General features: G+C 45.6%; 2 protein-coding genes and 1 long non-coding RNA gene across 10 annotated transcripts; all 3 read right to left on the reverse strand.

The window, feature by feature from the left end:
- Positions 1–14,216: 14,216 nt before the first annotated feature.
- On the reverse strand, positions 14,217–18,524 carry LOC134957500 (Krueppel-like factor 4). Its single transcript, XM_063939473.1, has 3 exons — positions 18,349–18,524; positions 15,179–16,160; positions 14,217–15,061 (listed from the first exon to the last, which is right to left on the reverse strand). Exons 1-3 carry the CDS (start codon positions 18,403–18,405, stop codon positions 14,886–14,888), a joined length of 1,215 nt encoding a protein of 404 aa, XP_063795543.1. The 5' UTR covers positions 18,406–18,524; the 3' UTR covers positions 14,217–14,885.
- A 12,101-nt stretch (positions 18,525–30,625) lies between these two features.
- Positions 30,626–71,629, reverse strand: LOC134957501 (Krueppel-like factor 4). 6 transcript variants are annotated; one of them, XM_063939477.1, is made up of 4 exons: positions 71,606–71,629; positions 69,100–69,209; positions 31,761–32,742; positions 30,626–31,643 (listed from the first exon to the last, which is right to left on the reverse strand). In XM_063939477.1, exons 3-4 carry the CDS (start codon positions 32,731–32,733, stop codon positions 31,468–31,470), a joined length of 1,149 nt encoding a protein of 382 aa, XP_063795547.1. In that variant the 5' UTR covers positions 32,734–32,742; positions 69,100–69,209; positions 71,606–71,629; the 3' UTR covers positions 30,626–31,467. The 6 variants fall into 6 exon arrangements, with proteins under 6 accessions (XP_063795547.1, XP_063795546.1, XP_063795548.1 ...); XM_063939476.1 differs by lacking the exon at positions 71,606–71,629 and adding an exon at positions 70,934–71,015; XM_063939478.1 differs by lacking the exon at positions 71,606–71,629 and adding an exon at positions 70,770–70,792.
- Positions 71,630–88,725: 17,096 nt separating this feature from the next.
- Positions 88,726–116,349, reverse strand: LOC134956683 (uncharacterized). 3 transcript variants are annotated; one of them, XR_010186087.1, is made up of 10 exons: positions 116,239–116,349; positions 109,572–109,674; positions 108,976–109,083; positions 102,290–102,392; positions 101,693–101,800; positions 95,651–96,477; positions 93,921–94,014; positions 91,587–91,663; positions 90,565–90,673; positions 88,726–90,033 (listed from the first exon to the last, which is right to left on the reverse strand). It is a non-coding gene; the product is annotated as an uncharacterized LOC134956683 (long non-coding RNA). The 3 variants fall into 3 exon arrangements; XR_010186088.1 differs by having other exon boundaries at positions 91,558–91,663; XR_010186089.1 differs by lacking the exon at positions 95,651–96,477.
- Between the last annotated feature and the right edge of the window lie 27,830 nt (positions 116,350–144,179).

Here is a 144,179-nt window from a genome sequence, read left to right on the forward strand (position 1 = left end):
ATGCTTCTGTCGGTATACTGACAGCCGGCATCCCGTCCATCGGCAAATCATAATGAACCCTCATAAAAATATTACCTTTTTCCCAATATTGGCCTAGGAGTTTCTTTTATTTATTAATAAATAATAATAATAATAATAATAATAATAATTTTATTTATATAGCGCTCTTTCTCTAACAGGACTCAAGGTCCTTTAAAGACATCAAAAACAATGCACATAATATAGAAGATTTAAGTAATACAGCAATTGACAAGCCACACAGACATAAAAAGAAAACTTTGAACATAAGTATAATGCAGGATTGGTGTAGGCATTTTGGGTAATAACTTCCAAGGTTTGTATATTCCACCCTCACAAGGTACCAGGTAAGGCAGCCATCTTGGGCGCGCTGTGTAGGATTACCCAGGGTGGAATAGTCTACCCCTAGAAGAGATGACACAAAATAGGGGTGATTGCAGTATTCAAACGCTCAAAGTAGTGTCCCAACAAAACCACCAGGTCCATGTATTTTTCATCCCAGCCACAAGCATACCAGATGAGGCAGCCATGTTGGGTGCACTAAGAAGGTTACACTGTGGGAGGTGAGCCATACAAGGGCCAAGTTCATATTAGTGCTTAGCGGATTCGGTTTTACTCGGTTCTCAAAATGGCATCTTATTGGCTCACGGATGTCACGTGTTTTGGATAGCCAATAAGATGCCGTTTTGAGAACCTAGTAAAAACGAGTAAAACCGAATCTGCTCATCACTAGTTCATATATGGGAAAACTTACACTTGAGTAGTAGTAGTAGAAGTATGATATACCTTGTATGGAAAGGTCCACATGAAGAACATCCTGTCTGAGGAGGAACCATCCAAGGCCACCATCTAGGGTGCATTGCGTTGGTTACACTGGCAGGATGTGCAATCAGTGGAGGTACACATTACAGGAATAGCACACACTGGGGTGGAAGTGAAAACCCCCAAATATGGTCAGAAAACATTTGCAGGTAACTAATAGAAGGGGGAAAATTAGTATAACATTGTTTTTACAGAATTATAAATGTCCTGGTCTCATGGGAGCAGTACGGGTGGCTATGAGAATGTGGGGAGCATACTCAAGTCCAATGCAAATGTCCCTGCTGAGCCTGGTCCTGATGCTCCCCCCCCCCCCCTGCCCCCCCCCACCCCCTTCTCAGCACCCTGATCATCTTGAGGGTTAGGCCCGGGTGAAGACCTGATATTCTCAGCCAGAGGGGTGGTAGTCCTGATCCTGGAGATTTGCTGGCACATGTGTGGAGGTGACTCTGAGTTTTGTGGTTGTAATGTTGTTTTTTGTTTGTTTGACTTCTGTTTAACTCTGTATAACGCTGCTATTGATGTTACGCTGGCACTTCATATACTAGGCACTCTAGCGTAATAAACTATACTGAATAAATACACACATGGAGGTGTTCCGCGAGTCAGGTGGCATGGACTTGCAGCACGCCTCCATTCTATGGAGATGTGAGGGGCGGCGCAGGAGCGGCCAGATGAGAGAGCCGGATGCTGCGCTATGCGCGACCTTCCCGGCTCTCTGTGGGACTGGACCGGCCCATTGGCCCTTCTAGCATTTGCCAGAAGTGCCATATGGGCAGTCCGGCCCTGCCCCCACACAACGACCGTCCGCCTCCAGCAAAAGGTGCTAATCAAATATAGCAAATGTAATGTCAGTAAACCACACTCAATCACTATAAGTTCTTAACATTGAACAGCTATAAACCCTCTTATAACAGCTTACTAAAGTTTTAACTGTGCAATGTAATCACGTTGAATCTGCATCAGCGGTAAACTGTCGAAAACAGCCTCATTTTCCACAAAACTATGTGGATTGGCGAGTAACTCGCCGAGCCACGTCTTTTCCGATAGTGCTGCTTTTTTCAACAGTTGAAAAAAACTTCACTGTCATTGAGTAAGTCGAATGCATATTCGACCTAAAAACTGTTGAAAAGTGCAGTTTCTCCGACTGTCAGAAAAACCGTCACCAATTGAATACCCCCCTAAGTTATAAAAACACTGGGCCTAATTCAGATCTGATCGCAGATGTGCTAAATGTAGCACGTCTATGATCATTTACTCTTACATGCGGGTGACGCCCAGCACAGGGTTAGTCCGCCCCGCATGTCAGGCCCTACCCCCCCCCCCCCCCTCCACGTGTACAAAAGCATTGCACGCAAAAGCGCACACAGCCACATCCTGGGTCGCTGCAGCAGCGTGTGATATCACGCAGCCACCGGGGCCTGCCCCCACAACGGTCCGGGCACGCCTCCGTTGTCTGGAAAGCGCCCCACCAACGGCGTTCTAACGCCGTTGGCACGCCCCCTCCCGCATCGCAACCACCTCTGCCTGTCAATCAGGCAGAGGAAATCGCAGCCCTGAGATGCTGATAGCATCTCACTGGGCTCCAGGGGTGCGCACACGCAGTCAAAGTAATTCAGACTGCGATCGCAGCCGCTGCAGCAATGCAGTCTGCATTACCCCCACAGATCACTAGAATTCAGTGAAAGTACTAGTTGATCAAATTACCTACAGTAGTTGAAATAGTCTGCAATACTGATCTGAATAGGTTTCCCTGTTGATGAGAAGGAGATTTATTATATAGCTCCAGCACATACGATGCAATCTATGACCAGTCACCATCTATGCTTTCTCCATAGGATATTTATTAAGGTGATGACTGTAAATACAGGAACAGCAATGTAACGGCAATCAGTGTGAATGTATGAATTGTAGTGACCCAGCACCACTGATCCTGCACCAAGTGTGACGCAGCCACCTGCAGGAATATTTCCGGAATCATTCTATAGGTGGCTATCTGTTGCAGTGCGGGGACTCTGGGGCTTATTGCAGGGGTGACGATGACATAGCACATGCTGTGCGAGTACAATAAGGTGATTATTACAGTTACCATCTCAGCTTTACGAGGGAGCAGCGATTCTTCTGGTGATGTAAGGCAGGAAGTGACAGTTCTATTAGAGCCCTGCAATGTGTTTATTAGGCATTCTTCTTTCAATTATAGGCTTTTTGTTTGTTACATTGGTCTTATGTGGAGCTTGGTCTTGTGAACCGCTCCCTGCACCTTCATAGCAATGCTCAGGGAGATCTGGAGAGAGTGGCACGCGCAGCACCGATCACAGGGCACAGTCACCGCCGTGCACCATACTGGAAGTGAAAGTCGCAGCATTATTACAAAGACTTTCTGCTTATAAATGACGGCTGCTTATATAAATCATTTTGATATTAATTCTTGTACTTAAATGTGTCTTCCACCTTGAGCTGACATTGATTTATTTATTGGTTTGTATGGGCCCTCTTGCAACTTTTACTAAATACATAGAGGTCTATTCAAACCTGGACGCAGCCATGCATCTGGTCTACGCATGCGCACTGGCTGCATTGTGTGCGCTTGACCCTTCCCTGGAAGGATGCGGCCGCAAGGTGATTGACAGTGGTGGCTGTCGGGGGGGAATATTGACCAGGCGTTTTTACGGGCATGGGGGACAAAACAGGGGCATCTGGAGCGGCTGCTTGACGTCACATGCAGCCGCTCTGTGAACAGAATGGCGCCGGACCTTCCAGTGCTGGGAGGCCCCACACACATGCTGGGTGTCCTTGCCCTGTTCTGGGAGGCCCCCAGCATGTGAGTAAATGGACACAGATCTTGCTGCGTCCATTGAATAACCCCCATTGCTTTGTTTCTTCTGTGCTTTTCAGTCTGTTCTAGATAGTTTCAGTTGCAGTTATATATTTTGATCACCCGTGGTAATAAGACAAAGCTGCTCTCGCTGTTCATTTCTATCCAATGCAATTGCACATTGAACACACAATTGGGGATGCGGTCAATTTATCTACAATCAAATTCCCGACGATCAAAATACCGACAACCATTGCAAAATCCTGACATTGTCAAAATACCGACAGTTAAAATACCGATTAGGTCAAAATACCGACATTTAAAATGTTGACAGGTCAAAAAGTCGACATTCGTTTTTCATGATTTTATCATTGAAACCAACTTGTTCATACTTTACCATCCCAGTGGACCTGTAGGGGGAATATAATAATGTGCCGAGCGCAGCGAGGCACCGCGCCCGAAGCATGGCGAGCGCAGCAAGCTATGCAAGGGGACATGGTACACTTATGCGGTGTCCATTTGACCTGTGCCGACATACACACCAAAAAACACAATAAAAAACTCGTGTCAACTTTTTGATCTGTCAACAATTTAAATGTTGGTATTTTTACCATGTTAAGGATTTTGACCAATCGGTCAATTGTTGTTGGTATTTTCACCATTGGGATTTTGATTGTAGATATATCATACTAGACCCCTCAATTGTGTATGATGATATCATGACATGTTTTACAAGCACTGAACAAATACTGAAAGATAAGCTATGAATTTAGTAAAAGTTGCAGATGAGTATGTAGATGTCAATACATTACAGTTTTCTGACCGTGAAACTCCCCCCCATTTTTACTATTGCATGGGGCCGATCTCCCCACTTCACATACAGGATGACAGACATGGCCCTTAAAAAAATATGCCAATAATTTACCCTGCACAGAAACAATATAGCCCACCCAAATCTTACTCTCTCTGCACATGTCATATCTGCCCCCTCCCCCTGCAGTGCACATGGTTTTGCCCATTAGCTAACAAATTTGCTGCTGCGATCAGGTCTGAATAAGGCCCTCGGTCTTTGGGGTCCCCTAACAGTTTCATGTTTTCCAGGTCTCCTAGCTGGTACATAGGTGTATTCAATACTAACTCATTGTAATAGTTCTACAGAAGGTGTAGAAAACAAGAATTTTTAAATTAAAATGTAAAAATATGCTTACTAGTTTAGAGCTCACCTGTACAGTGACTTTTACAGGTGAGACTGTCACCAAGTATATCTGCTGTAAAACACCCAGGAAAGCAGCTGACAAGTTGGATTAAATAAGAGAACATTTGGGCGCAGGAGAAGATGTGACCACAGAAAGATGAAAAAAGTAATAAAACAAAAGGCATTGATCCAGTGCGCTTGCCAATCCAAGGTCTGGGGCGCAATATATACACAGACAAGATAGATAGATAGATAGATAGATAGATAGATAGATAGATAGATAGATAGATAGATAGATAGATAGATAGATAGATAGATAGATAGATAGATAGATAGATAGATAGGTACAGTAGCGGATCTTGCCACGGGCAAGCAGGACTTTTGCCCGGGGCGCCGCCGCCATCCAGAGGGCGCCGCACCATGGCAAGATCCGCTGCTGCTGTGCCCCCCGCTGCCCGCTTTGTCCCGCTGCCCGCTGTGAAGATAACTGGACGCGTAGCGTCTAGTTTCTCTTCGTGGAGAGGACCTTTACTGTGCGGTGCGCGATGATGTCATCGCGCACCGCACAACAAAGGTCCTCTCCACGAAGGGAACTAGACACATAGCAGCGTCTAGTTGCCTTCGTGGAGAGGACCTTTGCTGTGCGGTGCGCAATGACGTCATTGCGCACCGCACATCATTTCAGCGGCGCTACTACTGTACAGGGGGCGTAACTGACTACACCCCCTGTATGAAGCCACGCCCCTATTGCCCGCCCGGGGCGCAATAAGCCCTAGAACCAGCCCAGATAGATAGATAGATAGATAGATAGATAGATAGAGAGATAGATCCACCCACCAAAGAACGAGGAAGCACTTGGAGACTGGTGCAAAACTGTTCAAACGTGTTTGAAATCCACAGCATCACATATCAACGTTTCGGGGATGTACTCCCCTTCATCAGGATACCAACAAGTGCATACAGTGACAAATAAATACCCCCACTCACCCAACAAGAATCCCCACCATGGATCTCCGCAGCCACGCCGTCCCCAACTCCGATGTACACACTCTAGGGTTACATAGTTACATAGGTTACATAGGTTACATAGTTCCACTGGAAGTTACATCACGGGTCACTAGATAGATAGATAGATAGATAGATAGATAGATAGATAGATAGATAGATAGATAGATAGATAGATAGATAGATGCCCCTGTCAACATTAAACTCTTTGCAGACGCAGTAGCAATATTGACATCATTGGATGTTTGGTCACAAAACTGCATCTGTAAATCACATGATGTCATGTTTTTGGCGTAATGTTTGGCCAGTGGGAGGCGCTATTCTATTAGTTGATAAATGATATTTATTTTACCACGCCAAGCAGAGAGAATAAAATAAATGCAAGTATGCTAAAACAAAAAATTGGGCACTTGTGCCCATATCACAGCATGTTACGCTACAGCACAACTGCAGTGTCAGAGCCAATGGGACTATTAATGATCTGAATTAAAAATGCAGTTGGAAGACTGCCATGTTCTTATGTATGGTGCAATCTTGTTAACAGAGCCAGCCAACCAGACCAGCCCCAGCGATGAACACCACCCAGTCTGTCTATGTTTATCACTCAGTGATAACTTTGGGGTCTATTCATGAAGCAGTGAAAAGTGTGGAGAAGTGAGCCAGTGGAGAAGTTGCCCATGGCAACCAATCAGCTGCTATGTACAATTTTACAGAATGTCCTTTATAAATGTTACCACAACACTGATTGGTTGCCATGGGCAACTTCTCCACTGGCTCACTTCTCCACTCTTTTCACTGCTTTATGAATAGACCCCAGATGGCTCTAAACTCTCATTTCATGTGTTACTTTTTTGTTGAATATTATCAGTCAGGAGAGAGGATGCTATTTGTTTTTATGCCGCAGTTTTGTCATTACAAGCTTGTTAGTGCCACATAAATAAATAATTATGGATGATAAAAGAAAGATTCAGAAGTTAATGCTCTGCGCAATTATTACGCTTAATAAGGCTAATATTGAACTATTGAACATAAGTTTTTTGAAGGACTTGCATAAGTCCTTAAAAAGCTAATGAAAAAATGATCTGCCAGCTCGACCTCAGGTGAAAAGGAAGAGAGCCCCCTAAACAGGCTTCTAGATTTCATTTTTATAGTAAATAGGCCTACAGTAGTACTGTATATGTCAGTCAAAGACACTGGGAAGGTGTGTATTGTGATGACTGACAGGTAACTCAGCTGTGTTGCATTACAGGTGGGTCCAGTCCTGTCCAGACACCTGGGCCAATCAGAGAGCAGCTCTCATCCCAACCTGTGCCCAGGATCCGGATGTCCATATAAGCAGAAAGCAATAAGAATATAAATATGCAGCCTCTTCAATGGACTAATTACCTGACTCATCGGATTAGTTTGTTTTATGCTTGTTTGTTATTCCTTTTTCTGACTTCTGAGGTCCCCGCCCTCCCTTAGAGGAAGAAAAGCCGTCCAAGCCTGCCAACCAACAATACATAAAACATGCAGAAATAGTGGAGCATCTTCTTGGCAGAGAGTAAGTCCCTCTCCAGAAAGATCCAGCGCTCCTCTAGCTACTGCACACCCACAAAGCTACCGAACAACATGGCAAAAAATATCAATGCGAATGGTATATATACTTTTGTAGACCAATACAGTTTTGGATATTATTTTGGACATACAGTATTGGTCCATATTTATCAAGCTTGGAGAGTGATAAATTGCACGGTGATAAAGCACCAACCAACCAGCTCCTGTCATTTTTCAAACACACTCTGTAACATGGCAGCTAGGAGCTGATTGGCTGGTAGTTTATCACCTGCAATTGATCACTCTCCAGGCTTGATAAATCTGGTCCATAATGTGCAATAAAAAAAAACATCTATAAGTGTCAGGCAATAAAGCACATTGCACTTGTAGCACGATGTACAGCCATGAGTCTATTGTCCCCTATAGGGAACTTATTTTAGACTAAAAGGTCTTCATATGTAACTGATCACTAACCTACCTACTTGTGAGCTGGATATTTCAGCTGCCATGTAACTAGTGGATTTCGGCTCTCACGCCATCTTCCATATACTGTATCTTATATCAGCAGTTACCAAACTTTTTTGAATCACGGCGCCCTAGGGCATCTGAATTTTTTTGACGGTACCCCCTAGGCCAAAAGTTTCTTATTGAGAAATCCAGAAATAAATATTAAATTAAGTAAGTTGTGTTTATATGTCATCCTTAGGGTCAGTTGTGTGGTGAGGGACAGGATTTGCTTCTGTTTGTCCACATATGTTATGATTGGCAGCCACCAGCACTGGTTTTTTCCTGTTACATTGATCATAAATAATTTGAATTGGTCCTGGACCACCAATCCAAGGGCATTGGGTATGGGATGCCGGTGGTCAACATACCGGCCGCTAGAATGACGGCAGGGGGGCTCGCTGCACTTGCCACGCTGCGGGCTCAGTGGCTCATCACGAGTAGGAATAGCCCCTGTTAGCTGATTCCGGCTGGCAGCATTATCTGTGGTCGGGATCTCGACTGCCGACAATGGAACTACATTCCATCCCAGTCACTCCTGCAAGTGCTCCGAGCAGTAGCGTGTGGTGAGGTGAGGCAGAGCCTTTCATGTCATACTAACATTTGCACCAGTGTTTTGAATGTATAAAGTACATGAAATATACAAAAAATATATTAGAAATATATTCTTTGTATTGATCTAATAATTTTTATAGTCAAAATTCTGGAGTAAGAAGTCTATGACAGGTGAGGCAGTGCCTAACTTTACTACACATCACTGATCAAATCTTATCAAATTTCCAGAAGTATATACTGCTGCACCTGTGTATACTGTCCACATGTATATACTGCTGCACCTGTGTATAATGCCCACATGTATATACTGCTGCACCCGTTTATAATGCCCACATGTATATACTGCTGCACCTGTGTATACTGTCCACATGTATATACTGCTGCACCTGTGTATACTGTCCACATGTATATACTGCTGCACCTGTGTATAATACCCTACATGTATATACTGCTGCACCTGTGTATAATGCCACCTGTACACTTTGGCTCATACATTGCATGTAAAACTGGCTCTGGTGCTAGCCAGTGGCTCCTCAGCCATTTACCTCACGGCACGTCCCTGGCACCGAGGCACTCCGGGATGCCACCGGCACACAGTTACAGAACCACTGCCTAATATACAACACTATCTAGAAAAGGGGTGGGGAACCTTTGTCCCTACAGCTGTTGTTGAACTACACATCCCAGCATGCCCTGCTACAGTTTTGCTATTTGGCCATTCTAAAACTATGGCAAGGCATGCTGGCATGTGTAGTTCAACAGCAGCTGGAGGGCCAAAGGTTCCCCATCCCTGATTCTAGAACTTGGGAGACAGCCATGACTGTGTTTGAATTTGTTGAAACATTGTTGCAGAAGTCTTTAAAACTGCAAGTGCTGCAGGAATATGGTGTGTAAAGTGTGGGATTTAAACCATAAGGCTTTATTCACGTCTCTGTCATCAATCCTGGTTCTAATTTACAATAGGCAGAAGCATTATAATGGGGATGAGGAGGATACTACTATATGCCGTGGAGACCATAATTCCTTTAGCTGCTCTCTGCTCAGATACAAATATTTTCAGCACTTTCAGCATTTTACATGGAATCGGAGTATATATATATATATATATATATATATATATATATATATATGTTGAAAGATAAGCCCGGCACTCTGTTCGTAGTCCAAATTTTGCCCCGGTGCCTCCAGTATCGAAATCAATAGTAAATAAAGGAGTCTGCGGCACTCAAGGTCTTATCAAAAAGCTGATTATTATTGAAACATCAAAACAGGGACATCGACGTTTCGGGGATTTCAACCCCTTTTTCAAGATGTGTGGAAGCGTCACATCTTGAAAAAGGGGTTGAAATCCCCGAAACGTCGATGTCCCTGTTTTGATGTTTCAATAATAATCAGCTTTTTGATTAGGACCTTGAGTGCCGCAGACTCCTTTATTTACTATATATATATATATATATATATATATATATATATATATATATATATATATTTATTTTGTACCCAATTCGAGCTCAATCTCCCTAACACAAAATGTAAATCCAGCTGAATCTGGACCCAGCCTGTAATGAGTTCTAATATCACAGCAACACACAACGTGCAGCATCATCTATTGTATTGTACAACATAACAATATGAATCCATTATGTAGTTGCTCTTCAGTGAGTTGTAATTCAGCCTCACCAATTATGAGCTCACCAGGAAAACGTGAAAACATTGTAACATGAATTCTAACTGTGGGCTTAGGCTGATATAGTGAATGAGGGTTGGAGGGCATTATGGAATGCCCACAGGTCAGCTGGACAAGTAGACGTGGCAAAGCTGCTCTAATAGCTGCTATATTTCCACCAAAAGGCAACATATTAAAATAATAATTGGGATATGATTTAAAATACAAAGTTGATTAAAGTTTGATCTGTCAAGATGGAATTATATAGAGGGCCATGATTGGCCACAGAAGGGCTGGCAACAGAAATCTTGGGCCCCTATATATATATATATATATATATATATATATATAGGTAGAGCCTAGGTATATATATAGTGCATCCGGAAAGTATTCACAGCACTTCACTTTTTCCACATTTTGTTATGTTACAGCCTTATTCCAAAATGGAATAAATTCATTTTTCCCCCTCAAAATTCTACACACAATAACCCATAATGACAACGTGAAAAGTAAAAAAACTAAGAAATCACATGTACATAAGTAGTCACAGACTTTGCTCAATACTTTGTTGATGCACCTTTGGCAGCAATTACAGCCTCAAGTCTTTTTTAATATGGTGCCACAAGCTTGGCACACCTATCTTTGGGCAGTTTCACCCATTCCTCTTTGCACCACCTCTCAAGCTCCATCAGGTTGGATGGGAAGTGTCGGTGCACAGCCATTTTCAGATCTCTCCAGAGATGTTCAATCGGATTCAAGTCTGTGATCTGGCTGGGCCACTCAAGGACATTCACAGAGTTGTCCTGAAGCCACCCCTTTGATATCTTGGCTGTGTGCTTAGGGTCGTTGTCCTGCTGAAAGATGAACCGTCGCCCCAGTCTGAGGTCAAGAGCACTTTGGAGCAGGTTTTCATCCAGGATGTCTCTGTACATTGCTGCATTCATCTTTCCCGCTATCCTGACTAGTATCCCAGTTCCTGTCGCTGAAAAACATCCCCATAGCATGAAGCTGCCACCACCATACTTCACTGTGGGATTGGGATTGGCCAGGTGATGAGCGGTGTCTGGTTTCTTCCAAACATGCATCTGGCATTCACCCCAAAGAGTTCAATCTTTGTCTCATCAGACCAGAGAAATTTGTTTCTCATGGTCTGGGAGTCCTTCAGGTGCATTTTGGCAAACTCCAGGTGGGCTGCGATGTGCTTTTTACTAAGGAGTGGCTTCCGTCTGGCCACTCTACCATACATGCCTGATTGGTGGATTGCTGCAGAGATGGTTGTACTTCTCGAAGGTTCTCCCCTCTCCACAGAGGAATGCTGTAGCTCTGATAGAGTGACCATCAGGTTCTTGGTCACATCCCTGACTAGGGACCTTCTCCCCCGATCACTCAATGTAGATGGCTGGCCAGCTCTAGGAAGAGTCCTGGTGGTTTCGAACTTCTACCATTTATGGATGATGAAGGCCACTGTGCTCATTGGGACCTTCAAAGCAGCAGATATTTTTCTGTGCCCTTCCCCAGATTTGTGTCTTGTTACAATCCTATCTCAGAGGTCTAGAGACAATTCCTTTGACTTCATGCTTGGTTTGTGTTCAGACATGCACTGTCAAGTGTGGGACCTTATATAGACAGGTGTGTGCCTTTCCAACTCATGTCCAATCAACTGAATTTACCACAGGTGGACTCCAATTAAGCTATAGGAACATCTCAAGGATGATCAGTGGAAGCAGGATGCACCTGAGCGCAATTTTGATCTTCATGGGAAAGGCTGTGAATACTTATGTACATGTGATTTCTTAGTTTTTTATTTTTAATACATTTGCAAAAAATCTCAAAAAAACTTTTATCACGTTGTCATTATGGGGTATTGTGTGTATAATTTTGACGGAAAAAAAAGAATTTATTCCATTTTGGAATAAGGCTGTAACATAACAAAATGTGGAAAAAGTGAAGCGCTGTGAATACTTTCCGGATGCACTATATATATATATATATATACTCAATGAAATTTACTGCACTATATAAGAGGCTGTTAATAAATGAATATAGATTTATTAATTTATCTATACACGTATATAAATATGTATATCTCTCCACACCAGTCTTTTGCTCCCTCTCTCCTTCCTCCCACACACCCCACAGTCTGTCTCTCCCCAATGACTCCATTCTGCATTCCCAGCTCCCCCACTCAATCCCGAAGCCCTGTATTTCCTCACCATTCCACTTTTACCCTGGGGAGAGACTCACCTGCGCTACACTCCCCAGTACCCAGACCCGAACACCGCACAGCAGATACCATGTGACCCTCACACCCCACAAGAAGAGGCTGGTGCAGGGCACAGTCACTGTGTGTGAGAGGCTCCTGTCCTCTGAGGCTGCGCCCACACCACCTACAGCTCGCTGCCCTATTTGGACAAGACGGATCATCCCTGCTGGGCACCAAGTGGTGTATCCCTTGGGCTCGGTACAGGTGTCCCCTTTGACCCCCCCACCTCTTGCCGGCCCTGGGCCAGAGGAATAAACTTGTACGTCTGTGGACAGTTTACAGTAATTCTCCTTGCTGGTTAGAAGCTGCCACATAGATTATCCCAGTGCCCGCAGCACAATGGCTGATTATATAACCTGACACAGGACATTTCCCGGCTCTACTCAGTCTTTTTATACATTTTGGAGCTTTGGGAAAATTGGGAGTTCTCTGCACAGTTGGGCTCATTTTCTTTCTGTGTTTTATCATTGATAATAACTATTGATATTAATAACAATACAGGAAAATGTTTCTTCCCCTCGGCCAATATGCAGGTTGCAGTATCTCCTTTGCCAGAACTAATTTCTAGCATATGTGTCCTGCTGAGAGTAACTTTCTATGTTCAGTTCTTGTACTAGGAGAGTTGCGTGTTCTGCGTCCATGGGACCTCCCCACAGATCTCTAGTGAGTGAGATTCCACTCTTGTCTCTGGTGGTGAGCACACCTCTGGTCACTGCCTACAGAGATACCTGACCTGAGTGACCTGCACTTATTATATGCAGGCTGCGGGTCCATCTACTGTATGGCCAGATGCAGGCAGTGCGGCTCATGTCCAATACGGGGGCATAATGTGTCTATAGGGAAGGCACATGTAGGAATAGAACTTTCCCACAAAGGAGAAGCTGTGGCAGGAGGTCTGTTCTGCATTCAGTAAATGGGGGAACCTTACCCCATAGAAGCCACAGGTACTCCCAGTGTCGGACTGGGGAATGTAGGGCCTACTGGGGGAATGCAGTGGTAGGGGCCATGTTTAGAGGTGTGATCAGTCTGCAGAGGGGGTGTGGCCTGCCACCTCATTGGTTTGATTTAGAGAGTGCAACGCCTGGGCCCTTTCATAAATATATACAGTAAATTCAGCTGCTGCATGCATGATAATGTACCAGATTACTTATCAGCAATGCACTGTAGAAAATACATCACAGTCCTGTATAAGTAACATATGTATAATGTATAATTCAAGTGCACAGTCTGGAACCTGATCCTTAGAGCAGGAGGATGGCCCTCAGGCAGTGGGACCCACCGGTGGTTTCCCCTGTACCACTGTGGGCCAGTCCAAGCCTGGGTACCCCTGCCTAATTCTCACCTGAGTGTAGCCTCCACCAGTGTTCCCAAATGTATACAATCAGTGCCCTTTGCCGCACAGATGGGCAAAAAGAAAAACTCACCTGACTTATCATAGACACAGTAGTTAGAGATGGATTGACTCATGTATTAATAGTGTTAGTGTATATTTACAATAAAGTCCTGGGTATGTACATATATTAAAACGGTTATCCTGTGTCAGTGACCATGTGAATTTATACTGTGTTAATTCTCTGTCAGTTATGATGTGATTTTATACTGTGGGCAAAGAGAGATATTGGCATTACTGGGCTGTAAAGTTTGGGGGGTGCCTATCAACAGAGGTTGCGAAGGTTGATGGTCAGAATCACCTTAGACTGTAATTAAATAAATCAGTTTACACTAGGAGTTCACTAAGATAGCCTGTATGCAAATATACATAAGAATACAATAAGAATACACGTATACCATTCTCAGAAGTCAGCTTGTATAACCACTTAAGAGACAGCTAAGAAACAAATAGTGACAAACACGGTTTTATTGTACAAATATTTACAAAATGTATTATGAGGCAGTGCCAATGGTACCTGGTTTCCCTTCCACAGGGAAAAGAGCGAGAATAGTGGATGAAACAAGAAGTATTGTACAAAAAATAAACTAATAATAGATCACCTTTGTCTGCAATAATGCGACGTTTCTTGAATATGTAAAAAGTTCTATGCAGTGCACACATCCAGTTTGTCCATTAGGTGGCGCTGTTCTGCTACCTGTAGCGCCCCATGAGAAGCGCTCATTAGACTGACAGTAATTGCACATTAGGGTTAGAGCAGCGCTTTCAGAATACTTTCATCAAATACAAATAACCCACAAAAGTCCTGGGCCCCAATTCCCACCCCCGGCTTTCTAGACTCTTTAAGTATAATCAAGAGTATAAAAAGTAGCTGAAACTTCCAGATCAGCAAAGTAAAAACTTCAATTTACCTTACAAAAACGCAAGAAGCTAAATTACAAATATTGTACAAAACGCAGGGAATAGGCGGATCCTCTGCATACTTTTATATTATATAAATTTATAGATTTCCTCTGTCATCTGCTGAGCAGGTGCCTCTTTAAATAGCAAACTGTACAGCCATATATACACCCCTGTAAGAAATGAAGTCCTCTGTGTATAGGCAGTGTCTCTGAGGTGTCACATGTGTCGCTTCATGTGCAGGGCCAGGTGGTCGGACCTGGAGAAAGCCCTCTCGCACAGCTGGCACTGGAAAGGTCTGTGGCCAGTGTGTTTGCGGAAATGGCGAGTGAGTTCGTCCGATCTGGCGAATTTCCAGCCGCAGCCCTCCCAGTTGCAGTGATATGGCTTCTCACCTGGGGGAAGAAAGACAAGAACATATTAGTTACATGGGGTGGGTAGGACGGGGAGATGGGGGTGAGTCAGGGTTGGGCATAGCCATCTGGGGCACATCTAGAAAACCTGGCATTTACCTGTATGTGTGCGCATATGCGCCTTCAGGTGGGAGCTCTTGGTGTAGGTTTTGCCGCATCCAGGGTACTCGCAGCTGTGGGTGGCCGTTCTCTTGCGGGCCCAGGATCTCCGGCCCCTCTTGGGTTTGCAGTCATCAGGGGGGTTCATGGCCGGGTAGAACTCCAGCAATGGGGAGGATGGAGGGGTGACGATCATGCCGTGCATGGCCGGGTGGACCTTCATGTGCTCCCTGTAAACACCAAACTGTCCGTGGAACTGTGCTGCTGCCTGGCCGGCAAAGTGCGGGGGGTAAGGCTGGGCCAGCTGGTAGTGCTGTTGGCCCATGGTGGGCATGATGGGGAGGCAGTGCAGGTCCTGCATAACGTGACAGTCACTCAGGGACATCTCCTCTGTGGGGCTGACCCTGTGCTGGACATACGTGTGCCCCCCTAGCTGGCCCTGCAGGTGCATTATGCCGCCCCCCTTGTGCTCCATCATGGGGCCCATGCAGTCGGGGGAGCCGGGGGACGGGGTGCTCAGCATGCAGGCTTGCTCGGGTCTCTCCTTCTTGATGTTGGCCCCCAGCTGCTGGATCTGCTCCACGGATAAGTGCAGAGGGGCATCCAGGCCGGTCACCCGTAGCTCGGTGTAATGGCGGCTGTGCAGGGGCTTCAGTCCGTACTCCGGGGGTGCATCCATGCAGGGCACATCTGGGGTGAGCAGCTCTGCCACATAGCTGTGCTGGGGGCTCCCAATAAAGCTGCCCGCCCGGTATTTCCTGCTGGCAGGGTACGAGCCGTCACTGTCATAGGTGGTGCTGCAGCTCTCGGGGGTCTCTGGCAGGGGGTAGGTGCCCCCATGGCCCGAGCTGCCCCCACTCTGGTTGCTGGTAGTGTGGGCCAAAATAAAATCCAAATCCACGAACTTTCCCAGATCATCCTCCTCTTTCTTGATGCTGCAGGAATCGATCATAATGTAGCCCATGTCCTCCATACTCAGCTCCTGGGGGGGACAGAGAGGTCAGAACAAGACCAACAACAACAATAATAATAATAATAATAATAATAATAATAATAATAATAATAATAATAATAATAAAAGAAAAAGAAGAAGAAGAAGAAGCAGCAGCAGCAGAAGTAGAAGAAGAAAAAAACAAATAGAATAAATAAATAGTATGCTATAGGTACAGCACAGATATTACACCCCTAATTCAGATTTTATATATATATATATATATATATATATATATATATATATATATATATATATATAACTCAACAAGATTCAAAGTTAATTACATACCAACATATGAAGAAATATACACTAATTATAATTGTGGTAATAGCTCTGTTGGTGGTGCTCCCAAGAGACAAAGAAACAGGTATAGTTTGGGAAAGGTAAGTAGACTGTGTGTTGGGGCACTCATGATAAATTCATTTAAAAATAAAAAAATAAAAAAGGAAAAACTCTATTAGTATGCATTACCTCATCTCTCTCTTCATACATTACACAACAGAAGAAAGTGGGTAAGTGATGGCATGCATATGTTTTATCCAATTAATTAATTCTGTATTCATTGGATAAATCATCTGCATGCGATCACTTACCCACTTCCTTTCACTGTGTAACATGTAAACATTATTCTGAATACATACTTATAAAGTGTAAAACAATTTACATGAAATTATCATATAAGAGTGCCCCCACACACAGAGGTTACGTGTCTATCCCAAACTATAGAAATAATATAAACAAACAATATACATAGGATAAATATAAATAAACATGAATTTAGACCTTTACTCCCAGTAGGACCCTAATGCTTTACATTTCCGTTTTCAAAACCACAAGTTGCAAAATAAACAAAAGTATTAATAGACAACATAAAAGAGGGCAAAACATTTGTATTGTAATTTTTATTTCATTAATAAAGACTGTAAATGAGATTTACAGCAGGACGTGGTGCAGTGTCCAGCACAGGTCTCTGCGTTATTATTACTGGGAACCTGTAAAACGGGTTCATCTCCTAATAGTCATATAACAAACAGTGCGGCCGCTGTACAAACACATCACAGCCCGCTCAGGAGTCTCTTCCTCCCCAGCCTGAGACACACATTCCCGGGACACTGCCCGGCTCTATAGCAGGACACACAGCCCGGGCTCCGGAGGCTGCAATGTAACTATTTACTAAGGAGTCTGAACCGATACATTGTAACACTGACCCAACTCTGATACACTGTAACACACTGACTCTTATATCACACTCCCTGGGTGCATCTGTAACTGCTGGATACAATGTAACACACTGACTCCTATATCACACTCTCTGGGTGCATCTGTGACTGCAGGATACAATGTAACACACTGACTCTTATAACACACTCTCTGGGTGCATCTGTAACTGCTGGATACAATGTAACACACTGACTAATATAACACACTCTCTGGGTGCATCTGTGACTGCAGGATACAATGTAACACACTGACTCTTATAACACACTCTCTGGGTGCATCTGTAACTGCTGGATACAATGTAACACACTGACTAATATAACACACACTTTCTGGCTGCATCACCTGTCCATAAGAAATCTCTGAGATCACTGCAGGATACAATGTAACACACTAACATATAACACTCTCTGGATACAATGTAACACACTGACCCCTATATCACACTCTCTAGATACAATGTAACACACTCACTGGATACATCCCCTTGGAATAAGGAATCTGTGAGATCACCGCTGGATACAATGTAACACACTGACCCCTATATCACACTCTCTGGATATAATGTAACACACTGACCCTATATCACACTCTCTGGATACAATGTAACACACTCACTGGATACATCCCCTTGGAATAAGGAATCTGTGAGATCACCGCTGGATACAATGTAACACACTGACCCCTATATCACACTCTCTGGATACAATGTAACACACTGACCCCTATATCACACTCTCTGGATACAATGTAACACACTGACCCCTATATCACACTCTCTGGATACAATGTAACACACTGACCCCTATATCACACTCTCTGGATACAATGTAACACACTCACTGGATACATCCCCTTGGAATAAGGAATCTGTGAGATCACCGCTGGATACAATGTAACAAGTGACACAAGTGTGAGAAGCTGTAACTTTCCCCCCAGCCAGTAGCAGGAGACTCACCGAGACTGTTCCGAGCTTGTTCTCAGCTGGCTGCAGGCTGGAGAATGCCAGTGTCATCCTTGGAGCGGGCACGCCAGGCAGGCGGGTGACTGGGGCGCAGGGGGCAGCTGTGTCCTCCTGCTAAATCCACAAACTTTCTTAAACAACTAATCTGATTCTGAGGTGACTGCTGCCTGTTATGGTGCATGCCTTGTGATGATTGGCCGCCAGCTCTATTGATATGCATGAGTAGTCTCACCTGATTGGCTGCCCACTGTCTTTATACATATAGTGTAGCCCCACCCATAGCCCCAGGCTGCTGTCACATCTCATTACCCTGTAATAACAGCAGCACATGCGTGGATCTGCCCCGAGTACTCGCACCACACACTGCAACTTCACTACACACTAGTACTAGAGTCTCTGACACAGGAATACTCTCTAATTAAATAATGAACTTGATTTTATGTATAATGGTCCATCTTGAAATTATATATATATATATATATATATATATATATATATCTATATCTGTATGCATATATCTATAAATATCTCTCTCTCTCTCTCTCTCTCTCTCTCTAAATAACTAACTATCTAATATATATATATATATATATATATATATACATACATACATACATACATACACCCACACGTACATACACAATATAAGAATTTGTACATCTTTTTATCTCCTTATGGAGACTTCTTCCTAGTAAATGGATCCAGTTGGGAGACTTATCTCTCCAACAAGCAGCAGAGATCTGGGTAACAGAAAGCAGAATCCCCTGCGGAAGGGGGGCCATCATTACTATGTGACTGCAGAGGTGCAGGGAGAGGGTGACACAGAAGGAGCCTCTGCACAGGGCGCAGCCTGTCAGAGCAGATAAGACTTGTCCGGGGAGCGATGTCTCATTCCCAGAACTGCGCCGTTATCTCACTTTCCGTCATACATCGGGGGATGCGAGCTGCTCATATCACAGCGATGCACCCAGCAATGGTCACATCTCCCCCAGACCCTTCCCCTGGCTGTATCCCAGGGTGCCCTATATACCACATTATCCATATACCATGTGATAACTCCTGCAGGTGGAATACTTATCTCACCCCTATCGGATCGTGACTATCATAATGCCGGTGTCAGGATTGTGACCGCCGGCATCCCATCCCATCCACCTGGATTGCACACCGATCCCTGTATAAATATCTTTACAAATCAACATTTAAAAAAACTTCCTGTCTCACAGTCCTCTCCCGTATCACCTTAAAGTGTGTAATTATATATATATATATATATATATATATATATATATATATATACATACAGTTTATATATATACATACAGTATACACACACACACACACATATATATATATATATACACACATACACACACACACACACACACACACACACACGTAGTACGCATGCATATATATAATATATACACAAATAAAAATATATATTATTTTTTTCAATCATTTATATTATATATACAAATACACAAAATATGTGTTTTTTTTGGGCATAAATAAGTATAAATTTATTGATAATAATATATCCGAGTGCACCAAACAAATACAATCTTCTATATTTTTTAGGATAATTTCGCCAGTGGGTGGCGATGTTCCACAAACCCTCATCCTCAGTTAATAGATAAAGTAATCTCTATGCATTGCCTATTGCTCAGGAACGTTACCAGATAACCAGATTTATGAACAGAATATACATGTGCGGCAATTAGCGAGTTGAGATCCAGCTCCATCCAACACATCACAGTGAGGGGCCACGTTTTTATGTACACACAACACATCTTTGTTTCTCCTATAGATCACCAAAGACTCGGAACAATAAATCCGTTTTGAAAACAGTCCCTGTGTTGGAATCCTGAATGCAGGGACATTAGCAGTTTCTGTCACCTCTCTGGAACGAATAACAATGGTGGGCTGGGCAACATGCGCACCAACGAAAGCCATATTAATAATTAGCCTACTGCCACATATTGTAGGTCCAGACTGGACTTAAATGCAGTCCTGGTGTAGAGAAAAAAGCCAACCCACATATGTGACTATGGGAGACCAACCTATTGGGTGGAGGGCTGTCAAGGGGTTTTTTGCTCCCTGAGCAGTTTTGGGTTGCCCTTGGTGCTGCCAAGCTTACATTTTAACCTGGAAGCATTTGTACTCAGACCTGTATGATAACACATCATAAATCCCACCAACATACACATGGGTGTATTCATGGCCGCAACTAGGGGGGTAGCTAAGGGGTCACGTACCCTGGGTGCTAAAGTGAGGGGGGCGCCAAATTACTACCATGACTCGGGTGACAGAAATCCTAGTTTCGGTGTATTATGAAAGGACTACTCATTTTTGTAAACATATTAAAAACAGTTTGCATTCAATTTTGGTATCAAGGCCAGACAGATTTATTGATTACTTTAGTAGATACAGGACAGCAGAGAGTTGTCCTTTCTGGGGTGAAAGTGACTTTAAGCCCCATTTATCTAATCCATGTATGATCACATTTAATAGCTTTGTTAAACAGAAAGTTCTTCCCTCTTTTCAGAAACCTTGTCCTATCGTGTTGCCCCACTTTGAAGGCATGACGGGTCCAGGGTCTGCAACTATGTCCTACAGACGCCTCCTGCTGCACCAGAATTTTCTGGCCCTCTAACCATCCAGGCCTTATCTGTGTGGCATTTATATGTGCTTCTTTCTAGTGCAGAACATATTTTATCTAGAAATATACCACATATTGTGGACTGAAGTATATCTACAGGAGTTTAGTGTATTTAATGTTTAAAAAAAATAATAATTTGAGAACATTTGTTTCCTGCAAAAAAAATAACAACGCAATAAACCTCCTGCAGACGGGTGTTTAGATTTTATTCCAGGGTGTGTGCGTTAAGCATCATTATTTTGTTTAGTGCCTCTCACTAATGCAACCAGGAGCAGGGGATATAGGTCACATTGTCTCTCTCCGGTAGAAACCTGTTCATGTACCAGATAAATATATATTCTGCAGATGGCAGCTCAGTAAACCAACCTGCTTGTTCACTTTACACATTTATTCCACGGTGATATTCCCACTCCCAGGCTTTCTGCGTTGAGCTTTAGGGTTATGCTGCGTGGGCGGTTTTTAGTTATTTGTTCAGAGATCACTTGTTTTGTAATTTACAGTTTTCTATGTGATCTGCTCTACAAGTGACTTCCAACCACTTTGCATGGCGATAAGTCCTGCTTGCTACGTAACGCCATATTGTAAGGATACAGCTCTTTTGCCACCCGCGAAGAGGTACAGAGAGTGCGTCTTTTCTAACCATCCAAGGGTCACATTTATCATTGATTGTATTTGCAATGTGATGTTGGCATATTAGCCACCAAGATTGCACTGCAGCAGTGGCATCAGAAGGGGAGGGGGGGTACGGCCCTCACCTGGGTGTCACCCGCCGAGAGGTAACAGCAAAGTGACAGGAGCCAGGTGCTGCACTGTAACATTACAGGAGCTGGCACTGCAGCAAGAGCAGTCCCCGGGACAGGCCGCTCCCCCCCGGACATCCAGTGTGATGAAAATGGGGGTCGGGACGGCTAGCCACGCCCACGTCCCACTAAGACACCCCCATATCCCGTGAAACCCCCCCCCCATTTTGTGCCCGTCGCACCGGGTGTCAAGGGGCAGAGCGACAGCTCTGCATTGCAGAATGCGATGACAACAGCGGCATGTATCAATGAAAATTCACAGGGACAGGGGCTCTGTAGCGGGTAGCGTCTAGATTCTCTTCGTGCAGAGGACCTTTCCCATAACCCCCTGGGTCCATGTCCCAATCTATTTGGAATAGAAAAGTGTGGCGAGCGAAGCGGAGCGGAGCGAGCCACCGTGCCCGATGCGTGGCGAGCGAAGCAAGCCCGCGAGGGTCCAATGCTGCATAGAAAAAAAAAATACCCCAAACGGACGGAGAACGAAGGAAACATTTAGGAGCTGTAAGGGTGGAAGTTCTCTTCTGCCCACTCGTTTTGTCACGTCCAGGTCCTTTGCACGAAGGCAACATAGACACAACCCCCTGTAGCGACTGCCAGGTCTTCTGTGCATACGCGGTTCCGCTGACCGCACAGCAGCCACTTCCGGGGAGGGAACCCTCTGCCGGCTAGGAATGTGGTGTGTAACACATAGGCTACAGCGGACTACAGCCATCTTCAGGTGGCGGTAACTGCAGGGGGCGATATCGGGAACGTTTCGCAATCCAGAAATTGATAAATCTGTCAGCATTGCAACTCCCATAGTAACCTATGGGGGGTGCGGCTGGCGGTGGGAATGGAGGGATCGCAGCAGGTATTGGTAATATCTGCTGCAGTCCCTTCTACATACATTTGGGGGATACTTCATATTTGTGGCTAACCCCGAAAATGGGGTAAATAGCTGTAAATATTGTTTGATAATTGGACCCCAAGTCAGGGCCATGGCAGAAGCAGGGTCACAGCCCTCGAACATATGACAACATGTTAAGGGGGTGGGGGGCCACCGCCAGGACTAGGATGTAGCGGAGTACCCAGAGCGTCAAAATCAGGGGCATAGTAAGGGTGGACAAGGTGGAGCTCATGCCCCATATGCCAGTTGCAGCTCGGGTCACCAACCTCGGTGGATTGGCAGTTGTGCTATCTTTCATTTTCAATTTAAAAATGATCGGAGCACTGTCGAGAGTGTGTCAGGCACCACAGCTCAACGTACTGCCCCACTCATCAAAGTACAATCTAGGCAACTCTCTAGGCTGCAGGGTGCTCTCAAGCCACAATGCAAGCCAAATGCTGGTGCCACAGGGGAGCGATCGTGCCACCCCTTCAACTCTGTGTCCCAGCCCTAGTTACAGCCATGCATCCATTCCACAGCACTTCAGGTTCAAATGCACAAAGTCAAAGCTGTACTGGTGAAATCAAACAAGCTGCAAGTGAATCCCAGCCTATATTTAAGTGGAAAGAGAGTGCCAAATAGCTTTTTACAGTCATCATAATGATGTAAATTAACCCAACACAAAAAAGTAAAAATACAACTAGCAACTAAGAAAGTAATCCATAACAAATCAAACTGAATATACAGGGCATACACTTGTTATTATTATCATCATTTATTTATATGGCACCACAAGGGGTTCCGCAGCACCTTACAAAGTACATAAACAGGAACAGTATGAACAAAACAAGAGAAAAAAAAGTGACTTACAGGATAGCACATTGCAGAACGTGTCCTAAGACCCAAAACAGCAGCTGGTGGCCAAACCCAAAAGTTTTGGTGCCATTGTTGGCATACTAAGAACTAACTAGTATTATAGTACATGTTAAATATCTTAGTGGAATTTGATGGGATATAGTTACGATCAGGGGCGTCAGAATGTTTTTAGGTTGGGTGGGTGTGTGTGTGTGTGTGTGGGGGGGGGGGGGGGGGGAGAATATAATCTGAGTTTGGTGCCCCTAGCTTTCCCGGCACACTGTGACAAAGGGTGACATGAAAGGCATATGTGTTGGTGCATCATTATGATTATTGCCATTACTAGCAACATGGTAAGCACAGGATCCGGTGAGGATCCCGGCAGTCCAAATACCTACGCCGGAATCCCTACACTGCTTGGAATACTGGCGTTGGCATCCCAAATAGGATCACAATCCCGGCGCCGGAATACTGACTGCTGGGATCCTGGACATCTGTGTGCTGGGCCACCGGAGAGTTAAGCCGCGGAGAGTGGAAGTGGGCGGGTTGGAGGTTAGGTTTAGGCTGCTGGGAGGGAGGGTTGGGGTTAGGCACTAAGGGGGGAGGGCTAGGCACTAAATAGGGAGGATTAGGGTTCGAATGGGGTGAGGGAGGGTTAGGCTGCAGGGATTGGAGGGTTAAGGTGAGGCTGCAGGTATGGAGGGTTAGGACACTTAACTCCCAGGTGTTGGGATTCTGCGTATATATATATATATATATATATGTAAAGTCCCTTATCGGCCGGCACTCAGACGGTATAGCGCAACAGGCCCCGGTGCCATAGTCCACGGAAACATAGAAATCCAAAGGGGAGCAATGAAAGGCACTCGAGAGGACAAAATACTCAGACAGATAAATGGTCCTGTGTCAACGTTTCGGAGCTTACGCCCCTTTATGTCTTGATAAAGGGGCGTAAGCTCCGAAACGTTGACACAGGACCATTTATCTGTCTGAGTATTTTGTCCTCTAGAGTGCCTTTCATTGCTCCCCTTTGGAGATATATATATATATATATATATATATATATATATATATATACAGTGCAGAAATGCTCGGCACTCCCAATGAAAAGTTGCAACTCCGGGTGCCCTCCGCAACAGATGATGCAGTAAATAGTAGAAAGAAGGCAGCGGCACTCCGTCAGAATACATCAACAAACGTGTATTGAATCAAAGAATAACAATGGTCACATAACAACCAACGTTTCGGGGTCCTAAGATCACGCCTTGACAAAGGGATCTTAGGACCCCGAAACGTTGGTTGTTATGTAGAGAAAACGCTGGTGCGGCACTCAGGCGTATTGGCAGTATAAATGACAGACGGAAGCTGTATACTTTCAATCAACGTTTCAATATATAAAATATTGTCATCAGGATTACAATATTTTATATATTGAAACGTTGATTGAAAGTGCCGCACCAGCGTTTTCTCTCTCTCTCTCTCTCTCTCTCTATATATATATAAAATACAGCAAGTTGGCGGCACAAAAGATTGCCTTTATTATCCAACATTTCGGGGTGAGCCCATCATCACCCACGAAATATAGGATAGGAAACGGTGCTCTCTTAACTTCAATATAAGTCTCCACGTGCCACCAACCTGCTGCTTATATTAAGGCACAAACTCCCTGAAGGGCACTGGAGCATTCATACGGAATGTAGTTGTGTGACCGGTGGTCACAATGCTAACGCCGGGATCCCACCCCCTAGCAGTCCTCATAGTCTAACAGGGACTATTCCTATACACACACACACAAACTGTTTTTGTATATATTATAGATGGGTGTGTAACTAAAACACACACATACATTGCACACATACATATACTGTATAATGTATCATGCACATACTGTGCATTCATACAAACCTATGCACACATGCCCGGGGCTGAGATGAGGAAACTGGCACCCACGGCACAGCAAAATGTGAGGATGTGGGATTATGCACAACAGCTCCTGTCCTACGTTTCTCCGTTCGGACATCCAGTGCAGAGAGCTCAGTGGAGCTCCCTCCACCAGCGGCTGTGACCACAATTGTCATTGCGGTAGTGGTCTTAATTGAGATGGAGACTGTCTCCAACTCTGAAAAAAAAAAAGATTTCAGATGGTGGGGGTACCCCCAAAACACCTATTTTCTGGGGATACCTGTAAATATTAATTATCCCCAAAATGTACCATGAAGGGACTGCAGCAGATAAGTCTATGGGGGGGGGGGGGGGGGGGGGGGGGGGCATTTATCACAGATTGCATATTATATGTGATCTGGGTGGGATCTTACCGGCCAGGATCGCATTGCAATATGCGATCCTATTGCCAGGACATGCGTGGTCTGTCTGACTGCTCATGTGCAGAAGCCCCACCGGCCCTGCAGCACATTGCAGGGACAGGCTTCTTACAGAGTCCCTGTTCCTGCATGTGATGGATATTACATCCAACCGATAGTATCGCATATACTGTAGCAATGTGATCCTGGGTGGAAAGATCCCGGCCAGATCACATGCGATCTATGATAAATGCTCCCTGCAGTCACTTCACTCCAAGCATTTTGCAGGGATGGGTTCCTTTTGGCGCTCCAAGTTTTTTAAGGTGGTATATAAATTCCATATTGCTGCAAAACGCAGATAATTGATAAATATGACCCATTGTCGGCGGGATGCCGGCCAATCTCTGACTTTTTTAAAGTCCCAATCATTTACAAGTCATGGGGGTAAATTTACTAAGGTGGGAGTTTTTTTTTTAGAACTTGTGATGTTGCCCAAAGCAACCAATCAGATTCTACTTAACATTTATCAAGCTGCTTCTAGAAGATAATAGATAGACTCTGATTGGTTGCTATAGGCAACATCACCAGTTCTAAAAAAAACTCCCACCTTAGTAAATTTCCCCCATGGTTTTTGCTTTGTTAGTGATTGCCTCTTTAAAACAAACGTCAGATCGGCTGGCGTCTCACTCCTTCGGGGAACTCAGACTGCATTACATCCAACTTAATGTGCCTAAAGAGGACAAAAGAGAGGAGTCCTGCAAGGGACGTGCACTGAGGTAAATGGCTAAGGAGGCACTGATTAGTACCAGAGCCAGATTTACACACAATATATAAGCCAGAGGGATCCCATGGGCATCATGCAAAGATGCAGCAGTATATACATGTGGGCATTATGCAAAGACGCAGCAGTATATACTGTACATGTGGGCATTATGCAAAGACGCAGCAGTATATACATGTGGGCATTATGCAAAGATGCAGCAGTATATACTGTAAATGTGGGCATTATGCAAAGACGCAGCAGTATATATGTGTGGGCATTATGCAGAGACGCAGCAGTATATGCACACGTAGGCATTATACATGGGTGCAGCAGTATATGCACACGTGGGCATTATACACGGGTGCAGCAGTATATGCACACATGGGCATTATACACGGGTGCAGCAGTATATGCTGCTGGAAATTTGGTGAGGTGTGCCGAAAAGATAGGCGGGGGAGGCACTGCCTCACCTGCAATAGACTTTTTACTCCAGAGTTTTGACCATAAAAATGATTAGAATAATACAAAGAAGATATTTCTAATATATTCTTTGTAGGTTTCATATACTTTACATGGTCAAAACTCTGGCTCATACATTAGCAATTAGCATGACAGGAAAGGCCCGGTCTCACCTCACGGAGTCCTGCAGGTATGATCTACCAACTAATATCGCAAATGCCGGATCCCACCCGGTAAGAGAAACGTGTCCTTACCGGGTGGGATCCGCCATTTGCTCTGCTTTGGTGGCTTTCCGACCCGGCAATATACCAGGTCGGTTGCCATAGCAGCAGGGAGGGGGGGGGGGGGGGCGGTGCTGGGAGATAAGCTAATCTCCTGCGCCACCTATGCTGCGAATGGGAGCCATGTCGCATTCAAACGGCTGCCATTCACACTGCACCTGACCCGGTATTCACCCTTATTTTTTTTACCGGGTTAAATTACCGGGTCAGGCGACCCGCTAATTCGGCCAAAGTGCTTTCACATCGCACACTGACCCGTTTCGACATGGCAATATGCAGTGTCGATACCGGGTTATTTGTGCGATGTGAAAGGGGTATAACCAAGCATGGACTTATAGAAGAAGAAAGTCCTCAGTATAGCACCTCTCAGCAGTCATCATCTTCCCATGTTCAAAGCTGAACTCTGGCTCGGATGACCCATTTCTTTATCAAAGCCTTCCAGCTCTCATCCTATCCCACAGCTCCATGGTCAATACCCACTGTCTCTCCCCTCTATGCCACCCCTGCCTGTCCGCACCCTTCCCTTTTAGAGATTGTAAGCTCTCACTAGCATTTGGCTATTATGACTGCTGATGTAGCAATATTTATACCCTTGTAGTCTTATGTTCTGCAATGTTTTGCACTATTCTGTTCATACTGTTTCTGAACTTTGTAAGGCGCTGTGGACCCCTTGTGGCACGATATAAAAGATAAAAAGTTAAGGGGCCTATTTATGAAGCCTTGGAGAAAGATAAAAGTGGACAGAGATAAAGTACCAGGCAATCAGCTGCCAACTGTCATATTTCAAACTCAGCCTGTAACACAGCAGTTATGAGCTGATTGGCTGGCACTTTATCACCGTCCACTTTATCTCTCTCTAATGCTTAGTAAATAGACCCCTAAACACTTAATAATCTGATATAAGGCTACACTTATTGGGGCCTATTTATCATTTAATATTTGCAGAATATACACCGCAAACACCTGTTCGAGGAATACCCGTAAAAACATTAAAGATGTCAGATATACCAAGGTTCTATAACGGAGTTTGGAACCAGCAGGCTAGTGATGGGCCAGTAGCTGTAACCTATGGGCTACATGTCACAATATATACCAGTATACGCAGAACCCAATAGTAGTTTGCGATCGTTTCACTTTCCACACGTCGCAGGGAAGATTGCCTGAATGTACTAATGTATACTGTCCTATTGTTTGGAATAACAATGATAAATTATAATTCTTGGGTCTAAAACCTTATAATAAATATACCCCTATAGCAGCCCAGGTAATAATAGGTCTAGTTAGATATTATAAACAAAGGGATAGAATTAACAACTAGTTATATTCTCGTTATCACTCCTTACTAATCCTAACTGGTGCTCCAACCAATCAGCTCCTACTGTCATTTGTTTGAAAAATGACATGAGCTGATTGGTTGGAGACCCATTTAATATTAGTTAAGCTGGGCATACACTATAGGAGATATCTGCCAGATCTGTGTGGTTTGAATGAAAATCTGGTAATGGATGGGAGCAAATGACAATTTAACATTTGTTCCCAAACACTGGAAAACAAGTTCAGACAAACTGGTTAAAACAGTGCGGATTACACCTAACAAAGCAGACAGGCAGGTTTTCACGTTTCATGCTCACGGGCCGGGAAAGGGCATACGGTTGTGGTGGTTGTGTACAAATAGTCTATAAAACCGAGATGGGGAGGCTGGGGTGCCAGCACCATGCCAGGTATTAATAAAATTAAATAGATCTTGTAATAAATGGGAGATAACACTTCAAACGGGCTCTCAAGACCCAATTCTTCACCAAATCCAGCCAACTCTCCTCCTAACCCTCTTGTCTATGCTCACTGTCTACCCTTTCTGTGGCACTCCGGTCTGTTAGCCCCCCACCTTTTAGATTGTAAGCTCGCAAGAGCAGGGACTACTTTCCTCATGTGCCTTTCCTTTTCTTACTTACACTATCTTATACGCCATACTCCCTTTGACGGCACCTAACCCTAGGTTTTCTATACCTGTCCTATATTGTCTTGTACTGCAAGTGCTGTTTTCTAGTGTGCTCATTTGATTGTGTACTGTGCAATGGGCGCTGCGGATCCCTTGTGGCGCCATATAAATAACAATAATCATCATCAACAATAACTTTAAAATGGGAAGCCGAAATCCCAAAGTAGCACTACAGGATACAGGACATCATGACATGTATCCATGTGTAAGAAGTGATTCAGGGGAATTAAGTATGATGTGCTCTGCCAAACCAGTAAATAACTACTTACTGTGTTTGTGTCTATAAACGGAATCCGATACACAGATAACAAAAACACACAAGCAGTGTGAGGAAATCTGTACAGAATATAAACACAATAAAATAGATCTTGTGGGAGATTTATAAAATGTATCACCAGTCCAGTAATCAGAGCTGCAAGTACATGTTATCTCCTTGCGCCCTATTGCAGAAAGATTGTTATATAAATAAAATTATTATTATTATCTCTCATAACTCGGTTAGCAGCCAATGGGATTTGGAAGGTAAGAAGTAACACGATATTTTGATTGAGGCCATTTTTTTTTTTTCGTTTCGAGCCCATTCCACGAGACAGGAGAATTATTGCTGGCAAACAAATAGTGTAGAGCAGTGGTTCCCAAACTTTGAGTCACGCAGCACCATAGAGTATCAGAATTTTTTTTTCACCACAGCCCTAGACCAAAAGTTTCTTACTTAGAAATTTAAAAAACAGCTTAAATTAAGTAAATTGTGTTTATGTGTCATCCTTAGATTCAATTGTGTCGTGAGGGACAAGATTTGCTTCCGTTTGTCAACATATTTTATTATTGTCAGCCACAAGCACTGGTTTTGCCTATTACGTTGACCACAAATAATTTGAATAGGTCCGGAACCACCAATCCAGGGCACCCTTGTAAGTTGTCCGAGGCACCCCAGGGTGCCACGGCACACAGTTTGAGAACCACTGGTGTACAGTATTCTCATTTTCAACAGGTGTCATTTTTATTCAAGTCTCTATAAAGTTCTATGACCACAGGTTTAGGATCTGAGGTTATTTCTAATATTGGGTCACTACTTTTGATAGATAATCACGGTTGATACAAACTAATAATATTTATATTCTATATAAAATACACACACATTCATATGCTTTATAATAAACCTGTTATTCTATTCTCAAATGAAAAAAAAAAAAAAAAAAAAAGGCTTAGGAATTCAACATAACTAATCCCCATTTAAAACGTCCGTTGCATGATGTGTTTTATTTTCTAAAGTAACAGACAAAAAAAAAATTGTGACAAACATTGTTTTATTGTACAAATATTTACAAAATGTAATATGAGGCAGTGCCAACGGTACCTAGTTTCCCTTCCGAAGGGAAAAGAGCAAGGATAGCTGATGAAACATAACAAAAAGTACTGTTAAATAAAAAAAATAAAAAAAGGAAAATGGCAAAAAAAACAAACAAAAAAAAAACAAATAATATTAAGATCACCGACTTAGCAGTGTCCGCAATAATGCGATGTACAGGCGGAATGTTTAAGAAGTTCTATGCAGTGCACCCATGCGTCCATTAGGTGGCGCTGTTCTGCAACCTGTAGCGCCCCATGTGAAGCGCTCATTAGACTGACAGTAATTGCACATTACGGTTAGAGCAGTGCTTTCAGAATACTTTCATCAAATACAAATAACCCACAAAACTTCTGGGCCCCGATTCCCACCCCCGGCTTTCTAGACTCTTTGGGGGAGATTCAATTGTTTGAAAAGTCAGTTGGGTGTCTGTTTTTTCCTATCTCATAGACCGGTAAAAACAGACACCCAACTGACTTTTCAAACATTTGAATTCCCCCCTTTAAAGTATAACTAAGAGTATAAAAAGTAGCTGAAACTTCCAGATCAGCAAAAAAAAGTAAAACTTCAATTTACCTTACAAAAACGCAAGAAGCTAAATTACAAATATTGTACAAAACGCAGGGAATAGGCGGATCCTCTGCAGACTTTTATATTATATAAATTTATAGATTTCCTCTGTCATCTGCTGAGCAGGTGCCTCTTTAAATAGCAAACTGTACAGCCATATATACACCCCTGTAAGAAATGAAGTCCTCTGTGTATAGGCAGTGTCTCTGAGGGGTCACATGTGTCGCTTCATGTGCAGGGCCAGGTGGTCGGACCTGGAGAAAGCCCTCTCGCACAGCTGGCACTGGAAAGGTCTGTGGCCAGTGTGTTTGCGGAAATGGCGAGTGAGTTCGTCCGATCTGGCGAATTTCCAGCCGCAGCCCTCCCAGTTGCAGTGATATGGCTTCTCACCTGGGGGAAGAAAGACAAGAACATATTAGTTACATGGGGTGGGTAGGAGGGGGAGATGGGGGTGAGTCAGGGTTGGGCATAGCCATCTGGGGCACATCTAGAAAACCTGGCATGTACCTGTATGTGTGCGCATATGCGCCTTCAGGTGGGAGCTCTTGGTGTAAGTTTTGCCGCATCCAGGGTACTCGCAGCTGTGGGTGGCCGTTCTCTTGCGGGCCCAGGATCTCCGGCCCCTCTTGGGTTTGCAGTCATCAGGGGGGTTCATGGCCGGGTAGAACTCCAGCAATGGGGAGGATGGAGGGGTGACGATCATGCCGTGCATGGCCGGGTGGACCTTCATGTGCTCCCTGTAAACACCAAACTGTCCGTGGAACTGTGCTGCTGCCTGGCCGGCAAAGTGCGGGGGGTAAGGCTGGGCCAGCTGGTAGTGCTGTTGGCCCATGGTGGGCATGATGGGGAGGCAGTGCAGGTCCTGCATAACGTGACAGTCACTCAGGGACATCTCCTCTGTGGGGCTGACCCTGTGCTGGACATACGTGTGCCCCCCTAGCTGGCCCTGCAGGTGCATTATGCCGCCCCCCTTGTGCTCCATCATGGGGCCCATGCAGTCGGGGGAGCCGGGGGACGGGGTGCTCAGCATGCAGGCTTGCTCGGGTCTCTCCTTCTTGATGTTGGCCCCCAGCTGCTGGATCTGCTCCACGGATAAGTGCAGAGGGGCATCCAGGCCGGTCACCCGTAGCTCGGTGTAATGGCGGCTGTGCAGGGGCTTCAGTCCGTACTCCGGGGGTGCATCCATGCAGGGCACATCTGGGGTGAGCAGCTCTGCCACATAGCTGTGCTGGGGGCTCCCAATAAAGCTGCCCGCCCGGTATTTCCTGCTGGCAGGGTACGAGCCGTCACTGTCATAGGTGGTGCTGCAGCTCTCGGGGGTCTCTGGCAGGGGGTAAGTGCCCCCATGGCCCGAGCTGCCCCCACTCTGGTTGCTGGTAGTGTGGGCCAAAATAAAATCCAAATCCACGAACTTTCCCAGATCATCCTCCTCTTTCTTGATGCTGCAGGAATCGATCATAATGTAGCCCATGTCCTCCATACTCAGCTCCTGGGGGGGACAGAGAGGTCAGAACAAGACCAACAACAACAGTCAGGATGATATAGGTTCAGCACAGATATTACACCCCTAAATCAGCACTGAAGTAACATCTATAATTTGCATATTATAAAATAATTATACAGAGCTGCTGATTGCTCAGAGAAACCAATTTCTCCACTGACTCATGTCTCCGCTCTTATCACTGCTTAGTAAATGACCCCCTTAGTTTCTATCTATAAAAATAAAAAAAATTGAAAAGTTCATTACATACCAACATATGAAGAAATATACACTGTAATTATAACTGTGGTGAGTAATAGGTCTGTTGGTGGTGCTCCCAAGAATCAATGAAACAAAGTATGGTTTGGGATAGGTAAGTAACATAGAACCATAGAATGTGACGGCAGATAAGAACCACTTGGCCCATCTAGTCTGCCCCTTTTTTTTATCCTTTAGGTAATCTCAACCCTTTTTGAACCTTAATTATTTGTAAGGCTATTCATACGCCTATCCCAAGCAGTAGACTGTATGTTGAGGCACTCATGATAAATTAAAAAAATAAATTAAAAAAAAATAGCCTGCATTAAAAATAAGTAAACATCTCTATGTACACAATAATATAAACTGGGTAAATGATTGCATGTATATGACTTATCCAATTAATTAATTAATTCTGTATTCATTGGATAAAACATATGTATGTGATCACTTACCCACTTCCTTTTATTGTGTAACATGTGAACATTATTCTTAATGTATACTACTAATACATTCATTTAAATTTTTCTAAATAATATCACAAGAGTGCCCCAACACACAGAGGATACTTACCTATCCCAAACTACATAAACAAACAATATGCATAGGATAAATATAAATAACATGCACAGAAACCTTTACTCCCAGTAGGACCCGAATGCTTTACATTTCAATATTGAAAAACCGCAAAATGCAAAACAAACATAAGTATTAATAGACAACATAAGAGGCAAAACATTTGTATTGTAATTTCCATTAAAAAAAAATTAAAGGAAACAAAATAGGAAATGAATAAAGACTGTAAATGAGATTTGCAGCAGGACGTGGTGCAGTGTCCAGCACAGGTCTCTGCGTTATTATTACTGGGAACCTGTAAAACGGGTTCATCTCCTAATAGTCATATAACAAACAGTGCGGCCGCTGTACAAACACATCACAGCCCGCTCAGGAGTCTCTTCCTCCCCAGCCTGAGACACACATTCCCGGGACACTGCCCGGCTCTATAGCAGGGGACACAGCCCGGGCTCCGGAGGCTGCAATGTAACTATTTACTAAGGAGTCTGAGCTGATACATTGTAACACTGACCCAACTCTGATACACTGTAACACACTGACTCTTATAGCACACTCTCTGGGTGCATCAGTGACTGCAGGATACAATGTAACACACTGACTAATATAACACTCTCTGGGTGCATCTGTAACTGCAGGATACACTGTAACACACTGACTCCTATATCACACTCTCTGGGTACAATGTAACACACTGACTAATATACCACACTCCCTAGTTACATCCCCTAGCCATAAAGGAATATATGAGATCACTGCAGGATACAAAGTAACACACTGACCCCTATATCACACTCTCCGGATACAATGTAACACACTGACCCTATTTCACACTCTCTGGGTGCATCTGTGACTGCTGGATACAATGTAACACACTGACTCCTATATCACACTCTCTGGGTGCATCTGTAACTGCAGGATACAAAGTAACACACTGACTCCTATATCACACTCTCTGGATACAATGTAATACACTAACATATAACACACTCTCTGGATACAATGTAACACACGGACCCTATATCACACTCTCTGGATACAATGTAACACACTGACCCCTATATCACACTCTCTGGATACAATGTAACACACTCACTGGATACATCCCCTTGGAATAAGGAATCTGTGAGATCACCGCTGGATACAATGTAACAAGTGACACAAGTGTGAGAAGCTGTAACTTTCCCCCCAGCCAGTAGCAGGAGACTCACCGAGACTGTTCCGAGCTTGTTCTCAGCTGGCTGCAGGCTGGAGAATGCCAGTGTCATCCTTGGAGCGGGCACGCCAGGCAGGCGGGTGACTGGGGCGCAGGGGGCAGCTGTGTCCTCCTGCTAAATCCACAAACTTTCTTAAACAACTAATCTGATTCTGAGGTGACTGCTGCCTGTTATGGTGCATGCCTTGTGATGATTGGCCGCCAGCTCTATTGATATGCATGAGTAGTCTCACCTGATTGGCTGCCCACTGTCTTTATACATATAGTGTAGCCCCACCCATAGCCCCAGGCTGCTGTCACATCTCATTACCCTGTAATAACAGCAGCACATGCGTGGATCTGCCCCGAGTACTCGCACCACACACTGCAACTTCACTACACACTAGTACTAGAGTCTCTGAACTTCATTTTGTGTATGCTAGTCCATCTGGGAACAGAACACATATTTTTATTATAAATAAATAGTATATATATATATATATATATATATATATATATATATATATATATATATATATATATATATATATATATATATATATATATATATATATATATTTTTTTTTTTTTTATTTAATCCCCCCCCCCCCCCCCCCCCCATCATGTGCATTTTTTCTTTTTATGGAGACTTCTTCCTAGTAAGTAGATCCAGTTGGGAAAAATCTCTCAGCAGAAATCTGGTTAACAGAAAGCAGAATCCCCTGTGGAAGTGGGGCCATCATTACTATGTGCAGGGAGAGGGTGACACAGAAGGAGCCTCTGCACAGGGCGCAGCCTGTCAGAGCAGATAAGACTTATCCGGGGAGCGATGTCTCATTCCCAGAACTGCGCCGTTATCTCACTTTCCGTCATACATCGCGGGATGCGAGCTGCTCATATCACAGCGATGCACCCAGCAATGGTCACATCTCCCCCAGACCCTTCCCCTGGCTGTATCCCAGGGTGCTCTATATACCACATTATCCATATACCATGTGATAACTCCTACAGGTTATCTGTAATGTCTTCACTACTCATTAGTAACGTGTATTACGTGAATTACTACAGATATTAGGGGTCACCCCGCAGTTCTGTGACCCGTACAGCACCAGCCAGGTGCCCAGATCTGAGGCCACTTACCTGGGTAAGGCAGAGAGGGGAGTACATGCTGCTGATTGTGCAAAGAGCAGGTGTAGTGTTCAGAGTGAGAGGACAGGGTCATTGGCTGCTACTACAGTACTGGCCCATTTCTGCTAACTGCAACTGTACAGCTCGGAGCTCTTTATATAGAACTCTCAGCATGTCACACTCCCACTGTGGCTGGCTTCTACAGGACTCCACCAGCGGTGGGGTGAGGCAGAGCCTCTGTCATGCTAACGTTTGTGTCAGAGCTTTAACTGCATAAAGTATATGAAGAATTTATAATATATATATATATATATATATATATATATATATATATATATATATATATATATATATAATTTTTTATTTTCTTTTTTTTTCTATCCATTTTCATAGCCAAAACTCTGTAGTATAAAAAAAAAAAAAAAAAAAAAAAAAAAAGAGTCTATGGCAGTGTATCACCTGTGTATTTTATCCACACATCTCTGATCAAAACCCAACACGTTTCCAGTAGTATATACTGCTGCACTTGTGTATTATGCCCACATGTACCCTTTGGCTCATATATTGCATGTAAATCTGGCTCTGGTACTAGCCAGTGCCTCCTGAGCCGTGTGCCCTGACCTAGGCTGGGAGCTGGCTGCACAGGGGATTCAGGAATAAGTTTCCCGATACTGCAGCGCTCTCAGGCAGCCAACCTGCGATCACAGCACAGCCTGAGCTTTACCGTGGTGCACCGCTAAACAATCAACGTGCAATGCGTCCTCCCAATTACAGCTGAGGAATCGGATGTACAGATAAGGGGAGGGGGAGGGATGGACCTTAACCTCTTCAGTGCAGGTCAGGATGCAGAGTGAAATGATCAAGAATGGACTGCGCTAGACGGTGTTGGACTGGCCCACAGGGGAAACCCCCGGTAGGCCCCACTAGCCGAGGGCCCACCTCCTTCCATTATACTGCACAGGACTACGGTGTATAGTCTGCAGTGCATTCCTGTTACTAATCTGGTACTTTATTATGCATGAACTAGCAGTTTTACTATATATATTTAACAAGAGGCCCAGACAATGCATTACCTAAAGGTTAGCCCCTCCGGGGACAACCCTAAGCATGGGCCCCTATCACTGCATTCCCCCAGTGGGCCCTTCATACCCCAGTCCAACACTGGCACTAGGTCACCTAAAGTAGTGTGTCCCATCGGTGGCAGTGTGCTAGGGGAGGCGAGCGCCCCCCCTGTGTCTGTGTATGGGTGAGACCGCTATCCATACATGGGCAGAAGTGGCCAGTCTAGCCAGCCCCTCACCTGAGGTGTGTGGATCATTAGGTTGACCCTATATGGTCCACAGGGTCATTAGGTCGACATGTAAAATATATACAATAGAATAGACAAGGTCAACATGGAATTCAGTAAAAAAAAAGAAAAAAAAAAAAAAAAAAAAGAGAGAAGAGGTTGCCACTTCCCCCCCCCCCCCTCTTGGTGTCGTTTTCACCATCAGAGCACACGGAACCCCAATTAGTGTACCGCATTCGCTCACCACACTTCGGGCAAGGTGCTTCACGCCACTACTCTCGGCATAGGTTACTATGCCTGAAAAGTATGAAAAAAACAGTTATTTTGACCGTGTGTGTCGATCATGTCAACCTTTTGTACATGTCGACTCAATGCATGTCGACCATTAGGGATTAACCTATTGACTGTCACCTATAGTCTGGATACCCACTGGAGAGTATGAGAGGGGTGGTGTGTAATACGGAATATCATACACTACAGATCTTCCCTCAGTCTACAGAGCCAATATCATCCGGATGTAATTATCCCAGTAATTAGCCTCGTTACACATCTAGCAAATACTGTATACTAAGCACCCCCAGGATTATAGAGAGGTGTCAGATATAGAGGAAAGTACATACAGGTTCTATTCCCTCTCCAAACACAGTCCTCCTGCGGGCAGTGTACCAAAGTATTCAGTGTTGGAACATGATCCAAATATATTGCCTCAAATACAGAATGCATATATCCCATAAATGGGTCTACTACAATATCCCGGCACAGTGACGGGCTGTGCCATTTATTCTCCCTCCGTGGACACCCGAAGAGGGAGAATAGTTGTCGGTATCTCGGCACCGGGATCCTGACAGCCGGGATATTGAATGCTTGCCCCGATAAATCTCAATGGACCTAATTCAGACCTGATCGCAGCAGCAAATTTGTTACCAGTTGGGCAAAACCATGTGCACTGCATGGGAGGGGGGGGAGGGGGGGTGTCAGATAGAACATCTGCAGAGAGAGTTAAAGCCCCCATACACTACAGAGATATATGTCTGAGGTGGAAGACAGATGCGATTTCCCTTGCTCTCCCGGGGACTGGTTCCATACAATTTGGTACATTTTGCATGCAATATATCTTATGCGATCCCAGCCATGCCTGCGGGAACTGACATATCACGAGTGCAGTACTAACAATCTAGGGGAGCCGATCTGACTCTAACGGGAACGTGGATCGGAAACGCATCCAAAATGCCCAATTTCACCCGATATATCGGCCCGGAATTGGATGAAATCGAGAACTATCGTTCTAGTGTATGGGGCCCTTTAGATTTGGGTGGGGTGTGTTCCAACTGAAATCTAAATTGCAGTGTAAAAATAAAGCAGCCAGTATTTACCCTGCACAGAAATATAACCTACCCAAATCTAACTCTCTCTGCACGTTATATCTGCCCTCCCACCAGTGCACATGGTTTTGCCCATCTGCTAACAAATTTGCTGCTGCAATCAACTCTGAATTACCCCCAATGTCTAGTCTGAGCAGAGCATACAGTGCACACGGGAATTCTAATATATATATATATATATATATATATATATATATATATATATATATATATATATATATACACATACACACACATACACACACAGCTGTGTTGGAGTAGAGTATTCACCCCCCTCCCCCCTTGGCTTTTTACCGATTTTGTTACATTAATTAAAAAATAATAATTACAGGTTGTAGTCTGAATTTTAGGAGATGGATCTGCACAAGATAATCTAAGTTGGTGAAGTGAAAAAAAAAATTATATAAAAAATTATTTTTAGAAATAAAAATGTTAAAATTGGCATGTGCATATGTATTCACCTGCTTTGCTATGAAGAACCTCAAAAGTTCTGGCGCAACCAATTACCTTCAGAAGTCACATAATTAGTCCACCTGTGTGCACTCTAAGTGTCACATGATCTGTCAGTATAAGCACACCTTTTCTGAAAGGCCCCAGAGGCTGCAACACCACACCATGAAGACCAAGGAGCTCTCCAAACATGTCAGGGACAAAGTTGTTGAGAAGTACAAGTCAGGGATGGGTTATTAAAGAAAAATAAATAAAAATAAAATATAAAATATACAAATCTTTGATGATCCCCCGGAGCACCATCAAATCCATCATCTTCAAATGGAAAGAACATGGTACCACAACAAACCTGCCATGAGAGGGCCGGCAACCAAAACTCAGACCAGGCAAGGAGGGCATTAATCAGAGAGGCAGCACAGAGACCAAAGGTAACCCTGAAGGAGCTGCAGAGTTCCACAGCAGAGACTGGTGTATCTGCGCATGTGACCACAATAAGCCGTACACTCCATAGAGCTGGGCTTTATGGAAAAGTGGCCAGAAAAAATGCCATTACTTAGTGTTAAAAATGAAGGTACGTTTTGAGTTTGCCAAAAGGCATGTGGACGACTCCCCAAATGTATGGAGGAAGGTGCTCTGGTCAGATGAGACTAAAATGTAACTTTCCGGCCACCAAGGAAAACGCTATGTCTGGCGCAAACCTAACACATCCCATCAGCCCAAGAACACCATCCCCACAGTGAAACATGGTGGTGGCAGCATCATGCTGTGGGGATGTTTTTCAGCAGCAGGGACTGATAAACTGTTTGGTGTCGAGGGAAAGCTGGATGGTGCTAAATACAGGGATATTCTTGAGCAAAACCTATTTGTCTGCTTGTGATTTGAGACTGAGGTTCACCTTCCAGCAGGACAAAGACCCGAAGCATACTGCTAAAGCAACACTTGAGGGGTTTAAGGGGGAAACATTTTAAGCTGTTGGAATGGCCTAGTCAAAGCCCAGATCTCAATCCAATTGAGAATCTGTGGTCAGACTTGAAGATTGCTGTTCACAAGCAGAAACCATCCAAAATGAAGGAGCTGGAACAGTTTTGCCGTTAGGAATGGGCAAAAATCCCAGTGGTAAGCTCATAGAGACTTATCCAAAGCGACTTGCAGTTGTAATTGCCGCAAAAGGTGGCTCTACAAAGTACTGACCATAGGAAGGGAGGGGGGGGGGGGGGGGGGAATAGTTACAACCGCTGAAGTTGTCTGTTATTTTGTCCTATTTGTTGTTTGAGGTAGTGGATTTTACTATGGGGGATGCAGCCCATAGGTAAAATCCACCACTGGTAATGAAGATAGATTACGCTACAATTTACTTAGCATGAGACTTCCATGTCCATAATGACATGATAAAGTACTGTAACATCCTCTCCCCTCTGCCATCACATGCAGAGGTGAGCGCAAGTCTATCTATGGATCATATTTACACGTTCTCTCACTGTATAAGCATCTCTACTTGTGGCTGAAAGGGGATAACTGGGTTGTAACAGGCCATTTACACAAAGCAATTTCAGAGAGGGTGCGTTAACCGAAATGCAGGCCATGTAGAGTGCTGCTGACTAGCAATTATTGCTGGTATTTGGAGGGTCATTCCGAGTTGATCGCTCGCTCGCTAGTTTTAGCAGCCGTGCAAACGCTACGCCGCCACCCACTGGGGAGTGCATTTTAGCTTAGCAGAAGTTTGTGCAGTTTCTGAGTACCTCTGAACCTACTCAGCGCTTGCGATCACTTCAGCCTATTCGGGTCCGGATTTGACGTCATACACCCGCCCAGCCACGCCTGCATTTTTTCAGACACGCCTGCGTTTTTGCAAACTCTCCCTGAAAACGGTCAGTTGACACCCAGAAACGCCCCCTTCCTGTCAATCTTGCGGCCCCCAGTGCGACTGAAAACTTCACTAGAACCTGTGCACAACCACAACGGGCTTTGTACCTGTACATCGCGCGTGCGCATTGCGGAACATACGCAGAAATGCAGATTTTTAGCCTGATCGCTGCGCTGTGAACAATGGCAGCTAGCGATCAACTCGGAATGACCCCCTTAGTTGCATCTTTTGCACCAGGGATAGTGGTGGTGCAAGTGTGCACAGATAAGGGTGATTGGTATGAAACCAATGAGTAGATGTACAGGGGGGGAGGGGGAGGGGGGGGGGGGAACAGAACAAGTGACTATAAGAACTATTTGATGCACGCTTAAAAAAAGTGCCGAGCTAGGTATTAAAAAACAAACAAACCCAAAAACAAACAAACAGTACAAAAACACAACTTCTGAGATAGCAGCTTTGATTCCGATTTAATTATATTTGATTTTAAGTTACATCTTATATTGAAATGTATCTTTCAGTTGTACTAATAACTGGTCAGTTCCATGCTTACTAACGAAAGTCCCATTAATAAATTGCATATTGCTAAACTTTTATCTGTCTGCTGAGTGGGGTGATGAGATTTCAATTTGTACCATCCACTACACTAGAGGATTGATGCAAGGGGAAAAAAAAAAAAAAAAAAAAAAAGATATATATATATATATATATATATATATATATATATATATATATATATATATATAATTTTTTTTAAAGCAAACATTCATTTTGATAGTGCTCATAACTCATACTTACATCATTTACAGGACCTGTACGGTGCAAGGAAGTCAGACACCGGGTGCTAGAACCAGAGTATAGCTTATAGTCTGTGCATCCTGCAGGTGGGTTTCCTTTTGCTGTACAATAAGATAATGGGGGTTGGGATTGAAATGCCCGCAGTTGGGATGCCGGTAGTCAGAACACACACCATGGCATCCAGATTATCAGAATCCTGACAGTAGAATTTAAGCATACTTACCTTCCCCCACTGGCCCCTTAACCCCCCTTTCCAGCAACCTAAACCAAACCCTCCCTGGTGGTGCCTATACCTACTGTAACTCCCCCCTTCCTGCACCCTAAATCTAACCCTCCCCCTGGGGGTGCCTATACCTAACCCCCCCTTCCTGCAGCCTAAACCTGACCCTCCCTGGGGGTGCCTATACCCCCCCCCCCCCCTTCCCACAGCCTAAACCCAGGGTCAGACTGGCCCACAGGGGAACAGGGGGGAAACCCCCGGTGGGCCCCACTGCCTGTGGGCCCTCCTACTCCTCGGGGGACCAGGTTCAAGACTCTGAGCTTGAATGATAAATTATACGCAAGTTATATTTTACTGCACAGGACTATGTTGTATTTTCTATAGTTACTATAGTACATTTTCATGCATGCACTAGCAGTGTTTACTATAATATATATATATATATATCTCTCTCTCTCTCCATCCCTTTATCATGGGCCTCTACCACTGCATTCCCCTGGTGGGCCCTTCATGTCCCAGTCAGGCACTGCCTAAAACTAATCCTCCCTGGGGGTGCCTAAACCCCCCTCCCCATGCAGCAGCTTATCTCGCTGGTGACCCTATTCGGGAAGCCGGTGTCGGCATTCTGAGCAGTGTTGGGATTCCAGCGTTTGTATTCTGACCGTATCCAGATAATGGAACGTATTCCTTGATAGTTCAGTATTTATTGCTGCCACCAGCCATGTCTATGCATTCCACCGGTGGGCCCTACATGCCCCAGTCTGACACTGTCTGTGCATGCCATTTTTTTCAATCATAAGTGGTGGGTTGGGGTGTTATAATAATTATTAAAAGTGTAGATTCAGGTTAGTAGATTTAGATTGCAAGATCCACCAAAGCTGGAACTGAGATAATGAAAAAACCCTTCTTTGCACAGCGCTGCATTAGTTTTGATATATAATATAAATAATAATACACACGGAGCAAGTTTTGCTTAATTTCTAAGCAATCTGACCAGAGTGCTTATAAAAGAAGCATACATCGCTCCATGGGGGTCATTCCGACCCATTCGCACGCAGCGGTTTTTCGCTGCAGTGCGAACGGGTGCGGAATGCGCATGCGTGACGGCCGCTGTGCGCGATGTTGCCCGGCATCAGGGGTCGCCGGGTTACGTCGCGGCTACCGCTAAGACGACTGACAGGAAGGAGGCGTGGATGGGCGGATCCGGACCGTTGGAGAGCGTTTTCGGGGAGTGGTGAGTAAAACGTAGGCGTGTCCAGGACAACGGAGGGCGGAGGAGTGACGTCAAAGCCGGGCGCGGAGGAGTGACGTCAAAGCCGGGCCCATCATCGCTGGAGCCATCGCACAGGGTATGTCCAGCCCTAGTCTACTTCTGCTTGAATTTTTTTTTGCTTAGCAGGGCTGCACAAGCGATCGCAGCCCTGCTAAGCTAAAATACACTCCCCCATAGGCGTGGACTATTGATCGCAGCAGCAGCTAAAAGTTGCTGGCTGCGATCAACTCGGAGTGACCACCCATGTGTATGCCCCACAGCGATAGCGATGCGCGACCCCCGCTATCGCCGATGCTAGATTGGCATGCATGCAGGCACACCGCTGTGTGAAGTGAGCGCCCCCTCAGTACACATTGCGCCAAGTGATGAGCGGGGGGAGAGATGTGTGCTGAGCGGTCTGTGCTAGATCGTTCAGCACACATCTCCCCCGTGTATACTCCCCTAATGGAACAGAAACCAGATAACACCAGGGGTTTATTTACTAAGCGTCATCTTTTCAAAGCCACCAACTGGCGTCTTTTAAAGCAATAATTTTAATTGTACAACATGCTAGTTTGGCATTTTTTTGTATTGCCATATAAAAATCAAGCAGTCAGAACTGCCGACAACCAGTGACTTTGGAAAGCCAAAGCTTAGTCTATATATACCCCCATGATTCAACTGGGTGTAGGACAGTAATTCCCAACCTTAGACCTCAAGGAACACTAACACCAGAGGCAGAACTCTGGGAGGCAACGGAGTCAACTGCCGCCGGGCTCCTGCTTTTAGGGGGGCACCTCTATTCCTGTTCTGTGTGTTCAGCGACATTAATCAATTAAGTTAATTGACAGCAGCCTTTATCTCTTCCGTAGCCGACTTCCCCACTAGTCACTACACCTTACAAATCACACCCTCTGTATTATAGATACACTGGAAGGAGACACCTTACTGATGAAGCTATTTGCTCCTATAAAGGAAGCATGAGAATTCTAACTATGTACAGTTATTTCTCTGACAATTACAAGTAACTTCATATAGTTAGAATTCTCCTGCTTCCTATGCAACAGCAGATATCTCCACCAGTAAGGTGCATGCTTCCAGTGTAATAGGTCGTGGGTTCTAATCCTGGATATGACATTTGCAAATTAATTGTCAGAGAAATAATCAGCATTGGGAGTGACTGAGCAGATCTATGTGGTGTGTGGCTGGACCCCTACATAGATCTGCCTAGTTGCAATGTTTTTGTAGTAGCTTCATATAGTCAGAATCTGCAGGCTTGCTATGCAGGAGCAAGGAAATTATATATATATATATATATATATATATATATATATATATATATATATATATATATATATATATATATATATATATAGTCACCAATATTTTCCTTGCCTCCAGGCAACTGGGACAAACTTACGCTACTGACTAACAGTCCAGGTTTTGAGGATATGCATGCTTTAGCACAGATAGGTACAATTGTACTCAACTATAGCTAGCCTTAAAACCTGGACCGTTGGAATGCCTTGAGGACAGAGGTTGGGAAACACTGGTATAGAAAGTAAACGCCAGGCTCAACGTTCAACATAAAATGTGAATATACTGAAGAAAAATGAAAATCAGCTTTTTTTCACATTTTCTCATCATCTTATAGTATTATAAATGTGAATCATTTTTTGTATATCAGTGCAGAAAGGGGGAGAGGTCATCCCATGAAGATGAAGCCTTAAGGTGGGTCCATCACCTGCTTCTCTCCAGGCGACCCATTTATCACATACTCAATGTGATCTGGGCAGCACTGTATCGGCGGGATGTATTATGGAATACAAGCAGGGGCACCTAAAGGAGCCTGTCCCTGTGATGTGCAGAGTGTGAAAGTGGTGACCATTTATGAGGAGGGTTCCCAGGAAACCCTCTGCCAGCTGCATATGCAAAGTGTAGCCCATAGGCTACAGCCATCTTCAGATTGTGGTAGCTGCAGGGACCAATCTCTGGAACGCTTCACATTCGGGAAATTGATAAACCTGGCGGCATCACATTCCCCCATAGAAACCTAAGGGGATGTAGCTGCCGGCAGGAATGGAGGGATCACAGCAGGTATGGGAGAAAGCTGCTGCGTTCTCTCCTATATACATTCAGGTGATACTAAATATTTGCGGCTAACCCCTGAAACTGGGTGTTTTCGGGGAAATAGCCACAAATATTTTTTTATAAAAGGGCCCCTAGGTCTTAGAAGTCAGCCAGGTTTCCGAAAGAACAGCACATTATGGATTAAGGAGCTTCTCCGTGAATTTAGTGGAATAAAAATACAAATACATTTTTAGTTTTTTTTCTGCAGATGGGTATTTAGATCTTATTCCAGGGCGTGTGCATTATGGCATCATTATTTTGTTTAGTGCCTCTCACTAATGCAACCAGGAGCAGGGGATATAGGTCACTCTCCGGTAGAAACCTGTTCATGTACCAGATAAATATATATTCTGCAGATGGCAGCTCAGTAAACCAACCTGCTTGTTCACTTTACACATTATTCCACGGTGATATTCCCACTCCCAGGCTTTCTATATTCAGCTTTATGGTTAAGTTAGGAGAACAATTTTATTTGTTCAACCTTATAAACAGGGCTTGTGCATGGATTCCTATATGATTTTCTGTGTGTGTTATTTTGCAGTATAATGCTTTTGCATGAACTTCAGGTGATTAATCTCCTCCATAGAGGTTAAAGGAGTGGCTCATCAAGCTGCACTGTCTCTGTGGGTACTGTGACTGCATAGGACACAATGGGGTAAATTTACTAAGGTGGGAGATTTTTAGAACTGGTGATGTTGCCTATAGCAACCAATCAGATTATATCTATTATCTGCTAGAAGCAGCTAGATAAATGGTAAGTAGAATCTGATTGGTTGCCATGGGCAACATCACCAGTTCTAAAAATCTCCCACCTTAGTAAATTTACCCTAATGTCTATATAGCTTGTATCCCATGGTCTGCAATGTTTTGTTCTGCAAGGAGGTATTCAATTAACGATGTAACGATACATCACACCACCATATGCACTAAATTTACACACTATACGATGTGTACAATATATTGTTATGATCCGAGTCGGAAGAATATAATGTACGATAGGTCGCATAGGGGCCCATTTATAATTGTCAGGCGTTAGCCGCAAATATTAAGGATCCCATGTATGTATGCATGCATGCATGCAAGAGGCCCCGCAGCAGGTGTCTCCAATACCTGCTACAATCCCTCCATTCCCACCGGTATAAGACTCCGGAGATTGGTCACCGCAGTTACCACCGGCCATTGTAGCCTATGGGCCACACATCGCATTTGCAGCCGGCAGAAGGTTACCCCTTGCAACCACCGCTAGAAATGGTCACTGTGCATGTGTGGTCATCGGGATCACGCACGCAGAGCAGCCTCAGAACTTCAGAGATGAGCTCCTATTCCTGAGGCTGAAAAAGGATACGTCCCGCCAATTTAATCACATTATGCAAGGAGATCTTGGGCGTTAATATTGTGCCCAGATTGCATTGCAAATGCTGTTAATGATAAATGGCCTCTAAAGATGAAGGAGACAATGTGACAGCCATACTATTTTCATTTTCTTTACATTATATATAGGTGATCAGCCAGGAGTGGTGGTGGTGGTGGGGGGGGGGGGTGCACACGTATCCTAGCGGGGAAGAAATAGAAGGTGTACAGGGAAAGGAGCACTATGCATTACACTGAAAGTATCAGGATGCAGCTGCAGTCTCCTGACTGCCACATGCAATACAGTGATATTATATCATTACTGAATCGATTTAATATAAAAGTATTAGTTCTTGCTGGTAATGACAGAAAAGAGACTAGGTCATAGAAATGGTGTATGAGGAGGGTCACGTGAAAGACTGCCAGTGCTCGCCCTACAGATAGATAGATAAAATAATAAAATATAAATATATTATATATATATATATATATATATATATATATATATATATATATATATATATATATATACACACACACATACATACACACACACACACACACACACACACACACACACTGCTCAAAAAAATAAAGGGAACACTAAAATAACACATCCTAGATCTGAATGAATGAAATATTATTATTAAATACTTTGTTCTTTACATAGTTGAATGTGCAGACAACAAAATCACACAAAAATTATCAATGGAAATCAAATTTATTAATCCATGGAGGTCTGGATTTGGAGTCACACTCAAAATTAAAGTGGAGAAACACACTACAGGCTGATCCAACTTTGATGTAATGTCCTTAAAACAAGTCAAAATGAGGCTCAGTAGTGTGTGTGGCCTCCACGTGCCTGTATGACCTCCCTACAACCCACACAAGTGGCTCAGGTAGTGCAGCTCATCCAGGATGGCACATCAGTTTGAGCTGTGGCAAGAAGGTTTGCCGTGTCTGTCAGCGTAGTGTCCAGAGCATGGAGGAGCTACCAGGAGACAGGCCAGTACATCAGGAGACGTGGAGGAGGCTGTAGGAGGGCAACAACCCAGCAGCAGGACCACTACCTCCGCCTTTGTGCAAGGAGGAACAGGAGGAGCACCGCCAGAGCCCTGCAAAATGACCTCCAGCAAGCCACAAATTTGCATGTGTCTACTCAAACGATCAGAAACAGACTCCATGAGGGTGGTATGAGGGCCCGCCGCCCACAGGTGGGGGTTGTACTTACAGCCCATCACCGTGCAGGACGTTTGTCATTTGCCAGAGAACACCAAGATTGGCAAATTCGCCACTGGCGCCCTGTGCTCTTCACAGATGAAAGCAGGTTCTTACTGAGCACGTGACAGACGTGACAGAGTCTGGAGACGCCAAGGAGAATGTTCTGCTGCCTGCAACATCCTCCAGCATGACCGGTTTGGCAGTGGGTCAGTAATGGTGTGGGGTGGCATTTCTTTGGGGGGCCGCACAGCCCTCCATGTGCTCGCCAAAGGTAGCCTGACTGCCATTAGGTACCAAGATGAGATCCTCAGACCCCTTGTGAGACCATATGCTGGTGCGGTTGGCCCTGGGTTCCTTCTAATGCAAGACAATGCTAGACCTCATGTGGCTGGAGTGTGTCAGCAGTTCCTGCAAGACGAAGGCATTGATGCTATGGACTGGCCCGCCCGTTCCCCAGACCTGAATCCAATTGAGCACATCTGGGACATCATGTCTCACTCCATCCACCAACGCCACGTTGCACCACAGACTGTCCAGGAGTTGGCGGATGCTTTAGTCCAGGTCTGGGAGGAGATCCCTCAGGAGACCATCCGCCACCTCATCAGGAGCATGCTCAGGCATTGTAGGGAGGTCATACAGGCACGAGGAGGCCACAGACACTACTGAGCCTCATTTTGACTTGTTTTAAAGGACATTACATCAAAGTCGGATCAGCCTGTAGTGTGTTTTTCCACTTTAATTTTGAGTGTGACTCCAAATCCAGACCTCCATGGGTTAATAAATTTGATTTGCATTGATAATTGTTGTGTGATTTTGTTGTCAGCACATTCAACTATATAAAGACCAAAGTATTTAACAACAATATTTCATTCATTCAGATCTAGGATGTGTTATTTTAGTGTTCCCTTTATTTTTTTGAGAATATATATATATATATATATATATATATATATATATATATATATATATATATATATATATATATATATATATATATATAATTTTTTTTTTTTTTTTTATCTGCGTCTCATCTGTGTTAACTCGGTTTCTCGTCTGTGTTTAGACTGCTCAGTGTTAAGAGATTTCGTGGCCTTATCTGGGGCTCTTCTGTGCTCCTATGGTCTGCGGGGCTCTCCTCGCCTCTTTATATACCTTGACTATTTTTAACACTGCCTACGCAAATCCAGATCCGGAATGAGCAAGCTGGTCAGCCAAACGGGAAAAGGAGATGGGGTAAGTTTCCTGAACAAGTTTGAAAAAAAAAAGAAATCCATAAAATAAAGCTTTGGACATGTAGCGTTTCTTCCTCTCTATCACAATCTAGTTTTTTTTCTCATTTCCTCCAACTTTCACTGCTACAGGAAAATAGAGATTAGCAGATGTGGAATAAGCAGAGAATGTAAGACGTGGGTCACTGGCATGGAGACTGTGACAGCTCTAAGTGGAGAGGGAAGACCCTCATCTGGCGGGCTTCAAGGTTTCATCAGATTAGAGGGCAAGTGACTCATGAGCAACAATCACGCTGGGCAACAAATCGGACCAGTTGCAGTACCGTACCCAGGAAATGACGCTACCCTCATCTAGTCACACTCACCCTCGTATAGCTATTGTAAGCAGGGACCTGATAATACTAGAACACTTTATAGGGCATACTTGCACAACAGACATTAATGAGAAGTTTTAAGCTGGGTACACACTAGAGGCCACTGTGTGGCCAGCAATATAGTGTGCGTGGGGTCCTGGTGGTCTGGAGGCACCGGAAAAGTGCATACACACTTGCTGATGCCACAAACGATAGCGCGTGCTGGGGGGGATGCAAGCGGGGGCCATGTTGCATTTGGCAGCATGGGGGATGCCAAAGACATCCCAATTGACCTGCATGTACAGACGACAGGGGATGACGTTGACGATCCACGGGGACAATCTAGTGAGTACATACTGGACGAAACGTCATCCCGAAATGTCGCAATCGGGCATATCGTTCACAATAACTCCTAGGGATAAATTTACTATGATGGGAGTTCTATTTAAGATGGGATGTCTACCGTTTCATAAATCAGGGTGGTCATCCTAATGCACATCTACCGAGGAAATCACTTTTATTACTAAAAGAACGTCCAAAACAGAACATGCCACTCAGAGCCGGCCCTAACCAATATGATGCCCTAGGCAAGATTTTAGCTGGTGCCCCCTAGCACCACCGCTAGTTCTGCCTCTGACCCTTCGCCCCTTTCCCAGCACCAGCACCCCTCACCCATAGCAGTCCTAATTTTGCTGCTCCTACCTCCTATATTATAAATAGGAACAGTGAGCACATTCGGCACACAGCCCAAAAATGGGTGTGTTCTTGCTGGGAAGGGGCATTGCCACACAAGAGTACCCCCAATTCAAATTACGCCACACAGTAGTGCAACTTTATTCACATTTCTCTAACGTCCTAGTGGATGTTGGGGACTCCGTAAGGACCATGGGGAATAGATGGGCTCCACAGGAGACATGGGCACTTTAAGAAATAATTTAGATTCTGGTGTGCTCTGGCTCCTCCCTCTATGTCCCTCCTCCAGACCTCAGTTTGAATCTGTGCCCGGACGAGCTGGGTGCTGTTCAGTGAGCTCTCCTGAGCTTGCTGTGAGAAAAGTATTTTGTTAGGTTTTTTTATTTTCAGGGAGCTCTGCTGGCAACAGACTCCCTGCATCGTGGGACTGAGGGGAGAGAAGCAGCCCTACTCTCTGAGGCTAGATCCTGCTTCTTAGGCTACTGGACACCATTAGCTCCAGAGGGATCGTACACAGGATCTCACCCTCGTCGTCCGATCCCAGAGCCGCGCCGCCGTCCCCCTCGCAGAGCCGGAAGACAGAAGCCGGGTGAGTATGAGAAGCAAGAAGACTTCGAAATCGGCGGCAGAAGACTCCGTTCTTCACTGAGGTAACGCACAGCACTGCAGCTGTGCGCCATTGCTCCCACACACCTCACATACTCCGGTCACTGTAAGGGTGCAGGGCGCAGGGGGGGGGGGGGGGGGGGCGCCCTGGGCAGCATATGGACCTCTTTTGGCAAAAGTACACATATATACAGTTGGGTACTGTATATATGTATGAGCCCCCGCCAAGAAAATGTATATTTAAGCAGGACAGAAGCCTGCCGTCGAGGGGGCGGGGCTTCTTCCTCAGCACTCACCTGCGCCATTTTTTCTCCACAGCTCCGCTGAGAGGAAGCTCCCCAGGCTCTCCCCTGCAGATACACTGTAGAAAAGGGTAAAAAGAGAGGGGGGGGGGGGGGGGCACATAATTAGGCGCAAAAATCAATATAAACAGCAGCTACTGGGTTAACATTAAGTTACTGTGTTATTCCTGGGTTTATAGCGCTGGGGTGTGTGCTGGCATACTCTGTGTCTCTCCAAAGGGCCTTGTGGGGGAATTGTCTTCAGATGAGCATTCCCTGAGTGTGTGGTGTCGGTACGTGTGTGTGTCGACATGTCTGAGGTAAAAGGCTCACCTAAGGAGGTGATGGAGCAAATGTGTGTGTGAGTGGTGTCTCCGTCGACAACGCCGATACCTGTTTGGATATGTGAAATTAAGTGCTAAGGAAAATTTATTGCACAAAAGATTAGAGAACAGACAGGGAACCTACCCATGTCTGTCCCTATGTCGCAGAGACCTTCAGAGTCTCACAACGCTCACTATCCAAAATAATAGACACTGATATCGACACGGAGTCTAACTCCAGTGTCGACTACGATAATGCAAAGTTACAGCCAAAATGGCAGGAAAGTATTCAATATACGATTATTGTAATAAAAAAATGTTTTGCATATCACTGATGACTCATCTGTCCCTGACACAAGAGTACACATGTTTAAGGGGAAGAAAGCGGAGGTAAATTTCCCTCCTCTCATGAAGAAAAAGAGCGGGAATCTCCAGACAAGAGACTGCAGTTTCCCACAAAGAATTCTCAGGGAGTATCCTTTCCCTATTCGGGCCAGGATACGATGGGAATCTTCCCCTAGGGTGTCACGTTTGCCCAAAAGGTAGCGCTGACATAACCGCTATTCTCAGGAATCCTGCAGATAGCATGCAGTAAAAGTACTTTGAAGTCCATTTACACACTTTCTGGTACACTACTCAGACCGGCGATTGTGTCGGCATGGGTCTATAGCGCTGTAGCAGCGTGGATAGATACCATATCAGCAGAGATTGAGACCCTAGAGTGTGAGAGATATATATATATAGAGAGATAGATTATATATATATATATATATATATATATATATATATATATATATATATATATATATATATATATATATATATAATCTAATGCCCAAAGAGACATTAGTCTACTGGGTTCTAGAGTCAACGCTATATCGATTTCTGCTTGACGTGTCCTGTGGAACATGCAATGGACAGGTGATGCCGACTTAAGAGGCATATGGAAGGTTTACCTTACAAGGCTGAGGATTGTGTGGAGAAGGGATCTCGGACCTGGTCTCCACAGCTATAGCTGGTAATTCTGATATTTTGCCTTATATTCCAGCACAGCCTAGGAAAGCACGACATTATCAAATGAAGTCCTTTCGATCACAAAGAAACAAGAAAGTCCGAGGTGCATCCTTTCTTGCCAGAGGCAGAGGAAAGAAGCTGCACAACACAGCTAGTTCCCAGGAACATAAGTCCTCCCCGGCCTCTACAAAATCCACCGCATGTCGCTGGGGCTCCACAGGCGGAGCTAGGCCCGGTGGGGGCACGTCTTCGAAATTTCAGCCACAAGTGGGTTCACTCCCTGTTGGATCCCTGGGCAATAGATATTGTGTCTCAGGGATACAAGCTGGACTTCGAGGAGAGGCCCCCTCACCGACGGCCCTGCCGGCTTCCCCCCACGAGAGGGAAATAGTGTTAACTGCAATTCACAAATTGTATCTTCCACAGGTGGTGGTCAAGGTTCCCCTCCTTCAACAAGGAGGGGGTTATTATTCGACCATGTTGTAGTCCCGAAACCGGACGGTTCGGTCAGACCCATATTGAATTTAAAATCCCTGAACATATACTTGAAAAGGTTCAAGTTCAAGATGGAATCGCTGAGAGCGGTCGTCGCAAGCCTGGAAGGGGGGGGATTTTATGGTGTCTCTGGACATAAAGGATGCATACCTTCATGTTCCCATTTATCCACCTCATCAGTAGAGATGAGCGGGTTCGGTTTCTCTGAATCCGAACCCGCACGAACTTCATGTTTTTTTTCACGGGTCCGAGCGACTCGGATCTTCCCGCCTTGCTCGGTTAACCCGAGCGCGCCCGAACGTCATCATGACGCTGTCGGATTCTCGCGAGGCTCGGATTCTATCGCGAGACTCGGATTCTATATAAGGAGCCGCGCGTCGCCGCCATTTTCACACGTGCATTGAGATTGATAGGGAGAGGACGTGGCTGGCGTCCTCTCCATTTAGATTAGAAGAGAGAGAGAGAGAGAGATTGACCTGATTTACTGGAGATTAGGAGTACTGTAGAACTGTGTAGAGAGTGCAGAGTTTACTAGTGACTGACCACAGTGACCACCAGACAGTGCAGTTTTATTTAATATATCCGTTCTCTGCCTGAAAAAAACGATACACAGTGACTCAGTCACATACCATATCTGTGTGCACTGCTCAGCCCAGTGTGCTGCATCATCTATGTATATATCTGACTGTGCTCAGCTCACACATCTTATAATCGTGGGGGAGACTGGGGAGCACTGCAGTGCCAGTTATAGGTTATAGCAGGAGCCAGGAGTACATATTATTATTAAAATTAAACAGTGCACACTTTTGCTGCAGGAGTGCCACTGCCAGTGTGACTGACCAGTGACCTGACCACACTGACCACCAGTATAGTTAGTAGTATAGTATACTATATTGTGATTGCCTGAAAAAGTTAAACACTCGTCGTGTGACTTCACTTGTGTGGTGTTTTTTTTTTTATTCTATAAAAAACTCATTCTGCTGACAGACAGTGTCCAGCAGGTCCGTCATTATATAATATATACCTGTCCGGCTGCAGTAGTGATATATATATATTTTTTATATCATTATTTATCATCCAGTCGCAGCAGACACAGTACGGTAGTTCACGGCTGTAGCTACCTCTGTGTCGGCACTGGGCAGTCCGTCCATAATTGTATACCACCTACCCGTGTTTTTTTTTTCTTTCTTCTTTATACATACTACTACTACATCTCTTTATCAGTCTATATTAGCAGCAGACATAGTACAGTACGGTAGTCCACGGCTGTAGCTACCTCTGTGTCGGCACTGGGCAGTCCGTCCATAATTGTATACCACCTACCCGTGGTTTTTTTTCTTTCTTTATACATACTACTACTACTACTACTACTACTACTACTACATCTCTTTATCAACCAGTCTATATTAGCAGCAGACACAGTACAGTACGGTAGTCCACGGCTGTAGCTACCTCTGTCGGCACTGGGCAGTCCGTCCATAATTGTATACCACCTACCCGTGGTTTTTTTTCTTTCTTTATACATACTACTACTACATCTCTTTATCAATCAGTCTATATTAGCAGCAGACATAGTACAGTACGGTAGTCCACGGCTGTAGCTACCTCTGTGTCGGCACTGGGCAGTCCGTCCATAATTGTATACCACCTACCCGTGGTTTTTTTTCTTTCTTTATACATACTACTACTACTACTACTACTACTACTACTACTACTACTACTACTACTACTACTACTACTACTACTACATCTCTTTATCAACCAGTCTATATTAGCAGCAGACACAGTACAGTACGGTAGTCCACGGCTGTAGCTACCTCTGTCGGCACTGGGCAGTCCGTCCATAATTGTATACCACCTACCCGTGGTTTTTTTTTCTTTCTTCTTTATACATACCATACTACTACTACTACATCTCTTTATCAACCAGTCTATATTAGCAGCAGACACAGTACAGTACGGTAGTCCACGGCTGTAGCTACCTCTGTGTCGGCACTCAGCAGTCCATCCATAATTGTATACTAGTATCCATCCATCTCCATTGTTTACCTGAGGTGCCTTTTAGTTGTGCCTATTAAAATATGGAGAACAAAAATGTTGAGGTTCCAAAATTAGGGAAAGATCAAGATCCACTTCCACCTCGTGCTGAAGCTGCTGCCACTAGTCATGGCCGAGACGATGAAATGCCAGCAACGTCGTCTGCCAAGGCCGATGCCCAATGTCATAGTACAGAGCATGTCAAATCCAAAACACCAAATATCAGTAAAAAAAGGACTCCAAAACCTAAAATAAAATTGTCGGAGGAGAAGCGTAAACTTGCCAATATGCCATTTACCACACGGAGTGGCAAGGAACGGCTGAGGCCCTGGCCTATGTTCATGGCTAGTGGTTCAGCTTCACATGAGGATGGAGGCACTCGGCCTCTCGCTAGAAAAATGAAAAGACTCAAGCTGGCAAAAGCAGTAGCACCGCAAAGAACTGTGCGTTCTTCGAAATCCCAAATCCACAAGGAGAGTCCAATTGTGTCGGTTGCGATGCCTGACCTTCCCAACACTGGACGTGAAGAGCATGCGCCTTCCACCATTTGCACGCCCCCTGCAAGTGCTGGAAGGAGCACCCGCAGTCCAGTTCCTGATAGTCAGATTGAAGATGTCAGTGTTGAAGTACACCAGGATGAGGAGGATATGGGTGTTGCTGGCGCTGGGGAGGAAATTGACCAGGAGGATTCTGATGGTGAGGTGGTTTGTTTAAGTCAGGCACCCGGGGAGACACCTGTTGTCCGTGGGAGGAATAGGGCCGTTGACATGCCTGGTGAAAATACCAAAAAAAATCAGCTCTTCGGTGTGGAAGTATTTCACCAGAAATGCGGACAACAGGTGTCAAGCCGTGTGTTCCCTTTGTCAAGCTGTAATAAGTAGGGGTAAGGACGTTAACCACCTCGGAACATCCTCCCTTATACGTCACCTGCAGCGCATTCATAATAAGTCAGTGACAAGTTCAAAAACTTGGGCCGACAGCGGAAGCAGTCCACTGACCAGTAAATCCCTTCCTCTTGTAACCAAGCTCACGCAAACCACCCCACCAACTCCCTCGGTGTCAATTTCCTCCTTCCCCAGGAATGCCAATAGTCCTGCAGGCCATGTCACTGGCAATTCTGACGAGTCCTCTCCTGCCTGGGATTCCTCCGATGCATCCTTGCGTGTAACGCCTACTGCTGCTGGCGCTGCTGTTGTTGCTGCTGGGAGTCGATGGTCATCCCAGAGGGGAAGTCGTAAGCCCACTTGTACTACTTCCAGTAAGCAATTGACTGTCCAACAGTCCTTTGCGAGGAAGATGAAATATCACAGCAGTCATCCTGTTGCAAAGCGGATAACTGAGTCCTTGACAACTATGTTGGTGTTAGACGTGCGTCCGGTATCCGCCGTTAGTTCACAGGGAACTAGACAATTTATTGAGGCAGTGTGCCCCCGTTACCAAATACCATCTAGGTTCCACTTCTGTAGGCAGGCGATACCGAGAATGTACACGGACGTCAGAAAAAGACTCACCAGTGTCCTAAAAAATGCAGTTGTACCCAATGTCCACTTAACCACGGACATGTGGACAAGTGGATCAGGGCAGGGTCAGGACTATATGACTGACAGCCCACTGGGTAGATGTATGGACTCCCGCCGCAAGAACAGCAACGGCGGCACCAGTAGCAGCATCTCGCAAACGCCAACTCTTTCCTAGGCAGGCTACGCTTTGTATCACCGCTTTCCAGAATACGCACACAGCTGAAAACCTCTTACGGCAACTGAGGAAGATCATCGCAGAATGGCTTACCCCAATTGGACTCTCCTGTGGATTTGTGGCATCGGACAACGCCAGCAATATTGTGTGTGCATTAAATATGGGCAAATTCCAGCACGTCCCATGTTTTGCACATACCTTGAATTTGGTGGTGCAGAATTTTAAAAAAAACGACAGGGGCGTGCAAGAGATGCTGTCGGTGGCCAGAAGAATTGCGGGACACTTTCGGCGTACAGGCACCACGTACAGAAGACTGGAGCACCACCAAAAACTACTGAACCTGCCCTGCCATCATCTGAAGCAAGAAGTGGTAACGAGGTGGAATTCAACCCTCTATATGCTTCAGAGGTTGGAGGAGCAGCAAAAGGCCATTCAAGCCTATACAATTGAGCACGATATAGTAGGTGGAATGCACCTGTCTCAAGCGCAGTGGAGAATGATTTCAACGTTGTGCAAGGTTCTGATGCCCTTTGAACTTGCCACACGTGAAGTCAGTTCAGACACTGCCAGCCTGAGTCAGGTCATTCCCCTCATCAGGCTTTTGCAGAAGAAGCTGGAGACATTGAAGGAGGAGCTAACACGGAGCGATTCCGCTAGGCATGTGGGACTTGTGGATGGAGCCCTTAATTCGCTTAACAAGGATTCACGGGTGGTCAATCTGTTGAAATCAGAGCACTACATTTTGGCCACCGTGCTCGATCCTAGATTTAAAACCTACCTTGGATCTCTCTTTCCGGCAGACACAAGTCTGCTGGGGTTGAAAGACCTGCTGGTGAGAAAATTGTCAAGTCAAGCGGAACGCGACCTGTCAACATCTCCTCCTTCACATTCTCCCGCAACTGGGGGTGCGAGGAAAAGGCTCAGAATTCCGAGCCCACCCGCTGGCGGTGATGCAGGGCAGTCTGGAGCGACTGCTGATGCTGACATCTGGTCCGGACTGAAGGACCTGACAACGATTACGGACATGTCGTCTACTGTCACTGCATATGATTCTCTCAACATTGAAAGAATGGTGGAGGATTATATGAGTGACCGCATCCAAGTAGGCACGTCACACAGTCCGTACTTATACTGGCAGGAAAAAGAGGCAATTTGGAGGCCCTTGCACAAACTGGCTTTATTCTACCTAAGTTGCCCTCCCACAAGTGTGTACTCCGAAAGAGTGTTTAGTGCCGCCGCTCACCTGGTCAGCAATCGGCGTACGAGGTTACATCCAGAAAATGTGGAGAAGATGATGTTCATTAAAATGAATTATAATCAATTCCTCCGCGGAGACATTGACCAGCAGCAATTGCCTCCACAAAGTACACAGGGAGCTGAGATGGTGGATTCCAGTGGGGACGAATTGATAATCTGTGAGGAGGGGGATGTACACGGTGATATATCGGAGGATGATGATGAGGTGGACATCTTGCCTCTGTAGAGCCAGTTTGTGCAAGGAGAGATTAATTGCTTCTTTTTTGGGGGGGGTCCAAACCAACCCGTCATATCAGTCACAGTCGTGTGGCAGACCCCGTCACTGAAATGATGGGTTGGTTAAAGTGTGCATGTCCTGTTTTGTTTATACAACATAAGGGTGGGTGGGAGGGCCCAAGGACAATTCCATCTTGCACCTCTTTTTTCTTTTATTTTTCTTTGCATCATGTGCTGTTTGGGGAGGGTTTTTTGGAAGGGACATCCTGCGTGACACTGCAGTGCCACTCCTAAATGGGCCCGGTGTTTGTGTCGGCCACTAGGGTCGCTAATCTTACTCACACAGCTACCTCATTGCGCCTCTTTTTTTCTTTGAGTCATGTGCTGTTTGGGGAGTGTTTTTTGGAAGGGCCATCCTGCGTGACACTGCAGTGCCACTCCTAGATGGGCCCGGTGTTTGTGTCGGCCACTAGGGTCGCTAATCTTACTCACACAGCTACCTCATTGCGCCTCTTTTTCTTTGCGTCATGTGCTGTTTGGGGAGGGTTTTTTGGAAGGGACATCCTGCGTGACACTGCAGTGCCACTCCTAGATGGGCCAGGTGTTTGTGTCGGCCACTAGGGTCGCTTAGCTTAGTCATCCAGCGACCTCGGTGCAAATTTTAGGACTAAAAATAATATTGTGAGGTGTGAGGTATTCAGAATAGACTGAAAATGAGTGGAAATTATGGTTTTTGAGGTTAATAATAATATGGGATCAAAATGACCCCCAAATTCTATGATTTAAGCTGTTTTTTAGGGTTTTTTGAAAAAAACACCCGAATCCAAAACACACCCGAATCCGACAAAAAAAATTCGGTGAGGTTTTGCCAAAACGCGGTCGAACCCAAAACACGGCCGCGGAACCGAACCCAAAACCCGAAAAATTTCAGGCGCTCATCTCTACTCATCAGGCGTACCTCAGATTTGTGGTACAGGATTATCATTACCAATTTCAGACGTTGCCGTTTGGTCTCTCCACGGCACCGAGAATATTTACCAAGGTAATGGCAGAAATGATGGTACTCCTGCGGAAGCAAGGGGTCGCAATTATCCCATAATTGGACGATCTCCTCATAAAAGCGGGATCAAGAGAGCAGTTGTTTATCAGCGTAGCACTTTCTCTGGAAAGTGCCGTCAAACGCAGCCGCGGTAAGTCTTGGAACAGACAGGGCAGTATTGCAGACAATCCGCACTTGGGATGGGCGCCCAGCATCCACTACGGACTACGAGAAATAGAATTACCGGTGAGTAAATGCTTATTTTCTCTAACGTCCTAAGTGGAAGCTGGGACTCCGTAAGGACCATAGGGATTATACCAAAGCTCCCAAACGGGCGGGAGAGTGCGGATGACTCTGCAGCACCGAATGGGCAAACTCTAGGTCCTCCTCAGCCAGGGTGTCAAACTTATAGAATTTAGCAAACGTGTTTGACCCCGACCAAGTAGCAGCTCGGCAAAGTTGAAGAGCAGAGACCCCTCGGGCAGCTGCCCAAGAAGAGCCCACCTTCCTCGTGGAATGGGCTTTTACTGATTTAGGATGCGGCAGTCCAGCCGCAGAATGTGCAAGCTGAATCGTACTACAGATCCAGCGAGCAATAGTCTGCTTTGAAGCAGGTGCACCCAACTTGTTGGGCGCATACAGGATAAAGAGCGAGTCAGTCTTTCCGACTCCAGCTGTCCTGGAAACATAGTTTTTAGGGCCCTGACTACGTCCAACAACTTGGAAGCCTCCAAGTCATTTGTAGCTGCAGGCACCACGATAGGTTGGTTCAGATGAAAAGCTGATACCACTTTGGGGAGAAACTGGGGACGAGTCCTCAATTCTGCCCTATCCATATGGAAAATCAGATAAGGGCTTTTACATGACAAAGCCGCCAATTCTGATACACGCCTGGCCGAAGCCAAGGCCAACAACATGACCACTTTCCACGTGAGATATTTCAAATCCACGGTTTTCAGTGGCTCAAACCAATGTGACTTTAGGAAATCCAACACCACGTTGAGATCCCAAGGTGCCACTGGAGGCACAAAAGGGGGCTGAATATGCTGCACTCCCTTAACAAAAGTCTGAACTTCAGGTAGTGAAGCCAGTTCTCTCTGGAAGAAAATCGATAGAGCCAAAATCTGGACCTTAATGGAACCCAATTTAAGGCCCATAGTCACCCCTGACTGTAGGAAGTGCAGGAAACGGCCCAGCTGAAATTCCTCCGTTGGGGCCTTCCTGGCCTCACACCACGCAACATATTTTCGCCATATGCGGTGATAATGGTTTGCGGTTACTTCTTTCCTAGCTTTAATCAGCGTAGGAATGACTTCCTCCGGAATGCCCTTTTCCTTCAGGATCCGGTGTTCAACCGCCATGCCGTCAAACGCAGCCGCGGTAAGTCTTGGAACAGACAGGGCTGCAGCAGGTCTTGTCTGAGCGGTAGAGGCCATGGGTCCTCTGACATCATTTCTTGAAGTTCCGGGTACCAAGCTCTTCTTGGCCAATCCGGAACAATGAGTATAGTTCTTACTCCTCTTCTCCTTATTATCCTCAGTACCTTTGGTATGAGAGGAAGAGGAGGGAACACAAACCGATCGGTACACCCACGGTGTTACTAGAGCGTCCACAGCTATCGCCTGCGGGTCTCTCGACCTGGCGCAATATTTTTCTAGCTTTTTGTTTAGGCGGGACGCCATCATGTCCACCTGTGGCCTTTTCCAACGGTTTACAATCATTTGAATGACTTCTGGATGAAGTCCCCACTCTCCCGGGTGGAGGTCGTGCCTGCTGAGGAAGTCTGCTTCCCAGTTGTCCACTCCTGGAATGAACACTGCTGACAGTGCTAACACGTGATTTTCCGCCCATCGGAGAATCCTTGTGGCTTCTGCCATTGCCGTCCTGCTTCTCGTGCCACCCTGTCGATTTACATGGGCGACCGCCGTGATGTTGTCTGACTGGATCAGTACCGGCTGGTTTTGAAGCAGGGGTTTTGCCTGACTTAGGGCATTGTAAAATGTAAATGGCCCTCAGTTCCAGAATATTTATGTGCAGGGAAGTCTCCTGACTTGACCATAGTCCTTGGAAGTTTCTTCCCTGTGTGACTGCTCCCCAGCCTCGAAGGCTGGCATCCGTGGTCACCAGGACCCAGTCCTGTATGCCGAATCTGCGGCCCTCTTGAAGAGGAGCACTCTGCAGCCACCACAGCAGAGACACCCTTGTCCTCGGAGACAGGGTTATCAGACGATGCATCTGAAGATGCGATCCGGACCACTTGTCCAACAGGTCCCACTGAAAGGTTCTTGCATGAAACCTGCCGAATGGAATCGCTTCGTAGGAAGCTACCATTTTTCCCAGGATCCGCGTGCAGTGATGCACCGACACCTGTTTTGGTTTTAGGAGGCCTCTGACTAGATATGACAGCTCCTTCGCCTTCTCCTCCGGGAGAAACACTTTTCTCTGTTCTGTGTCCAGAACCATCCCTAGGAACAGTAGACGTGTCATAGGGACCAGCGGTGACTTTGGAATGTTTAGAATCCAGCCGTGCTGTTGAAGCACTTCCCGAGATAGTGCTACCCCGACCAACAACTGCTCTCTGGACCTCGCCTTTATCAGGAGATCGTCCAAGTACGGGATAATTAAAACTCCCTTCTTTCGAAGGAGTATCATCATTTCGGCCATTACCTTGGTAAAGACCCTCGGAGCCGTGGATAGACCGAACGGCAACATCTGGAATTGGTAATGACAATCCTGTACCACAAATCTGAGGTACTCCTGGTGAGGATGGTAAATGGGGACATGCAGGTAAGCATCCTTGATGTCCAGTGATACCATGTAATCCCCCTCGTCCAGGCTTGCAATAACCGCCCTGAGCGATTCCATCTTGAACTTGAATTTTTTTATATATGTGTTCAAGGATTTCAAATTTAAAATGGGTCTCACCGAACCGTCCGGTTTCGGTACCACAAACATTGTGGAATAGTAACCCCTTCCTTGTTGAAGTAGGGGCACCTTTACTATCACTTATTGTGAATACAGCTTGTGAATTGCCTGTAACACTGCCTCCCTGCCTGAGGGAGTGGTTGGCAAGGCAGATTTGAGGAAACGGCGGGGGGGGGGGAAGACGTCTCGAATTCCAGCTTGTACCCCTGAGATACTACTTGAAGGATCCAGGGATCCACCCGTGAGCGAGCCCACTGATTGCTGAAATATTTGAGACAGGCCCTTACCGTACTTGGCTCCGCCTGTGAAGCCCCAGCGTCATGCTGTGGACTTAGAGAAAGCGGGGGAGGACTTTTGCTCCTGGGAACTGGCTGTATGCTGCAGCTTCTTTCCCCTACCTCTGCCTCTGGGCAGAAAGGACGCGCCTTTAACCCGCTTGCCCCTATTGGGCCGAAAGGACTGTACCTGATAATACGGTGCTTTCTTTGGTTGTGAGGGAACATGGGGTAAAAATGTAGACTTCCCAGCTGTTGCTGTGGAAACGAGGTCCGAGAGACCATCCCCGAACAACTCTTCACCCTTATAAGGCAGAACTTCCATGTGTCGTTTGGAATCTGCATCTCCTGTCCACTGCCGAGTCCATAACCCTCTCCTGGCAGAAATGGACATTGCACTAATTTTGGATGCCAGCCGGCAAATATCCCTCTGTGCATCCCTCATGTATAAAAGTGCGTCTTTTATATGCTCTACGTTTAGCAATATAGTGTCCCTGTCTAGGGTATCTATATTTTCTGACAGGGAATCTGACCACGCAGCAGCAGCACTGCACATCCAGGCTGAAGCAATAGCCGGTCTCAGTATAACACCTGTGTGTGTATATATAGATTTCAGGATAGCCTCCTGCTTTCTATCAGCAGATTCCTTCAGGGCGGCCGTATCCGGAGACGGTAGTGCCACCTTCTTTGACAAGCGTGTGAGCGCTTTATCCACCCTAGGGGATGTTTCCCAGCGTGACCCATCCTCTGGCGGGAAAGGGTACGCCATTAGTAACCTCTTAGAAATTACCAGCTTTTTATCAGGGGAAGCCCACGCTTCTTCACACACTTCATTTAACTCTTCAGATGGAGGAAAAGCCACTGGTAGTTTTTTCTCTCCAAACATAATACCCTTTTTTGTGGTACCGGGGGTAACATCAGAAATGTGCAACACATTTTTCATTGCCTCAATCATGTAACGTGTGGTCCTACTGGAAGTTACATTAGTCTCATCGTCGTCGACACTAGAGTCAGTATCAGTGTCGACATCTGTGTCTGTCACCTGAGGTAGCGGGCGTTTTAGAGCCCCTGATGACTTTTGAGACGCCTGGGCAGGCACAGGCTGAGAAGCCGGCTGTCCCACATTAGGTATGTCGTCAAACCTTTTATGCAAGGAGTCGACACTGTCGTGTAAGTCCTTCCACAGCACCATCCACTCAGGTGTCGACCCCGCAGGGGGTGACATCACGTTTACAGGCATTTGCTCCGCCTCCACATAAGCCTCCTCATCAAACATGTCGACACAGCCGTACCGACACACCGCAAACACACAGGGAATGCTCTGACAGAGGACAGGACCCCACAAAGCCCTTTGGGGAGACAGAGAGAGAGTATGCCAGCACACACCAGAGCGCTATATAACACAGGGATCCCACTATAAATGAGTGTTTTCCCTTATAGCTGCGCATATTATATATATATATATATATATATATATATATATATATATATATATATATATATATATATATCTATATATATATATATATCTATACTGCGCCTAAATTTAGTGCCCCCCCTCTCTTTTACCCTTCTGTAGTGTTCAGACTGCAGGGGAGAGCCAGGGAGCTTCCTTCCAGCGGAACTGTGAGGGAAAAATGGCGCCAGTGTGCTGAGGGAGATGGCCCCGCCCCTTTTTCGGCGGACTTTCTCCCGCTTTTTCTGGAATACTGGCAGGGGTAATTTTACATCTATATAGCCTCTAGGACTATATATGATGTAGATTTGCCAGCCAAGGTGTCATATTGCGGTGTGTCGGTACGGCTGTGTGCAACTGTGGCTGTATCTGCATACGAAATGCTACATTACAGTGATTTCCAGGAACACACTGTAACGTAGCATTTCGTATGCAGATGCAGCCACACACAGAATATAGGCATGCCACATATCATTTTAATCAGCATAAGCTGCTTATGCCCCTAGGCATTCCAAATGCCCTAGGCATTTGCCTATGCCTAAGGCCTGCTCTGATGCCACTTTTAGAGACATCACACTTATCTCAGTTTTAGGAACAAGCTAAATAATAGTCATATTGGAATAAGTATTTCCAAAAATTTATTTTTTTTTTTTTTTAAAGGTTTTACTGGTTTAAGTCAATATTCTAATCTTGTGAGACGCAGGAGACTTTCCTAAACACCTACACCCATCTCAAATAAAAACTCACCATGATCAGAGCAGACCCTACGAATCATACTATAGAAATCACTGCATCCCATTTTGGGATCAGTATGAAATACCTACAATCAAAATCCCAGCGGTCAAAATACAGTCAATTGACCGATGGCCACAACAAAGACATTTAAAATGTTGACAGGTCAAAAAGTCGACACAAGTTTTTCATAGGTGTGTGTGTGGACATAGGTCGACATGGACACTGTATAAGTGTACCGCGTCCGCTCGCCATGCTCCGGGAACTATTATTATTGCCCCTTCAGATCCACTGGGATGGTAAATTATGAACAAGTCAATTTTGGTGAAAAACTCACATCGACTTTTTGACACGTCAACATTTTGATTGTAGGTAAAATGGTTGTCGGGATTTTGACTGTAGGTAAATTTACTGCATCCTCCCCCATTTTCAGTCCTGCAATTGAATAGCAAAACCCTGAGGCTGTGGGAAAAACCCAGCACTATGGGTTTTTGCGTTTTAATTTTCCCACCCTCAATTGAATTCTCCCCCTAGTGTTCAATAACTGGGACATGCAGAACATCACCATCTGCCTTTAAAGGTTGTCACACATCTAGGACATGCAAGATCCAGCTCTGTAGGTTAGCATGCACCCCTATTTCTCCAGTACAGGGACAATGTGAAAAACGAGGTCCAGTTACCATATTGCTCAGGATGCTGGCAGTCAGAATACCAATGCTGGGAATCCTGCCACTGGTCAGGAGACCGGCAGCGGAATCCTGACATCGATCACAATGCCGGCCCCAGAATTCCAACCACCGGCATCCCGATCGTAAGTATGCCAGGGAGGTTAGGCTGCAAGGGGGATATAGGTTTAGACAATAGAGGGAGGGTTAGGCACTCAGCAGGGAGGGTCAGGGTCAGGTTGAGGCTGCAGGGAGGGACAGAGTCAGGCTGCAGGTAGAGAGGGTTAGAAATACTTACTAAGCAGGTGTCGGGATGCAGCTGATGGTATTCTGAATGCCGGCATCCCGATACCATCCCTAAAAAAAACACCCCTTATGTATTACAAAACCGGTTGTAAGAACCTCCTAACGCGATGGGTCCACATCAGTTCACGATGATCAGTTCTTACACTCCTAGCGGTCACATATCTCTAGTGATCCAAAACACAGATATAAAAGGATTCCCACCCCACAACCTCCAAGGAGTGCACTCCTCTAATGTACCAGAACTGGGACATGTATAGAGTTAGACAACCTCCCAGGCCTGCCATCAGGTAGGAAGGGGGATAATCAGGACTTCAGTCCCGGGCCCCACAATTTCTGATGGCAGCCCAGCCAGAACCAGTGCATGCCAGTGTAGTGCTCCAAAACTGTGATATGTATGAATGAACACACACCCAGGCCCTGCGCATGCCTCTGCTTTTCCAGAACTGTTACATGTAGCATATTCACAGCGGATGTTTATATATTGAATTACTGTAGGTCTTGTTTCTGTGTTACTTTCTATGTATGTGTCTGCTACTGCAAACAATAAATAGACATTTATTTTCTGCCGAATCTCTCACCGAGTAGTTTAAACAACAGGTGTGTCCCAGTCACCGAGCCAATATCAACATCAGCCTCACCACACCACACAGCAGGCAGGCTACCGAACACGGTGCAGGCCGGACGGGCAGACTTAACCTTTACCGTGCCACTGTGTGCGGACTGCATTTATATATGCAGAATATTTATAAAATTTAATTTTTCTAACAATATTCATAAAAAAACACAAATGAAATTAGATATTATTTTGCATATGGAACAGTGTTTCTCTGTATCTTGACTCCCCAATTTAAGACTGCCACTCCAATTATATAGCCGGATTCAAAGTCGTACGCAAACCGGATTTTTGGGCATCTAAATTGCACTGCGCGGGGACCGCGATGGTCTTGCGACAGTGTAAGTGGAGAGGATTTTATTCGCAAAGGGATTGCCAGTCTGAACTGTTTGTGGGAGGCAACGGGGAGAGACGGCAAAACCAAAAGGTGCGTGGCTACCACTTTTGTGGCGTTTGCGATCCCGTATGCAATAACCGTGTCTCAGGTGTCTACCTTCCTGCGGCGATGGGGATACTCGGAACTCCCATAGTCAAATGATCAGCGACTGATGTGGAGATTTGCATGGCCGCCAATGGGCGTCTCAGTACATTTCCAGCATTTGTGTATTAGTGCACATCAGCTGCGTACAGATTGCAGATGCATGCCTCCCAACTGTCCCGATTTTCGCAGGACAGCCCCGTTTTTTTGGGTCTGTCCCTCCCGCGGGCCGCAGTGTCCTGCGGTGGGGGCTAGTTGGGAGGCTCCCTATCACTCGCTGCTCTGCTCAGTTCAGGGCAGCGCAGCAGTGAATAGACGCTATGCGCATAGCGTCTATTCCACTGAGGCAGAGGGACTGGGTGCACAGCCAGCAGCTCACAGAGAGCTGGCTGTGCCCCCACTGTGATGAAAATGGGAGGCATGGCTTGCAATCGAGTCATTCACACAAGGCGACACCACTTTCAATTAGGCCACGTCCCATTTTTGGCGCCACGCGACGAAGCCGCACTTGGAGTACTGACTTACAACCTCTAGAAGTTGTGAGGTATGCAGATGTGAATACGGGTGTGGTTCATCAAATCGACAGTATCTAGGTCGACAATGTTTAGGTCGACCACTATAGGTCGACAGTCACTAGGTCGACATGGTTTCTAGGTCGACATGTGCTAGGTCGACAGGTCTAAAGGTCGACATGAGGATTTTTTTTTTGGTGTAGTTTTCTTCGTAGAGTGACCGGGATCCCAAATTAGTGCACCGCGTCCCCTCGCCATGCTTCGGGCATGGTGCCTTCGCTCCGCTACCGCTTCGCTCGGCACAGATTACCGTTCCAATCGTAGTCCACGTGGATCGTTAAGTATGAAAAAATTCAAAAAAAGAAAAAATGTGAAAAACTCATGTCGACCTAGCACATGTCGACCTAGAAACCCTGTCGACCTTCCATCCATGTCGACCTAGTGACTGTCGACCTAGATACTGTCGATCTTCAGACCGGATCCCGTGAATACATCTCTGAATAAGGACCATAGGTCGAAGGTTAGAGAATACAAGTCATTGGGGTAGATTTACTAAAGCTTCTTAAAATAAAAATAAAATAAAGTGGTGCTGTTTCCCATACCAACCATTCAGATTCTACCTATCATTTCTTTCCTGCATCCTAGAAAATGATAGGCAGAATCTGATTGGTTGCTATGTGCAACAACTCTGCTTGGTTGTTTTAGAATCCTTAGGAAAGCTACCCCATAAACTTCAAAAAAACAAAGCCTTCTCTCACATTATAGACTATACTGGATTTACTCAGATGAATGAAGATTCTGGTGTTTTTATCAGTATACAGTTTTCATCAAAATAATAACCAATTAGCATCACAATAGTCAATGGGACATCTCGGAGCCAAGTGCTGTAAGAGGATATAGCCACGAATATTGTTTGAGAAATGGCCCCCTAAACGTTCTTCTAGCATCAGTGACACCTGCGTGTGGGAGAATTACTGTGTGTGCGATGAAAGATCATAGCCAGACACTTGCAACAGAATCTAGTTGTCGTACAGGGGTGCCACAACCTTTTTAGGTTGGGGGAGCCAAGATATAATGTAATTTTTGAGCCCCTAGAACACTGAAAGTCATTTGGGTCTAAGGAGGTGGGGTGGAGGAAGAAAAAGGACGTAGGGGAGCCGAGGGGGAAGAGGTGAGAAACATTAATTGGGGAGGTGAGAATGGTGCAGGACGGTTCAGCCCATAGTAACTAGCCACACAGCTGTCTGCATGGAATACTGTTGAAAATGTCCCTCCCAAAATGTCCACTGCCACAGAGGAGACAGTTTTGAAGGATACTAAAGGAGAAGGCAGCCATTTTGGGAGGGACATTGACTAGCAGCAGGCCCAAGTGCTGGGACCGCTGACACACAGCAGGGGTAGGGAAGGATGCGAGTCCCAGCTGAGAAAAACAGCAGGTGGTGGTGACAGTGAGCAGGCAGTAGTGGGGCATTACTGTACAAGTGAGCTCTCATTGTGAGGCATATATTAAGGTGACAAGGCAGGCATAACATGGTGCAAGGGGGTATTACTGTGTGGGGCACAATATGGTGGAATTTTTCTTCCAGTGGTGGCCAAGGTCTGAGGACGCAGGGTCAAAAACTGGGGTGTAAGGTAGTCTTTCCCTGCAAGGCCACGCCCATTGTTAGCAAGATCATGCTAATGACATTTTTGAATGTCTAGGGGGAAGGGGGGGGGGGGGGGAGCATTTTCTTCTTTTTAACTGTTCGCACTGGGCGGCCCTGGGTAGGTGTTCACATCAGCCGCCTCCTCTCCAGGGATCATAGTAATATAGTTTTGCCATATGACTGTTACAAAGATGACGGTATCTACACTGACAATACACTGATGTCTGTGTATGCAGCTTATGTATTTCTGTCACCAACGTCTCCCTCAGATGTCCCGGCTACGTTCTTATAGCTGCTCTGTGTAATTAGCAGTGATGGCCACTGTATGGAGAACAGATATGGTGTAGCCTGCAGGGGGGAAGAACACTCTCCGCTCCCATCAGAACAGTCATTATACAACGGTCTGTATCTTACCTGCTCTTCTCCAAGCTGTCTCCAGAATGACCAACACACTTCTCTGCTGATTCAGGCTGAGAGCAGCTAATTATCTGGGTATCCATAAACCATGGCCTTGACTGCAGGGCCTGAGGAGAGGAAGAGGGAAAGGTGGAGTAACCATACACCCAATTATTATGCCTGTAATCATCCCATCCCTGCAGCCTGTGTTTCTCTTATATGGCCTGCACTACAATCAATGCAACTTACTATAGAGCACAGGTTCTCAAACTCGGTCCGCAGGACCCCACACAGTGCATGTTTTGCAGGTCTCCTCACAGAATCGCAAGTGAAATAATTTGCTCCACCTGTGGACCTTTTAAAATGTGTCAGTGAATAATGAATACACCTGTGCACTTGCTGGGTTACCTGCAAAACATGCACTGTGTGGGGTCCTGAGGACCGAGTTTGAGAACCACTGCTATAGAGAACTCAATTAGGTAATAAAGCAATCCAGGAGATTTTCATCTTTTTCTCAGTAAACTGGAGTCTGACAATAAAAATCCCAAATCTTTGTGGACTACATTACGCAAACGCAATATCCAATATAGAATGCAAATAATTAATTAATGGCTGTAGAGATTCTTAGGCTTCAACAGTGCAAGTCTCTGACTAGTTCAGGTGCATTACATACTACATTATATACCAGTATTTACTAGTTCCTGTCTTCTCATGCTAGGATATCCTAGAAAACTGCTTTGAAGATATAGAGAGGAAATTCACCAGCATCCCAGCAGGGAATGTCTTAAACAGCTATTTCCATATATCTTGGTGATAATGTAGCTTATCTATACACAAGCCCAGACTTACCTATTTTCCCAGCCCAAAGATGCCCACATCTCTGAGCCCTCGAAGAATCCACCTATTTGGCTTTCTTTAATCATGCACAGGTGAGTAGCTCTATTCTGCTGAGTTAGTAATCATCTCACCTGCTTACACAGATAGGCACACTGAATATATAACCCATTGGGGGTCTAAAGGATAGAGATGAGAACCAATGCACTTAATCTGGGAATCGTTAGTCTGATAAACACTACATCTGGCGCAAGACAGAGCTGCTTTACTGCACCCTTCACTTATCTGATTGTACATAATAATAAGTAAATACATATCATGCATACGATTAAAGTCCTGACAACTACTGGTTGCATCTATTGAGCAATATAATTGGGGAGGTACAAGCTAACCTAAAAGAACAGTGCTGTGGGGTTGTTTAATGCAATTAATATAGTATAAAATGTATACACCAGGCATTCCCAACCACGGTCCTCAAGGCACACCAACAGTGCAGGTTTTAGTGATATCCAGGCTGCAGCACAGATGGTTAAATCAAAATAACAGCTACTAATTAAGTCACCTGTGCTGAAGCCTGGATATCACTAAAACCTGCACTGTTAGTGTGCCTTGAGGACCGTGGTTGGGAATGCCTGGTATACACAATGTGGTTTGGTGAAAAAAACTATATTAATTAGTAATAAAAAAAAAAATGTAAATAAAACATATAATCACATAAAACCAAAAATGAAATCAGAGCACTTCCTAGAGTCTTGCAATTAGCTACATGGAGGCAATAAACTGGTCTATTGGAGGAAATTTAAGTGGAGCAATAGCCATTCATCTTGTGCACTATAGATAAGTATTAAATATACCTAGACTTCCCATTAAACCGAGACACTCATGAATTACACAGGTTCTGTGGCCGATTTAAACAAGGTGACATGCAGGGCTGAAGTCAGCCAGGCACAGAACCTGTGTAATTCATGTGTCCCGGTTTAAAGGGCTAGTATGGTAAGCCTAAGTATACCATACTTACCTACATTTCTCTTCTCTTCCCCAGGAGATAACCAGAGAGAAGAAGCAGGTGGGCGGCCATGGGGGCGGGACTGAGCCAATGGCATCATTAGGCCCCACCCACTGGATGAGAGAATACCGATATTGGTCAGTATTTGCATAGGGGCGGCGCTTCAATGACAAAATTTGCATATAATTGTGTCGTTAAGCTCCGCCCCCTCTGCCAGGTCCACAATTTTGCCCTATTTAGCAACCCATTCTGCCCACTTCTCTCGGAAGTGGGCAGAATGCGGGAGGGGTGCCCACTCTTCCGGGACTGCGGGGGGACTACCCGAAAAATCCGTGTGTCTTCCGCAGAATCTGGGAGAGTAGGTAAATATGAAGTATACCCCTTTGAAAATTAAAGACACAGTCACTGGATCCAGACAATTTAAATTGCAAACAAATGTGGTATATTATCTTTCAAAATAGGAGAATATTATTCAGTCCACATAAGGCAAACCGTATTGTCCCTGCTGGCAAGAAATCCTCGCTACAATATGGCAGGTTAGTGGTGGATCAGGGAAAGTAGAAGTTCTCCAAATATTAGTGCTGGTCCAGATGAGGTTATGTCCACAGTTAATGTCTGTTTAGGGGCTCAATGCATTCAATGTGAAAATGCCCACATATTCCTCAGGAGCATATATAGGCTTACCAGACTATCCTTTTACACTGGGACACTCATGAATTACACAGGTTCTGTGGCTGGCTGGCTGACTTCAAGCCTGTATTTCATCTGCTTTTAATCAGCCACAGAACCTGTGTAATGCATGAGTGTCCCAGTTTAAAGGGATCGTATGGTAAGCATATATAATTGGATAGGCTTGCATATTGCAGCCTATGTACTACAGGTGTCTGATAATGTGGGTTATACATAGAAGTATAGGTTTACTATACTATCCTTTTAAACTGGGACACTCATGAATTACACAGATTCTGTGGCAGGCTGGCTTCAAGTCTGCATTTCACCTGGTTTTAATCAGCCATAGAACCTGTGTAATGCATGAGCGTCCTGGTTTAAATGGATGGTATAGTAAGCGTACTTATACACGCCTGACACAGAATTACATGGAAGTTGGCTGTATATGCTCTCATATTGCTTGCGCAGAAATGCACGTATTTGCCTGTAGGCAGAGTTGCATGCATCTTGTGGGCACTCGCCCCGCATCTGTAAGCTTGCTACTTATCATCATCACAGCCCCAGCACAGTCTATTAGACAAATTCACCTGTCCACAGTTAAAGGGTTGGTAAATTCAATCATGCTCTTTGCTTAACTATATTCAGCACATGGAAATCCTTATGTTGGGTACAGTTCTGTGTTATCCCTCTATGCAGCATGGGTGTAAATTTCGGGTTGTGGAAGCTCAGTTTCCATCCCCACTGATATCCCTTATACTTAAATATTAGGCTGCACTAATAGGCCCTACACACTGGCCGATAATCGTCAAAGATATGAACGATCTCGTTCATTAATGAACGAGGTACCGTTCATATCTTTGAGTGTGGAGGCACCAGCGATGAACGATGCGCGGCCCCGCGCTCGTTCATCGCTGGTGCCCCGTCGGCTGTGCATGCATATGGACGATCTCGTCCATATTTGCCTGCACTTCTATGGAGCCGTGTGACGGGGGAGTGAAGTAACTTCACTCCCCCCGTCACTGCCCCCCCGCCGCCGGGTCGCCCGTATCCGCCATCGGGCAGCTCGGCGGCGGATCTTTAAATGTGTAGGGCTTTTTAGTCCTACTGTAGTGTGAGAAAAATATCACACCATAGTTAGATTAACAATGTGGCACTTTGAGAAGATTAAGAGATTCTTGGGAAAAGAATGCAAATCATGGAACTGTACTAAAGTTAAGCTTTGAATATACCATAGTAAAAACCAAAGGTGTGTACACATGGTAAAAAATTTCCATTTTTTTTTTAAATATTTAAATCGGTCTCCTTTTTTTGACATTCTACTACTTCTAGCCATATAGAAGGGGGGATGTGTATGCCAAGGGCCAACGTTCATCGTAAGATACATTCATGCTCCCATATTATGTAGTTTAGCTGCTTCTTTACAACTTATAAACCAGCAGCGTACAGAATTATTATTAGTGATCTTTATGTATGTACCAAAAACATCTTCTGCAACACTTCACAGAGAATATTTGTTTTAGCATATACATCTATATATTTTTTTTCTTAATTTCTTTTCTTTTTCTGAGCCAGATTTACACATTTGCAGAATTCTATATAGGAAAGGAACCTGCTCCAGCATTTCTGCTTCTCATGTTGTGTTTAGTAACAGAAACTGATGATTGTGCAAGAATTTAATGCACAGACTCCAATTTGTCATCTTGTTCATCAAGTCAAAGTTGTGGCAGATAGTTAAAAAAAATGATGACAATATTTGGCTTTACCACATAAGAGCGACGAGCCCCAGCACTCACTGCTGCTCACATATCCCTTGGGGAGACAAGTGATGATGGCTGAGGGAAAGCTGGAAAAGTTACCATGCAAATCTGAGTTTCTGTTGAGCCTGATTAAGTTCTCCAGGGTGGAGTCGCTTGTTCTTCAAAGCGATACCAGTTCTCTGTCAGGCAGCTCCAAGCATTCCTTGGAAGTGGCTCACTGCCTGACTCAGAGAAAGCAGCTCAACAAGTGGCTCCTCAGTGCTGGGAACCTTCCCTCTACCGCTCTGTAACCTGCTTCTGCTCGCCAGATCCCCAACATTTATTTATATAGTGCCTGCATATTCCATAGCAATGTACTGTTATTGCAGAACTCCTTTGTAGTGTAAAATTTGTCTCAGGAGCAGAATACATGGTCTTTGCTGTATACACTAAATATATTCACTTTCTACTTGTGACAGGCATGGCGAAGGCTCATATAGGCTTATGACCCTTGGTAGATCCATGGTTAATTCAGGGACAATGCCGGACTGAGGCATAAAGGGCCCACCGGGGGAATGTTGTTGCAGGGGCCCATGCTTTAGGGTGTGGCCAGTCTCCACTGGGGCGTGGCCAGCCACCACAGAGGTTTGGCTACCCATTACAGAGTACATGTTCTGTCTCACTTGGTAAATATATAATAAACCATATTCTTGTGAAGTATAATGTATAATTAAAGTGCTCTAGGATAGGAACCTTATCCCTAGAGGAGGAGGAGGGCCTACAGGCAGTGGAACCCACCGGTGGTTTTCCCTGTTCCCCTGTGGGCCAGTTTGACCCTGAAACCATAGCTGCCAATGACAGTGTATCTGAGTGCAACATATGAGAACTTCTATGTACTGGGTGTAATCTTCCTGTCCCATTTTACTCTAGTGGCTTAATAAAAGCTACATTACTAGGCCCATAGAGTACAAATGGACAGTGAGAATTGCACCCAGTAAATAGACTATGGGGCCAGGAGGAAAAGGCCAGCATGTGCCCCATGAATGGTCACGTCATCATTAGCACACTGGCATCGGCCATCCTGAATAACTTGAGGCATACTCAGATGTCCGATGTTCATACAGATGATCTGATGCTTCGTCTTCGGACACAGCAGCAGATCACAAGAGGTGTCTATTTACACAGCATATTATTGCATAGTTGCGGGCGGCTTTACAATAGCGTCCATTTCTGAATTACTTGCAAGCAAAGCTGCGGAACTGGGGTCTGACTGGGCGTTCTCATGGAGGGAACCTTTAGTGAGGGTGTGCTCCTGCACATGCTTCATTTGCCACCTGGACATATGCGGAAACAAACCTGTTTGGAGGAGCACATTTTGCACCAAGGAGGACATTTACTAAGCAGTGATAAGAACAGAGAAGTGAGCCAGTGGAGAAGTTGCCCCATCAACCAATCAGCAGCTCTATATAATTTTATAGTATGCAAATTATAGATGTTACTTCAGTGCTGATTGGTTGCCATGGGCAACTTCTCCACTGGCTCACTTGTCCGCTCTTATTACTGCTTAGTAAATGTCCTCCCAAGTGTCAGGCAGGTGTAAGTGTGCACTGATCATTTATTCATCCAATGCTACAAGAACACTGATCCACACGACCAATTCCAGCTTACAGAGTTGGATCATTTATCACTAAAACATTCTCTTAATATCAGCAATGTAATGGCAATTAAAGTGCCTGTAATTCTCACACACAAATCTGACCTTTACTAAATGATATATGTGTGTGATCAGGTTTATTTGTTAAATGCAACTTTCCAGCAGCCCCTGATTGTCACAGTTATTTCCTTTTTAGCGTTCTCCGGCTTGGAGTTGATAACCTGCCAATTACTTTGTTTATGCACTGAGTGAACGATGTGATAATTCCCAGTATCTAATCTTATTGCACATGTATGGACAATGGCACAGTACCACGCCTCTCTTCTGACATTTCTATATACATTTGTACCACAACAACCAAATATATACCTGAAGAACAATGGGGGTCATTCCGAGTTGTTCGCTCGTTGCCGATTTTCGCAACGGAGCGATTAAGGCAAAAATGCGCATGGTACGCAGTGCGCATGTGCTAAGTAATTTAGCACAAAACTTAGTAGATTTACTCACGTCCGAATGAAGAATTTTCATCGTTGAAGTGATCGGAGTATGATTGACAGGAAGTGGGTGTTTCTGGTCGGAAACTGACCGTTTTCTGGGAGTGTGCGGAAAAACGCAGGCGTACCAGGATAAACGCAGGAGTGTCTGGAGAAACGGGGGAGTGGCTGTCCGAACGCAGGGCGTGTTTGTGACGTCAAGTTAGGAACAAAACGGGCTGAGGTGATCGCAGTGTAGGAGTAAAGTCTCGAGTTACTCAGAAACTGCTAAGAATTATTTATTCGCAATTCTGCTACTCTTTCGTTCGCAATTCTGCTAAGCTAAAATACACTCCCAGAGGGCGCGGGCCTAGCGTGTGCAATGCTGCTAAAAGCAGCTAGCGAGCGAACAACTCGGAATGACTCCCAATGTGCTTAATTTTATTCTCAGTATCTGTGTTTTTTTAGTAAGAAATCTCATAGTGCAACTTCTCTTCTTCCGTATCTGATTGTAACTGACCTGTCTTTGGGCCCGATTCAGAGCTGATCGTAGATGTGCTAAAATTAGCACATCTACGATCAGAATCTCTGACATGCGGGCGACACCCAGCACTGGGCTAGTCCTCCCCGCATGTCAAGCCCACCCCCCAGCACGTGCGAAGGCATCGCACGGCGGCAATGCTTTCATACCTGGTGAGTAGCTACCTGCCATGTTTTGGGTCGCAGAGGCTGCGTGTGACGTCACGCAGCCGCCGCGGCCCGTCTCAGCAACGGTCTGGACCACGCCGTCCAACAGCGTCCTAACGCCCCCTATCGCACTGCAACCTCCTCTGCCTGTCAATCAGGCAGAGGCGATCGAACCAGTGAGATGCTTTTGCATCTCACTGTGTGCGCACGCGCAGTGCGGCCGATGCACGTGCGCACACCACATAGGGCTTCAGGGCGCAATCGCTGCTGAATTAGGCCCTTACTCCGTCTGTACAATCGCACAGTACTCCTTCCTACATAAGTTGCAATTCCCAGTATCTTATAGTATTATGAATGTACGGGTGTAGTATGGTATGCCGGCGGTCGGGCTCCCGGCGACCAGCATAACGGCGCCGGGAGCCTGACCGCCGGCATACCGTCAGTGTGGCGAGCGCAAATGAGCCCCTTGCGGGCTTGCTGCGCTTGCCACGCTGCGGGCACGGTGGCGCTCTACGCGCGCCACGCTATTTTATTCTCCCTCCAGGGGGGTCGTGGAACCCCACGAGGGAGAATAAGTGTCGGCATGCCGGCTGTCGGGATCCCGGTGCCGGTATACTGTGCGCCGGGATCCCGGCAGCCGGCATACTGAAGACCACCCGAATGTACAGTATTGGTGATTACACGGTGTCACTTCTCTTGCTCTATATAGCTCAGTATATGTTCTTATGCTGTATCTATGGCTCTGGTACTCTGATTGGAAGTTGCTAGGACAGTTGCACACACTTGATGCACTGCTATATGTAAATACGGATGATTCCTATAAACTGTATAAGAAGGATACTCACAGTATATAAAGATTGTTGAATGTGCATCTGTTCTATTTATTAGCATTCCAGACTCCCTGGTCACTGTCTGCAGAGCTTTGTCCTCACTGCTGCTGACATGGAGATGAAAATACACAGAGCAAAGATATGGCCCAGATTTTATCAAGCCTTGGAGAGTGATACATTGCACTGTGATAAAGTAGCAGCCAATTAGCTCCTAACTGTCACTTTTTAAACCCAGACCGTGACATGGCAGTTAGGAGCTGGTTGGTTGTTACTTTATCACCGTGCAATTTATCACTCTCCAAGGCTTGATAAATCTGGGCCAAAGAAACAGGCAAATTAGCAAGAAGATGTGTTCTGTATGATGCATTCTGGTCACAGGGTACTTTATTTCCCTAATGAGTGGCTTGGAGGCCTGTTGCAAGTTGACCATAATTGCTTCAGCCTGGAACTATGGGCAGAGCCGGCCCTAACCAATATGATGCCCTAGGCAAGATTTTGGCTGGTGCCCCCTAGCACCACCGCTGGTTCCGCCTCTGACCTTGTACCTCTTTCCCAGCACCACCACCCCTCATCCATAGCAGTCCTTATTTTGGTGTTTGTACCCCCTATATTTTAAAAAGGAACAGTTCGCACATTTGGCGCACAGCCCAGAATGGGGTGAGTTTTTGCTTGCAAGGGGCATGGCCACACAATAGTAACCCCAATTCCAATTAGGCCACACAGTACTGCAACTTTATTCACATTTGATCATGCGATAGTGTCCATAATTCATATTACATCCCACAGTAGTATCACTTTACCTTATACCTTACCTTTACCTACTCCTCACAGTAGAGCCTCTTATTCACATTACATCACACCGAGTTGCTCCTTATTCACATTACACCACACCCTATTGCTCTTTATTCACTTTAGACGACACAGTAGTGCCCTTTCTATATGCAATGCCACATAGTAGAGCACCTTATACACATAATGCCACACAGTAATGCCCCTTACACATGAGACACATTATTAATGTCCTTATAAATATAATGCGCCTTACACATTATGACAACCTTTATTAATGCCCTTTTACACATAATGTCCCTTACACATATGCTGCACATTATTAATGCCCTTATACACATAATGACACACATAGTGCCCCTACACATTTGCTGCACATTATTAGTGCCCCTATACACATAATGACACACATACAGTAGTACCCTGTTACACATATGCCACACATTATTAATGCCCTTATACACATAATGACACGCATAGTGCCCCTTACACATATGTTGCACATTATTAATGCATTTTTACATGATACACATAATGCTCCTTACACATATTCCGAACACTACTGCACAACCAACCCACTCACATGCACACAGCACTCACACTGCCACTAACACTGTGACCTCTGCCTCTGCTTGGATACAGATGTGTCCTCCTAAATCTTGCCTCAATGCTAACGTCAGGCACATTTTTTAAAATGAAAATGCATCTTATTTGCATTGCTATGTGGCTAGGATGCACAAGCAGCTTCTGCTGATTAAAATGATATGCAGCATGCCTATATACTGTGTGAGACTGTGGCTGTATCTGCATATGAAATGCTACACACATAATATAGGCATGCCACATATAATTTTAATCAGCAGAAGCTGCTGATGCCCCTAGGCATATCAAATGCCCTAGGCAATTGCCTAGTTTGCCTATGCCTATGGCCGGCTCTGACTATGGGCCTAATTCAGAGTTGATCGCAGTAGCAAATTTGTTAGCAGTTGGGCAAAACCATGGGGGTAATTCCAAGTTAATCGCAGCAGGATTTTTGTTAGCAATTGGGCAAAACCATGTGCACTGCAGAGGAGGCAGATATAACATGTGCAGAGAGAGTTAGATTTGGGTGGGGTGTGTTCAATCTGCAATCTAATTTGCAGTGTAAAAATAAAGCAGCCAGTATTTACCCTGCACAGAAATAAAATAACCCACCCAAATCTCTCTCTCTCTGCACATGTTATATCTGCCTCCCCTGCAGTGCACATGGTTTTGCCCAATTGCTATCAAAAATCCTGCTGCGATCAACTTGGAATTACCCCCCATGTGCACTGCAGGAGGGGCAGATATAACATGTGCAGAGAGAGTTAGATTTGGGTGGAGTGTGTTCAAACTGAAATCTAAATTGTAGTGTAAAAAAAAAGCAGCCACTATTTACCCTGCACAGAAACAATATAACCCACCCAAATCTAACTCCCTCTGCACATGTTATATCTGCCCCCCCCCCCCCCCCCGCCCTCCCTCCCCCCTGCAGTGCACATGGTTTTGCCAAACTGCTAACAGATTTGCTGCTGCGATCAACTCTGAATTACCCCCTACATATGTATATTTGCCCTTATGCGGGGTAGTATGTATCTCTGTGAATAGACTGCCCCTGCTTATACCCTTAGGTTTTATACCCATCATCATCATCGGTGCAGTATTGCAGCTGCCATATCCTTGGTGCAAAAGATACGCCAGGAAACAGGAGTATGTCTGCTTCGGAGCAACTCTTCATAGCCGCAATTGGGTTGATACATCTTCAGGGAGAATTGCCTATGTGAGGAGGCCCTGATGAAGCCCAGTTATGCCCCTTCAGTCACACGTGTAGAGGCAATAGTATACAAGTATGACCCTGCACAGGGTCGGACTACCCCACTACCTTCTCTAAGGGTCAGTAACATGGTGGAGCAGGATCATGGATGCACTTGGGTGTTTGATTTGTTTCTATGGAAACAACACCGAGATTAGCCCTCTCTTTGGTGGCTGGCCACACCCCTTAAGCTTGGGTCTCTACCCCTGCATTCACTGGTGGGCCCATCTTGCCCCAGTCCGACACTGTCTCTGCATCACCCTACTTGCAATATATAATTGTCTATACTGTGTAATAAAACCATAAATCAAAACAAGATCTAAACTGACTGGAAATCTACCTGGATCCAATTTCTGGCGACTATTGTGGAAAATCACAATATAACCAGTTCATCTATGCATCTCTCTGTATATCACAGGGATCTTTCTTTTAAAGGAACATAAACCCCAAAATAGAATCTAGAGCTTGGCTTATATAACGAGCTTCTGTACTAACAAGCTTTATGAATAGAGACGCTATATCTGATTGAACCCACTCGAGATCTAGTGATCAGCTGCCTGTCTATCTGACCTAATCACGTCCAACCACTTACCCCTGTCCCATATAATCCATAATGGACTGTGTTCACTCTGCAGCAGGGACAACTAATGATTCCCAAATACAGTATAAAGAGAGAGATATTCATAGTTTTTCCTGGGAGGTGTTTGCAGATAAAGGATCACAATACAGTCTGTAATTGCAGTATATTTCTGCCCTAGATATCTAGGGATCTATTATAATACCCTGGGCAGATCTCTGCTAATAATGGATATACAGTAAACAGAACCGATAAAGGGGCTGATTCAGAAAGGTACGCACCCCCAACAGCTGAGCCAGTATTGGACAACTGTGCATGTATCTAAGTGTGCGGCGATGGTCTTGTGATGGTGGTCACAGAGAGAATTTATTTGCAAAGTGATTGACAGGCAAGGAGTGTTTGGGGGAGGTAATGAGGTATGGCAGCAAAAACGCAGGCATGTCGCAACCGGTTCAGGGCGTGTCTCAGCCGGACACTGTGATCCCTTACGCAATTGCAATGGGACCAGTGTCTCACTTCCTGCGCATGGCATCTATCAGTGCAGGTAGGGGAGCCGGGGGCTACCCGGCCACTCAGGGAGCAATGGGCACGCCCTCAAAATGATGAAAACGGGTTGCTGCACTAGGCCCCGCCCCTCCACCAGAGGCTCAGCCCCCTTTCTGGCCGCAGATGCGCCTCCAGTGTGGCAGGTCCCGCCTCAAGATACTGGAAAGTCGGAGGTATGCATTTTATACCAGTGACCAGAGCCCAGGGTATGGGAAACATCAGTTTCCAAATCACCCAATTCCAAACCATGTGCCTCCTAGAGGGACGGAAACAGGGCCAGACTAGCCCACAGGGGTACAGGGGAAATTCCCAGTGGGCCCCACTGAGTTAGTGCCAACCCCCTCCTGCAGGAATTAGTTTCCTGACTGTGTGCTTGAATTATACATTATACATATGTTATATTAGACTGCACAGGACTATGGTGTATGTTTTACAGTGCACTGCTACTATGGAATACATACAAAATGGCAGCGGTCGAGATGCCTGCGGTCACATAACCAACCATGGCGACTCGACACTGAAGATGCCGACATCGGAGAGGGTAAGTATTTCTACCCCTTTTCCCCCCCAACCAAACAACCCCCCCCCGTTCCCAACCCTAACCCTCCGGTGGTGCCGGCTATGGATAATTCTCTGGGTGTGTTGGCTACAGCTAACGCTCGGGGGTGGCGGTTAGAGCTAACCACCCCTCCCCCTAGTGTCTAACCCCTTCCCAGTGCCTAACCCTAACCCTCCCCCGATACTCACCTTCAGGATGTCAGTTGTCAATGACCCAGTACCGGTCTTCTGAGAGGTTTTGGGGTTCCGGCATCGATCACATGACCGCCGGCATCCCAACAGCGGGATGCTAAACGCATTCCACTACTATTATTCTGGTACATTATCATGCATGGACTAGCAGTTTTTTCTGTATATATTTATCAATGGGCCCAGACCATGCACCCTTTAATGGTTAGCCAAGCCTCTAGGATGGCTGGCCACACCCCTAATCATGGGCATGGGCCCTACTACTTTATTCCCCCGGGGGGCCCTTCATGCACCAGTCCAACACTGGATGGAAACATGGACTATATCCCAAATAGGTTTACTTTAACCCCCTACTTCATGGATGCCACAGAAAGCCTAGTCTTGGAAATAAGTTCATGCAGGAGACCTGCTCCGTAACCTGCACCTCTGCCGTTCTGCTGGACTCTAAGTGAAATATAGTTCCACACGTTAGATGTTTATTGGGTGCTCAGAGTGTGAACTGGTATATTTGTGAAACACATTATCATCCCATAAACCGATCACTCCTTCTGTGTCTGGTGTAGTTTTTTTTATCCTGCTGATTATTTATTTAGTCCTGCAGTTGGCTGGGCAGAGAGCTCTCTGTACAAGGTGGATAATGAGCCCCGGGCACAGTACTATCATCATCCTATAATGAGTATCTGGATTTTACATTTTATTGGCTGACATTAACCTGAGCTGGTGCCGCTGCTGGCCGCAGACAGGGGTCCTCACAAAAGCCCCTGCTTAGCTCATTCACTGCTGCCTTGTTATGAGATCATTATGTAAATCTGTTGTGGGCCCTCAGGCATGACATTACAGCCAGAGACTTCTGTAGCTCCCGCACACAGCAGGGGGATAACTGGGAGATAAGGTCACTTACATTGGATGCCACAATCAGTGTGGTTGTTAAGAATTTCTCGGTGTCAGCTTTATAATCATTGATTAGTTTCACCTTACATACAAATATCCCTAAAATCTGCCCAGCGTGCACTCCGTGAGTCCCAGTTGGCATTGTGTTGGGTACAAGGAAAATAATTCTGGGAAACGTAAATGCTTTGGTAATTACATGTTTGCCTCTACTTTATCTCATATCCTTTTTCCACTGCCACAGTAACGCGGGTTAATGTCGGGTGTACAAGGGTCGCGGCTCAGTGGAAAAGCGTCCATAAAAAATAACCCAGGTCCACATACCTCCCAACATGACCCTCTCCAGGAGGGACACAATGCTCTGCTTCTGGACTTTTCTCCTAATTTGTGATTGCCGGCACCTGTGTTGAACAGGATAATGGATAAGAAAGGTGTTTCAGCACAGGAGATGGCAATCATTTATTAAGAGGGAAGTCCAGGAGCAGAGCATTCTGTACCTCCGGGAGAGGGTCATGTTGGGAGGTATGGGTCCAGTCAACTGGAGATCAGACCCGAGTAGCGATCAGGACCCAGAACGTGGTGCAACGTAAACGATGACAAGGGTTATCCGACTTGTGTCCTGTTAAAAGCCAGTGTCGGACTGGGGCATGTAGGGCCCACCGGGAAAATGCAGTGGTAGGGGCCCATGTTTAGGGGTGTGGCCAGTCTGCTGAGGGGTGTGGCACGTCTGCATCATACACAATGATTGCATGAGTCCACTGACCAGGTACCAATGGGCATTTTGCCAAGGGCCTGTCAGCAATCTGTTGAAATATTTTTTTTTTAATCAAAATTGACTTTCATTGTAGTTTCATCTGAAGTTTTCCTAGACTTGTATTTGTGTTATGAGTTAGATGCTGGTTTGGTCACGTGTAACGTGCTGCATGCTGTAATTGTTTCATATTCATAATCATATATGATCTGTGGGATTGTGCAAGATCAGACAGATATGTGAACTACGGCACTGTACATTTCTGCCTTTGATCATTTCTATTCATGACTTATATACATAACAGGTTTTGCGGTCAGCAATTCATTAAATACAGAAAACAGATACAAATAAAGAGAATAAGAAATAGAGATGTATTCTTTTTTAATTTTTTTTGTGTTGATTTTTCATTTGGAACATAATACAAAGCAGCCATTATGCCTTTTACAGTTTAGAAAACTGCATATCATTAATAATAATAGTAGTAATAATAATAATAGTAGAGCCTGCGTTAAGGTCTAATGGCACTAACTGCACCGTACTTTTACTTACACACGTACCATTATAGATAAATAACAATGGCCCTCATTCCGAGTTGATCGCTAGCTGCTTTCGGTCGCAGCGGTTAGGTGACAAATCGGCACTTCTGCGCATGCGTATGGTGCGCAGTGCACACGCGCGTCGTACTTTCAGAAAAGCCGATGTAGTTTCACACAAGGTCTAGCGACGCTTTTCAGTCGCACTGCTGGCCGCAGAGTGATTGACAGGAAGTGGGTGTTTCTGGGTGGTAACTGACCGTTTTCGGGGAGTGTGTGTAAAAACGCAGGCGAGTCGGATAAAAATACAGGAGTGGCTGGGGAAACGTAGGCGTGGCTGGCTGAACGCAGGGCGTATTTGTGACGTCAAAACAGGAACTAAACAGTCTGATTTGATCGCTAGCTAGGAGTAAGTCTCGAGCTACTCTGAAACTGCACAATCTTTTTTTGTAGCAATGCTGCGATCCTTTCGGTCGCACTTCTGCTAAACTAAGATACACTCCCAGAGGGCGGCGGCTTAGCGTTTGCACGGCTGCTAAAAGCAGCTAGTGAGCGAATAACTCGGAATGAGGGCCTATGCCACATATAGCAGGCATTATGTAAATTAATTCTTGGTATGAACGGAAGTTACTGTAACATTTATGTCATGTGATCATTCAGAGCCAATGAGCTGAGAGCTGACAGCTTGATGATGTCATGAGAAGTTTCCAGCACAATATGCATCATCTTCCCACTTTTATTAACACTTGAAGAGTCATCGTGCCCACAAGAAACTATAGAGCAGGGACACACAGTAACTTTAATACCATTTTCACACCAAACATTGGACCCAGGAAAAACCCAAGACATGTGTCTGCTTCAAAGGGTCAACCTGGGTTATATGTCCTGAATCTGCGACCCTGGCCATGACTAGGGTTAATAACAGGTCTGTGCCTCTTAGGCTGCAGTGTGCAAAGGGGGACCCGGGTTATGTTTAAAAGGTGCTGAATGGGCTCCTTTTAACACAGTGCCAGGGACCCGAGTCGCATAAGTTAGATCACACCATTCACACCGACACATGACCTGGGTTTTTCCCAGGTCCTTGCTTCCATGTGAAAGGCATATAATGGGTGCAATGTGTGCGATGCACATGGGCCTCTGGGTTTAGTGGGTCCAGTGGGGGCCCACACCGCAGACACTGCACCCATTTTTAACACTTACCTTTCCAGACTCCAGCGTTGGGCACTGCAGTTGCGGCGAGAATCACAGCCAAAATGGCTGCCACGCAGTAGACTCAATGCTGGAGACTACTGTGACGTACAGAGGAAGGGGCCCACAAGGAGGTGCATATGGGCCCCCTCCTCTGTGAAAACTTGCGCTACATATGTAAATGAATAAATGAAATAATATTTAATCATGTGCTGCATTCTCAGACACAGAAAACAGTATCTATACTTGGGTTGCTTTGAATTAAAATATTTCAGTACAAAATGGGAAAGGACAAATCTTAAGTGGGCAGGTTCTAAATTATGTAGAATAGGTACAACGGACAGGTCCGGTCATGTGCGGGGTCATGTAAGACCCTTCCTGTGGTCACTTTATATCGATAAGGCAAATTATTAAGAGACCCGGTCATTAAGTACAGCAATTCCTACAATCGCTGTGCTGATACCCCTTATAGCACATCCAGGGGGTTCTACCTATCCTTAGATATTTACTCCCTGTATAATTACCTGTTCCGTGCCTGAACCTTCAGCTGCGTCCTCCCCAGTGCGTCCCAGTCCCGTCTCTGTTAATATATGTAAATAATTATCCATCGGTTACCGAGCAAGTACATGAATTAAATGCCACAGAAATCCTATTAAAAGATGAATGGGCTCCTTTTAACACAGTGCCAGGGACCCGAGTCGCATAAGTTAGATCACACCATTCACACCGACACATGACCTGGGTTTTTCCCAGGTCCTTGCTTCCATGTGAAAGGCATATAATGGGTGCAATGTGTGCGATGCACATGGGCCTCTGGGTTTAGTGGGTCCAGTGGGGGCCCACACCGCAGACACTGCACCCATTTTTAACACTTACCTTTCCAGACTCCAGCGTTGGGCACTGCAGTTGCGGCGAGAATCACAGCCAAAATGGCTGCCACGCAGTAGACTCAATGCTGGAGACTACTGTGACGTACAGAGGAAGGGGCCCACAAGGAGGTGCATATGGGCCCCCTCCTCTGTGAAAACTTGCGCTACATATGTAAATGAATAAATGAAATAATATTTAATCATGTGCTGCATTCTCAGACACAGAAAACAGTATCTATACTTGGGTTGCTTTGAATTAAAATATTTCAGTACAAAATGGGAAAGGACAAATCTTAAGTGGGCAGGTTCTAAATTATGTAGAATAGGTACAACGGACAGGTCCGGTCATGTGCGGGGTCATGTAAGACCCTTCCTGTGGTCACTTTATATCGATAAGGCAAATTATTAAGAGACCCGGTCATTAAGTACAGCAATTCCTACAATCGCTGTGCTGATACCCCTTATAGCACATCCAGGGGGTTCTACCTATCCTTAGATATTTACTCCCTGTATAATTACCTGTTCCGTGCCTGAACCTTCAGCTGCGTCCTCCCCAGTGCGTCCCAGTCCCGTCTCTGTTAATATATGTAAATAATTATCCATCGGTTACCGAGCAAGTACATGAATTAAATGCCACAGAAATCCTATTAAAAGATGAAGAACACAGAAGAAATGAGGGTGATGTTCTGAAGAGCTAACAATCAGTTCAGGGTACTTATGTGGCCTCCTGAACATCCCTGTGTCTTTCTCATTTGGCAGAAGTGTCAGGTCACAGACTGTAATGAAAATGCTTCTATAGCTATTGGCACTTATGTAACAGACTGTAACATATAATCATACTTTATCTATGGTAGACGTACTGGCCCTGTCCTCAGGTAATCTCAGCGGTATATCGGGTTACAGCTCACCGGCAAATATAGCTATAGCTGACTAGTGATTTCACATTTCTGATGTGCACAGATGACGCTGTGGTGGTGATGGTGTGTGTGTGGACGTGGGGGGGATAGTGATGGGATGTGTGTGTGTATGTGTGGGTGGGGTCTCTAGGTCAACCACACTTAGGTCGACAATGTCTAGGTCGACCATTATTGGTCAACAGTAACTAGGGCGGCAGGATTTCTAGATTGACAGGGTCTCTAGGTCGACATGTTCTAGGTCGACAGGTCAAAAGGTCGACATGAGTTTTTCACAATTTTTTTCTTTTTTTGGAATTTTTCATACTTAACGATCCACGTGGTCTACGATTGGCAATAGTAACCTGTGCCGAGCGCAGCGGTAGCGGAGGGAGGCACCTTGCCCGAAGCGAGGGGACACGGTGCACTAATTGGGGTTCCCGGTCACTGTACAGAGAAAACAACATAAAATTTTTTAAAAAATCATGTCGACCTAGAAACCCTGTGGACCTAGAATCCCTGTCGACCTAGTTACTGTCGACAAATAGTGGTCGACCTAGACACTGTCGACCTAAGTGGTCGACCTTTCATTACCATTACCATGTGTGGGAGGGGGGCTATAAGAGTAAATCTATGATTTTGGAATTGTGACTCAATAAGGACACCTCTTGTTGGACCATATGTTGTTGACCTAATGACTGTCTACCTAGACAATGTTGAATTGTTAATCCGCACCTGTTTAAAACAATGTATATCATTTAATGGTTTATTCATTTTGTACGTACCCTGCTACCATAGTTATGTTTATACTGTTTTCTTGTTACGGTACTGTGTTTGTGCCATTGTTGTTATGTACCCTTTTATTGCAATATCAACAAAAACCATTGTTTTCAAAACTATGTATAAACTAAAAACATTGGATCAATATAGAAAAAAGAAATACCAAAACATACTGTATCTGTAAAAATAACTCTGAAACATTTATCATCTCTGGACCATCTGCAGTTGCAAAAATGTCTTAAAGGGAAAGTGGGGACATTTAGTTTATTTCCAGAACCAAATTCAATATTGCGAATGTGACACAATAGTAATTTCTACAAACTGAGGAGAAGAGTTGGGAATCTCAGCCCTGGGAAAGTAGAAAAAGTTCTAAACCAGCGTACGGTGGAAAAATCACAGAGGGACACACGAAGGGCCAGGTGTATGTTCCAGGGGGAGTACTTAAAGCAATTGGCTTTCATTGCATGGAAAAATAAACAAGCAACCCCCCCTCTCCCCAAGCCCGTGACAATGGACCTTTCCAGCAAAACAGAGTTTGTGATTTTTTCCTTGCATGTTTGATTCAGTCACTTTCATTCCATTACACCTCACTGCTGGCATAGGGAAAATATTTCCCTGTGTTTGAAAACAATAGCACAATGAGGATAGCCTGGAAAAGGGTTAATTAACCCTTCCCATGCTGTGGCCACATGGGGAGGAGCATATGAAAGCCACACCCACCAGCTGAGATATTAATGAGGACAGCTTATTAAATTGTCTTCGGTTTAATTACCTTTAATTAACGTGTACTGTATATTTGATTATGAGAATATTTTCTGTTACTTGATCTCAATTAAACAGCTTGTAAGCAGAAGTAGGCTTCTTAAATCAGGACATCAGTTCTCACTCCCAAAACGGGTTTAGAAAATCATTTATTAACCTGTGAAGTGTCCAGATTTTAATTTTCTGACTATACTGGCTGACCACTTTTCGCAAAGTCCCAGATTGAAACTAAATCAAGAGGCATCAGAAGCCAAGTTTTAAAATGGTATGTTGGGACGGCCGTCTGAGGTCATAATGGAAAGCTACAGTTCAGATTCAGTGGAATTTTCTTTTCCAAGCAGGAACAAGGCAGTAGACAAAATGGCTTAGTTCCTCCTGCCCATTTAGCAAGTATCAGGTCTATTAGTTAGCTCTTGACAATTGACATTCATCTTTTTGGCCCAGATTAGTTAAAGACAGGATTGGGAAAATTGTATTCTGTATAGCAAAAGAATATTCAATTAAATCTAAATTTCAATTGACCACTTTCTTGGACTTAAGCATGGAGGTGTCCATCTTTGAAACCTACCAAATCATTTTTGAAACATGCAATGTAACACAATTTATTCAGAGAATGACTTTCAAAACTTTATTGTCAAAATTAACTTGAAAAGTATCAACTTTGTAATGATCAACAAATGTGTTAATTGCAGACCATACTCTGGCCCCGCATATCTCATCCAGACAAACTACGGCTTGACATGCACAGGAGGCAGAGAGGACTCTGTGAACTTTCTCTGAGACTGAATGGCTCTTCAACAACAATATATTTCCTGAACCAGCCAAGGACTTGGAGACAGTGCTTCTAGAAGTTGGAGAACCTTGATTTTTCATAAAGTTAAAGGGATTAAGAACTCCTGAAGCTTTGATTTATTTCAATATAAATGTTGAGGCACCTGTCTGTTTCCAAGTCATCAGATCTTTTTTCTTTGGGATCTTAAAGTTTGGAACCAGCAATGGAAGGACGATATCCTGATTCTCATAAAAGGTTGACACCACTTCAGGGTGAAACATCTCCTGTCCTATTTGAAGGACAAGTAGGGGGTTTTCACTTGAAGTTCACCCACTTCTCTGGCTAGCAGAAAACTCATCACAAGTGAAATGTCATACCTAGAAATGGACCCCATGGTTTTAAAATGCACTTCCATCAATGCTTGAAGAATCACAGGAAGATCGTGTGGTGATTTTGATGATCCAAACTTATGATCTAATCTGAGTATTTGGATGAATCACTACTTTACTTAATCTGCAGACTAATGGTTCCACTGGCCAATTAATGTCCATTAATGCTGACAAAGCAAAACTTTCACCTTCAATGCGTCAACATTTTTCTAGACTGTCCTGCAGCCAGAGATCCCACACTGTTTCACACGACTGGGCAGGTATGGAATATCCCAGAGATGCACACCAAGCAAAGAAGTGTTGACAGATTCAATAGTAATCTGATGATGTTGTAGCTGCCATCATGGTGCCAAAGAAGTATAATGAATAGAACCTTGTGTTCTATGATCTTCCCAAGTAATTTTCAAATTGATGGAATCAGTGTAAAATGTAACTGAAGTTGAAAGCCTTATTCAAGGAATCTACTACCCCCCAAAGCCTTGAGCAATAATTCTCCATCTTCTTGTAGCCATACGATCTACACAAATAAGGCGCATTTCAGTGCCGTATCCCACAACTTTACTTGGTCTGCTTCCAAAGGGTGCATTCTGTTGTGCATTCTACTTAAGTTTGTTGTGGAATGAAAATGCAAGAGAATGACTCAGGGCTTCAAGTAACTGTATTACTTCTTCTTGCTCACCACGTAGTAGTTCCAAGCTTTTCTTAATTGGAGGCCAGACAACCTGGAAAGGTGCTTCAGCTGGACCTGCTGGAAGAACGTTGGGTTGGGAATTATCTGGATGGGTCTAATGTCAGAATGTGACCAAATATCTTTATTATTTACAAATGTCCTCATCTGTGTTACCCCGTCTGTCTGCCCCTCCCCTTTAGAATGTAAGCTCTCACGAACAGGGCCCTCAACTCTCATGTGCTTATCCTTCTCTTACTTAAATCATCTTTGACGGTACCAAGTCCCGCAGTTTTCTGCCACCCTGATGCTTATGTCAGTGTCGTCTGCTGATGTAGCCATGTTTATTTACATATAATCATGCTGAACTAATTAATGGTGCAGGGTCTGTCAGTCGGTCACTTAATTTTAAGGTGTCTGCAGAATTTATCCCTAAACTAGTATAACTAGGACGCTGTGTGCCCCCGGTGTTACAAAACACAGTCTCCCCAGATACCCACTCATTTCAGTTAGCTAAAACTTGTAACCAGCTGAGTAAGGAATTGTAAGGACAGTTTCAGCTGTTATTAAATGTGAGTCAGAAACCGGATTTAGTCAAATTAAGTGATTTACCTGAAACGCATCCAGAGATTCCCAGTCATCCTCATATCTCACCAAGTTCCTTTATTTTTCACTGTATTACATGCAAAGAAGAAACTGCTACGTCCTGTGGGATTATATCCTATGCAATAGATAATCTTTTGCTTATAAATCATTTAAATCCAGACAAATAAAACCATCCACCGTTTCACAGGGTGATAATATTCTGCTCATATTCTTGTTACCTGCTTTTCGATTTTTCCAACCTGGTCAAATTAATCTAATTGTGAATAAAACACCAGTGATATTGGGTAACTCTTTAGTGTATTGCATCAGGAAAACAAATGGGAAAATCGGCGCACACGCTCAGTTTGGCCATGTATAAAATATATATAATAAGCAAGTGTAGTTATTATTATGCAGACATGCTGTAATACATGTGTATTTAATTTGTGACTAAACAACAATCCCTAATTTGTGCTTACATATTGAGACTGTGTTCAAAATATGATTCACAATTATTAAACAAACTTTAAATATATATATTCATAATACAATTTCAGACATAAATTGATTTATTGTAAATTTAATTTTAATCAGTTTGGGAATGATAAAATACTGTATTTAAATGGATGAAAAACTTACTTTTATAATAAAGTCAGTCTGTCTATCTATCTATCTATCTATCTATCTATCTATCTATCTATCTATCTATCTATCTATATATACATTTTACATTAATGAGTATGTTGAGAAAATCAGTGGTGAGAATCCCCCAAATAAATACATATTGATTGCAAAATCTAATAAAATAAAATGTGAAAAAAATTGCAAAATGTGTACTTTTTCTAGTCCCTGTACAATTGGGGGCCCATTTATCATTGAATATTTGCATTTATCATTGAATATTTGCACTGCAAATGTTTAGTATACCCTGAATGTATCACAGAGGGACCGCCACAAATATATCATATATCTGCTGCGATCCCTCCATTCCCACCAGCAGCCGCAACCCCCATAGGTTACCATGGGGGACGTGATGCTTCCAGATTTACCAATTTCCCGGAATGTGAAGCTTCTTGTTGCTTCTTCTCCTCAATCAGAACAAGACACATGGCAGCCTGCCCAGGACCTGGTAATTATATAAACTGATGGCATCAGTCACTTCCTCCATAGAAATATTCCCCTCTACCTTCAAACTGTACGCATCTTGATTCTTATTATAATAATAATAATAATAATAATAATAATAATTTTATTTATATAGCGCTCTTTCTCCAACAGGACTCAAGGCGCTTTACAGACATCAAAACAATGCACATGATACAGAGGATTTGAGTAATACAACAATAGATAAGCCACACAGACATAAAAGTAAACCTTAAGCACACAGAAAGCAGAATGCAGGATTGGTGTAGGCATTTTGGGTAATAACTTCCAAGGGTTGTGTATTCCACCCTCACAGGTACCAAGTGCAGCAGCCATCTTGGGCGCTCAGCGTAGGATTACCCAGGGTGGAATAGTCTACCCCTAGAAGAGATGACACAAAATGGGGGTGATTTCGGAGTCCTACAGTTTAGAGTAGGGTTCCAACAAAACCACAAGGTCCATGTATTTTTCATCCCATCCACAAGTGTACCATATGGGGCAGCCATGTTGGGCGCACTTTGAAGGTTACACTGTGGGAGGTGAGCCATACAAGGGCCAAGTTCATATATGGTATATAATAATAATAATAATAATAATAATAATATTAATAATAATAAAACCTCTCTTCTTCTCCAACTGCTTGGGCACTTGGTTGTAGTAGACCACAGGTTCTCAAACTCGGTCCTCAGGACCCCACACAGTGCATGTTTTGCAGGTCTCCTCACAGAATCGCAAGTGAAATAATTAGCTCCACCTGTAGACCTTTTAAAATGTGTTAGTGAGTAATTAATACACCTGTGCACCTGCTGGGTGACCTGCAAAACATGCACTGTGTGGGGTCCTGAGGATCGAGTTTGAGAACCTATGTAGTAGACTAATGAGAATTCTCCCATACAGTTACCTGATTACTGATCAATCCAATAGACATTTAGCTTATTTCTTCTTCGAATTACTTCCTCTACTTCTGATATATTTTGTCTCTAACTATATATATATATATATATACCGTATATACTCGAGTATAAGCCGACTTTTTCAGCACTTTTTTTTGTGCTGAAAAAGCCACCTCGGCTTATACTCGAGTCAGTGACAGGCAGAGGCAGAGCAGTGTGAAGGAGGGACACGGAGCGCACAGCGCGCGGCTCTCCTGTGTCCCTCCTGCATCTCCGGCGGCAGCAGCGGCGGTTCTATTACAGGAAGTACCCGTTCGTGACCTCTGATCACGAACCGGCACTTCCTTTAATAGACCTGCCGCGGCCGCCGAAGATGCAGGAGGGACACAGGAGAGGCGCGTGCTGTGCGCTTCGTGTCCCTCCAGAAGACAGCGCGGGATCGACGGAGGGGTAAGTAACAACACTGTGGGGCATACCTGGCACTTGGGGAGGGAACGTATCTGGCATCATGAGGGGGCGTATCTGGCAGCACTGTGGGGGCATATCTGGCAGCACTGTGGGGGCATATCTGGCAGCACTGTGGGGGCATAACTGGCAGCACTGTGGGGGCATATCTGGCAGCACTGTGGGGGCATATCTGGCAGCACTGTGGGGGCATAACTGGCAGCACTGTGGGGGCATAACTGGCAGCACTGTGGGGGCATATCTGGCAGCACTGTGGGGGCATATCTGGCAGCACTGTGGGGGCATAACTGGCAGCACTGTGGGGGCATATCTGGCAGCACTGTGGGGGCATATCTGGCAGCACTGTGGGGGCATATCTGGCAGCACTGTGGGGGCATATCTGGCAGCACTGTGGGGGCATATCTGGCAGCACTGTGGGGGCATAACTGGCAGCACTGTGGGGGCATAACTGGCAGCACTGTGGGGGCATATCTGGCAGCACTGTGGGGGCATATCTGGCAGCACTGTGGGGGCATATCTGGCAGCACTGTGGGGGCATATCTGGCAGCACTGTGGGGGCATATCTGGCAGCACTGTGGGGGCATATCTGGCACTATGAGGGCATATCTGGCACTGAGGGCTGTGTACGGCTAGAGCTGCATTTCCCACCCTAGGCTTATACTCGAGTCAATAAGTTTTCCCAGGTTTTTGTGGTAGAATTAGGTGCCTCGGCTTATATTCGGGTCGACTTATACTCGAGTATATACGGTATATATATATATATATATATATAGTACTTATTATATGCTAATAAGAAGAAATGAAATGGTTAATCCACTCAATCTAAAAATGTTAGCTTTGTATAGATAGATTTTATTCATGTATTTATTTCACCTAAGTTACCTGCTGTGCTGCCGTCTCCCATTGGAACAGGATAATTCTCTCTCCAACTGAGATACCGATATTCCTGTCATTTCACTCTCTCTGAATAGGGGTCCTGTATATTCCGAGAACAAAGACAATTATATAACAATGTAATTGATATTGTAATACAGGTCGAGACTCCCACATTCAAAAATGCTTGGGACCAGAAGTACTTAGGATATTGATTTTTCCGTATTTTAGAATATGTACATACCATAATGAGATATCTTGTGCAAGGGACCCAAGTCTAAACACAGAATTCATTTATGTTTCATATACACCTTATACACAGAGCCTAAAGGTCATTTTATACAATACTTTTAATAATTTTGTGCATTAAACAAAGTTTGTGTACATTGGGCCTAATTCAGACCTGATCGCAGCAGCAAAATTTTTCTCTAATGGGCAAAGCCATGTGCACTACAGGGGAGGGAGGGGGGGGGGGGGCAGATATAACATGTGCAGAGAGAGTTAGATTTGGGTGGTTTGTGTTCAAACTAAAATATAAATTGCTGTGTCAAAATAAAGCAGTCAGTATTTACCCTGCACAGAAACAATATATCCCACCCAAATCTAAATCTCTCTGCACGTTATATTTGCCCCACCTGCAGTGCACATGGTTTTGCCCATTGAATCAGCAGAAAGCAAAGGTGTAACTTTCTCAGTCACGCCCCACTCCCCCCCCCTCCCAACAAAAAAATATTTTATTTCCCCCCCCCCCCCGAATATTCTGTATTTTAGAATTTAGGATATACCTGTAGTGTATATAAAGAATAAAATAAAGTTGAACAGACTGTCACATATATTTCAGCTCACCAGGCTTTTATTTAATTAATTAAAGTGAGTGACTACACATGTCTACAGAAATGTGTCAGAACACAGCAGCATGTAGCAAGCAACTTCTGACTCATTATCTGGTTAACCAGCGCTTTTGTGAGATTTAAGGCTATGTAAGACAATAGTTTCTCTTCCACAGCATATCAAAATATTTTTGTTCGGCTTTAGTTCCACTTCAAATCCATCCACAAAATTTCCTCTACGCTTTTCCATTATGACTAATACAGACTGAGGGTGGGATTTATTAACATACATCGAGGCCCCTCGCCGCCCATCACAGCGATGTTGATCGCATATGTACGGATGCCCCCCGCGATACCTGTAAGGTCTCCGTCACCTCCGTGGGCTCTTCCCCTCCTCAGCTGCCGGGAACAAGGCAGCAGGCTGTCCCCGGCGCCTCCTTCTCCCCACTGCACCCGGAAGGACCTCCGGCTGCGTTGTTAGGGGAAGGAGGAGATTACGTTCCGGGTCCAGGCTGCCTGGAGTAAGGTATGCCGGAGGGAAGGGGGGTCGGCGTCTGCGGCGGGTTGTGGCGGCAGGCGATAAGAAGCCCATAGGCTTCTATAGGGTATCACCATCCAGAGATGGCGATACCCTGGGCTGTAAAAAAAACGGCAGTGGGGTCTTAGTACATTTGAAAATGCAGTAAAACCCCCGAAAACGGGGATTTTACCGCATTTTTCCCTTAGTACATCCCGCCCTGAGCGTGAAAGACTCAACTCTGTCCGGATCTGGCTAATTTTACATGATTATAAACTAAGGCCGTGGTACAGTAAAATATGACATATACCTGTATATTGTCTACAACAAATACAAGGAATTAGCATTTTTCTAGCTATTTTGTCATTAAAATAAGTTGAATAGAACCTTACGTTTCTGTTTATACTAGATGAAGATGTGGTCAGTCCACTTGTGCTTCTCTTTTCCTAGGGGAAATAAAAGTTTTCTTGAATTCTGTATTATTTGAGCATAAGAATGTAAGCTCCCACGAGCAGGGCCCTCTTCCCTCATGTGCTTTTCTGCCTATTACTTAAACCATCTTCGACGACACCAAATCCCGCTGTTTTCTACCACCGATACTTATGTCAGTGTTGTCTGCTGATGTAGCTATGTTTATTTACCCTGTACTTGTCCTATATTGTCTTCAACTGTAATGGTACATACACACTTGCCAAGAAAATGAGCGACCTCGCTCATTTTCACCCTTCCTGAGCGACGTCGCTCGTTTTCTCGGCAAGTGTGTATGCCGCCACCGACCAGCGATGCGCGACCCTGTGGGCCGTTAACGACCCTCGCTGTCAGCCGTGCAGGCAGCTTAATCTGGACTGTCGTCCAAGAGCTGCTTGCACGGGCCGACCACTGCGTGACATCACTGAGCGATATGAACGTCATATTGCTCAGTGTGTATGCCCGACCGCCCGGCCCGGAAGGGGGAAACACTAGGCGACGTCGCTCATAGAGTACGACATCGCTCATAGAGTACGTTGTCTGGTGTGTACCCACCATAAATCACTGTTTTCTTGTTTTGCTTATTTGTTTTTGTACTCTGTAATTGGGCGCTATGGATCCCTTGTGGCGCCACATAAATAAAGGATAATAATAATAATAATAATAATAAGACTCCCCAATTTGACTCCTTTCACCAGTGACAAAAGGTTTCTGCTTCCAAACATTCCACTTATTCTTCTGTTGCAGTTTCCTGGAATAAACAAACCCATTCATGAGACTGATGGTGCTAAACAACAACAAATTACTTAATGCTACAATAGGAAAGTTAGAGGGACGTTTGTTGTAAGCAAAGCACTTGCATCGGGTGACCAGGGTGATGTAAAGGGTCTTGGGCATAAACAACTGCACATTAGTATTTCCTAAGGGTTAAATAAAAATACCACAAATAAAAATAATACGAGCAAAATCCAAAAACATTTTTGCAGTAGATTGTTAAAGCTTGGCGTTTGGGCACTTTGAACTCCTCGCTGATACTTCTATAGCCATGACGTATGTTGATTTTGATAATTGTCTTTACATTAGATTATATATCCCTCCACTGTATCATTACAGCTCTTATTATCACTTATTTGAGCAGTGCCAACATATGAATACCAGATTATTTATTGAGACACATCAGTCACTGCCCAGGTGGAAAATACTGTATATTCTAATTTCCCTACCACCAGCCTCCAAAAACATTCACTGGGGTCCTAGAGCAGCAGCTGGCTACACCAATTACAAGCAGTATAACTGTCAGAATCTAATGCATTAATAGTTTCTCAGTTGGTAGAAAGCAAAGGGCTGTGCAACGATGATTATGGGGGTCCACCTTAAAGAACAGTGCAAACTATGAGGCATGTCACTGATTAAGGTCACCTGGCCTATGCGAGGGAATCCGGTCAGGATCTCGGCAATAGGGATTCTGGCAGTCGGAATACAGACGCCGGAATCCCGACACCGCTCTGTCCCGATACCATCCCTATGCGAGATGGTTAACAAGATAACTGTGATATCATCTGAGAAAGGCACTTCTCACTTACATCAACCTGGGCTGGCCAATGGTCTGAGTAATCCACTTACAGTCTCCTAGGTAATAGAAATACTCTGTGGGGAATGAAGGATGCCGTTGATTTTGATTTTAGTAATGGTCGGTTTACAAAACCAAAACGTCCAAAATAGCAGAATTGAACCTTAGCAAATGTACCCCCTATAGACAAGGTAAGAAGAACCGTATCTCTTGTAGGGTGCTGCATGTACAACCTCACAAAGCAGTAAAATGTTATCTGGTGTAAATATTATTATTTATAACCTTTAATTATATAGTTCTAAACTTTTATGCAGCTTTCCATATAATGTTTAATCATTTAGTCCCCGAATCGTTGGAACGTACAATCTAAATTCTCTGCTATGCACATACTACAGCCAGATCCGTCCAAAGCCACTTACCCTACTAGTGTCATTAATACGTGAGACATGACTCTGGATATTAGGAAATTAGCAGCTATATTACGTGTGTACACAAAACGCATGAAGGAAAAATAAGGTTTGCAGGGACTATGGGGTACATTTACTAAGCTGTGATAAGAGCGGTGAAGTGAGCCAGTGGAGAAGTTGCCCATGGCAACCAATCAGCACTGAAGTAACATCTATAATTTGCATACTATAAAATGATACAGAGCTGCTGATTGGTTGATTGGGAAATTTCTCCACTGGCTCACTTCTCCGCTCTTATCACTGCTTAGTAAATGTTCCCCTATATCTTTAAAAATACCTTTACAGATGGGACTTATCTGAAATTCCATGGCAGGACGTTCTTCTGTAGGACAGGCCATCATAGATACAATAAAAGCCTGGGGCTTATCATGATGCTGAATAGAAATATCGTGTAAGATTCTGTTCACTAATACTGTTTTCTGATTGTGAGAAAATTCTCCCTTCTTTTTAATTTTGCCATGGCTTCCTGGTAATGTTAGGAGCTGGAGTGTTAATCTTGATTAAGTAAGATGTATATCATCAACAGCATAGAACCCCTGAGGTGCTTCTTGCAATCTTTTCAGGGAAGGAAGCAGGCAGGGATACCTGGAATAGTTCTGGTCTGAGTAGGAAGTATGGGGAAATACTCTGCAGATTCCAGTTCCGTGTTGCACAGGATCATCTCACACAACACAGATCTTAAGTCCCATTTCTCCAAAACTGGTCCCTGTCCATCCCTCTCTGTAACTGTACAGTCTGCCAGGAAAAGCTGCAGCCACATATTGTATGATGTAACTGTTAGGTTAGTATAGAACACTATGAGATCTTTCCCACAGTAGACTCTTCCAGCCTTGGGTCAGTTGATCTTTCCTAAGGGTATATAATGGGCTGTCCATCTTCTCATGCTGGTCCTGAGCTTCTGCTTACATACTGTAAGTGTTCCAGATCCTGGCTAGCGCTGCACTACACAGATAAGAGCGTTATACCCCTTTTCCACTGCAGTATTAACCCGACTTATCGCCAAGTCTAACTAGGTTGCGGCTCAGTGGAAAAGGTTACCAAAAAATACCCTAGGTCCACTTACTCGGGAATCTGGCCCGGGTAGCTACCAGCGCTGAAGCCGGGAAGGGCTCGGGTAAGGGTGCAGTGTAAACGGGTGACCAGTTCATCTGACCCCGGTCTATTAAAACCTTATGGAGAGCCGGCTCACCAGCACTCGGAGATGATGTCATCTCCAAGCGCTGGTACAGAGAGATATCCAAGCGCCGGCAGAGAGAAGACCCCCCAATAACCCAGGTGCAGCATGTGGTGTGAACAGGGTTTCAAGCCGCTGTGACACGAATTGAAACCCGTGTTCAGTTACCCGGCTCGGACGTGGGTTTTGGGTGGAAAAGGGGTGTTACAGTTAGACAAGGAGTCAAAAAAGCGAGAAAACCAGAAGTAAAGTCTCCCGAATAACATGTCCTGTTCTTTCACATGTGTAATGTTGTACATTCATTATATTCCCATAGGAAACAGCATGAGCAATTCCCTATGTATCAGTTTACAAGAGTAGTTTATTGAAGAACAAGACCAGCTTTAAAAGAAAATATTCATTAAGGGCCTAAACATAAGGATTGGAGTGTCAGCACACGGCCTCCTGCTTCATCTCTTACCATAAAAATACCATTTACAGCACATATTCTCAGCATTATGAGAGGCTCTGACTAAGTGCAGTGCATTAAGCACAGTGGTAATCTGCGTGTGAGGAAATCCTGCTGTGTGACTGGGCACTGTAACCTGTAGGACGAGGTGTCTCTGTCACGCAGCCGTCGCTGAGACATATCTGGGGCCAGTCAGTCTCCTTTAGGCCTCAGACAAGATCTCAGTCATATCACTGCCCACTCGGACCTCTCCTTCCCTGTCCCCACTTCCATCCAGCATCTGACAAGTTGTGTTCCTGCTGACTGATTCCCACTGAAATGCTCAAAATACGACAATACCCCATCCAAAATTTTGAGTTGACATTTTCAGCACAAATCACAGAAAATGGTAAAGACCCCATGGGACCCTCAGCAACAGACTGGTCTGAGCCTCCCTTATTATAAACATTTGTCACCCTACCCAAAAATACATAACAATTTATTAGATTATTTTGGGCCCCTCCGTGGACACTGGGCCCCAGACAACAGCCTAGTTTACCGGAATCATGATCTGGCTATGACCAGCCCTTATCCCAAATATAAGACTTCACTGTCTAGGCTGGAATAGGGATGGCCATCAACCATCGATGATGCTAAATATTTATTTATTTTCTCTTCAGAGTGTCAGGGACACAGAGCATAGCTCCGCCCCCTGACACACAAAGCCACACCCCCAGGCTCTGATTGGCTTGCTACTTACTTAATACTAAAGTAGGTGTAACCATCGATGGGTGAAACCATCAATGGTTCCCTTACAAATGGTTTCCCACCATCGAGGTTATCCATCAATGGTACCATAGATGGTAACCATTGATGGATAACCAACCAATGGCCCTCCCTAGGCTGGAAGCTTTTTCCAGTATCCAACAGGACCTCTCTCCAAGTTCACTGTATTGGATGAGAACCCAAGCAATAGGTCAGGGATGGTCTTGGGCCAGTTACAATCAGGGAACCGTGTAATTCAAGTGTGCCTATTCTTCTGCTACAGTGTGATGCCATTCTGCTTATTTATATCCAATGTACCAAGATTGTCTTTTGTGTCATTGTGCATGTTTTGGGTTTATGAGAGGGATGCTAATTTCTGTAATGGCCAAACCACCAGCACAATATACAATGATCATATTTAGAGCGTGACAGCAAGGTGACATCGGCAGCAGAATATACTCCTATCACAATCAGTGCTGTGCTGGTGATTCAATTGGCTGAAAATAGCAATGGTTATTCCCCTGTGCGCATGTGTAATACCCTGTTGTTTTCGCATGGAAACCTTATAAGTTAATGACAATTGTAATGTATTTAAAATTTATTTTTTATAAATTTGTTTAAGGGTGATGTTGTCCTCACAGGGAGCAGGGGACTTGCAAGGTCATTTTATAGCCCTCGTGGGGGGTGAATGGGATGAGTGGAGCAGTTGGCGGCCCCAGGGTTGAACGGGCTCGCGACTGCTACATGCTATTCATTGGTCTCTGAAGGAGAGCTCTGGTCTCCGTTATAGCACAGAAAAGCCGGCGCGTGGACAGAGAAAGAAACGGCGGGACTGATCCGGGCACTGAGCTCGGAGCTGATTTAAGGGAGGCGGAGAAAGATCGTGAAGAGAGACTGAGGTAACTGCGGAGAGTGGAGGAGCTGACACAGACCAGTCTGAGGCACTGAGGTTATAAAGGGACCGAAAGGAAATGAAAGGAGCCCCCGATCGCTGAGCGGAGCGGAGAAGGATTTCCAGACTTACCCGACACTGGCTCCGGTGACTGAGTGCGGCATTGAGAGGTTCCGGATCGCTGTGACTCGGCAGAAGAAGACAGTCCGTGAGGTGAGAGTGGCATCAGGAAAGGAGGTCAGATAGAAATAGACTCAGCCCCAGATACACCTTCTGGGTGGCGGCATTAATCTATCAACCAACCAACCCGATCAGAGCAGCAGGGAGGCCGGACAGTAGAGAGAGAGGAAGTGGCTACTGGCACTCCAAATAAGGTTAGGGGTGGCTCCTAAAAATCTGTCATAGGAGACGGCTTCAGGATGAAGGGGAATTAGGAAGAATACCCCAATAGGAAACTGTTATAAAGAGTCTTCCTAGCACAAAGGGCTTTAGACTGAAGATAATATGCTCCAGTGCTATAGGTCAGGTCCCTATAGAGGAGCAATCTAAAGCAACATTTAAGTTATAGCTATACTACTATTGACTGTTAGTACTGGACGCTACCTTCCTGTCACAAATGGCATTCAGTCATCCAAAATTAATATGTTACATATACACAGTGAAATACTTACCAGTGTCTCAGGGTCAGCACAGAGAATAGTTAACCAAACGCAGAAATCTCTCCGGTCAGATTTTCCTATTATCTACTTCCAGAAACTTCTCTCATCAGTGGTGATCAACTAAAATAAAATTAAAAGTTTATTTTACATTTCTTTGCGAGTTTCATCCTAGAAAGGAGTCAGAGTGTTAAATGGAGTCAGGTCAAAATACCGCTACTAAGAGAAAGTTACAAGCGAACAAATCTGGATTACGTTTCAGTTGACATGCTTGTCTGATTTATTTGGTAGCACTCAGTCATATCTAATTAGCGAGGGAGAAATTATATAACTTACCACAGAGAGAGAGATTGGGACAGAGGATTACAAAACTCGGATTGGGATTAGTATAAGCAGAAAGAAGAAAGTGTTGCTAATTGCTTCTCGTTCTTTAAAAGCATCAGCATTAGAGACTTCATGTGCACCAACGTTATGGCCATTAGGTACTATATAGCATAGGTAATTTAATAGACCGGTCTATGGGGTGATAGAGATTCAAGACTACAGTATATACATTTGGAACCACTGTAAGGTTTTGTTGGTTACGTTATTACTGGTATTTACGTTGCTTACCATAATTGCATCTATTTGAGTTATTCAATGTTTGATAAATGTGTTGTCCTTAATTAAAATATTCTTCCTGTAGAGGATGGAGTTCTGCGGAGATCAACTGTTGCTGTAAAATAAAAAACTAAATTTTACTTCCTTTAAGCAAATGACATTGTGATGAAAATTCTGAACTATTTAATTGTAATATATCTAAGTTTTGTGATAAGCATTTCTGCAAGATATAATTACATACTATTGTCACAAAATAAACCGAGAAATGTTTTAAATCCATATTTTTATTGCTGTATATCTATGAACATCATTTACCTCAAGACCACAGAGAGAGAGCAGACGTAAGAAGCACCAAGGTGAGAGTAGTAGCACCTAATCACCAAATACATTTCTTTAGGAATATACACTGTAATCAGGCCGAGTATAACAAATTTTGGCGTCCGCGAACAGGATAGAATGTCGCAATCACCGGAACATCAGACTCCTGCATCAACATCCACCCGGAGGAGATTGCCCGCGTCACCTGGTCAATCTCCGGCAGGTCAGAACCAAGGGATAGCATCACCTATTACGATGCCATATTATTTTGGCGCTTCATGGCTTCCTACTTACTCTGGAGACATGCGTACCCCAGGAACCAGTCAGCTTAAGGAATTTAGGAATAAGATGCGTTCCATGTTCAGGTTGTACCAGCTGAGCGAGGTTCAGAAAGTAGAGATAGTATTGGGACAGTTAAAAGGTTCTGCGCTACGTGAGTCAGAGGCATGGACGGAAGAAGAAAAAGAGACCGCGGAAGGCATCTTGGAAAAATTGGGGTGCATCTTCGCCCTAAAAACCATTTCCAATTTAAAAAGTCACCTATATGCTAGAAAACAAAGAGGTGGTGAAACACTAAGGGACTTTGCGTTGGGATTGCAGGAAGCCATGAGGGCAGTTCAAGCCTTGGACCCACGCGAAGTACAGCAGGCGGATGAGACATTAATTAACCTCTTCATTGAAGGGACTCAAGGGGAAACCATTCAGGCTCAAATGAGAATGGTGCGTCGTCAACAGCCAAATTGCTCTTTTTCTAAGTTCAAAGAAGAAATTCTCCAAATTCTTGGACTAAATTCCTGTGAAGATCCTGAGTATGAAGTGTCAGTGGAGGCTGACGAAGGGGTAAAGGAAATAAGATCTCACGACAAAACTGAGGTTGCATTGCCTAAGGCAGTCACTCAACAGGCACAAGCTCCCTCTAGTCAGGATCCAATTGGGACCCTAAACTCTAAAATGACTGAACTTACCTTGCACCTAGCTAGGATGGATCAGAAACTCGAGGAGTTGAGTCAAGGCCAAAATGTCAGACGACGTCGGGAATGGCGGCAAGATAAGGGTGCCAGGAATCGTTCTCGATGGGATATACCAAGGGGAATGGGCAGATGTTCTACTGACCAATTTGATGATCATGGACAGCCTATATGCAGGAGTTGTAGGCAAAGTGGCCACATTGAAAGGAATTGCCCAAATGAAGCTTTAAACGAGGAGACACCGAGGCAGGGGACCGAACCTCGGGAGGAAATGTACCAATAGGTCCGACATCGAAGGAGTGGTGGCCAAGGTATGTCGGTGAGTGTCCTCGCCTGAACATTCAGATCAATGGTGTGAAGATGGCTGCTCTCCTGGATACAGGATCTCAAGTTTCAACCATTCGGCTTCATGACTTCCTCCACCATTGGGAGGAACATACAATAGTCACTCCACCAACTACATGGTTACATTTATTAGCCAGTAACGGACAACCTATCACCTACCGTGGCTACTGGGAGGCCGACATGAAAGTGGGTCGAGCAAACTTAACCAGACAAGGATGTCTAGTGACGACGGTTTCAAATGATTTTCTGCCCCCAGTCATTCTCGGGATGAATGTCCTCAGAAACTGTCCCGACGAGTTGGTTGAAGCTCTGCGCATGAAATGAAGACAACCGCTCCGCGAGAGCGGAGAACACTTCAACAAACTGTTCGGCTACTGGAGGGCCAGATGAGATTCGTAAATGACAGGGGAGAGGTTGGAAAGGCACGAATTGCCAATCGACGACCTGTAATGTTAATGCCCAACTCGGAACATGTAGTTTGGTGCAAAGCTCGGATTAGCCCTGGCGGACAAGGCTATGATGCTCTCCTAGAATCTTGTGATCCAGACGGTCAGCAGCCATTTGTAGTAGCCAGGACATTGGCGAGAGTAGAACAAGGCAGAGTACCTGTTCGCATCATGAATCCCCAAAACTACCCTATACGACTCTTTCGACATTGCATGGTAGCAAGGGTGTCTCAAGTCAATTTCCAAGATGTATTGGATGAAGGCATACCATCGGCGCATCAAGGAGCCACGACCAAAAGCTTCTCTGCCGCCGAAAGTGAGAATCCTTGGTGGGATGAAATCCAGATAGGTGACTTGAACACCCCCGAGGAGCAGAGAGAAGGGGTGCTACAACTGGTCCGAAAGAATTCGGTGGCTTTTAGTCAGAACCCCTCCGACTTTGGAATGGCTGAAGGGGTGTATAATAATATTCACACAGGAAGTAACTCTCCTATCAAAGAGAGACACCGACCCCTACCACCTGCCATGTATCAACCTGTGCGAAAAATGATTTCGGATATGAGGACCGCAGGTGTCATCAGTGAGAGTTACAGTCCATGGGCAGCCCCTTTAGTTATCGTCAAGAAGAAGGATGGAAGCCTCCGGTTTTGCGTGGATTATCGCAAACTGAATGCTGTAACTCATAAAGACGCCTATCCGTTGCCAAGAATAGAAGAATCATTGACGGCCTTGAAGACAGCGGCCTATTTTTCTACTCTAGACCTCACTAGCGGATATTGGCAAATCCCGATGGCACCGAAGGATCGGGAAAAAACTGCTTTCACCGCGCCAATGGGATTATTTGAATTTAATAGAATGCCCTTCGGACTTTGCAATGCGCCGACTACCTTTCAACGGGTGATGGAGCACTGTCTGGGGCATCATAACTTTGAAATGGTCCTGCTGTACTTGGATGACGTTATCATCTTTTCAAAGAGTTATGAAGAGCATCTCAAACATCTAGAGGAGGTGTTCAAGCAACTCATCAAATCAGGGTTGAAGCTTAAGCCGGCAAAATGTCATCTACTCAAACCGGAGGTCCAATATTTGGGACATATAGTCAGCGCTGAGGGTGTCAAGCCAGACCCAGGAAAGATATGCGTCGTACAAGAATGGCCTACCCCAAAGACAGTGAAGGATGTCAGGAGTTTTCTGGGATTTGTGGGTTATTACAGGCGGTTTGTACAAGGTTTTGCTAAACTGGCAGCTCCAATACAGGAATTACTGCGTGGCAAGGCTGGACGGGAAAGGAGGAGTTCCTCTGTAATTACCTGGGGTGAAGATCAGCAACGTGCCTTTGAACTGCTTAAGACAGCTATGGTCACTGCTCCTTTACTCGCCTATCCAGACTATGAAAAACCTTTCCAAGTTTATACAGATGCAAGTCATCGGGGGTTAGGAGCTGTCCTATCACAGATGCAGGATGGCCGTGAAAGGGTAATAGCATATGCTAGTAGAGGCCTTCGCAAAACAGAGCGTAACAACGAGAACTATAGTACGTTTAAGTTTGAGTTACTTGCTCTCGTGTGGGCCATCACCGAAAAATTCAAGAACTATCTGGCTGCTTCGCCCGTCATTATTATGACCGACAATAACCCGTTGGCTCACCTGTCCAATGCACGGTTGGGAGCACTCGAGCAACGTTGGGTATCTCGTTTGGCCAACTTTCAATACACAGTCGACTACCGAAGCGGAAAGATGAATGGGAATGCCGATGCCTTATCCCGTTTACCCATTGCCGACCTTCCTGAAGTGGAGAAAGACGACATGGAGGAGGTAGAGACTCCGGTGTTTTGTCCCGGGAATAAAGGATGGGTTGTAACGTCAGATCCAATCTCTGCTGATGACCCTACACAATCCAAAAGTCCTCATCTGGGTTTATCTGCAGAGGAATGGGAAAACATTCAACGAGAGAGCCCAGTTTTGAATGAACTGATGAGACTTATTCAGCAGAAGCGCTCCTTGAACAAAACACAGCGAGCTGAAGCCGATCCAGAATTAATTAAATTATTAAGACATCGAGATCGCATCCGGGTAAAGCAAGGGCTGATAATATGTAGCAGCCTAGATCCCAACACCCATCAAACTATTACTCAAGTAGTAGTTCCAAAACGTCAGGCTACTCGTCTGCTCGAGGCCTATCATGATAGGTCCGGACATTTTGGTACCCAGAAAACTGAGACAATATTGCGAAAAAGGTACTTCTGGATCGGAATGAGGGAAGATATCGAGGAATGGTGCCGTGACTGTGTACCTTGCAATATAAAAAGGCATCCAGACAACAGCCAAAAAGATCTTCTGCATTCTATTAAAAGTCGGCGGCCCTTGGAGATAGTCGCCTTAGATCATGTAAAACTGGAATCCAGCAATAATGGGTATCAGTATGCGTTAACAATGACTGATCATTACAGCAAGTTCCTTGTTGTCGTTCCAACCAAAGACTTAACAGCAAAAACCACGGCTGAGATCTTTTTAAAACATTTTGTAAGACCCTATGGGTACCCTGAGCGAATTCTGACCGATCAAGGCCCAGCCTTCGAATCACAGCTGTTCAATGAACTGTGTACTTTATACGGCTGTCTAAAAGTAAGAACCACAGCCTATCACCCACAGGGGAACGGGTTATGTGAAAGAGCAAATCGAACCATCATTGGAATGCTCCGAAGTCTATCCGCAGAAAAGCGCACCCAGTGGCCTACCATTCTCCCTGAACTTACCTATTTATATAATAATACCGAACATTGTTCCACTGGATTCACCCCCTACTACTTAATGTTCAGCAGGCAGGGCAAGCTGCCCCGAGATTTGGAATTGAACCCCGTTGTGATCGACCCAGTAGATCCTCGAGTTGATTGGGTACGGGAACATCAGCAGCGAATTGAAACAGCCAGACGAATTGTGGAACAAAGGATGGAGGCAGCTCACCAACGGCAGGAGAAAGCTTATAATGCCAAAGCTCGACCCCTTCCGTTACATGAAGGAGACAAGGTTTGGTTGAAAAAGAATCATCGCTCTAGCAAACTTGATGCTATGTGGGAAAACATTCCATACGTCGTGGTTAGTGTTCCAGTCGATAACATCTACACCTATAGAATTCGTTGTGGTCAAGAAGGACCAGTCAGAGTTGTATCCAGAGATCAACTAAAACCCTGCACAATGGAAGTCACGAGGATGAAAGAAGACATGGTTCTGACGGCCGAATCATCCACTCCAGGAAATATTCCACTACATGATCCCATAGAGCTCCTGTTGTTTATGGGCGGCACCGGTCCACAGAGCACAGTAAAAAGTATGACCCCAGAAACCATGGCTGAAGACTCGCTTGAAGATAATGACTTTTCTTGTGTCGAGGATGGTCATGTCAAAAATGGGGTACCAACCCCAGCAAATAGAAGGTCAAAACGAAGTACTAAAGGTATAATACCTCTAAGGTATCGTGATTAAGATACTTAGGGATATATTGTTAGTTACTGTACTTGTAAAGGTATTCATGAAGTAATCCGAGTACAAAATTATCGGATGCGTGAGGACACGCATAGTTCCAGAGGGGAAACATGTAATACCCTGTTGTTTTAGCATGGAAACCTTATAAGTTAATGACAATTGTAATGTATTTAAAATTTATTTTTTATAAATTTGTTTAAGGGTGATGTTGTCCTCACAGGGAGCAGGGGACTTGCAAGGTAATTTTATAGCCCTCGTGGGGGGTGAATGGGACGAGTGGAGCAGTTGGCGGCCCCAGGGTTGAACGGGCTCGCGACTGCTACATGCTCTTCATTGGTCTCTGAAGGAGAGCTCTGGTCTCCGTTATAGCACAGAAAAGCCGGCGCGTGGACAGAGAAAGAAACGGCGGGACTGATCCGGGCACTGAGCTCGGAGCTGATTTAAGGGAGGCGGAGAAAGATCGTGAAGAGAGACTGAGGTAACTGCGGAGAGTGGAGGAGCTGACACAGACCAGTCTGAGGCACTGAGGTTATAAAGGGACCGAAAGGAAAGGAAAGGAGCCCCCGATCGCTGAGCGGAGCGGAGAAGGATTTCCAGACTTACCCGACACTGGCTCCGGTGACTGAGTGCGGCATTGAGAGGTTCCGGATCGCGGTGACTCGGCAGAAGAAGACAGTCCGTGAGGTGAGAGTGGCATCAGGAAAGGAGGTCAGATAGAAATAGACTCAGCCCCAGATACACCTTCTGGGTGGCGGCATTAATCTATCAACCAACCCGATCAGAGCAGCAGGGAGGCCGGACAGTAGAGAGAGAGGAAGGGGCTACTGGCACTCCAAATAAGGTTAAGGGTGGCTCCTAAAAATCTGTCATAGGAGACGGCTTCAGGATGAAGGGGAATTAGGAAGAATACCCCAATAGGAAACTGTTATAAAGAGTCTCCCTAGCACAAAGGGCTTTAGACTGAAGATAATATGCTCCAGTGCTATAGGTCAGGTCCCTATAGAGGAGCAATCTAAAGCAACATTTAAGTTATAGCTATACTACTATTGACTGTTAGTACTGGACGCTACCTTCCTGTCATAAATGGCATTCAGTCAGCCAAAATTAATATGTTACATATACACAGTGAAATACTTACCAGTGTCTCAGGGTCAGCACAGAGAATAGTTAACCAAACGCAGAAATCTCTCCGGTCAGATTTTCCTATTATCTACTTCCAGAAACTCCTCTCATCAGTGGTGATCAACTAAAATAAAATTAAAAGTTTATTTTACATTTCTTTGCGAGTTTCATCCTAGAAAGGAGTCAGAGTGTTAAATGGAGTCAGGCAAAATACCGCTACTAAGAGAAAGTTACAAGCGAACAAATCTGGATTACGTTTCAGTTGACATGCTTGTCTGATTTATTTGGTAGCACTCAGTCATATCTAATTAGCGAGGGAGAAATTATATAATTTACCACAGAGAGAGAGATTGGGACAGAGGATTACAAAACTCGGATTGGGATTAGTATAAGCAGAAAGAAGAAAGTGTTGCTAATTGCTTCTCGTTCTTTAAAAGCATCAGCATTAGAGACTTCATGTGCACCAACGTTATGGCCATTAGGTACTATACAGCATAGGTAATTTAATAGACCGGTCTATGGGGTGATAGAGATTCAAGACTACAGTATATACATTTGGAACCACTGTAAGGTTTTGTTGGTTACGTTATTACTGGTATTTACGTTGCTTACCATAATTGCATCTATTTGAGTTATTCAATGTTTGATAAATGTGTTGTCCTTAATTAAAATATTCTTCCTGTAGAGGATGGAGTTCTGCGGAGATCAACTGTTGCTGTAAAATAAAAAACTAAATTTTACTTCCTTTAAGCAAATGACATTGTGATGAAAATTCTGAACTATTTAATTGTAATATATCTAAGTTTTGTGATAAGCATTTCTGCAAGGTATAATTACATACTATTGTCACAAAATAAACCGAGAAATGTTTTAAATCCATATTTTTATTGCTGTATATCTATGAACATCATTTACCTCAAGACCACAGAGAGAGAGCAGACGTAAGAAGCACCAAGGTGAGAGTAGTAGCACCTAATCACCAAATACATTTCTTTAGGAATATACACTGTAATCAGGCCGAGTATAACACATGTCCGGTTGTCAGTAAATTTGAGAAGAATTCTTTATTAACATGAAGGCGCACCCAACTACCAACATCACCCATCTGAAACGCCTGGATCCACTGAAACCTCTAAGTGGTTATTTGACTCAAATGTGTAAAAAGAGCAAACAGCAATGAAGCCACACAGCTTAGAAGGTAAGTATACACCAGAGACAGCTTTTAGGGACCACTAAGGGGCATTCTATAGCTCCTCAGTGATGAGCTTTGTTTGGGATCTTGTTCATCTTAAGTAACTGGAGTTGTGACTGGTTTTATTAGGCAGGAATGGCTTTCATGTGTCTCCCACAAAAATAATAAACAATTATATTCCTATAAGTGGAGAAGTGAGCAAGTGGAGAGGTTGCTCATGGCAACCAATCAGCTTTGAAGTAACATTTATCAAGTGCATTCTATAAAATTATAGGTAGCAGCTGACTGGTTGCCACGGGCAACGTCTCTACTGTCTCACTTCTCCACTCTTTTCAGTACTGCTTGCATCTTTGGAATGTAAGCTCTCACGAGCAGGGCCCTCTTCCCCATGTGGTTTTCCTTCTCTTACTTAAACTATCTTCTATTCCATACTCCCTTTGACGGCAGCAAATCCCTCGGTTTCCTGCCACCCTGGTATTTATTTCAGTGTCATCTGCTGATGCGGCAATGTTTATATACCCTTATAATCCCCCTCCCCCCACCCCCCCCACCCCTGTTACAGAAGCCTCTTCCTCCTAACATGGTTGGCTGCTGCAGAGGAGTGAGAGAGAGCATGGTCCGCTTCCACCTCCAGTCCCAACCCTCCCGCGAATCCGGTCTGCCTCACCAAAAGCCGGGGGGGGGGGGGGGGGGGGAATGGGGTGGTGCGTGGTGGTGGTGGTGGTGGTTTTGGTGTTGGGGGGGGGGCATGGGGTTGCAGTGTATAATTTAAGATGCAACACACTGATTTCAGCTGTGACTGCATTTGATGAAAAAATGAGGGAGCATTTCTAACTATTCATTAAATTCAGTGATGTCAAACTGTTTCTGAAACCAAAGTTATATGATGGTTTTCAATGAAATAATGTGTATTGTTAGTTGGGGATAGTGGTGGGTGGGTGAAAGGGTAGACCGGTGATTTCACGATGCATTCATAAATGATCATTCAAATCTTGGCTCTTTGAGTGAGGTTTATTTTACAGCCTGTTAGAACAGCTCCACGTCTTCAGATGCAGAGAACAGTCAGAGGAGGCTGGTGGTGGGGTGACTAAGGCTGAGCCCCAGGGTGATAGGGCCCCCTCACCTGCACTGACATGTGAACAACCGAAACTTCCAGCTCTTAGCTGGGAATGAACCTTCTCTCTCCAATGGTGAATGGCAGCTTTCCAGTTCTGCACATCAGCCGGTGATACACACTGCTGGCACGCATTATTTATTACTCTATATTCCCTGCATGCCGCGCTACTTCCAAGCAGCTTATTGCACACTGGAGACACTGCTCAGCTCACAATCACTAGGGAAGGGAATGACGCCCGCCGTAGTGCAGGTGTCCCAATTACTTTTCTGCAATTCCAGTATCCTGCACGTTGTGGGCGGAGAATCTACGGATACCACCTCTGCTTAGGCGTAATGTGAAGTACATCTGAAATCCCATTAACTTTTACAGAGCATTCACTGCATGTTACATCTGTTCATACAATAAATGCTGGGAGCACACCTGCAGATAAATTCTGCAGATCCGCTAAATGCTGTGACCTGGCAGAGCGATTATCGGATCAGAGTGCGTCTGTACACAGGAAGCCATTTTTAGCTCAATGTGTACTTTCTTCAGATGTTTTCAATGGGATCGGGAGGTTGGGAACGAGATCCCAAGCTCCCTATCTGGCCGTTGCCGGATTGTTTGAAACTATCAGCTAATGCTCCTGCATACACACTATCCAATTATCGGGCTGATCATACAATTATCAGCTGATCAGACCGATAACTGTATAGTGTGTATTTAGTTCCCACCAGTGCCGTTTCTTGCAGCAAGTGAGCCAAGCAATCACACGGGGAGCCTGCCGCAACACTTGTGGCTCCATTCTGCTCCCCCTCCTCCCTCTTTCATTCCACAAAACTCCACCCCCCTGAGTGGAGTACTAGGAAATAGGGAGGAGCAGCGGATATACACCCCCTTGGCAACGAGCATGACACCCAGCGCGTGAAGCCCTTGGCAATAAGCATGACACCCAGCGTATGAAACCCCTGGAAACGAGCATGACACCCAGCGCATGAAACCCCTGGCAATGAGCAGGTAATTTAAAAGTAATTAGAAGCTTCAGGGCATAATGTATCATGGGCATTGCGGTGTGTGGCAGAATATGGTGCAGGGGGCATAACATACCTCCCAACATGACCATCTCCAGGAGGGAGAGAATACTCTGCTCCTGGACTTCCCTCTTAATTTACAATTTCCATCACCTGTGCTGAACACCTTTCTTATCCATTAATCTGTTCAAAAAAGGTGCTGGCAATCATGCAGTAAGAGAAAAGTCCAGAAGCAGAGCATTGTGTCCCTCCTGGAGAGGGTCATGTTGGGAGGAATGGCATAATATGGTGCAAGGGGCATTACTGTGTGGAACTGTGGTGGCCGAGGTCTGTTGTTGCAGGGTCAAAAACTGGGGTGTAAGGTCGTCTTTTCCTGTGAGGCCACGCCTATTTTAGTGAGGAGTAATAAGATAATAAAGGGGCTAATTCAGACCTGATCACTGCTGTGCGTTTTCACATCAGGTCTGAACTGCGCATGCATATGCACCACAATGCGCAGGCGCAATGGGAAGCGCCGGGCAGCGATGGGATGGTGCGACAAATCCGATCACACCGGCGATCGCAAGAAGATTGACAGGAAGAGGGCGTTTGTGGGTAGCAACTGACCGTTTCTAGTGAGTGTCTGGAAAAACGCAGGAGGGACCTGGCGTTTTGTGGGAGGATTCGTGACGTCATCTCCGGCCCCGATCATCACAGCAGCTGAGTAAGTACTGGGCTGTGCAGCTTTCCTGCACATGTGATCGCACACCTGCACAGCGAATTCCCCCTCCCCCTGTAGGTGGCGACTACCTGATCGCAGGGATGCAAAAGACGCACCCTAGCGATCAGGTCTGAATTACCCCCACAGTGCAGAAATTACAGCTTAAGATATGTTTGATTATTATTTATTGCAATTATTATTTTTTTCTCAAAGAAACAAACAGACATAAAGTAGTGATACTGAAGACTTAGGTCCTGATATCTGCACAGCTGAGCGATGCGGCCAAATGCTATTAACAAATTATGTCACCCAATGGGGGTCTATGGGGCTTTAAAGAAATCAGAGCACCAGAACCCACTCGTGTGGCCCCAGCTCATATGCCTGATTTATTACAGACTAGTATATCATACACATACTTACCTACTTTTAACGTCTCCTCTCCGGGAGAAGCCCGGAGTGGAGACGCTGCAGAAGACTACAGGGGGCGGGGGCGGGCTGTGACATCATCAAGCCCCGCCCCCACATCAGGAAAGCGCAGCGTTTTGCGGGTCCGCGGGAAGGGGGCGGGGAAAAAATGACGCGATTTGCGTCATTTTAACCCCTTCCCCACTCCATGGACCCATGAACTCAGGAGAGTATCTCCCCATCCTGCCCGCATCACTAGGATGCGAGCAGGATGCGGGAGACTTACCTATTTTTCTGGGGGCGCGGGGGGCTACCCCAAAAAACGGGAGCCTCCCGCAGCTTCCGGGAGAGTAGACAAGTATGATCAAACATATTCCTTGTTTTTTAACTAACTTTAAATATAAGATGATTAAATACACCAGTCATTAGTCATCTTATTGTATAACTGACTTAAAGACTGAAATCTTTATGCAACACAATAATTAATGTTATTACACAGCGCCGAGATGCTGTGTGATGCTGGCAATTGGCACAGGAAACTGTGACAAACACATGGGTTAGGGTTAGGCTGCGGCGGGGGAGAGGGGGGAGGTTTAGCGGGGGAGGGATAGCATGCTTACCTGACCCCCCTGACAGGATTCTAAGCTTTGTGATGCTGCTGCATACCTCCCAACTGTCCCGATTTTCGCGGGACAGTCCCATTTTTTGGGAACTGTCCCACCCGCGGGCCGCAGTGTCCCGCGGTGGGGTGGGGGGGCAGTTGGGAGGCTCCTGTACTCGCTGCTCAGCGAGTGGTTTGAATAGACACAGTGCGCATGCGCACAGCGTCTATTCAGTGCAGACAATGGGAGAGGGGACATGCCAGCAGCTCACAGAGCGCTGGGCATGCCCCCTCAGTGACGAAAATGGGGGCGTGGCTCGTGAGCGTGGATCCTCAGCGAAGCCACGCCCTTTTCATAGCCCACACACCCTTTCAGGAGTGTGTCCCTCTTCATAGGAGGACAGAGTTGGGACTTTTGCCGCTGTCAGTATTCTGACCATCGGCATATCAGCCCCAACCCCCATGTTTTAATTACAAATAGCTCATTTACTAAAAGTCAAGTTTGAGTTCCTTTTAAAAATTGCTGAGTTCTAATTGAAGTTCTAAAAAGTATTCTATTCATCAAACCTCAAACCAAAATCCATTAAAAAAAAACTATTAAAATTGATCAATCATCGATAATTTTTTTTTGCCTAAAATAGATTAACCTAAAATTCTACAAAAGCATTTATATTGGTCAAAACATGCAAAATATTACCCACAAACCTTCATTCCTGGGCTAATTTGCATGTCCATTTTTTTTTATCATTGCCGTGCCTTTCAATGTCATGATTTGTGCAGGCGGAGTGCCCCACGTGCTTCCTTTCCATGTTTTTTCCATTATATTCAGGTTTCAGACCATTCTACATGATAAAAAAAATCAAATAGAACTATTTCTGATGGTTCTATTGAGAATGGTGATATTGGGCCAATGTTAGGTCGATTTTGAGTCAATTTTCAAATCGACTATTCGTTGCTATGGGTCAGGAATTGGACTGTTAAAGTATTGAAGGTTCTGTTGTAGTTCCATTTAAGTGTAAAGTTCTATTTCTGTCAATTTTTAGTTTATTTTAACTTTAGTAAATACCTGTCACACAAAAGCAACTGAAAATCAAAATTTACTTTTAGCAAATATACCCCACGGTGCGCACATCGGTGGTCATTCCGAGTTGTTCGCTCGTTGCCGATTTTCGCTATGCTGCGATTTGTTGCTAAATGCGCATGTGCATGGTACGCAAGTTATTTAACACAAAACTTAGTAGATTTGCTGATGTTCGTGCGGCGCTTTTCAGTCGCACTGCTGATCTGTGAATGATTGACAGGAAAGGGGTGTTTCTGGGTGGTAACTGAGCGTTTTCCGGGAGTGTCAGGGAAAAACGCAGGAGTGTCTGGAGAAACGGGGAGTGGCTGGGCGTGTTTGTGACGTCAAACCAAGAACTAAACGGACTGAGCTGATCGCAATCTAGGAGTAGGTCTGGAGCTACTCAGAAACTGCAAGAAAATATTTAGTAGCAATTCTGCTAATCTTTCATTCGCTATTCTGCTAAGCTAAGATACACTCCCAGAGGGCGGCAGCCTAGTGTGTGCAATGCTGCTGAAAGCAGCTAGCGAGTGAACAACTCAGAATGACCACCATCATACACCCTCCACCCACCCCTGGCCCAAAAGTTAGGTGTGGCCTTTCATAAAGGGGCGTGGTCTCACAGGAATTCCCTATTACATCACTGCAATGTCCTGCTCAGTGACAGGAGCCGGGCACTGAAGGATAATATCACTCTGCAGCACCCGGCTCCTATCACTATGAGATGGCCTTTTGGTGTCACCCCCTCCGAGGTTGACACCCGGATGCGGCCTGCACCCCCTGCACTCCCATAGTGACACCACTGATTGCACCTCTCCGGGGATGTGATAGTTTTATGTATCAACAGTTATTTATATAGAGCACATACAGTATGTTCTGCAGCTTTTTACAGAGAATATTTGGCCATTCACATTAGCCTCTGCCCCAGTGGAGCCTAACAGTAAGTATTTGGATTGCAGGAGGAAAACAGAGTGCCCAGAGTAAAACCCACACAAACACGGTGAGAACATACAAACTCCACACAGCTAGGGCCACTGACTCACACCCAAGACCTCGATGCTGTGAGGAAGTAATGCTAACCATTACACCAACCCGCTGCCTGTTAGTGCCTATGTAAATACCACCTGAGAATGAAAATGGAATATATTTACACACTACCTGCCAGGTAAGTTTGACGTATTTCCCATTACTTACACATTACACTGGGAGCAGCTGGGAACAAGTCTCCAGATTCTGGGTACAGGTATTAATCACAGCAGGAGATATAGTAGAATGCACAGTCATTCCACTAGTGATACAATGCATCACCCCTAGCACACTTCACATCTCCCTTCCTGTTCTGAACCTGCGCAGAACATGACAGCGTCAGGCAGAACAGGACTGTGATAAGGAGACTTGTTTGCTTGTGTTTTGTTGCTATGGAGTGGGATGGGACTATCTACAGGTGCTGCGTGCAGGTATGAACCGGGATTTCTCCTACCCCTCTCCATGTATTAATAGAAAGAAACATTTGCTTTGACAAACTGCACCCTATTCCTCTTCTACCGGTGTCAGAAAATCTATTAGTCATGTTTTGTTAGCACCTGAAAGGCTGCGGCCGCTCTCCTCACTCGCAGAACGTGGGCTGGGAATGACGCGCAGACGGTGGAAGACATTGTCCAACACCCCTAAGTGACAACTCTTCAGCTGGAGAACAAAACAGTCTGACAGTCTATGTCTGTCAACCGGAGATCTCGCAAAATTGACTCACATCAATTACAGTACTATTCTTTATTGTCATTGGTTTATCAAGCATTAGGCATATTCTGTACCTGTGTGAGTATGAGATTACAGGCAGGGACACACAAGCAGATGGACACTTCTAAACTGGTGAAACTATAGAGAAGATGCTGCAGGTTACTGTTCAGTCACTTGATCTTTCTGATGCTGCAGACACAGGGTGTGGTTCGTTTTATCGACAGTATCTAGGTCGACAATGTTTAGGTCGACCACTATAGGTCGACAGTCACTAGGTCGACACGGATGGAAGGTCGACAGGGCTTATAGGTCGACATGTGCTAGGTCGACAGGTCTAAAGGTCGACATGAGGGAGAAAAAAAATTTGGGTGTCGTTTTTTTTGTAGAGTGACCGGGATCCCAAATTAGTGCACCGCGTCCCCTCGCATGGCTCGCGGGTGCCTTCGCTCCGCTACCGCTTCGCTCAGCACACTTTACCGTTCCAATCGTAGTCCACGTGGATTGTTAAGTATGAAAAAATAAAATAAAAATAAAAATGTGAAAAACTCATGTCGACCTTTAGACCTGTCGACCTAGCACATGTCGACCTAGAAACCCTGTCGACCTTACATTCATGTCAACCTAGTGACTGTCGACCTATAGTGGTCGACCTAAACATTGTCGACCTAGACACTGTCGATCTTCAGACCGGATCCCGCAGACACATGCGTTGATTGCAGGATGAAGCGCAGTGTGACATCAAACTCTGCAATCCTTGGTGTAACCGTAGTAGTATCTCACACTCACTGCGAGTAGAGTGAAAGTACAATACGAGCCTCCTTCCTTACCATCTCCACTCACATTGTCTGTAATTGCATTCCTAACACACTGACTGCAGGAGGAAGCGCAGGGTGACAGCAGTCTTTGCAATGTTTCCTGCTATCACTGTATTAGGACCATAGTGCCTGACACTGTGATTGGGGCATAGTTGCCTACCCTGCCTCATTCTGCAGGAGACTCCCTGAAACAGTAGCAATCTCCCTCACTCCCTGAATAGTCTAGCAATCTCCCTGAATGCATCTTACCCCCATTATACAGCTGTTACATTCTTGGGGAAAATAAGAAATCAGAGATACATACATTCAAATTAGATCATCAGTCATTCCCCTGCTTTGGTTATAAGGCCCGATGATCCCGATGGCTACATGCATTTTAAATAAGGTTTCTCGTGGCCACTTACAGTATATGGAACCTTTTGTAAAACACAATACACGAACAAATCCTGCAAAATATCACTGTCTTTTCTTCAACAAGTAGATTTTACTAACTCTGGGGCTCATTTACATTTGGATGTAATTCATTTTCATGACACGCCTCTCCGATGTACAAGTACGCACCCGCACTGATAGGTGTTACTTTCACAATCTCCCTGAAATAGTTTTTCACAAGTAGGCAAGTATGGATTGGGGGGGAAGGGGGGCAGATACTCCATCTCCACTCACAGTCTCAAGAACCACAGGAAGGATCGCACAATGACGCGATCGTGATGTCACTCCCCCGGACTGCCCACTTCCCCGTTGTCATGCCCCCAGACAGCCCACATTGGCTCTGACCACGCCTTCAGACAGCCCATCATGCTGCTGGCCACGCCCCCATGTGCCTACAACGCTGCCTCCTCCCGGAGAAGGGGGCAGCAAGGTAGGTAAGTATGCCCTGCGATCGCCTCTGCCTGATTGACAGGCAGAGACGGTCGCTGGGCGGGAGAGGGCGGACCGACGGCGTTTAGCCGTCATTTAGGGAGCGCGGTCCAGGCAACGCAGGCGTGCCCGGAGCGTTGGAGGGGGGGGGGGGGGGGCGGGCCGCAACGGCTGCATGAGGTCACACGCAGCCGCTGCAACCTGGGCAGTGACGAGTAGCTCCCTGCCAGCGCGCAAGAGCTGTGCTGGCTGGGAGCTGTGCTGGCCGGGAGCTACTCCTGAAGTACAAAAGCATTGCCACTGTGCGATGTTTTTGTACTTGTGCGACGGAGCAGGAACTGACATGCGGGGCGGGCTAGCCTGTGCTGGGTGTCCCCCCGCATGTCAGTGTGACTGATCGTAGATGTGCTAAATTTAGCACATCTACGATCAGGTCTGAAGTAGAGATGAGCGGGTTCGGTTTCTCTGAATCCGAACCCGCCAGAACTTCATGTTTTTTTTCACGGGTCCGAGCGACTCGGATCTTCCCGCCTTGCTCGGTTAACCCGAGCGCGCCCAAACGTCATCATGACGCTGTCGGATTCTCGCGAGGCTCGGATTCTATCGCGAGACTCGGATTCTATATAAGGAGCCGCGCGTCGCCGCCATTTTCACACGTGCATTGAGATTGATAGGGAGAGGACGTGGCTGGCGTCCTCTCCGTTTAGAATTAGAATAGATTAGAGAGACACTTGATTTACTAATTTTGGGGAGCATTAGGAGTACTCAGTAGTGTACAGTGCAGAGTTTTGCTGATAGTGACCAGTGACCACCACTTTTATTTATAATCCGTTCTCTGCCTGAAAAAAGCGATACACAGCACACAGTGACTCAGTCACATACCATATCTGTGTGCACTGCTCAGGCTCAGGCCAGTGTGCTGCATCATCTATATAATATTATATATCTGTCTGACTGCTCAGCTCACACAGCTTATAATTGTGGGGGAGACTGGGGAGCACTACTGCAGTGCCAGTTATAGGTTATAGCAGGAGCCAGGAGTACATAATATTATATTAAAATTAAACAGTGCACACTTTTGCTGCAGGAGTGCCACTGCCAGTGTGACTAGTGACCAGTGACCTGACCACCAGTATATAATATTAGTAGTATACTATCTCTTTATCAACCAGTCTATATTAGCAGCAGACACAGTACAGTGCGGTAGTTCACGGCTGTGGCTACCTCTGTGTCGGCACTCGGCAGCCCGTCCATAATTGTATATACCAGTGACCTAACCGTGGTTTTTTTTTCTTTCTTTATACATACATACTAGTTACGAGTATACTATCTCTTTATCAACCAGTCTATATATTAGCAGCAGACACAGTACAGTGCGGTAGTTCACGGCTGTGGCTACCTCTGTGTCGGCACTCGGCAGCCCGTCCATAATTGTATATACCACCTAACCGTGGTTTTTTTTTCTTTCTTTATACATACATACTAGTTACGAGTATACTATCTCTTTATCAACCAGTCTATATATTAGCAGCAGACACAGTACAGTGCGGTAGTTCACGGCTGTGGCTACCTCTGTGTCGGCACTCGGCAGCCCGTCCATAATTGTATATACCACCTAACCGTGGTTTTTTTTTCTTTCTTTATACATACATACTAGTTACGAGTATACTATCTCTTTATCAACCAGTCTATATATTAGCAGCAGACACAGTACAGTGCGGTAGTTCACGGCTGTGGCTACCTCTGTGTCGGCACTCGGCAGCCCGTCCATAATTGTATATACCACCTAACCGTGGTTTTTTTTTCTTTCTTTATACATACATACTAGTTACGAGTATACTATCTCTTTATCAACCAGTCTATATTAGCAGCAGACACAGTACAGTGCGGTAGTTCACGGCTGTGGCTACCTCTGTGTCGGCACTCGGCAGCCCGTCCATAATTGTATATACCAGTGACCTAACCGTGGTTTTTTTTTCTTTCTTTATACATACATACTAGTTACGAGTATACTATCTCTTTATCAACCAGTCTATATATTAGCAGCAGACACAGTACAGTGCGGTAGTTCACGGCTGTGGCTACCTCTGTGTCGGCACTCGGCAGCCCGTCCATAATTGTATATACCACCTAACCGTGGTTTTTTTTTCTTTCTTTATACATACATACTAGTTACGAGTATACTATCTCTTTATCAACCAGTCTATATATTAGCAGCAGACACAGTACAGTGCGGTAGTTCACGGCTGTGGCTACCTCTGTGTCGGCACTCGGCAGCCCGTCCATAATTGTATACTACTAGTATCCAATCCATCCATCTCCATTGTTTACCTGAGGTGCCTTTTAGTTGTGCCTATTAAAATATGGAGAACAAAAATGTTGAGGTTCCAAAATTAGGGAAAGATCAAGATCCACTTCCACCTCGTGCTGAAGCTGCTGCCACTAGTCATGGCCGAGACGATGAAATGCCAGCAACGTCGTCTGCCAAGGCCGATGCCCAATGTCATAGTACAGAGCATGTCAAATCCAAAACACCAAATATCAGTAAAAAGCCTCTTTTTTTCTTTGCGTCATGTGCTGTTTGGGGAGGGTTTTTTGGAAGGGCTATCCTGCGTGACACTGCAGTGCCACTCCTAGATGGGCCCGGTGTTTGTGTCGGCCACTAGGGTCGCTAATCTTACTCACACAGCTACCTCATTGCGCCTCTTTTTTTCTTTGCGTCATGTGCTGTTTGGGGAGGGTTTTTTGGAAGGGCCATCCTGCGTGACACTGCAGTGCCACTCCTAGATGGGCCCGGTGTTTGTGTCGGCCACTAGGGTCGCTAATCTTACTCACACAGCTACCTCATTGCGCCTCTTTTTTTCTTTGCGTCATGTGCTGTTTGGGGAGGGTTTTTTGGAAGGGACATCCTGCGTGACACTGCAGTGCCACTCCTAGATGGGCCCGGTGTTTGTGTCGGCCACTAGGGTCGCTTATCTTACTCACACAGTGACCTCGGTGCAAATTTTAGGACTAAAAATAATATTGTGAGGTGTGAGGTATTCAGAATAGACTGAAAATGAGTGTAAATTATGGTTTTTGAGGTTAATAATACTTTGGGATCAAAATGACCCCCAAATTCTATGATTTAAGCTGTTTTTTAGTGTTTTTGGAAAAAAACACCCGAATCCAAAACACACCCGAATCCGACAAAAAAAATTCGGTGAGGTTTTGCCAAAACGCGTTCGAACCCAAAACACGGCCGCGGAACCGAACCCAAAACCAAAACACAAAACCCGAAAAATTTCAGGCGCTCATCTCTAGTCTGAAGTAGCCCCTGTGTACAGAGAGAAACGTGTATATATTCTCCCATATGCAGGGTTGTATGTATACATTGTGCGGTGCTCCCATCTCCTATGTGTATGTTTGTATTGTAATTGTAATCAGTGTGCACATGCACCTACCCAATACCAGGTGCATGATGTATGCCTAGAAATGTTCATATTTCTGCTTATGTCCATGTGGCATAGCCCACGGTTGCATTTTCGCTGAACTTTGCCTACATGAGAATTCCAGGTTACAACCCAATCCCGCCTCTGCAGTCAAAAGTTTGTATGCGATTGCAATGTGTATAACTCTACATGACCCGAACTTGACATGTTCCACCAACGGGACATAACTCTACATTAGCACTATTGTGTGTCTGCAGGAGGAAGCACAGTCCAACAGCAAGCTCCATGATCCTTCCTACATTCACTGTCATAGAGGCAGGGTGCCTTTGAAAGAAGAGAAAATATCTCCCCCTTCCACTTTATTTCCACTCAATGGCGTAACTCCCAGAGGCAACAGAGGCATTTACTTTTCTGTTATGCAGACTGCACTGCCACCTGAAGGTACCCTAGGTGCACCATAGTTGCACTTGCTCGCAACCACGAGTAAACTGCGGCTAACTGAATTGCCTCCACTGTGTTTAGAACGCGCTTACTGATACTGAGTGGAGATAGGACGAGAGGAGGCAAATAATTCCTCTTCACCCGCAATGCCAACAACCACCCTCCTATTAAGGTGCTGAAAGGAGGGAACATGGGGCCTAATTCAGACCTGATCGATGCTGTGTGTTTTTGCACAGCAGCCGATCAGGTCTGAACTGCACATGCGCCGGCACATGCCAGACAGCCGACGGCTGTCTCAGCCCTGCGATCGCCTCTGCCTGTTTGACAGGCAGAGGCGGTCGCTGGGTGGGCGGGGGCGGGCCGGCGGCATTTGCCCGCCATTTTAGGGGCGCAGTCCGGGCACCGCAGTAGTTGGAAATGGCTGTCAAAAAATTCTCCTGCACCCATAGAAGACTGTGAACAGTTTACAGGAGGAAACTCAGCACAGAGCCTTGTAGAACCCAACCTAAAGAAAAATAGGGGAGAAGACAACACTGAATGGCCGATTAGAAAGATATGATGTAAAACACAAAAGGGCTGTTTTACAGAAGTTTAGCAACAAGTGGTTGAGACAAATCATATCAAAAGTAGAAGAAGTAACTCGGAGAAGAAATAAGCTAAATGTCGATTGGATTGATCAGTAATAATCAGGTAACTGGAGTGGAAGCTGTATGGGAGAATTCTCATTAGTCTACTACAACCAAGTGCCCAAGCGGTTGGAGAAGAAGAGAGGTTTTATTATTATTATTATTATTATGAATCAAGATGCGTACAGTTTGAAGGTAGAGGGGAATATTTCTATGGAGGAAGTGACTCTGAATGTTTGAGTTAGTGCTTGGATTAATATGGCAGAGGATAAAGTAGTTTGGAGGGAACACGGTGGAACCGGTGGTGGGAAATATGAGCAGAAGATAAAATAACACCTCTCACTAAGTTGCTGAATAAAGAAGATGAAAAGGAACTGCGACAGGACCCTGAGACTGGTGCCTGATTTGGTGATAGATCGTGCCTGATGCCATCAGTTTATATAATTACCAGGTCCTGGGCAGGCTGCCATGTGTCTTGTGCCGATTGAGGAGAAGAAGCAACAAGAAGCTTCACATTCCGGGAAATTGGTAAATCTGGAAGCATCACATCCCCCATGGTAACCTATGGGGGTTGCGGCTGCTGGCGGGAATGGAGGGATTGCAGCAGATATATGAGATATTTGTGACGGTCCCTCTGTGATACATTCAGGGGATACTAAACATTTGCAGTGCAAATAATCAATGATAAATGCAAATATTCAATGATAAATGGGCCCCCAAGTGTACAGGGACTAGATAAAGCACGTTTTGCAATTTTTTTCACATTTTATTTTATTAGATTTTGCAATCAATATGTATTTATTTGGGGGATTCTCACCACTGATTATCTCAACATACTCATTAATGTAAAATGTATATAGATTTGGATCCCGTTAAGCTTGGCTGATACTACTGGTGACCAGTGTTTTTTTTATCATTGCACATATTCTCCAGGCTGGCATCTCTCTAGAGTTTTGCGAACAGTGCTGCCACCAGGGGGCAGCACCATCGCCGCTCTGTGGCACCCTACAGTCTGTAGAACCGCTCCGGAGCACTCCTCTTACTGTTCCCTGTGGCCCCACCTCTTTGATGTGATGTCATAGGGGTATATTCAATTAAAGTCGAATCCATTCCGACATGTATTTGTCGGAGTGGATCTGACAACCCCTATTCAATCCCATCTAAAATTCGACTTTTTCAAGTCGAATTTAGATGGGACCCAGAGGAGGAGAGGGGGGCGAGCCGCGGGGGGACAGCCGGTGGGCGTACAGGAGAGATCAGCGCTACGGAGTAGTGCTGCATCAGGATGTCACTTAGCAGCGTGCTGGAGCCGGGTGGAAGCTGCTGTGAGGTCGGGCGGGTGAGTGACATCCAACTGCAGCGCCACTGTAGCGCTGGTCTCCCTTTATGCCCGCCGGCTGTCCCCCCGTCTCCCTGCGGCTCCCCCCCCCCCCCCCCGCGACCCCCCCCCCCCTCGCCTCCTCTGGGTCCATCTCATTCCGACATCATTTTGATGTCGGCTTGAGATGGTCGAAAACGGGGCAAAAACCTGTTGGATTTGGCCCCGTTTTCGACATCAACACGTGGATCGGCAGCTATTTCGCCGATCCACGTGCTTTTCGACAAGTCGAATGCCTCGACTTGTCGAAAAGCCTTGAATAGGTCGAATCAGGATTCGACCTTAAAAAGTTGAAAACTGCCGTCTTTTCGACAGACGGCAGTTTTCGGCTGCAATTGAATATTCCCCATAGTGTCACATGGTTGGGGGGGGGTAGATTTGGTGTACTTTAGCCCTACTACGGCCTGTCCAGGAGAGTGAGGTTTTAGGTTTGGAATATAAACCTTCTCTTAACTCCTAGGTCTACTGCAGTCTTCATCATTATCTAGTCACATTTTCCAGTTCTTATTCTTCAAGGTCAGGATTGGAATGATGAGTACTAAGGTTTTGCACCAAACTAGTGCTGATGCCAAAAAGTTCAGCCTTGCAATTCAATGAACTTTCACTGCCTGTCATTGTTGCAAAAACCATTTTCATGGCCTTCCTCACAAGTGACCTTCTTGTACGGATGCTCACTTCTGCAGCGTGGTCTGTTCTAGACAAATTCATATTTATGCTGTATAATCTCTATTTTGTTACGATGTGCTGGACAGGGGTGTGGTATGAAAAGCTGTCAGTCAGAATGTCAACATAGACTTTAGGTCGACAACCAATATGTTGACATTCAAAAATGTGAACATTGTTAAAATGCTGACATGTACATAATCTTGACAACAGAATGTCAGTATATAATTTTTTGCTTCTCACCCTAACCCTAAAAAAACTGCATATCTGCAGCGGATGTCGACATTCGGAACATGCCAACACGTCCATGTCAACATTCTGTAGTCCTTCTGAATTTAGTGACCCCACTTGGCAGTTCTCCTTAAAGGCTTTGAAGTTTTCTTATATCCTTCCCCTTACTAATGCTTTCAATAACCTTTATCAAATTTTCTCTCAATGCTCTTTGACCTTCATGAGGAAGCTCACGAATAGATGTATTTATTTTAAAATAAATTAAATCACTTAATAGGTGCACATGTGAACTCCAATCAATTTGTTATGAGACCTTGGAAGATAATGATTACACCAGGGTTTATTTAAGTGTATCTTATATATTACATAAAAAACATTTTTTTTTAAATTAATTAAGCTTTAAAAAAATATACTTTTTTCTTAATTCAAAATAACATCGTTTTTTTTTTGTGTTGATCAGTGATAAGAATTCAGAAATCAATCAATTTTGATCCCATGAAAATAAAATGTAGAAATGAGAAGACGTGAAAACGTTTTATCACCACCCCAAGCAATCTTAATATTCAACACATTAAATTCCTTTTTATGGGGTGCTGATCAATTGTGCATATGTAAACCCGATCCTAGATCACTGGTTAGATACCTCACTCACAGAGTGAATCAAACATTGGCCTACTGAGCAGACTCTGGGGGTGGGCTGTATGCAGCTCTCTGTCTAGCCCGACCAATCACACACAGCCAAGTGACGGGATCAGTCTCAGTTTGGGCAAGATTTGCACAGCCAGTCCACGTAGGCAGTGCTTAAAGTCGTCCTAGAGAAGTGGTGGAACTCATCCCCCCTCCCCCTGGCGCCCATGCAATAAAGGTAATGCGCGGGCCGTCCCCAAAAAAGGGGCGTGGTCTCAAAAAGAAAGAGGAGTGGTCACACATTAGTATCCATAGTAGTGGTGCCCTTATGCAATGCCCCCAGTAGTAGTGCCCCTTATGTCCCCAGGAGTGAGGCCCCTTATGAAGTGCCCCCTTTACAATGCCCTCATTAGTAGAGCCCCCAGTAGTAGAGCCATGGGCAACTTCTCCACTGGCTCACTTCTCCACTTTTATCACTGCTTAGTACATGTCCCCCTAAGTCCATAATGATTCTAAAGTTTTTTCACAGAACTCTTTGAAGAAGAGGAAAGTAACGGGGTCAAATTTATGTTTTCATACCCAACAAATCCCTGATTAACTTATGGTATTGAATCAGAGCGATAACCGTTAACAGCCTCAAAACGACAGAACAAATGGACTGTATGTATCGTTTGTTGACAGACCTCTCCATTCGGGTGGTCTTCAGTTTGCTGGCAGCCGGGCTCCTGACAACCAGCATACCAACGCCGGAATCACGATCGCCGGCATACCGACCGCCGGCATACCGACTGCCGGCATACCAACAGCTTTTCTCTCTCTTGGGGGTCCACAACCCCCTGGAGGGAGAACAGATAGTGTGGCGTGCATATATGCATATAGCGGCACCGTACCCGCAGCGTGGCAAGCGCAGCGAGCCCGCAAGGGGCTCATTTGCGTTCGCCCAGCTGCCGGTATGCCGGTGGTCGGGATTCCGGCGCCGGTGTGCTGGCCGCCGGGAGCCCGACCGCCGGCATAACATACTACACCCCTCCATTCTTCCCTACTCAGCCGACTCCAGGCAGTGTACAGAGATGGCCCCCATATATCTTGCAGTTTAGGGGGGTTGTTCCGATTATCGGGACATCACACTTCCCCTCGTCTGTGCAGTCTATGGCCACCTTTACTCTGACATGTTGATATATTGGGCCCGATTCAGACCTGATCGCTGCTGTAGGTTTCCGCACAGCGGGTGATTATCGATTGACTGTACATGCGTATGCACCGCAATGCGCACACGTGTGGCCAGACAACAACAGACATCGCCGAACAGCGACAGGCTGGTGCAAACATTTTCAATCACACAGCCAGTTGCAAGTTGATTGACAGGAGGAGGCTGTTTGTGGGTGGTCACTGACCGTTTTCTGGGAGTGTCAGGGAAAACGCAAGCGTTCACAAGCGTTTTCAGGGAGGGTCGGTGACGTCAGCTCCGGACCCGATCAGCCCGTTCTGATCGCACTGTAGTAGTAAGTTCTGGGCTGTGCACAGACCGCACACAGTGGTAAAAACATTCAATGCTGAGTGAGGTGCAAACGGATTTGCAGCTGTCCGCTGATTGAGTGACACCTGAAGCACGGCGTACACATGCGATCACACACTAGCACGGGTGATTTTACACTCCCCTTCGATGGCGACTATCTGATCGCAGGACAGCAAAATTAGCAGCCTAGCGATCAGGTCTGAATTAGGCCCATTCCCCACAAGACAACCTTGTTCCAGCACATAATTTTTTACAGAAACACCATAGCCCATTGCCCCATATTTCTACCGTTAAAATAACCTCATTTCGTAGCAACCCACTCATTGAAATTCCCCCTTTAATAAAACACCTGCCACTGTCAGCGGGCCACGCACGACATACGCTAAGATACTCATTAGAGGTATTAATGCTATTGAACAAAAGGATTATGGGAATATGGTAGTTCACTGAGGGTGTTCTTGCTTATATATTTCTGGTCATATTTTGAATGATAATATTATAATTGCAATTTAAAGTGATCTCGCCATGACCGGGGAACAATTAGTACAAGCCGACACAAGCAGCAGAAACAATAGTGAGACGCACTCGCACGAGATATTCTGCAACAAGTAAGTGACACATAGGGTATAATTTCATGTTCGAATTGAATCATACTACAAATCACACACTGTGCAACACAACAACTCGTTTCATGGCTGATGTCTAATGTTGCAACACTAAAAGCCAAGCGAGTAACTCTAAAAATAATGTGGAACAAGAAACGTGACAGACCTGAGATTTATTGTTTGGTTATTATAACATGCTTTTTATACTCAAACCTATTTTTGCTTCTGGATTATTCCTTCCAGATTTTCTTTTGCGGTGATTTGATTCACGTTGCGGTCATCCACCAACACTACATCAATTGCACATTATGACATGATTATATTACATGTGCCTGGGTGCGGCCATGCTGAGCTCTCTAAAAGTGAGTGGGACTGTATTATATATAATGAGAAAGGACAATTATATGATTGTAACATGTGTTGTTGTTTATTAATTAATTAATATGTGCAGGAAGAAAACAGGTCGGCTGTAATATTGCTGCAGTTTATTGCCTATTGATACAAGTCAGGGACTTGGGACGTGGACTGACCTTACCAGAAATATGGCATAATGTAGTGAACAACACGTGAATTATTTACCCAATGAGCATACATGGAACTTATGTTAGTACAGTTTTCTCTCCTATACAACATATCAAACACATTTGGATGACATTTTCGTCTACTTGATGTTGTATCTTGTATATTATGGGTACACGCAGTGTTGTGCTGAGGTAACAGGTCCACCTTACTGATTAGCCAAAATATCCTGGGTATTCCAGAAGGTATAATTAATTCTCTGTATGGAATAACATGTGCAGATCTGGTAGCAGATTGGGGAGAGTTTGTTTCCTATAGTGCAGAGAGAGAGAGAGAGAAAGAGAGAGAGAGAGAGAGAGAGAGAGAGAGAGAGAGAGAGAGAGAGAGCAGGACAGACATTACATTGTATAATGAGTTGCATATTACTATTCGCTGCTGTGCAGATCTGGTAGCAGATTGGGGAGAGTTTGTTTCCTATAGTGCAGAGAGAGAGAGAGAGAGAGAGAGAAAGAGAGAGAGAGAGAGAGAGAGAGAGAGAGCAGGACAGACATTACATTGTATAATGAGTTGCATATTACTATTCGCTGCATTGGGCCGTTTCACCACCAGAGGTGACCAATTTGCACAATCCATGCGCTCTGCCACAGTCTACTGCGCAAGCGGATATCTCTGGCAAAAAGTGTGTCGGGTAAGTTTAATGCTTGCAGGGTGTTCGGTATGGGTGGACCCCCCTACACTCAGGGGCGTGTGTGCACTGCATACCCTGCAACCATTATAGATACTACACTGTTGCTGCATATTCTTAATAACACTAACATTCAATATAGGACAATGCACCCACCCCTTAATGTGATATATATATATGTATATATATATATATGGAACAGGAACGGTGGTGGCACGCAGAGACGGCTTGAAGGTAAAGGCTGTGTCATTTGCCAATATGAGCAACTGAATTACACAGCCTTTACCTTCAAGCCGTCCCCGAGTGCCGCCGTCTTTCCTGTTACTTGTGTGTATAATATACAATTATTATTATTATTACTACTATTTATTATTTGCTATTTTTTTGCAAACCTCTGAACTCCATGGTGACTTCTTTATTCTTTATAATCCACAAGCTTTTCTAATTAACACTGGAGTGATGGCATCAGGGCTCTGATTATAAGTGATGGTATCAGAATGTTTATAACAATGTTATCTCCAGTAGTTTATGCATTTTCTTCATGAGTGCATTACATTGTATTATTGTAATGATTTTGCAGATTGTACATAAAAATCATACTTGCAGCATATCCCCATTTTACCGGCAGTATATCGTCATTTTACCGGCAGTATATTCCCATTTTACCAGCAATATATTCCCAGTTTACCAGCAGTATATCCCCACTTTACCGGCAATATATCCCCATTTTACCACCAATATATTCCCAGTTTAACAGCAGTATATCCCCACTTTACCGGCAGTTTATCCCCATTTTACCAGCAATATATTCCCAGTTTACCAGCAGTATTTCCCCACTTTACCCGTAGTTTATCCCCACTTTTACCAGCAGTATATCCCCACTTTACCAGCAGTATATCCTCACTTTACCGGCAGTATATCCCCACTTTACATGCAGTATATCCCCACTTTACCGGCAGTTTATCCCCACTTTACCTGCAGTATATCCCCACTTTACCTGCAGTATATCCCCCCTTTACCGGCAATTTATCCCCATTTTACCAGCAATATATTCCCACTTTACCAGCAGTATATCCCCACTTTACCCGTAGTTTATCCCCACTTTTACCAGCAGTATATACCCACTTTACCAGCAGTATATCCCCACTTTACCAGCAGTATATCCCCACTTTACCGGCAGTTTATCCCCACTTTACCTGCAGTATATTCCCACTTTACTGGCAGTTTATCCCCACTTTACCTGCAGTATATCCCCACTTTACCTGCAGTATATCCCCACTTTACCGGCAGTTTATCCCCATTTTTACCAGCAATATATTCCCAGTTTACCTGCAGTATATCCCCACTTTACCAGCAGTTTATCTCCACTTTACCTGCAGTTTATCCCCAATTTACCTGCAGTATATCCCCACTTTACCGGCAGTTTATCCCCATTTTAACAGCAATATATTCCCACCTTACCAGCAAAATATCCCTACTTTACCTGCAGTTTATCCCTACTTTACCTGCAGTTTATCCCCAATTTACCTGCAGTATATCCCCACTTTACCGGCAGTTTATCCCCATTTTACCAGCAATATATTCCCAGTTTACCAGCAGTATTTCCCCACTTTACCACCAGTATATCACCACTTTACCTGTAGTTTATCTCCACTTTTACCAGCAGTATATCACCACTTTACCGGCAGTATATCCCCACTTTACCAGCAGTATATCCCCACTTTACCGGCAGTTTATCCCCACTTTAACTGCAGTATATCCCCACTTTACCGGCAGTTTATCCCCACTTTACCTGCAGTATATCCCCATTTTTACCAGCAATATATTCCCAGTTTACCAGCAGTATATCCCCACTTTACCAGCAGTTTATCTCCACTTTACCTGCAGTTTATCCCCAATTTACCTGCAGTTTATCCCCATTTTTACCAGCAATATATTCCCAGTTTACCAGCAGTATATCCCCACTTTACCAGCAGTTTATCTCCACTTTACCTGCAGTTTATCCCCAATTTACCTGCAGTATATCCCCACTTTACCGGCAGTTTAACCCATTTTAACAGCAATATATTCCTACTTTACCAGCAAAATATCCCTACTTTACCTGCAGTTTATCCCCAATTTACCTGCAGTATATCCCCACTTTACCGGCAGTTTATCCCCATTTTAGCAGCAATATATTCCCACTTTACCTGCAAAATATCCCTACTCTACTTGCAGTTTATCCCTACTTTACCTGCAGATTATCCCCAATATACCAGCAGTATATCCCCACTTTACCTGCAGTTTATCCCCATTTTACCAGCAATATATTCCCAGTTTACCAGCAGTATTTCCCCACTTTACCACCAATACATCCCCACTTTAACTGTAGTTTATCCCCACTTTTACCAGCAGTATATCACCACTTTACCGGCAGTTTATCCTCATTTTACCAGCAATATATCCCCATTTTACCAGCAGTTTATCCCCACTTTACCTGCAGTTTATCCACACTTTACCGGCAGTATATCCCCATTTTACCAGCAATATATTCCCAGTTTACCAGCAGTATATCCCCAATTTACTGGCAGTATATCACCACTTTACCTGCAGTTTATCCCCACTTTAGCTGCAGTATATCCACACTTTCCTGACAGTTTATCCCCACTCTAGCTGCAGTATATCCCCACTTTCCTGACAGTTTATCCCCACTTTACCTGCAGTATATCCCCACTTTCCTGACAGTTTATCCCCACTCTAGCTGCAGTATATCCCCACTTTCCTGACAGTTTATCCCCACTTTACCTGCAGTATATCTCCACCTTACCTGCAGTATATCCCCACCTTAACGGCAGTATATCCCCACCATACCTGCGGTATATCCCCACTCTAGCTGCAGTATATATCCCCACCTTCCTGACAGTTTATCCCCACTTTAGCTGCAGTATATATCCCCACCTTACCTGCAGTATATCCCCACTTTATCTATAGTATATTCCCACCTTACCGGCAATATATCCCCACTTTACCGGCAGTATATCCCCATTTTATCTGCAGTATATCCCCACCTTACCAGCAGTATAGCCCCACCTTACCTGCTGTATATCCCCACTTTATCTGTAGTATATCCCCACCTTACCGGCAATATATCCCCACTTTACCGGCAGTATATCCCCACTTTACCGGCAGTATATCCCCACCTTACCGGCAGTACATCCCCACCTTTCCTGCAGTATATGCCCACCTTAGCGGCAGTATATCCCCACCTTACCGGCAGCATATCCCCACTTTTCCTGCAGTATATCCCCTCCTTACCCGCAGTATATCCCCACCTTACCGACAGTATATCCCCACTTTACCTGCAGTATATCCCCACCTTACGGCAGTATATCCTCATTTCACCTGCAGAATGCTTGCTGCATGTACACATCATGCACATACCAATATGATGGGGCCATAGGAGTTTGGGGTCACTGTCAGTGGGCCTATATGACGACCATGCACCAAGGGAAGAGTGTGCAGCAGACGGGAGTCAGGTTGCCATGCTGACCCCACTGGTTCGGGACACCTCAGCAGTAGGAGGGGGTCCGTTACCACCTCTATCCCTAGAATAACTTGCTGCTGGTCGCAGTTTGGAGATGTTGCCACATGTAATCCACATGACAGATGAGCAGACATGTTAAAGCATCTCTCTGACATGTCATCTGCAGCTGGCACCGGGCGCCAACGATCAGGGCAGATAACAGAGAATCCTTGGCGCAGGCAGCGCTAATCCTTTACAAGTATTCATTAGTGCGTGGGTGAGATTTAACCAAGCAGCAATAACTGGTTTAATTGACATCTTCAGCTGGTATTAAGCAACATGTTTTCCTACTGAAGCTGTCAACATCGACTAAATATTATCTCTGGTTGGGGGCAGTGCCAGGGAGGAGCTGCAGCAGGGACCAGAACCTGCTTGGGACAATAGGGATTAATAATGACATCAGCTCTCAGCAGTTTCATACAGTACGGTAACTTTATTGTAAAATATCTGATTTTATTTGGCGGCCCACGGAACAGCCGGCGCATTGTGCCCAGAATTAAGACACCGTGAAGTGAAAATCTGTGACACTGTGCCCTGAGATTCGCTGAAGCGTCAGAATCCAGTAACAGTAAAATATACCTACCTCATGCTCTTAGCTTGGGTGCATCTAAATTATTGGGGCTCATTTAGAAATAGACACAGTTTGCTTTGCATGACACAAAACCATACTGTGCATGCACAATGTGTAATCATACATCTATGCGTAGATTCTTACACATTGCTGACTTCCAGCCCCTTAGGCCAGGAGAGGCAAGCAAGCGTTGGCTGAATACAGCAATGGCTCATTCACACAACTGCAACATAATAAAGGTGCATACACACGGTGAGATATGGACTATCTCCGAGTTTGACTTTGCGATTTTCCCTGAACTCCCCAGAGCCCTGGCCACCGATATTGACTATCTTTACTTGAGATTTTAACTAAATGGGGGGTACACACGGAGAGATCCGGGCTTAAATTCTAAGCAATCTGACTAGATTGCTTAGAACAGGCATTCCCAACCACGGTCCTCAAGGCACACTTAAGGGGGGTACACACGGAGAGATAATCTAAGCAATCTGACTAGATTTTCAGCAAGATCGCTCCGTGTGTAGCCCTAACAACGATAGCGATGCGCAGCCCCGCGCATCGCTATCGCGGGTCGCTAGATTGGGTGAAGTGAGCGGCTCCCCCGTCTCCCCCCGCATGCTCAGCACAGATCACGCTGTGCTGAGCAGTGGGAGAGATGTTCGCTCAGCACACATCTCTCCTGCATCGGCCCGTCTATATGGGCCTTAACAGTGCAGGTTTTAGTGATATCCAGGCTGCAGCACAGATGGTTACATCAAAATAACTGAGCTACTAATTAAGTCACCTGTGCTGCAGCCTGGATATCACTAAAACCTGCACTGTTAGTGTGCTTTGAGGACTGTGGTTGGGAATGCCTGGCTTAGAAGTTAAGTACGGATCTCTCCGTGTGCATGCCCCACAGCGATAGCGATACTCGGCCCCGCGCGTCGCTATCGTCGGTGCTAGATTGGCCTGCATGAAGGCACAATGTAGCACATCGCTCATTTCACCGCTGGGTGAAATGAGCGTCGTCCCCAGTCTGCCCCCTTTGCTCAGCACACATCGCACTGTGCTGAGCGGGGGGAGAGATGTGTGCTGAGCGGTCTGTGATAGATCGCTCAGAACACATCTCTGGATAAAATGACACATGTGTACTGGCTTTAGTGCCAATTTTGACTATACTATGTACTAGATAGTACACAATATAGTCAAGATGGACTGGCCTGCACAGTATATCTTTTCTTGCGATACCGACCCCATGGGAGCGCGCATCGGTATCGCAAGCAATGCTAGATGTGTGCTGAGCGGTCTGTGCTAGATCGGTCAGCACACATCTCCCCGTGTGTATGGGGCTTTACAGGCTGCAGTGGGATGGTGCACCAACAAGCAACAATGATGACTATCAGCACCAACTTCTGACTGGCTGATTGAATATTGACCTTTCTCTAGCTAATCGTCAGAGTCCTGGCTATATTAAATCAGTCATGGTCGTCATTTACTTAATTGGCTTTTCCCTTTCGGCTACTGTAGGGAAGAAGAAGATAAGTATGCACACTTGTATTCCTGACATACACCTGGTGCAGATACCTATGCTATGAGCTGGATGCATCTTGGGATTCTGCGTGCATGACTCCAAGATTTCATTCCAGGAGAGAACATTCATTCATTATTCTAAGATTCACTTTTTATTAGCAAAACACCATAGTGATGTGTCCAGCAAAATGTGAGTAATACACACACTTTCCCTGAGACTAAAGACATGTAAGAACTCCCTGACATGAAGAGCTTGCAATACATTTAGGACTGTCCATCTGGCAACCCTCCAAGGTTCTATCTGAACATGTCAACCGATTTAAACTGCACCTGACGAATGACAGAATGTGATTGGTTGCTATAGGCTACATCACCTGTACCTGTCTCCAAGTTTCTCCCAGTAAGGGCCTGTTTCTGAGTTGGGAACAAAGCAAAAACAGCCAGTAAATTTTGCCCCTTGGTAATACAATGCTGCACTGCAGGTGGGGCAGATACCAAATGTGCAGAGAGATTAAATGTGAGAGTGGTGTCTCCAAACTCAGATCTGAATTACAGTGTATAAATAAAGCTGTCCAGTGTTTGTGGGCTACATGCAAAAGCAACCCATATTTACCCTGCATGCAAAAATGATAAATGTATTTGCACCTCTTGCATTGCAGCATGGTTTGTCCAGCTGCAAAGTTACTTGCTTTCCTACCAACCTAGAATCAGCACCCGAGGGGATAATTGCACCAGAGTTTCCACTTTATACTTTCCACTGCTGCCCAGTCCTGTCTGCCTGGTGCTCACCATGCACCATCACATGGCAGGATTTACACATAACCCTGAACCAGCTCTTGGTGCTGATATAACTACAGTATGTGACACCTGTGCGAGACACACTTTGATTTCCAGTTTAACTGACCAAGAAATAGAAAGTTCAGAGAAAAGTGATTATAACAATTAACACAATGACACTCCACCTTCATTACAGGTCAAACCCTGAGTGACTCACGTCCTTTCTAGGACCTGAGAGAGTAAATGTAGACTCAGGAGAACGGCCGGGAGAGATCCTGGATGTGACACGTGACCAGGAGAGGGATCCAGAACTAGTAATAACAGCTTCATGTCTCTGTGTTTCCACAACAAATACATCATACAGGAACAATAACCAGTGGTGCAAGTAGAAATATTTTCTTTGTGGTACTGAGTGCCTAAAAATGGGCATGGTCGTGTGTTGTGAGGGGGCGTGACAAAATGCTGCTAGTGGGAGTGGCTACATGACACTAGCGGCGTGACCACACGACAACAACGCCCCTTTTTTGGGGTAATCTGGAGGCAAGGCTAAAAATGTGTAGTAATGCCTCCAGTATCTCCTATATAATAGTCCAGATCTGTGACTTTGTGCTTCATTTGCTAACGCTGGGCGGAGTCAAAACACTGGGCGGAGTTAGTCAAATGAGTCACAGATCTGGGCAAATCTATAGGAGACCTGGAGCAGGAGCAGATGGTATGGGCATGGCACAGGCAGGGGTGCATACCTCCCAACTTTCTTCAGGCAGGAGGGACACACGCACAACAAAAAGGGGGCATGACCAACGGGAAAGGGGGCGTGGCTTCGTGGGTGGACCCGCCATCGCGAGCCACGCCCCTGTTTTCGTCAGTGAGGGGGCATGCCCAGCGCTCTGTGAGCTGCTGGCATGCCCCCAGCGGCGGATTATGAGTCCGGGGGGCCCAGGGCACTTGAGACAGGAACCCTATCTCATTGCTGTGCCTGCTGTGGGTTTGGGGGTGTGGCCTAATTGCGGCCCTCGTGGCCGCCTTATGCAAATTCCGGGATTTTTTTTTAATGGTATTTTGGCCCCTCAGCTAGGGGTAAATCCAGAGGGGGTGGTTGCTCCCCCCTACACACCCGCACAGGCAGAAGAAAGCAGGGAGGCTGCTGCCTCCCTGCTACACAGTGTCGGACTGGGGCATGTAGGGCCCACCGGGGTAAAGCAGTGGTAGGGGCCCATGTTTAGGGGTGTGGCTAGTCCGCAGAGGGGTGTGGCCTGCCACATCATTGGTTTGACTAACCATTAGAGAGTGCAACATCTGGGTCCCTTCATAAATATATAAATTCAGCTGCTGCATGCATGATATTGTACCAGATTAATAACAGCAATACACTGTAGAAAATACACCATAGTCCAGTGTAAGGTAACATATGTATGATGTGTAATTCAATTGCACAGTCTGGAACCTGATCCTTAGAACAGGAGGTGGGGCCCCAGGCAGTGGGGCCCACCGGTGGTTTCCCCTGTACCCCCCAGTCCAAGCCTGCTGCTACACCACAGACCTGCCAACACGCAGCGTGTGTGCTGACTGTAGCACAATGCTGCTGCTGTTACTGGCAGGACAGGGGAGCTTCAGAGCTGGGACAGAGCTACTCCAGCCGGGGGGCCACCTAAAACTGTGAGGCCCGGGGTACGTACCCCCTGGGCCCACCCTTAATCTGTACCCCCTGATGCCCCCTCTCCCTCTGTCTCCACTAAATAGACGCTGTGTGCATGCTAAGCAGAACAGCGAGTACAGGAGCTTCCCAACTGCCCCCCCCCACCGCGGCAAACTGCGGCCCGCGGGTGGGACAGACCCAAAAAAATGGGACTGTCCCGCGAAAATCGGGACAGTTGGGAGGTAAGGGGGTGTGTATCTCCAGCCCCGGCAACCCCACCGCTAGCTGCAGCGCTGCCGCCCGCAGTGAGGTGCGCCCAGCTCCTTCACACACTTTAGCCGGCGGGCAGCGCTGCAGAAGTCCGCGCTGCTTGCAGGCTCCGACCCCCTCCTCCCTTCAGCCGCAGCGTCTGCTGGGGGCTAACCAGTCACTCCCAGTCTCCCCTTACCACAGTGCCCAGCAGCCGCGCGAGGTCCGCGGTGTGTGACTTAGGAGTGGGGGGGCGGGATGCAGACGGGCAGAGGAAGCAGGACTCCAGCCTGAGAGAGTCAACCATGCCAAGTCTCCACCAGCAGCAGATCCAAACAAGTTGGAGTGGAACAGCAGCAGCTAGCAGCAGTGTTTCCGGTAAGACACATCTGTCTGTCACCACTGTTTTGTCCCTAATACCAATCTCTCCCGCGCCCTGTGATCTATCATGTCCCTGTCACCCATGCCCTTGCCCTGTCACCCCTGGCCTTGCCCTGTCACCCTTATCCTGGCCCTTTCACCCTTATCCTGGCCCTGTCACCCCTATCCTGGCCCTGTCACCCTTATCCTGGCCCTGTCACCCCTATCCTGTCCCTGTCAACCAAATCCTGGTCCTGCCGCCCCTACCCTGGCCCTGTCACCCCTATCCTGTCCCTGTCATTTCTGTCCTGGCCCCGTCACCCCTGTCCTGGCCCTGTCACCCCTGTCCTGGCCCCGTCACCCCTGTCCTGGCCCCGTCACCCGTGTCCTGGCCCCGTCACCCCTGTTCTGACCCTGTCACCCCTGGCCTGGCCCTGTTACTGCATACCCTTCAACTACCTTTTTGGCAGGTACAGTACCCGCAGCGCCTCCAGACCCCTCCCCAATGCACCACACCTCCGCACCTTCCCCTCCACCACATGCGACACTCCACCCCTCCCCCACATGCTGTGCCTCCAGACCCCCTACACCACCAGCGGCTCCCACTCCCCCACCACCCACAGCACCTCCAGACCCCCTCCACCATCCACCCCCCATATATGTCTCCCCCCACACCTGCCCCCCTCCACCCACAGCATCTGCAGACACCCTCCTCCATTCGCGGTCCCCCCCTCACCCACCCACGGCACCTCCGCACCTGCCCCTCCACCACCTGCAGCGCCTCCGGACCCCATTCCCCGTCCGCCGCACCACCCGCACCTGCCTCTCCCCCACCGCGGTGCCTCCGGACCCCCTACTCCACCCCCGGCACCCCCGCCCCCTCTCACCCCCGCCCCTTCCCATCCCACAGCACCTCCGGAATTCACCAATCTGCAACATCCCTGCACCTGTCCCTCCCCCGTGGCACCCCTGCCCCTCCCCCACCTGCAGTGCCTCCGGATCCCTACCCCATCTACAGCCCCCACTCTTCTGTCTCTCCCCCACCCGCAGCACGTCCCAACCCTTCCCCATCCGGGCCCCCCCGCATCTGCCCCCCCTCCACCTGCAGCATCTACAGAAACCCTCCCCCATCCGCAGTCCCCTCCGCACCCGCTCATTCTGTACATCGTGCCCTGCAGGTGCTGTTCACGCCATCGCAAGGGGCTGCGCCTCCTTTCATTGTGCAATATTTAACCAATAACAAAGGAATGCAGGTAATACTCCATATAATACAAATATTGAACCCCATATAGGCATGCAAGGGTTAAATGGGCGTAGCCCCTTGCGACGGTGTGAAGAGCGCCCGTAGGGCGCGATGAAGCACCTAGTAATAGAAATATATAGTGATACCTCTAGTACAATAGAAATATAAAGTGATACCCCCAGTATAATAGAAATATATAGTAAATAGTAATGCCCCCGATTTAATAACACTATATAATAATGCCTCCATTATAACAGGAAAATACAGCCACTGTCGCACTCCCAGTAACCCTGACAAAGTGGGAGGAGCCGTCATGCTGCCAAGCACCATGGTCTTGTTGCTTTATGGCACATTATAATTGTGGTAATGGCAAAGTGTGTGGCAGGTGGTACTGCGTACCCGCTGCCAAATTCTTAAGGGTACTCCGTACCCGAGCGTACCCGCATACTTGCACCGCTGACAATAACTGAAGGGGGTATTACTGCCACTATCTACAACCCAGGTGCCATGATAAGGGCAGTCGAGGGCCGGGCTGGACCCAGGTTCTTTTCAAGGGGTGTGGCCTAATCGCAGGAGGTGTGGTCATGTACCCACCGAAAAAAATACTGAAAAACATAGGATTTTAAGCACCTCCATGGCCACACTGCAGCCCAGTACACAGCAGCGTGTGCTGGGCTGAGGAGAAGAGCTGCAGCTGCTGCTGCCAGGTAAGGGGGAGGGGGCCTGGGCCCTTACTGGACCCTCACTGGGCCCCTCAATCAGACCTGGGCCTGGGTAATTTGTACACTCCCCACCCCCCCCTCTCAGCACCACTGGCCATGATGGGGGTAGAAAGATTCCTGACTCCACAAAACACTGGAGAGACAATTACAACCACAGATGATGCCCAGAACTGTTTCGAGGTGTGAAACCAGCTACAATATTCGCATCTCAGAGAGAGGAGACGTTACTGGTTACAGAATGAGATTTTATGGAAAATAATGAAAAGCTAAAATGAGTTTCACTACGAATGGTATCTGCTTCCAGCTGCTTCCGCTTTGTGGAGAGAGAGAATATGTCCCAGATTTCAAAGTCACAGTGAGGCCACGGAAGCAATTCCATTGTTTCCTGCGGAATAATGGAACGTCATGTACTAATATTGCATTACACACTACAGCAGGAATTGTCACAAGCTTGATTTTCTGTAATGCAGAAAACATGTAAATGCTATAGAGCTAGTCAGGAATATAATAATACCAGTGTAATATATAGGGGGAGATTTATATTATACAGTAGCCGATCTTGCCACGGGCAAGCAGGACTTTTGCCCGGGGAGCCGCCTTCTGGAGGGCGCAGGGCGCCATCCGGAGGGCGCCGCACCAGGGCAAGATCCGCTGCTGCTGTGTACCCCCCGCTGCCGCTGGCCGCTGGGAAGGGAAACTAGACGCGTACGCGTCTAGTTTCCCTTCGTGGAGAGGTCCTTTACTGTGCGGTGCGCGATGACGTCATCGCGCACCGCACATCATTTCAGTCTGTACAGGGGGCGTAAATGACCACGCCCCCTGTACGAAGCCACGCCCCCTAATGCCGCCCGGCGCGCCAGAAGACCCGGAACCGGCCCTGATATTATACCAGTATAATATGTATTTATCAAAGCTTGGATAGTGATAAAGTGGAGAAGGGTCACAGACAGAACTTTGTGGGCCCCCCTAGCGACATTTAGAAGGGGCCCCTGTCCCAATTCTTCCAGAGACACCTCTCCGCAGCAGTTGTTATTGCTATGCCCTGTAATAGTGCCCTAGTTCCTTTTCTGAACCATGTGAATGCATTGGTTAATGCAGTGGCGTCACAACGGGGATGCGGCCTGCACCCGGGTGTCTGCAGCCGAGCGGCGACACCAAAGTACCGACTGCTCTTCAGTGACAGGAGCACTGTGACATTACGCGCAGCACCCTGCTCCTGTCACTGTGCAGGAGCCGGCACTTCACTTACACTGGTCCCCGGAGTGATGAAGAGACCCCCCGAGTGATGAAACAGGGGTCCGGGCTGCAAAGGCACGCTCCATCCGTGAAGCCACACCCCTTATCAACGAGACCATGCCCCCTTTTTGCAGGCACCGGGTGTCACTTCTACCAGTGACATCTCTGGGTTAATGTTATATTGCATAGTAGTGCCTTAGCTCATGTTATGTCACATTGTAGGGCTGCCAGTACACATTATGCAACACAGTATCCCCAATTCACATTATGCCTAGTGGTGCCGAGGGGGGGAGCAGGCACTATTTACCCTGGCCCAGGCCTGATGGAGGGTCCCAGTGGGGGTCCAGGTCCCCTCTCTTACCTCGCAGCAGCACTTGCAGCTCTTCTCCTCATCCCAGCACATGCGGCTGTGTGCTGGGCTGCAGTGGAGCCAGTGAGGCACTTAAAGTACTCACTGTGCAGGGATGCGCCTCCCATGATTAGACCATGCTGAGCTGAACTTACATCCATTTGCATAGTGGCAACTGCAAAGAGACCACATGCATATGTGCCAAAGCAGACATGCACGTATCTGGCACTTGCGCCTCCTTAGGACTGGGGGGTTCCGGTATGAATGGTCGACCACTATTGGTCGACATTGACATGGTCGACATGGACACATGGTCGACACATGAAAGGTCGACACATGAAAAGGTCAACGTGATTTTTTTAACTTTTTTTGGTGTCGTTTTTTGCATAAAGTGATATGATTCGGGCATGGTGCCTTCGCTCCACTACCGCTTCGCTCGCAACAGATTACCGTTCCAATCGTAGTCCACGTGGATCGTAAAGTATGGAAAAGTTCCCCAAAAGAAAAAAAAGTTAAAAAACTCATGTCGACCTTTTCGTGTGTCGACCATTTTCATGTGTCGACCATGTGTCCATGTCGACGTCGACCAATAGAGGTCGACGTAATGACTGTCGACCATTACATGGTCGACCATCTGAACGGATACCGGACTGGGGACGTGTAATGGGGCAGGTATGCAAATGTAGCTTGACAACAGTAAGGGCTTGTTCATGCAGGGACCACCAGAAACACGCATCTTTGTCTGATAGGAGGCACCTGCTACAGACCTAGGGGGTCGCTGCCGTTCATTGCAGCGCAGCTATCAGGTCAGAAGTGCGCATGCGCCGGTGCTGCAGAGCACAACCGCATGGCTGACAGCCGATGGCTGTCGTTGCCTAGCGATTGCCTCTGCCTGATTGACAGGCAGAGGCGGTTGCTCGGCGGAAGGTGGCGGCACGGCCGTTTTGTGGGCGCAGTCCCGTCAATGCAGGCGTGGCCGGACCGTGCGCAGGGCCGGCCACAGAGGCTGCGTGACGTCACACGCAGCCGCTGCGACCCGGGCAGCGATGAGTAGCTCCAGGCCAGCACGCAAAAGCTGCACTGGCCGGGAGCTACTCCTGAAATGCAAAAGCATCACCACTGTGCGATGCTTTTGCACTTATGTGGGAGGGGCGGGCCTGACATGCGCCCCCCTCCATGTCAGTGTGCCTGATCGTAGCCCTGCAAAATGAATTAGGCCCCTAGAGCAAACACATGATGCATAAACGTTTACTTGGTGCATCACGTGATGTGCACGCTTCACCTTTAGTGTGCTAATGCAAGTATTCACCCATCTATGCAGAGAATCTGCCCGTCTGTGCCAAATATCCATCTGATTTTCGCACAGAGGCCGGGCCGCTCACCGTTTTCCACAACGCTGGTGCCATGTGTTATGATTTCAAGGTCGCTGTCATTTACCGAAAACGGCAACACCATGACTGCATTTTTGCAATCATTCCCCTTTACCTCAGACCAAACGGCCTCTTCCTGTCACTCACACTGCAACTGATTCCTCACTGCGAGCGGCATTGCAACGGTACCTTGTCACATGAGCACTGCATCCGCGATGCACGTGCAGTCTTCCGATAATCGCTCAGCTGTAACACCATTGAAGCAGCGTCCGCATCTATTTCAGGCCCATAATGTGATGTAGTTTGTATACTAAAGGAAATCTTTTTATTTCACAATAATATTTAGAAGCTTATTTTTAAAACAAGTGCAAATAAATGTGTAACAACAACAAATATGATTGGTGTGCAAACTTGGGCGCTGCTGTGCATCTTTGAGAACTGCAACGACAGGTGAAAGTGGGTCAGCGGCCTCTCGCCCCATGCTCTGCGACTTTGCTGGCCACATGGGTATATATGTGTGGGTGCTGAGTGTGGAGAGGGTGTTGTAGGTCACATTGTAGATGCATCCTGTAAGGTCTACACCACGTGACACCAGAAGATCCCATCTCCAGAACTGCTGGGCACCTTTCCAAGGGAGTAACTTTTCCAGGCTCTATGATTAGAAAGTGACTGGACCAGATTGGGAAGGAAGTAATGTTTAATTTCTTATGGAGCAAATGACTTAGTCAGAGTGACAAGCCCACAATTCTCGTACCCAAATAAAGTCTGCAAGCCGTGGATCCACGTGAGAGGGTCACCCTGTTCTACCTCCAGTGTCATGTGCAGGTTGTTCCTACATGAACTTTAATTAGCAGCATTGACTTATTTCAGTTTATTGCAGCTTCCAAAATTGTCCCCATTTTAGCAGCTGGGAGGGAGACCAGAGGAGCACAGCCTAAAATCTGGTGCAATGCAACCTGTTGCTAGTCCTAGTGTCTGGTGCAATGCAACCTCCTGGTAGAGTGTCTGGTGCAATGCAACCTGCTGGTGGTCACAGTGTGCGGTACAATGCAACCTGCTGGTGGTCACAGTGGCTCTCATTCTGAGTTGTTCGCTCGCTAGCTGCTTTTAGCAGCATTGCACACGCTAGGCCGCCACCCTCTGGGAGTGTATCTTAGCTTAGCAGGATTGTGAATAAAAAATTCTTAGCAGTTTCTGAGTAGCTCGAGACTTACTCCTACACTGCGATCAGCTCAGCCCGTTTCGTTCCTGGTTTGACGTCACAAACACGCCCTGCGTTCGGCCAGCCACTCCCCCGTTTCTCCAGACACTCCCGCGTTTTATCCTGGCACGCCTGTGTTTTTCCGCACACTCCCTGAAAACGGCCAGTTTCCGCCCAGAAACACCCACTTCCTGTCAATCACACTCCGATCA

The sequence above is a fragment of the Pseudophryne corroboree genome, chromosome 9, assembly GCF_028390025.1.
Source record: "Pseudophryne corroboree isolate aPseCor3 chromosome 9, aPseCor3.hap2, whole genome shotgun sequence".
NCBI lineage: Eukaryota > Metazoa > Chordata > Amphibia > Anura > Myobatrachidae > Pseudophryne > Pseudophryne corroboree.

What these genes read in the sequence shown, in the direction of transcription:
- LOC134957500 (XM_063939473.1), bottom strand. Translation starts at nt 18,405, where the DNA reads ATGACACTGGCATTCTCCAGCCTGCAGCCAGCTGAGAACAAGCTCGGA. An exon ending in ACAAGCTCGGAACAGTCTCG is followed by an intron (nt 16,161 to 18,348) that starts GTGAGTCTCCTG and finishes TGTCCCCCCCAG; the next exon opens with GAGCTGAGTATGGAGGACAT. An exon ending in GCATATGCGCACACATACAG is followed by an intron (nt 15,062 to 15,178) that starts GTAAATGCCAGG and finishes TTCTTCCCCCAG; the next exon opens with GTGAGAAGCCATATCACTGC.
- LOC134957501 (XM_063939474.1), bottom strand. Translation starts at nt 34,832, where the DNA reads ATGACACTGGCATTCTCCAGCCTGCAGCCAGCTGAGAACAAGCTCGGA. An exon ending in ACAAGCTCGGAACAGTCTCG is followed by an intron (nt 32,743 to 34,775) that starts GTGAGTCTCCTG and finishes TGTCCCCCCCAG; the next exon opens with GAGCTGAGTATGGAGGACAT. An exon ending in GCATATGCGCACACATACAG is followed by an intron (nt 31,644 to 31,760) that starts GTACATGCCAGG and finishes TTCTTCCCCCAG; the next exon opens with GTGAGAAGCCATATCACTGC.